Here is a 144179-nt window from a genome sequence, read left to right as displayed (position 1 = left end):
ATTTGGCATTTCCTACAGAAGACAGCAATAGCTTGTGGGATCCAACAAGGATGAAATTAGTAGTGCGTACAGCATTAGGGCCACCTGGACTGGCCATGGCTGTGGAGAAAGAAATTAAAGTCAAGTCATAACACAACACGCAATCAGGCTGCTGCAAGGCCTAAAAAGGCTTTATTTGTACTACTGTGTGTGTGCCCTATTCAGTACTCCAGGAGAAGTACTCTTTGCAGTGCAGCCCAGCAGCACGTTCAGACAGTATGTTGATGCACACCATTCCTCCTCAATAGATCTTTTCTTTCAGAAAGAAGTTTTGAATTATTCACAAATGAGAAGACAAAGCATTTTAAGAAGTCTCAGGGGGACAGAGAGCACTCTAGGGCACACTACAAAGCACACATGCCCTGCAGTAGGAACATGACTTTCAAATCTCTTAACCTGTCCAAGTGACACGCTGCAGTCTTCCAGAATTTGCACACCTATATTCCTCTTTGCACACCTATATCAATAGAAACAAGTGCTATAGCTCAGGCACAGGAATCTGACTAGTTGTAGCAGCATGGTAGACATTCCAGAGTTAGTTCATGAGCTCCTTATTGCTGCAATTTGTACTAAAGCTAGGTCAAGTATCTTATACTGTAGTCAGACAAGTGTATAACACATTTTTATGTAGCTAGAAAAACACTCGGAGATACTGTACTTCTCCCCCAAGAGTCAGAAATATAAAAACACTACACACAAGCAATACTTCAGAATCTGTTCATATTTTCAAGTTTGCTCTGTATTACTTTGTTGACATCAGACTCTAGTTTAAAAATCTTAAAATTTGTTTGAGTTCACCTTTTCAGGAGAAGGATGTAAGCTACAGGCATCTTTTACAAGATACTAACTTTGATTTTGTGAAGAGATCTTCCATTAAATATAATGGTAACTCAGAAATAAACACAGGGCCAGCTTCTGGGCTGGCAAACTGACATAATTCTGTGTTTATTACTCCCAAATTATCATCTGTTACAAGTATTATTTATTGATACACTGCTTTAGACAGCAAGTGTAGATTATCCATCTTGGCATAAGATGTTTAGATTTCACTTACCTGGAGTAAGAAGGGTGCTTTTCTAGAAAGAGAGAGAGAAACAAAAGCTTAGTGGAAAAGTAATTTCTGACAATTTCTACAGAAGACTAAGCTAGGTTAGAAAGAAACTAGATCTGAAGTACTTTAAAAACAAACAAAAACAACCTGAAAAGCAAGTCTGAATAAGTGTGTAGTAACTGCATATTGCCAGCATTACATATTTAGAGCTGTTACCTATTTCTTGAGCTGATGGCTGAAGAGTTTGGCAGAAAGCTGGACAGTTTATAGTTTCAACCAAGGGACACAAAGAGCCTACTATGGGCACAGCCTTATTCAGTGTGAGAACATAGCCTTTGAAAGTAGTCATAACCAGATCTTGCTACAATATTACATTCATACTTACAGAGGTAATAGATGTTAATAACCTCTTTGGAGTGATAACCTACAAAAGAATATAAGATGATAAATGCAGTTGCTACTGAATTTGTCCATGTTAGCGTGAAAATTAGACAGTGAAACTACTGAAGGCTTATCTAAATAAATTTTGAATGGATACTAGTTGTTGTAATGAGTAAGTCTTGTTTTTTGACGGGATGTATTTCAGTGGAAGGAATGCTACATATTAAAGAAATATTTACTGCAAAAAAGTTTAGGTATACATTAACTTGGGATGGACAGCATGTGTTTGAAAAAAGCCAATCTTAGTAGACCTTTTTCCTTCATGTAACAGGGCTTCAAAGTTACATTTGCTTGTTAAAGATAAGAGTTAACAATGTAAGTACAGAGATGTTCAATGTGCTACTGTTGTACATTATCTATATTTTGAAGTGGAAAAATCTCAAAGTTTAAGTGAGACTGTGTATTAAACATGAACTGGAATTATGTACTCATCTATTCTTGAAGCTGAAAGACAAGTATGAGAAGCTTGTCAAAAAGCATATACAGGATGTCATCAGCAAACCGATAATCCCACATCAACAACTTACCTACAGTGCCACAAAAACATTCAGTTTTAAGTAAAGATTCCTCTAAACTACAGCACAGGAGAGAAAGAAACCCCAGACTTCAAACTGGTTTTACTGGGGGATAGGTGGAAGCATGTTTTCACTGTGCCAAATGTAAGTAAATATTAAAGTTCCTATTTCTGTTTGCAGAGACAGGATTTTAGTACTCATTCCAACTGTTTTGAAAGACACTCAAGTTTCTTGTTTTTATTAAGTGACAGATATCTTGACCAGGAAGAAATCAAGCCTAAAAATCATTAATACGCTGTGTGCACAGCTATTAGAATGACAAGAAGGAAAAAAAAAACAACTAAAAACAAAACCCTAAAAAACCCTCCAACCACCTCCTGAAAGCCACTGGCCTGTCTGGGTTCACAAAGCCTTAATAAAGCACAAACACTTGAAATGTACACCCTATCCAAGCTGAAATGTTTATGTTAAAGGAGTTAAATAATTTTCTTTAAAAAATAAGCATCTAGTGCTTTTACTTAACACTGGGAAGAAAGAAAAGTGTTGCAGTTGACCAATAGAGCCTTTAAGACAAATCAAAGTGCAGGATAGGGCATATTGACTGGTGTAGTTTAAATAAAGTGGAGAATAAGGGCACTAAATCACTATTAGAGGCACCACACCTAATAAATAAAAGTTTCCAAAGCACAGCATTTGGCAGAACTAGTAAGATGACTTCTCCTTCCTCTCCAATATATTTCAGACTCAACCAAGTGCTGCAGGTCCAATCTACTAATAGCTGCAGGACTCCATAACCCATCTGTCATTGCAGATGTTCCAAGAAAGAACAAGAGTAAAAGCAAGCAACAGATTTTCTAAGACTATTAGTCAGTTCTCCCTGAACACTGCAGTCTTCCTAGTGTACCTTCTGTTGAAATACAACATACTGATTTTCATGTTTCATTTACCTTAGATTTATTTGCCTTTTTCCTTTTATCAGTGCTTGTAACTTCTTTTCTCTGCACCTGTAAGGCAAGAAGGTATTAAGAAAGTACAACACATCCTTATCCCTTACACATCCTCTTGACAGGAACCAATACATACCAAACTGTAAACTTCTATATTTATTTCAAAGTCATTTGACACATCATGCCTAAAAAGGAAGAAAGGGGAAAAAAATAAGTTAAACACAGACTGAAACAAAAAGCGTTGTTGGGGGTGTGTGTTTGTTTTTGTTGTGGGTTTTTTTTGTTTTGTTTTGGTTGTTTTTTTTTTTTTTTTTTTAAGTTACTCTTTACTTCTTAGCTCCTTAAAACTGTCCAAGGCAGCAGCTAGGTTGTACACAAGAGAAGCTTAGCCATAGTGCTGACTAATAGCTAATCTCTTATTAGTAAGTCACAGTTTGCTCCTGCAGGCCAATATGGCTGTTTGAGATCCTTTCACTTCTACAATAGTACTCTTCAGTGCAAGCAGCATTGCTGGTTTTAAGACTTGAATGTATTACTATTTCAAGATGCCTTTGAGAAGCAAAAGCAAGAACTCAAAGAACAAAAGGGGAGAGAGAACAGGGGCAGATAGAATGCATCTACAATTTCTCAGATTGAATACATCTACCATTTCTCAGATTGCACCCTTCAGTCCACTGCTGGCACATGTTTCTAGAAACAGAGATTGGGTTTTTTGAGTAAAGAGCTTTAAGTGAAAATTCCTGTTGGCTTGGACTTAAAAAAGGGAGTTTGCTTATTTATTTTGGAAGACTTTTACTAACAACCATCCATTTGAACTCGCAACACCTTTTTAGCTAATATATGAGAGTTGAAGTTTTAGTTTTAAGAGTACTATTTTTTTCCAGATACCAAAACCAAATAGCTATATAAAAAGTTAGTTGCTGCAAAAGAGAAAAAACACATCAGCTCAGGCAGAGCAATCCATCTATCATTGCAGATATTCCAGGAGAGAACAAAAGTAGAAAAAGCAAGAGACAAATTAGCTGATGGATAGTAGAATAAGTCTAGACCACTCTTTTGAGAGAAGTGCATTCCAGCTATTTCTTGAAGCAAGAAATACCGATACCACAAGATCTCACCGTATTTGTTTGCAGAATATGCCATCCTTATAAGAAGATTTTAAACCTTTTTACGCATGCTCCACCATCAGAGTTGAAACTGGTTCCGAAACAGTTTCTTTATACTTACATAATAAATGTCGTAGTAAAAGTAAGAGCGTCTCCATTCAGGGAGCTGGCAGTACTTGCTAATGGAGTTGCAACCATGTTTTCTGCTCCAGATCTCAGTATTATTACATAGTAGTAATTTGCTGCTTCTGTAAATACATATCAGATGGGTTTGTTAGCCAGAGGTGTCCAAGTATCTAAAAACCCTCAAGTACTGCATTGCCATTAAACACATCTCTGTTTCACCCCACTTAAACACTTGGTTACAGTCAAGATTTGCTTATAAACTTACTCTTAAAACAATCTATTTTTCCTACTGTCTCCACAGGATTCACAACTGCATTGCTGCCTGGGCATCTCAGGCCAGACCTACACTACCCAGTACATGAGAGGGGAGAGGAAGAACTTTGTCAGATTCATCAGTTAATCTTAGTTCATTACACTCTGTTGTACTCTCTAGGCCTGCCAGCTTAACTAGACAGCAGCTTTCACTACTGCCCGTTCTCATGCTTTTTTCAGTCCTATGAAGGAACTGGTTATCCAGACAACTCATTTCCCTAACTTTTCACATAAGGGGAAAAAAAAGAAAGATTACCACAAGCACACATCTCAATAGTGTCAGGACATAATTTGGAATTTGTGCAGCAAATTGTTGAGCAGTAAAGCAAGAAAGCATTGCATAATGTCATACCGCATTAAAAAAACAAACTAAAAACACAACACAAACAAGCCAAAACAGTTTGAATGCTCTGTTGTATAGGACAAGTCACAACTTTCAGAACAACTGTTGAAGACTGCAGTAAGCATCAATTTGTACTCTTTTTATTTGATGTTCTCTTCAGAGATGAAAGTACTTAATAGAGCTTCTGGTACACAATGTATAGCAAATGCTGCACTTCCAGAATAAAGTTTTGATGACAAATAGTTCATAGTTGTTTATTTAGACAATTTGGTTTTGAGAATTACTGATAGAAATGAAACTTATATTTTTGTAACCATTAGGGAGGCTTTCCTATAAACAGAGATGAATTCTCTTATGCAACAAGAACTGTAACATGTCGGGAGTGGGGTGGGGGTGTAAGTTAGGTCAGATATTTACATTTATATTGTTGGCTGTGGTTTTATTTGAATATATAAAACACACACTTTACATCTCATAGGACAGTTAAACAAGAAAACAAGACAGACATGTGAATTCATTAGTAGAAGGTTTTGCAACCAATATTAAACAAGAGTTTGTCCAATGACGTTTGTCCTCAAGTTTTAGTGAGGCAAGAAGTAGGAACCTGTCTAGCTACAGTCATATTCTGTAGCATTATATAAAATAGCACAGGTAGGCTTGCAGATTCTTTAAGTAAGCTTCTGTCAGGGAGTTGTTATGTTCCAGGATAAGTCTCTAGACCTACAGAGAGATATTGCCAGATATTCTTCCGGAACAAAAGAAGAAACAAATCCACATTTTAATGCTTTAATGACTTAAATGTGACAAGATAATGGAAGACTAGTCTTTGTAAGTTAAGTATTTTGGGCTGTTAACAGAAGGACTGTAGAAAATTGAGCCTTAATGAGCATTTCACACCACAGAGGTCAGAATTTATTTAGTGATATTTAGTGCTAGACTTGCATCCATCAAAAAAATTCCAAGGCAGAAAGAAAGAAGACAACCTGAGATACAAAATTCTACTTCCTCCCCAACAGGTTACAGAGGACCACAAAGATCTTAAGACTGGCTGGGAAAGTCTTGATAAGTTTCTTGAACCTCACAAGCCAGAAAAGGATGCAACTAAAACAACCGTGGAAAAATTTGAAAAAACTTAGCCAAAAAGCAGATCAATTCAATGTAATTGCTAAATTTTCATTGCTCCCAGAGTTCTGAGAAACACCAACACAGAAGACAAAAAACCGAGAATGAACCAGAAATATGTGTAGGAAGGATGAGGGAAGGCGTAAAGCTTTCAGTGGCTAGTTTTACCTGGCTTTTGAACCGTACCACACACAAAGTCTGCTTTTAGAGGTAGACGCATTTCTGAAATGGAAACAGATCCCCTGGATGGAGCAAATTCAGTGGATGTAGAAGCAGCTTTATTTCTTTTACTATGAGGTCCCTCACTCTTCAGTTTATTCAGTTCTTCCAATAAAGCAGTTCTCTTCTCAGCTGCATAGAAAAATCAATTCATTATAGTTGTAATAGAGGAACAAGTAGTCCTGAATAATTTTTTTTTTTTTTTGCCATAAGTATGTAAAATGCAGCAGAAATGTTAATCATCTTCCAGAATAGGAGGAGTATTAGGGACAATAAAGATACCAAAAATGTCCTCTTCCCTATAGAAGCTGAGACAGAACAGATATTATCCTCTCCTGTTTTCCAGGTGAAGAACTATAAGTAAGTGGCTACAAGGTAGCATAATAAATACATTGCCAGAGTTCATAAATTCTTTTCAAAGTGTTCACAACAAAGAATTGAACTTGAGTCTAAAAACCTACTTGCAAGGAGAAGAAGTCTCTCTGCCTCTGCTTCTTCTTGTGACCCTTTTCCATGTTCCTCATCAAAACAGCAGTTCAGAGCTTGACTGGCTTGATGAATCACTGTCTGCTGCATGTTGATCTCATTATTCAGCTCCTAGAGTAAACCAGTAGTAAAAATAATTAGCAAGAAGAGAGAGATTTAGTGTTACATTCAAACATGGAAATGTCTTGAGATTAGCATGTTTGGGGCTATGCTTCAGAAAAGTCAGACCATTTAGATAGTAAACTACAAAAATCTTGCAGTTTACAGTTACTTCTGCAAAAGAATATTGCAGCACAACATGTTTTGACATCAGAGGTGATTTAAATATGGTGGGGAATCAATAACTTCAATGCTTGTACACTCCATATCCAGTCTAGTCTTCCCTTCACCACAGGAAGGAGCAGTTAACCAGAAATTCAGCAATGTAGGTGAACAAGGCTCAGAAAGATCAGAATATTGCCTACTGAAAGTATTTAGTTATGAATCCTGCCTAATTCAAAGGCAGTAATAAGATATAGATTCCCCATCCCCTTCTCAAAACAATAGCTTGTTCTCTCCAGACTTACTCCATAGCATGATCCTTCTAAGAGATGCATTAGCTGTTCAAATTATGCAGTATCATTCCCTATTGTTAGAGATTTATGCTAACAACCTAATTCTGCAGTTCTAAGCAGTACGTCAATGTCCTGGACATTCACAGGGGAAATTAAGTGAGGAAATAGTAAATTAGGAAAACAATTTTAAGTGTATTAGATACCTGCATTTTCTTTTTGATATTGACTTGATCAGATGGGCCATTCTTTTTCATTTCTAATTTAGAAGTAACATCTTCTTTGCGAACAATGATTTGCTTTATTGAAGGACGATCAGTTTCTTTAAATCTTTGAGACCTATATGCATCAACGCTTTTAAAAGAGGAAACCCCATTAAATGTTTCACAGGCGTGGCAAGTTTTTTTTTATATACATACATATATATATATATATATATATGTATGTTTTCTAACTTGCCTAAATGGCTTTAAAAAAAAAGCATTCTATCAGCTCATTTTAAGTTTAAGCAACATAAAGACTACACAGAGACAATCTTTGATAAAGGCAGAGATCTTAGAAAAAAAGCTTTGTTTGTAGTTTAAGCAGTATGCTTCGTTAGAAGAGTCAAGAAAGCCAGTGTCTTAATTTGTACTCTTACAGAATCAGGCGTGGGGTTTTGTGTTTATTACCTATATAGAAGGTTGCGATCTTCTGACATAGAGCCAATACTGTCTCCGGATTCTGCCCTGGGGACTTTAGTCCTTTGGAATTTTTCAGACTTCAGACTTATATCACTGATACTACTACCTTCAACAGTTGACTTACAAGGAGAGACAAAGGCCTGGGGAGAAGAACAGGTTATATTACAGATATCTGTCCACATTAATCATTATCTGTTTTCTCTCACCTTTACTTGTTTTGCATATAAACAGTAAATTTGGAGGCTGCTTAATACTATTTAACAGACATTTTACAAATATTTCCTAGGACATGGAGCAAGCTAATTTATTTATTTCAAAGACACCAATAGATCACTGAACTCAAGAAGATTTTACCCTTAGTTTCCAAACTGGTATATTACATAATTACTTCTCTTCAGATTTTCATCAGTAACCACTTCACTGAATGCATGTATACCACTGGAAGTCCAGCACAAGTAATAGATGTATATACTCAAGCTTGATTTAGCAGAAGTTAAACCACTTGCTTAGCAGAGCATCCCATATGCTATGCTATTTTCAGAGGAAAATAACTTTACCTCATTATGTTTTCATCAGCAAAGTGTCATTTGTAACTTCTCTATTTGCCCAGGTATCACAAAACAACAAAACATCACCATTCACAAGCAAATTGTACATCTCTGTGATAAACAAGCCCTTCCCCACCTCCTCATAATGCTCACCTCTGGACCAACAGATTCCACTAGAGGGGTTAACAGAGACATTGATGAAATATTCAGTGACTCTTCCTGCTCCTCCTCATCACTTTCACCTTCCAAGCTCATGCTCATTTCTTTCTTCAGCTTTTCTATGTCTGGACCATCCTCTTGAAGAACTTCAAAAATTTCATTTATCACTTTTGAGCTATTCATCTCATCATCCACACTCATTTCAATTTCGTATACTTCATCTGAAAGGTGATGTTTATAAAATATCAGTAGCATCAAGACTGAACTCTTCATTCTCATTAAGTGAGCAGAAAGATGTTAACAGGTAAGCCAACTATTTTTGCTTTTCAGGTAACTTTGATTAAAAAGCCCTTATTATAGTCAGGCATATAGAATTCTAAAGTATACTTCCATCCTTATTTTAATATACTATTAGCACATATACTGCGTAATTGATACAGTGAGGGAATAAAAAGATGCACTTGTTCAACAAGTTTCAACATTTTAGTTCAAACAGGTCTGAAACTTAACTGCAAGTCCCATGGTAGAGCAGTCATTTCTGTCCTTTCGCAAGAAACTTTTAGTATCAGCTTTTTAATATTCCTTGAAGACTTGAATGTCACCAGAGAAGGATAATGATAAAAGAAGTTTCCCGATTTGTTTTACATAAACCTTGTTACAAAACACACATGAGCACCAGCAGATGTATGGCAAATTAATTGTTCAGACTTGAAGGATATTAACACTCTGCTGGACAAGTGGCAACAGATAGCTAAGTGCATTAATATATACCTACTCAATACTAACCTTTCGGTTTCTCAGCTAGTTGTTCAAGTTTTGAGATAGACATCGCTTTTACAGGGCTCTTTGGCTCAGTGATCTTCAGAGGACTGGGTTTATCAGTCTGTTCACATTTAGAAGCATCTAAGTCGTTTATAAAAAAGAAGTCACTGAAGATTATGTCTAGCTTTTGATTTATTTTTTTTTTTTTTTTAGTTATTGAATTTTGGAGTTTTGATAGTACAGCTGACAACTTACAAACAGCCCACTAGATTAAGTATTCCAGTTAGCTTGCTGTCAAAAAAAAGCATTAGAATACATACCCTCCACAACCTGTACAGCTAGACTTCTATCTCATAATCAGAAAGCTGATAGCACAAGAAACAATGCTGAAACAATAGTAGAGTGCAGCCACTCCAGAGCAAAAAGGGAAAATTTAAAAAACAAACTAACAAAAAAACCCCACACCAAAACCCAACAGCAGGATATCATCCTGTTTTGCTAGAAGCACATTTGATAGCCTGTTTGCCCGTAATGCCCATAAGCAGCATTAACTAAGTTCACTCTTTTTTCCACAGAGAACAGGAGGCTATTCCACTCATGTTGTGGTTTAACCGCAGGCAGCAACTAAGCACCATGCAACCGCTCACTCACTCTCCCCCACCTAGTGAGATGGGGGAGAGAATCAGAAGGAAAAAGGTAAAACTTGTGGGCTGAGATAAGAACAGTTTAATAGAACAGAAAGGAAGAAACTAATAATGATAACAACAATAATAAAATGACAATAATAATAAAAACAAGCGATGCACAATGCGATTGCTCACCACTTGCCAACCGATGCCCAGTTAGTTCCCCAGCAGCAATCCACCCCCTGCCCGAGGCCAACTCCCCACCCAGTTTATATACTGGGCATGATGTCACATGATATGGAATACCCATTTGGCCAGTTTGGGTCAGCTGTCCTGACTGTGTCCCCTCCCAACTTTTTGTGTCCCTCCAGCCTTCTTGCTGGCTGGGCATGAGAAGCTGACAAATCCTTGAGTTAATATAAACACTAGCAACAACTGAAAACATCAGTGTGTTATCAACATTCTTCTCATACTGAACTCAAAACATAACACTATACCAGCTACTAGAAAGAAAATTAAGTCTATCCCAGCCAAAACCAGGACAATTCAGTAAGCACCACAAAGGATGTCACGAGCATCTCTGAATTATTTTCACATCCCCTACTCTAAGAATTAACAGCATAAGGGGATACTGACAAGGGAAGAGTTCCCTCCCATTAGATTATTGTGGAAATTTGGATACTCAGGTACAGTATAGATTAAATCTGTAACTGACAATTCTCATTCATTCTCCCTACACTTATCATACATGGAAGTATGAAATACAGGTAAACCCACTGCGAAACAAAAAGGCAGTCTTGCCTTGCCAATCTTTCAAATGGTATAAGAGTGCAGAGTATTATCATCACACAAGGTTTAGACAAATCAGTGACCAAATAAGAGGTCCAGTTATATACATCAGTGCTACTCGCCTCTTTATCTGCTCATGAATGTCAAGGGTAGTGCTTCCGTCCAGTATTAGCCACAGGCAGTGACAGTTCTTACCTGAAGATTCCACACTGGGAGACTTTGCTTGCATGTCACCTGCTGGTTTGTCTTCTGCTGATCCAAAAGCAGTGGCATCTGAACTAGGAGGATGTTTTGGACTAGCCTGAGATTGGCTTTCCTGGCAAAAATAAAACCATAGTACATTCAGGAGGTAATGGTCAAAGTGACTAAAAAAACTGCCAGACAGAAACACATTTTAACACCCGCTAGGAAAAAAAAAAATGTTGCCTATCCAATATCATGAAGGATCCTATTTATTTATATAAGAAATTCCGCTGGAGTCATAAATACTAAATTGAGTATGTGTAAGGAGCTTTCTTTTGTTTTTAAAGTTATAGAATATAAAAACCCCACACTTATCAAATAAATAAGTCAATCAATTGGCTCAAAGCAGCACCACTTGTCTCCTGAATTGATTCTGCAGGAGGAAAAAAAAATCTAATAATTTGTTAATAATCACACAAACCACTTGACAAGCAGTGTTGCACAGCCTGGGCATTCACAAAGCATATGTTTTTATCTTTTATTTACATTTGCACATCTGTCCCTGTGTTCAGAACATGTTAAAGCAATTCACAGACTATCATCTTTTGATACGTGGAGGTAACATTACCATTTTAGCTTCTGGAAGTTTTCTCTTCGAACTATCACTTTTCTCCGCACTCCACAGATTGCCCCTATCAAACCGGCCACGAAGGCATGCAAGTTCTCGTTCACGTTCCTAAGCAAATAAAGGGGAACAGGGGAAAAGCTGACAGCTTTAAGATGTCAAAGCATTTCAAATTCCTTAGGTAGGTGCAGGGCAGTAAGAATCTTCCCCAAGCTTATAAGCAAGCTATGAACATAGCAAGTCATACCTGCTTAAGCTGGAGTGCTAAACTGGCAGTAGAGGAATTCTCATTTTGTTTGAGAAGCCTTTCCTGGATTGTCCTTGTATTTGGGGTAACAATGGGTGTTCTGCACCCTGAAGTATTCGTAGCAGGACTCTGTGCACTACGCTCTTGACAGCGCTCCCCAAAGCGTTCCAGGAAGGGCTTAATTCCTGATCCCCCTACAAAAACAATTGTTTTGCCTTGAAAGAAACTCTCAAAACCACAGAACGAAATCACTGCAATTTTGCATCCTGCTGAAGGTTCTCAATGAAGCAATTAGGCTGTCTCCTTTACAGCTTTTGCTCCATTATAGTTTATACAAATTAAACCTGAAGTGCAAATCACCACAGTAACAGAACACTGAAATTAATAAAGCAGCAAATCAGAGCTAATAGATGTCCTTCTCTTAAAATCCACATGTGCTCCACCAGTTATTTAAACTGGCTTGCTTTCTCAACATTTCCTCTACAACCAGCCTCACTTGCATCATTCACGTAAATGAGCATTCTAGTACATAATGCAGATACATTGTTTGGCATCCGCCCCACTTTATTGAGCTTGTCTTTTATTGTCAGCGTATCTAGAGACACACGCTTGCTCTACTGGCCATCGGTTCAAAGAGTTCAAGTTGTTGGTCCAAGTTTCTGACCCAAGAAGCAGTTGAATTTAAAACTGGGCATGATCACTTGCTTCAACATAAAACTACCACTGAAAAGAAAGACACTATGCAAAGTTAGAACATCTATGTGACATTTAGCTTTGATTTCTTCTAACATATGCAGACTCTTTACCTGATATCAGTTGGATACACATAGTATCCAACAATTTTAAAGAAGCTTTGAATAGTCTCAATTAACTGATGCTACCAGGATACATTTTTACATAGAGAGAAAAGTTACATTGATTTTGCTCAAGAGTTACTAAAATTGTGTCCAAAAAAATACCCTTGCAAAATATGGAAGGTGTTCATTTATGATAACTATCACAGAGCTCTTCAGGACTTTACTCAAGTTACAGCACAAAATAAGCATTACCTAATATGTTACCATAAATTCTTAATCAATTTGTAGTTTTCAACACAGGACACAAGCCTAATTTGAATGAACATTTATTGACGCTGAAAAACAGCTTACCTGGTGTTGTGGGTTTAGCCTTAGGTTCAAGTTGCACATGTGTTCCTTTGACTGGCTCTACTTTGGACTGAACTGGTTGAGGCAAAGTTGATTTTGCTGTTTGTGTACGCTTTTCAGCTTTCTGAGGGCTGCAGGGATTCTCTGTTAGCTGTTGTCGTAGTTCAGATTCTTTAGAACAGGGAACAGTGACTCTTGAGGATTGTGTTAAAAAATTGTTTGAATCCTTAACAAGGAAAAAAGGAATAATGTTAAGATGAGACTATACATTCTTATTCTCTCAAGAGGAAAAAGAATGAAAGCATTCTGCATAGCATACTATAACATAACACACCTATTCCATCAACAATAGAAAAAGCTGAGAACAAGTGCTATAAGCTTTTTGTAGATTTTTTTTTTTTTAATCCAGTTTTTCAAATTGTTTCAGCATTTGATTCCAGGTACTTTTGCCAGCTACTTTAGGTATTTTCCCACATTTCCCTAAACAAGACTGCACATGGCAGATATTGTCATTTCATAAATGGCATAAATTGAACAACAGGTATCTGGTACTGCTAATTTCAGCATTCTGACTAAATTTTCATACAGCAATAAATATTTACAGTTTAAGTTAAGCAACTACATGAAGTTAGAGTGACACCCAATATCTGTGCAAGAAGCCCCCTTATCATGGTCAAAGGGCAGCAACCAATTACTTTGACATCAACTTTTACACAACTTAAGTACACTCGTCTTTAAGTATCAATAAAAGGGATTCTAAGGTGTTTCAGGTCTGCTATTAGAAAAGGGCATGTGGGATTGCAATAAAGCAAAAGTTGTAAATAGACTAAGGTTGCTCACATCAACTCTTTAAATTCAGATTAAATACTTATGGGTTAACATTTGTCCCCCCGATACTCAAATCAATTTTTAATCAGCAACTAAATCAGACACTCACCTCTGTCTTTGAGTTTGCTGGTTTATTAATAGAAGCCTCAACAAGCCTTTGAGAACAGGATGCAGCTTCCTGCTTTACACTGCTACTATTGATTCTAGCAGATGCTCCACTTGTAGTGGACAATTTGGATAAACAAGTAGTGCCAGGCTGTTCTTGTGCATTGTTTTGCTTTGCAGATGGATGACTTAGGTCATCTTCCCAGGAACCAATTGTAGCAGCAAGGTTAGCTAAACGGCCTCTTCTCCCAATAGGGGTATCACTTGCCAGGGCACTAGATGTCTGCTTAGGTGGAGAAACAGACAGATCTTTTGACTGGAGGGGAGACAGAGGAACACATTCAGAGGGATCTGGAAAAAGAAAACACATTTATTTTGCTAATAAAATATATTGAGTTACATTTGCATCTTTTGCATTTTGTTATGTATTAAGTTTATCAAGTTAGATGTTCTTTCCATGAACAGAATCAAGCTACTAGCTCTGAAGGCATTGAGACTAATCAAGTCAAATTAAAGCTCATTGCAAAGACAACACATTTCTAACCAAGCAGTTTACTAGTTTTATGTCATTGTTGTTATGAGCAAGGTATCACATTAGTAGGGGAAAAAAAAATATGTATAAAATGAAGCTGCAATCAACAGTTTCATTATTTTAGGTCTTCCCCAGTGCTAAGAATTCTTTACAAAAACATTAGCATTCACACACACAAAATTATCTTCTGCTAGCAAACATAATCACAATGCAAATGCTGAGAAATACCAATAATGCTTAGCAAGTGAAATATACCCTCGCTATCCCAGTAGCGTCGCTGTTCTGCCAATTTCTGCATACGTGTTTTGACTGAAAGGACTGCAGGAGTTTCTGACTTGGTGTTTGTTTTTCCTTTCTCAAGAGGCTGAACCAATGAAGCCCTGTTAGAAGCAGTTACATGCAACTCTGAAGTCATCTCAGGATAATGATTGCTTGTGGAACTTGAGGGAACTGGCTGTATGTTCTCCGAACTGGAAGCTTGAGTCTCCATATTGTTAGGGCAGAGCCTCTTTGATGGTGATGGCTTTGTACCAGGTTTCACTGTACAGGTCAGAGTATTCAAGCAAATTAGTATTTAAACAATCTAAAATATTTTCAGAGATAGCACAAAACTGTTATGCAATGATATGCCTCCCAAAAAACTGCCCTTCCCAAATTCTACCAAGGACAAGGCACTATCTTTGGCATTATACAGTTATTTTTAAATAAGTTACTAATTACTTAGAGCATCTGCTCTCAGGTTAAGCTAAACGTTAGCCATATTCATTCCCAGTGGTCAGGTAACTGCATCCATCAATGTTTAAGATAAACACAAAGAGTTTTCACTTGCCCTTAGAAAAAAAGGACATGGGACTTATATCAAAAGACAATCTTTATTAAACTTGTTGCAAAATACCTTCTTCACCAGGAAGAGGTGCCTGGTTACCAGTTTCTAACAAAGGCTCTCTGACCCTCTTGGTCTGCATTGTGGGTCTCAGTCCTGTCTTGGGCCGCTCAGCCATTTTCTTCTGCAGGTTCTCTCTCCGGGCACGGGTTCTTTCAAGGAGTTTCTGAGAAGTCAATAAATCATGTGTTACCATACATTGCAATAAGTGTGTTAACTAGTAATAGCTCAAATTAAAAATGTTTGAATTTTATATAGCATATACTAAGATCCACAATACCAGAAATTTATAGTGAAAGCTACATTAGGACAAGCGCAGCTCTCAGATGTTGCTAACTGATCTACTGTAATGCAACACGATAGAAATATTCAAAGCCTGGTTTTCTGATTGGCTGTCCCTCCTGAAAGCAGAACAAACAAGACATGTTTTCTACCCTGCCAACTACATGTTTTTTCTGTCTACCTCCTCTTTCTCACTGTGATAACCTCTGATCTCCATGCTTTGATTTCACCATTGCAATGCCCACAGCTTCTCCTGTATTCCACAAGTACCTGTTAGATAAAAGGTAGCTCACACTGTAGCACATTACAAGCTACCTCCTTGCTATCTGGCCAGTCAGCACATGTTTGCAGGTTATCTGAAGTTCTTTGGCCTACCAGACAGACAAGAGGCTGCAGCATTTTCTTCACAGAAGCAATAGTTTGTGTCTTTTCACCTAGCCACAAACTTTCATGAAAATTGTAGAAGCAGCTAAGTTTGACACCCCTACTCTTTTATTAAGAAGAGGTGTAGCCAGCCAGCAGATTCAAAGTTCCAGTCAAAATCAACTAGTGCCTCCCATTAGCTTGGCTTTCAAAGGAAACCGGGCTAAAGAGACACAAGCAATGGCAGAATTTTTTTTTTTAAAAAAAAAAAGGGGGGGGGGGGGGAGAGAGAAGAGAGGCTTCTACAGAGCCTGAAGTAATCAAAAACATTTGAAAGTAGTTTTGTTTTTTTTTTTACTGAATCACCACGTGACAGTCTTGAACTGTCAAGTCTTGCTAGTAGGTTTTTTTTGGCACCTCACTAAAGCACATCGTCAAATCACCTGATTGGCACTAACCCTCTAAGAAAATAATCAACATTGAACTAGCTGCCAAGTGGTCATAACAAAAATTTCAACAAATTAAATGCACGGTTGTTAATACTTTAAGAAAATGTTACTATTACACCTTCTAAATCAAAAGGTGACTTTCTCTTCCTCAAGCTTAAGTTTTAAGAATAGACTGATGTTATAACTAGTTGTCTTAATAAACAGGCTATTTATCACAATATATCTGTATACAAAGGAACATATAAAGATATACCAATTAAGCTTCCTAACAACATTCTCTTTCATTCCCTATCCATTGGAAATTTGAATACTATGATCATATTCCATACCACAGAGCTGTTTTAGTAAATGTTCCACACTAGTAGAAAAATGATTCCTTATAGCATCCAAGTTTTAAATAATTGGATGAAGTACAAGATTGTGTTCTGTTTTTTTTTAAAATACTGCATTATCACTCAGTTTGATCACACCTAAATGATACTTAATTACTCCTTTGATCTAGGTTTTAAGGCATTTTGAGACAAGCAATTGTGAGATTGAACTAATGGCCTTTAAAGGGAAGCATATAAACTGCACTTGTTTGGTGGCACATAAATCATTGTGAGAACTGTGCCAGCCATTACGTGTCCTGTTGCACAGCAATTAAATACACATTTCACATTTTTAACTGTCTAAGGCTGAAGTCTTAAACAATGTTCCATTGTAGGGCAACACAGGACAAATGGAACGTCAATCTCAACAGTTTTTTGTGAAAGCAAAAATCAGCTTGCCTAACTTCCATAGAAAAGGAGGATTTGGGGGGAGAAGAAAGAAAAAAAAGTGGGGAGGGATGACGACATGAAATGCCAGGAGTGCCTTCAATGCTAGTTGTGTCGACAAGTCAAGTTTCCTTATTTAAACCTCCAAAAGGCAGAGCTACAAAGTGCAGGTAATACCCACATAAATAAAATCTTAAAGGCTATATAAACTAACTGTTCTTCTTGCACAAAGTTAAGTAGATCTCCCGCAACAGTATTCCTACAGTTCTTTCAAATGCAGTCACATTCCTTTCTGTTTTGCTAGTTCAGTAAAATGGAGTTTCAGTTATTACAAATAGGATGTCACTTCCCAAGAATGCACGCCTCTGTTGTTGAACTCCAGCTCCTATTGGCTTTTTGTATCTCAAGTTTTCCTTGCAACCACCATAATTCAAACTCTGCTATTACACATGATGAGTAAGCCAGTCACCAGAACTTGAGACTTACTTTTCAAATTCATGAAAAGGGTATTTGCTACAAGTACATTCTCCAAGTGTTCTGACAACAGCCAAAGTTTCAGAGTAGGATATACCTATTTCATTACATCTAGGAATCTGGGAACTACTAAGTTGCAGTTAGAGAATCACTGTTTGTGTTGTAGAAGCACCTTCTAAAAGTCAGAAAAGGCCTTCCCACTTTAAACGTTGATGGGGAATCTTGGTTTTAAAAAACTATGTTTTAAAGTACATTTTTAGCAGTGTTAGAGAAGATACTCAGGCCCATATGTGTTTGGAAGAATTTGTTCTAACTGTCCTTCTTTACTAGCAGAATGCAGCAAAGGGAGCAAATTTATCCATGAGATTGAAGGAACAGTTAACTCCAAACTTCACATATGCAAATTTTCCCCGAGCAATTGCATCACTCACTTCTCTTTTGTCATCCTGCATGCTAGGAAACCATACTTGGCTCTATGAATAAGTACTTCAAAGTGCAAAATAAACTAGACTATTTGTAACATTCTGTAGTACCAAACACAAAGCCTTTTGTGCAAGAAATGTGAATTATACAGTCAGCTATAAACTGAATCACAAATAGTATGCTCATTGTGACCCTAAAAAAGTATTCACTGCACCACCTCCTCAGTGCGTTCTGTATTAATAATTTGGTTGAGATTCAGAAGGTTATTAGTTTCTGCTTGTAAGATTAATCAAAAGAAACATTATTTCAGAACTGTCTGATTTGAAAGCATTCCACTGAATCTTAGAGCAAGATTTATTTGAGCTCAAATTCAGTAAGACCGGGACAAAATTTGTTACTGTAAAGTGATCAGCAAACACTGAATTAACAGCATGCTTTGGCCAATTAAGGATCAAATTACACTGCTTTACATAATCAACACTTACAAGGCTTCACCACTTCCCTGCAAGTAACAGAGCATGGTAATTTGTAGTCAAAGATTATCTGAAAGTAGTTTAGCTAATGAAAGGTTATATTAAAAGAAAAAAAAAACAACACAGAACATAAATACTTCATAGTAGGTGGTAAAAAGCTTCCTTTTCAGAAAACTTTTTTGAGAAAAGTTATTAAACTTCAATACTAATACACTAATATTGTGTAAAAATCTGACTAACAGTGCAATGTCCTCCACAGCATAAACATTCTTGATAAGGCAACATTCTAAGCACTCTGCAAGACAAGCTCACATTTGAATAAAGTTTACTCTGAGGAGTGGCCTCACAGTTGGTCATAACTTTTCAAAGTCAGTTATCTACAAGAAGGGCGTGTTGAGGTTGGAATATCTCCCAGCATGCAAAACCATTTTAAACTTGATTCAGTAGTACGGACTTGAAGTTTCTTTAAGACTAGTCAGATCATGTCACTCACTAGCAACTAAGGAAGGAGGTTTTAGATGTTTATACTTAGCAAGCCTTTACATGGGAGTAGGGTAAATCTGCCTTGGCATAACAGATTTAGAAAATATGTTCAGATCAATACTTTCTCTTCAGTTTTTTAAATCATATCTGTGCAGTCTCCTTTTTTGGGCACTCAATTTATTTAAAGTATGTCAGTTTGATATACAGGTTGTTTTCATGGGGAGGAGAGAATATTTCACCAACATATTTGATTTGTGTTTTTTGCTAAAGTAGTTTAGGTTTCTGTTTAGGCAGGCTGTGGACTGAAAGCCATTTCTACTATGACATTTCTCAAAGCAGTCACAAGATAGCTCCACAGCTTTTCATCTGTCACACATAAAATCAGAGTACAGCACAGCATCTTTAAGAAACTCCAACCTGCATACAAATTCAAGTCGGTCAGTTCCATTCATTTTGTTACAATTTTGCCTCTGTAAAACTCAAGCACACACATGCAAATCCACCCTGACAACTGACAACTACTTTTTTTTAAAAAAGAGGAACTGTGCCTGCCAATGAAAGTGACCAATCACAGGTGGCAATAAAGTCAAATAGGACGCATTTTTAATGAGATGGTCGCTGCTTTGGGCAAACTTCACACTCGACCTTTAGATACGGCAGGCACAATGTGCGTCAATACCACTCCCATTAGCTTTCAGGGTCCCTTCTGTTTCAGCCGAAATACTTATCTGCCAGACTCACGTGAAAAGCAAACACTAAAGCGCTAGGAAACGCAGTCATGTATCAGCCCGCTTGAGAAAAGGTCCTCTCCTTCACAAACCCTTGCATGAATAACCCCTCCGCCCTCTCCTGGAAGAGATCTGACGCCCCACAAACGCCTGGGCGGCTACAAAATTGGAGGTGCCAGCACAAGCAAGACGAGGGGGCAGAGAAGCGTCTCCCCATTGAAGGGAAAGAGGCTGGCTACAGGCCCACAACCCCCCCGCAGTAACGTCAACGGGGATGAGGGGCGCTGACAGGCCTTAGCCAGGAGCCAGGGCTGGGACAAATTATTCCGTCCCCAGAGCCCGGCCACAAGGAGCAGCTCTCCTGCGGCCCCCGACAGGCCATTGCTGCCCTCTGTCCCTGCGGCCCCCGCCCCTGACAACTCGCCCCCGCCCCGGATCAAGCCCCAGGCGCGCCCCCTCCACAGCTCACCGCTCGGGGGCCGGCCTGCGCCATGCCCTCACCTCAGTGAACGGGTCCATCGCTGCTGCTGCTGCTGCTGCTGCTCACGCTCCCTCAGGCCGCCCGAGAGTGGCGAAACCACCACCCCAACCGCTCCTCAGATTTGAATTTCAGCGCCCGCCGCGGATGCGCATGCGCGAGGCGGCCGCGCGCCCACGCCCGCCGCGCAGTCACGTGCCACGGGGGCGTGCCCCCCCCGCACCAGCCCCTGCCGTATCCGAGGCAGGCACGACGGGCGGAGGGAGGCGCGCGCGTGCGCACAACCTTCCGTCCCGCGCGGCAGCGGGCATTGATTGACAGGAGTGCTATCCAATCAGACAGCAGGCTGCCCTGCTCTCCCTACTCTCCGTCGCGGCCTCCCTTCTTTGTGAGGGAGAGAGCGGGGAGCGGGAAGGTTCGCAGGGCCTGATTCGGGCCGCGGCTGGGCTGGCTCTCCCTTTCCCGGTTCCGGGAGTAGGCCTGGCTTCGCGTGCTGCACCCCCGGGCTCTCGGTCTGAACCCTTGCGTGTGGTCGTGCTGCCCAGGGTTTCCGTGTGTGGCGTGTAGGGAGTGCATCCAGCCGTGGCGGCCCTGCCACCTTCCCTTACTCCTCCTCGTCAGCCTAGCCGGGCGCAAACTGTGCTTTTTTTTTTTTTAAAGAAATTTGAGGCTTTTGCCTCCTTTACGGGCAAGTAGAGCAATACTGCCTGGTTGACTGCACATCTTGCTGTAGCTGCTCAGTAGGAGTGTCTCCCAAGCCTTTTTCATTTGAAGCTTCATTTTTCAGCTGGCATTGACAGGAGAAAATTATTTTAATGTAATTCTATGAACGGAGAGCATACTTATCCCAGTGCACTTGTGAAAGTTGCACCTCCTTCTCGTGGCTTTTACGTTTCTCCTTGCTTTACAGCCAATGGTCTCATCCAGTCTCACCCACCAGTTTATCCCGCTGTCCCCTTCTCCATTTCACTGATAGACTTTTCTTAATATGCAAGTGTCAGGGATGCTGAATTGGCATAGACCCATCAGGTGCACAGATCCCGTCCTCACTATCTGGGCACCACTTCAAACTCCCTTCCCATAAATGTGTTGGAATGCAATTGCAAATAGAGCTTGGTTTTTTGTATCTGCTGTTCACCCCAGGAGGCTACTATAGGCCTGACAGCCCAAGTGATTCAACCTCATCAAATTTCCAGTCTATCCATACATATTGGTACCCCTTTATACCTTTTTGCTCGTATGCAAATAGTTTTCATTACCTTGCATGAATGCTTTTCTTCCCTAGTGCTGTGCTTCTTGCCTCTTGGATTATTTATAGGCAGCAGTCATTTCTTTTTCCAACCTTTACTTTGCCTTGCTAAACAAACCACACTCTTCTAATTGTCCCTCATTAGAAAATTTATCCAATGCCTTATTTGCAAACAGCATGGCATCAGCGTGCAGCAGAATCTAAAAACACAGTATCAAATAATCCTTTTCTGAAGAAATCTTCCAAGATTGGACACGCTGGCTGACGATCATCCCTGCACTGTTCTCAGATAAACATGGGTTGGAGTAGCCCAAGATCCAGCATCAGAACTTGTTCATACACCAGGCTGAAAACTGGGACTTACCAGGTGAGAGTCATCACTCATTCATAATCTATGAACCAGCCTGTACAGTGATAAGAAAGGACAGGCTTTATTTCCTTCAGGAGAAACTAGGTATAGCTATCGCTTGGAAATAACAGAAACATTCCTTTAATGGAGCAGTAGAGAATCAATGCAGGCAAATACCAGAAGACAAAATAGCCAATATGGAGCTTGAAGTCATCGGCAGAAAATAAAAAGAGAGAATTAACATTGTCTTGTCTTTTTCCTGCCATCCTGAAGGAAGAAGAGTCATGCACAATTTGAGTCCTTCAAAACAGAACAGAATTACTGCAATTTAAACATACTTTCTGCTTTACATGTGGATCTATGAGATTTATGCAGTGCAGCTCCAGCTATCATTGGTTCATTTCCAAATGTGGCTCCATCCATTGCTGTCATCTTTCAAATGATACGGCATAGCACATGATGCTCAGTCTGAGGGCCAACCAAAATGGTGTTAGCTGCACTGTTAGTATACATAATAATCTCATCTGCTATTTAATATTAAAAGAGAGGGAAATAATAATGCTTTATTCTGTAAAATAAAGTTCTTGTAAAAAATATTTCTATAAAGTATATTCTGAAAAATGAAATTGAGATTCCTAGGAGTGTATAACTGCTTAAAATGTCAATGCAACGTGCATGTGACAAATGTCCTTTCGTTTTGGTCTCTACAGAGCCAATAATTTCTTCATCATTTTGATCCACACTCAATGGGGCCCTGCTAGAAATAAATAGAATACTTAGTTTCTCATCTTCTCAAGGGGTTACATCTGTCTTCCAGAACAGCAGTGGACAGTAAATGTAGCTTATCCTTTTATTGCTCCAAAGAGCCAAAGAAAGTCAGTCTTTTTCAGGAACATTGCTATGAAATGGCTACGAGATCTGTTGTCTGCCTAATGGTCAGGGGTACAGCCTGTAGCAATGGAATTGCCAGTCAGGGTTATTTTTTTCTTAATAAATTGATAAAACTATTTGCATCTTATGGAAAAACTCAACTGATGTTTCACAATCTGAAGGCATAAAGAAAAAGAGAGGGAAAGAAAGGAATGCCATGTTGAAACCAGCGGAACAATGAGCCGGCTCTGCCCGCTGAACAGCATTATATTTTATGTCAGCCTTTTGCATTCAAAAATTGTGAATCACACCCTTCACTGTCTCCTCACCCCACGTGATACGGTTTAAGATTTCTTCTTGCCAGGGGTTAGCTAATGAAAAGTAATCCCTTCTGTAACAATATCATAATACAAAGCACTTGGGGAACGGTTTTTGCAGGCTTGCAATTTTCATGGGAATTGAGAGCATGGGCATGGAAGCCAGTCATTTGTCTTTTAACATGGCAAGAAAAACATTTTTACTTTCCCAAGTTTTCCTTCAAAAATTTGTAAAGCATATTGACTGTTTTCAGGGGTGTATTTTCATTTTTGGAAGGTTATAGAAGTTTGCATTAGCACTTCTATAAGAATAGAACACTTTGTAACTAATAAGGAGAGCACTAGCCAAAGTTTTTGTAGCTCTGGCTTCCTTATAATACCGATGCAATGATAAATGTAAAATACTGAAGGCAAAAATGCTCATCCCAGTGTAGTCCACTGTATAGCTCCATTCTGTAATCCTCAGAGAATATTTCCTAAAACTTTCTTTCTGCTGAGAAACTGAGTTCACAATTCTGATTCCAAAGGAAAGATGAGCAAGATGCTTCCTTTGATTCACAGAAAAATCTCAGTAATCCTGTCATTTAGAGAAAAATAGTATTTTCCAACTTCCTTTTATTCACAGCTAAATAATTCAAAGTGAAAGTTGATGCTCACCTATCTTGCCCTTGCAAGCAGATTCAATCTATTGAATGGTAATACAGTGCATTATAACACAGTAGACTGTAGTATTCCTTGTAGTTTAGATTTACCTTCAAAAGGCATTTTTTACCAGAAAATTCACTCTTCCACTAATCAGATGGAGAGCTGTCAAGATGCTGATACTCATTTCACACTTGTAGTATGGCTGCATAGGATGCCATAGAGAGGAGAAGCAAATGTATAGCCTAGTACACAGTGTTGTGCATCATTATTTCTGGACTATAGTCCCATTAGAATTAATTCTTTCCAGTGACTTCAGACAAAGGATTTAACCTTGGGGAAGAGGCAAGGAGGCAGCCCTTACAGAGCTTCTTGAGGACTGTGCCACTAGCACGCACATCCCTTTCCCCTAGCCCACCATCTTTTTGCCTCGAGTGGATCCTGGAGGATACATAGTGCAGGTCTGACTCTCCGTTTCTTGGTGCCTAAGATGAAGCCAGGCCGTAAGATATTCCTTTCTTCACAAGCTCCACACCAGGACCCCTGTATAAGGGAATCCTGCACTACAGAAGAGCAGTAAGAATATAATATCCATCCTTTCCTCAGTGATTCTGAAATGAAGACCAAATTGTGCCCTCAGATCCACTTGAATATCCTAGCATGCCAGAGACTGGGACTGGGAAAAGGCTATTTCACTCCCAGACAATGACTAGAAGGGCTGGTCCATAGTATGGCAAACCACAGCAGTTTGGATTAATGTGTATTTTCTATTGCAAATATACATAATCAGAAACATTTTGATGGGCAGCATTTAGGACCTGTTCTCTGTGGCAAGCCAAAGGTGATTATGCTGCTTTTGTCAACTCCTGTGATAATCACAGAGGCAACTTAGGCTGACATTATGCAGTAAAGGAATATATTTATGTCAGGAATAAGACAGGTTTTGTGAGTAAGTAACCTAAAGCGTGACATGGATTTAAATTAGTAATGCTCAGAGCACAAGCCTCTCTTCTAGTAGCCCAAGTAGGAAATTGATAACCAGCTCAACCAGACTAAAGGAATGTGAGACCCCATAGCCATTACAGACCAACTTTCAGCTGGGACTGTGCTTTATCATACCAAAAGGCTTCATTTATTAATCTGCCTTGGTAAGCGTTGTTGGGGGGGGGGGGGGGGGGGGGGAAATCCCTTAAACTGGACATTTGCTGGGGGAAGATATGCTACATTTTCAGAATGTACAGAATGAATTTCAAACAGCGTGAATTTTATTTATTCTCTCACTTGTCATTTGCAGAATATGGGTGGTTCTCAAGAAAACACTGGCTCACTGAAGACACCATTTATATTAAAGGTTGGAAAAGCACCCTGTCATTTATATTCTACACTAAAATTACTGTATGATGACATGGATGGATTAGTGTTAACTGTTGTCAGAGCTGAAATGCACCATCTCATATGAGGAGCGACTGAGGGCAAATCACACAGAAATTGAAGCTGGAGGGAAAAGCAAAAACATTATGTGGAAAAAGAATTAAAAAAGAGAAGAGTGGAGAATGGCAAATAACAAGGGAGGATAACAAAGAAAACAGAAGGAAAAGACAGAAGAGAAAATACATTAAAATGGAAAAATAGTGAAACAAGGAATGAGACAAAACTCATTTCATTAACAGCAAAAGACAGTTAAGTGGACTCAGTTTCAGAAAAAATCTCTGGGTGGTTGAACTGTGCATTTTTACAAGGCTGTGGGAGTTAAGAAACATTTGCCTGTCATGCACTCTGAAACGATTTATTGTGTTCACAGTTTTCTTAGTCTAATATTGCATTTGTATCACTAAATCACAGAAAGTTTCTCAGGACCTTTCATTTAGGTCTCCTGACTGATTTACATAGGAGAAGGGGAATTAGACTTCCTTCTTTTGTGTCTCTGTTATAAAATACCCACTTTTCTTTCTCTATCCACATGGCACAGGTGTACCATTTGCTGACATAAAAATTCTTAAATGAAGCAAAGGGCCTGAGAGTACTTAAGTGCCATTATGTTAATTTAGACCATTATGTTAATTTACAGTACTTGCTTACAACTCTGCAGCATAATGCAAACAGAGTAATTGCATAATCTCATCAGCAATTTCACCAGCCAAATTGTATCACATTTTATATTCTTGAAATAATTTTCTGAAAGATGGGAAGATTGGGAGATTCTTGTTGAAAAAACATTTTTCACCAAAAAAAGTGTTCTGTCAGTTCTAGTTCCTTTTTTGAAGACTCAGTATGCTGTAAGCTCAACAGGTGCTAATTTTCTGACCTCATTCTTGCCATCTTATTCTCATGTTTTAAATAAATAAATGAAACTATAGGACACACATAAAACAAATCATAAATGATGCATAAGGAAGGCCAAGAATGTTACCTACAAAATTACTTTAAAAAACTAAGGTAGGTGCTCCAAGTTAAGCATAGACTATATGCTTTGCTAAACAAGGAAGACCTAAGGATATGAAACGGGTTTACAGGAGTTCATGATATTTTTTTTCTCTTTACTTTCCATGTCATTCCTCTGAAAAAAATCCATACACCAACATGAAATCTTTTCTGCAATAGTAGCGTGTTTACACTAGAGGGTGCTACTTAGACAGGATTTTAAGCTGCTTAGTGTTTTGCTTTGGAAATCTCTTTTTCAATACTTGGAAAAAAATGCACATCTGAAATAAAAAGAAGCTGTTTTCAGAGGGACAAATTCTACCGAAATTTGAACAAGCACAATTAAAATGTAACGGTGATGATATTTTCCACACACATACCCGTGAGGGACAGTGGTAATACGGTCATCTCAGCTTCAGTCGAAACTACATATACAATTACACTGAGGCTGTTGTAGATGAGTAAATATCCCTAATATTTCTGTCTGCTTTTGCTTAAAAAACTATTATGATGTGGAAAATAGACTAACTAAAGGAATAGGAAAATAAGATCATGGCTCGTTGTTGATGAGAGGGACAGAAACATCTGATGGAGTAAAACATAAAGTAGCAGTCTATAGTACAAATACAGTGTCACTGAATGTCTGGGTGTGGTATGATGCAGTGTTGCCTCACCTTGCAATAAAGCATGAAAGAAGGCAAAGGGAATGGAAATGGCCAAAAGGTTATTTTAAATGATTCTTCCCTTGTCCCTCCAGTGGTGGTGAGGATTGTCAGAGCCCTGAACATGTCTCTCCACACCTCCAGGGGCTTTGGCTGCCCGGAGTCAGAGCCCACATGGCAATGGTGGAGGTCTTGGGCCATGAAGAGAGCTGCTGCTCCCTGACAACGGTTTGCAAGTGGCTTGGTACGGGCAGCTTGTCTTCTTGTATGTCTAATCCAAAAATCTCTTTTGAACTCAGTGGATCTGTAAGAAGGCGAGACAGTGTGTGCCCTGCACTGTCCCGCACTCAGAGACTCTGGAGCTCCAACTCTGGGACTCTGGTAGCACCGTCATAAAATGGTACCCAGGGAATCTCCAAAAACAGACATGAGAGAGAGGAGAATAAAGTCTGAAAAGAACTCTGTCTTGGCTTGTGTTCCTGCCAGGCCTGAAGACTATTTCCATCAGCTGAATTTGTCACTAGTACCAGTTGAAAGGGATTATTCACCATGGAGTAAATAAACATAGCCCCAGCTGTTTTATAGTCCCATCTAACCCCACAAACTATGCAGGAACCTGCAAAGTAAAGCTAGGTAGCAGTGCCAGGCGCGTACTTGGAAACTGGAAAAGGAGAGTGGGCTTACACCTTGGGTTCTTGCCCCTCGTTGAGTCCAGTTCTTCTCCTTGAAAATGGGATTTACCAGCAGACTACCTTCTCCAGGCCAGGCAAAGCCCCTTCTGCTCTACAGATCCCGTCCTAAGTGAGAGGATCTGAATGTACCATGAAATGAAATGCTTTGATGAAGAAGTAGATCATCGCTCTTTCCCCAGCTGCTGGGTCTTTGCCCACTGGGGTCAACTGCAATGGTTGCTCTGGTCCCAGCACTGGCACTCCAGCTCTAGGAGAGTGCTGGCCCCAGCATGCAGGTGAGGCCTCTTTCTTCAAAACACCATGTAGTCATACCTATTACTGCACAAGTTGCATCTTGTAAGAAGCTGCTAGGATGGCGTTTTGTGTTTCTTGGATATCCCTGTTTCATTTTCTAAGTCTGTTGCACAGCCTGGACCAGCAAAAAACAGGGGATCAGGTAGGTGGTGTGCAAGAGGAAGGGATAAGGAAATGAATGGCAATAGGGAGAGGAACATTGTACTTTTCTCAGGTTGGTTAAGGAGCAAGTGAAGTCCCCACCTGATCATTTGCTTTTCAACTGAAATTATTCCAGTACCACAAAAGAGTTGGCAGACTTCAAAAGGCCCAAAGACAAAGTATAAACATTTAAAAAATTCTCATTATTTGGGGGCAGATTGTCGTTAGCCCTGTGCTGCCTGACCTGGTATCTGTGTTGCCACAGCAAGGTGTCTTGACTCATCTGCAGGTGTTTGCGGTTCAGCAGACAGCCTGCACTCGGGCTGCCTGCCAGTCCTGCCTGCCACTGCTGACGGCGACATCCTGCCTTTCTCAGAAGAACCCCTGTAGTGACAAGGCATTGCTGCAGAAGTGGGCAGATGGTTAGAGGAGGAAAGGTCAAGAGGGGTGTATTGGCCCATCAGTCCATACTGTAACCAAGTGCATGCTTTACTGTGACTAATGTATTTATATAACCCAGCTCTCTGCCATAGGAAAGCAGCCTCTTTTTTCTTAGTAGGTATAAGTGCATTTGTGAGTGTACAATAAGACATTTTTGATTCTTTTCCCCATATGATAACAGACATCGGTCAACTACATTTGTAGGTTCACATCACAAGGATCTTAGATTGCTTTCACTTCTCTGAACTTTACTGCAAGGTTTGCCTGCATTTTGTTTTCCCTTGTTGGGCTGAGTTTATGGTATTAAGCCTCCTTAGCATAAAGCGGGAACAAATTCAGTGGATAAATCAATCTGAATACTGGAGCTGTATCAAGTTGTGCTCTTCAAGGCATCTTAAAATAGCAGTCCCATTGAGTAAGACTATGAGTAAGCAGCTCCCACAAACATGTGCTGCCTTTGCTGTGTACTAGAAATGTACAACCCATCTGGAATCAGATGGCAATCTTAGACATTGCAGAAGGAGTTTCTAGAATGTGTCTGGAAGGATGGTCAGTTGGATCCACTTGGTCAATGAAATTGTTTGGTCAGAAGATATTCAGCCAGCTAAGAATCATTAAGTCAGGGAGGGGAGGCTAACCTCGCCACTCTGATGGCCCTGAAGTTGTGCCAAATTCTGCAGAGTTATTTAAGGACTCTCGTTCTCAGCTTTCCTAGTTCCTCAGGGATTCTTTCTTGTCAGCACACAGAAGCGGAAGAAAGATGTTGGTGTGAATATGGGGGAGGAACCAAATGAAACCAACATTAAAATAACTGTGTGTATATATATATATATGCATATTTAAAATCCAGATGCACATATATATATTTATATATGCCTCTGTGTGTGTTTGAATTTTGCAGTGTTAGCTTGTGACAGATGTAGAGACCAATAAAATCTATCCCTGCTCTTCCGGACTGTACATGTTGCAGAGCTTATTGATGCTAATATTCCTATAAAGATACTCTTCTGCATGCAAGACATTGCAGTATATTTGACCAGGTGAATATGAAATTATCTCTGAAGGCATGACCAGGTAAATCTGAAATTATCTCTGGAAGTAATGTTATGTTGAAGCTGAAATACAAGATGCATGTCAGCTTTAATTCTGTCTCCTAACAAGGGATATGTGATACCAAGATATAGAACAATTCGTATTGTGGAACTGGATTATTTAAGCTGTATTCCACAGTGTGGCTCACCTAAACCTTACCATTTGTCCCCATGTGCCCTCACCTTACTACAATGCAATCCATGCCAGCTGCACTGATAGCCTCCAGGATTTTTTTTTGTGACAGAGTACCTCATCTTTTTCCCACTGTCCGTCCAGACAGACTTGCAAGCTAAGACACCTTTGAGGTCAGAACTGCTAGAGGTACATTAAAAATATATATATAGCATTCTTGTCATATTGAGATACTTAGTAATGTTTTTCTTGACTGAGCTTTCCACATTATGCCTTTAATCAACAAATGTGACAAAGCTTGCTCAGAGCCAAATCAGAAAACAGGGGCAGGTGGCCTTTCAGCATCCCGCCTTTGTGCCTTCTGCTACTGCCTCTGGCATCCTCCTGCTAGAGCCAGGAGCTAGCATGACCTAACAAAACCATCAAGCCACACTGCAAAGGAAAGAGGCTAGCAAGAAAAGAAAAAATAAGATGGAGGCAGCAGATTCAGGGGTGACTGAATGTCCAAGCACTTAGTGAAAAAGGACACACAGACACCAGAGAGAAGTAGGCAGGAGATGAGAAACATGGAGAGAAGGCATCCACCAGAGGGAGCAAGGAGAGGGGATATATGTGTAAAATACACATCAAAAGCTGGAGTTCCCGATTTCATTGCTGTGGCTTCCAAGCATATATGAAGTATCATCCCTAAGAGGACAATTTAGGGTCTACACAGCAAAACCATTGGGAAGTTATGGTAAAACGGTACATTGACTTCACATTGTAGCAGCCATCTATCGTTTCTTCATCGTCTGTGCTGATTATTTGCACTGTTTGAAATGATTCACTGGTTTGTTTGGTTTTGGTTTTTTTTTCTGTCATTGCCATGTATCACAAGCAAACTCTTACCCATTAGTGATAGCTTTGCCTCTCTAACTTTAGAAGTGTTTATTCAGTTCCTGCAATTTGAGATTTGGAGACAAGCCTGTGGGTTCCAGATACTACAGTATTAGCAAAGTACTTTAGAGGGTATTTTAGGTTAAACTTAGCCATGTTGACAGAGCATATATCTTCTCTGTTCCTCAAAGAATTCAAGTTAAAAGGGACATAAAATTTGTCAGCTAGGTAGAAGTGCGTTTCAGCACTAGCTCTTCACTAGCAGACTGAGAAAAATGACACCTCAGTGTTTTCGTAGCTGGTCTTAAGAATGCCTGTCTTTGTGTGTGAAGCACTAGTAAATAAAATGAAAATATGTGCTTTAAACTCTTTTTTTAATTATTGCCTGTGAAAAGTTCTATGAAAGCAGACAGAACTATCTGATCAGCATCCGCTCAGTCATATGATTGCATACATGCAAATGTCTGTAAGGATTCATGAAGTTCAGTAAAACTTTTCCAGGTAGGACACAGAAAGGGGTTCTCAGAAGTACCAACGAGCTGCGATCTGTGGAATTCCCATCCCTGCTACGTGATGATACAGCCAGACCTTATACTTTATAGGACGATGTTACGGAGAGTATCTATGTGTACAGCACATTGCAGGTATGAATTTATTGATGGGAGGGAAGGTGGCAGACATTTAAGCTATTCAACCAAAGCAGGGCACAACTTCCCAGCTCTCCTCTCCCTGGCAGATCACTACATTCACATAATGTATGTTGAGCACTACTGTGCTGTTAAGTCACTTTCAATTAAATTTCTTTCTCCGTTAAGTGTTGACCATTTAGAAGAGTAAATGCATTAACACACTAAAATGTATTCTTGTGTAATCTGACTTCATTCATGCCCTTAAGTCTGCATGAAGAGTACAAAATCTTCCTACACCATGCCTACATTAGTTGGTTACACAACTGTAATTGCTAAGGTAGAATAACTTGTTCCTATTTGATGTTCAATAGGCATTTTAAAATGTGCTGATTACATTTCGAGGAGTGAAAGGTTTCACAAGCAAAGCAACAGATTGCACAAGTAAAGCAACAGGAGGGTGCAAGATAAAGTCTATCTTCTGCTGTAAATTCTATTTATTACTTGTCAATGTATGATAACCTTCCCGATTACTAAAATCAGTCATTGCCCCAAACTGTTGCTCTGATGCAATTCCTCCAGTCTCTTCAGCAAGAGACAACAGCTCCTTGTCGTACTCTCCCAGGGTGGCACGTACCCTGCTGAGCACCCCTGTCCCGTGCAGCCCTTTCTCTGCCTGCCTTAGGCCCGGCGGATAATTATCCATCATACCAATTATTAATCAATTGCAGCAGTGGCGATAGTTGATAAATATCAACATGCTGCAACGCAGACGCTGGATTCACTGCAAGTTACGCCTGTTAGGCTCCTGCAACGGACGACGCTGAAAACCCGCCGGTGCTGCCGGTACCTGACGCCGAGCTGTGCCGGTGTGGTAAAGCCGGCTCTTTCGGCGACGTTTTTGGCTGCAGCTCGGTGCCCGCCTGGCCGGCTGCCATCCCAGGACACCGTCCGGGCCGCCCCGCCGCCGCCCTGTCCCCTGCACTACAGCTCCCAGGGTGCAGCTCGCCCCCCCCCGCCCCCCCCCCCCCCCGCCAGCGCTCGGGCGGCGCAGGCCGTGCCGGGACTTGTAGTCTGCAGGTCCGGGCGGAGCGGCTCCTGTCTGCCGGGCAGGGGCCAGCCGGGCTCCCTCGGCCGCGGCGGGGCCGGGCTGGGCCGGCCTCGGTGAGGCGTCGAGGCCGGCAGAGCCTGCGCCGCGCCCGGCGCCGCTCGCTGCCTCCCCACCCCCCGCCTCCCCTCAGGGCTCCCCGCTCCTCCCCGCCGAGGAGGCGGGAGCCCGCCGCCCGCCCCGGCCGAGCCCGCCGCGCAGGGGGAAGCCAGCGGGGCAAGAGCTGCCCGCGGAGCACCATGCTGGAGTCCATCCGTGTCACCGGTGAGTACCGCTCCCGGCCCGGCAGCCTGAGGCGAGACCGGGCACCGGCTTCGCCTCCGGGGCGGCTGGGGCGTTACCGGCTTGGCCAGGGGCTTGCGGCGGCAGGAGGAGGGGCGAGGTGGGGCCGCTTTCGCCGCGGCCCCTCAGGCGCTCTCCACAGCGCCCGGAGCGCGGGAGCTGAGGCAGGCGGGGTGCTGGTGGCTGCTCCCCCGCGGAAAAAAAAAAAAAACAAAACAACAGCCGAGGGGTTCCCGTGAGCGTACCTGCTCCACGGGGACAGGGCAGCGAGGTGCTTCGCACCTGAGGGAAGGCGGCGAAGCGGGAGCCCCGTCGGTGAACGGGGACGGCAGTGTGTTTACCTGCGGGCCCTGTCCCTTCCCAGGGGCACTGGGGAGCGGGGAGGTGACACCCGCCTGCCTTTCAGCGGAGCGAGGGGCAGAAGATGCAAGTCAGAACGCTAATAAAACTGTTACTAATTACATCTGGTGTCTTTCACTCTTTGGCTCTCCTCTTTGCTGTGTTTTCACAGAAGTTATGTGTATATAAACCCCTGTATTATGACTATATAACGATAATATGGAAAAGTATTTGATACCACACAAAACTATTATCCTCAGTGCTGTGTGTCTGTGGTATGTAGGAAAACCTACAATGCAGTTGCTGCTGTAAAACAAATTTTTCACTCAGATGTTTTTCTTGTTTAAATTTGACGTCATTTCGTGTGTCATTACTTCAGCTGCCTCAAGCCAATGTTACTTTGTGATGGGGAAATCTATCTAGAAGAGATCCGGTGGAGATAGCTTAGTGTCCCTCATACCATACTGTCACAATCATAATCAATATTTCTCACAGTTACTCTTCTCTGCGTAATTTATATGCTGTTCCATCTGTGCATGGATATCAGTAGGGTGTTACTTCTGGTAATGGCAGTAGAAATAAAGTTCATGGAATCAGACAGAGCATCCCTAGAGATGTACAACAGCAACTGTAATCTTAAAGGATTGAGATTTCTTAAAGGAAAGATAGTTATTTGGGGTCCATACCCCTCCACCAAACATTCCTGAACACACCCGTGCTGCAGTAGAGTGAGCTAGAGATCTCCTTGGATAGGAGCTTTGTCCTGTGCAGGTCTGTCTATAAATCAGTGTTTTGTGATTATATCCCGAGTCTATTAAATCAATGGGAGTTTGTTACTTCATTTCATTAGGGCCAAGTCTTCACTTTTACTGATTATTACTGTGCTCATGTAATTTAATTTGAAGAACCTGAATTTGGAGTCACTTACAGTCAGTTACAGTGTAGAAACATGCATGCAAGAAATTGCTTACAAGTCAGTTCATATTTTTTAAGGTAGAAAGAGTACATATTAAATATCATTGTAATTTTAAAGAAGAAAAAACAAACTGCACAGTCCAAAATCATGCCAATGAGTCCTGTAAATGCTGGATGTTTCAGAGTTATTTACAAACACTGGCAGTTAACGAATCAGACATATAAGTTGGCTCATAGTTGAAACTTGCCCTTGGTTTTGGAGCTCAGAATTAAAGTTGAATGACAGATAACGCTGTTACAGAAGGAAAGTAAATAGGTGGATATTTGGGGGGAAAAAAAAGTCTTAAGTTAAATGTCAAAATTCACAACATCATACAGGCTGTAGTTAATAACTAATATGCTGTGAAAATAGAAAATAGCTCAATGCCAGTATTTTTACAGAAGCTTGCTGACTAACGCTATAGCTAAACCATTTTCAGTCATTATAGACAGAGCTTCCAGTGCTGTCTAGTTCAAGTTGCCTGACACTTTCTGTTCAAAGTTTGAGTGTTTGTAAACCTTAAGGGTGTTTATAGTGGTGAGGAAATAGACCACAGGAATCTGGTCAGATTCTGTTGCGCCACAAACATAAGCCTGTAGTGTTTGAGAGGCAGTGGAACATTATAGATTCATATACAACACTCTCTGTTGCCTGTTTTTTGCAGAATATTCTTTCTACAGCCCTCTGCACCCACAAACCATACAGTCTAGAGCTCATAAACTACATGTAGTTGTTAATCTATTCATATTATCTGAATATCGAAGATAAATATATCTTTGTAATGTAATTGTACGTTTGCAAAATGTGTCAAAGGAGAAATCTTACTTGTCACATCCCTGTAGTTTCTTCTCATCTCTCAAACTTCACTATTTTCACATTAGTTGTAGACAGAAATGCATTATCTGCATTTCTATAAATTTAAAAATTCAAGTCAAGCTATTGGAAGTGGTTTCTGATTTATACAAAAAAAAAATTCAAGCGTATTCTAACATGGTAATGGTGAACTGAAAACCAAAAGCAGTGGCTCAGACCATTACATTCCTAGGATAGGAGGATCTGCTCCAAGAACATCTTTGCTAAGCACCGTAAGAATCACACCTACAGTTTGGAAAGGATTTGTCCATTATGCGTACATAACCTGAGTGACAGCTGCTTGAAAACTGCAGGAGCTCTCTACTTTGTTTAGAGCAAGGCTAGCTGGACACAGAGATCTGTGCCCACAAATATCTATCATTAACCTCATTCCATCTATGGAACAGGTATTTGAGAAGCTGCTTGGATAGTAGCTACCCAGTAGCCTAGAGGAAGATTTTTCTACAACATTCTCCAAAGTCTGGAAAAATTCTTATGTTGGGATTTTACCACACATATTATTAACATAATAAAAGATCGGCTCAATTCATCAATTTCTAAAGGATGGAAATCAACAATATAACCTACCTCCTGAATATAACATAAAGTCTAACTTGTTTTTCCTAACAAATAACCTCTGACAGGATTAGGCAGTGTCTGTGATGCTACAAGATTCACAGCTAGTGACTGGGGTGCAACTTAGACATGGAAAGTATTTCATTAGTGCAGAATTATAATGAGATTTGTCATTCCCACACATCCTCTGTTAGCAGTCTTGGGCCACATCCCTTCTCCAGTACTGCTGTGACACTGGAATAGCTACATGTATATAAAATGAAGTTACACAGGGGTAAAACTCCCCTGTGGGCAAAATCAAGCCTGTGGTATTTTGTGTTGTTCTGTGACACATGGTACATTTGCATCTGCAGGATGGAGTAAGTCCAGTACTGCCAATTCCAGCAAATATCTTGAGAACAATGGGATTTTGGCTACAGCATGACCTGCTCTCACGTGAGATGCTTTAGACACACGGGGGAAGTTGCCACTGGCTGGCTGGCTGGCTGCCCTGCTAACCCACCTTAAGGGGTAGAAGAAACCAAACACAGTGGCTCCAAAGAGGGGCAGAGCTCTACTCCAGGCCAAGACAGAGCAAGTTTCCATTGAGCAGGAGGGTTTTCTGTCCTTTGGTACCCTAATGATGCCAACATGGGGACAGGCAGCTCTTCTGCCCCCTCCTTGCTTCTTTCTACATCATCACCTTCCACTCCAAACCTGATAGATTGTTTCATTTAGCAATTCAGCCATGTCTCTAGGACCTATGTTTTTATTACTGTGCTGTTGCAGAGAGGAACAAAATATAAATAAGTGGAAGTAAACATGATGGGAAATCTTTCTGGGAGAGACTATGCTAGTTTTGTTGTGGTTTTTTTTTTAATTGTTGAAGGACTTGGGGCTTTGTGACTTTGAGTGTTTGGAAGTGAGACCAATGAAGAGAATCTTTGTACATAAATTACATGTTTTTATTGAGGTTCTCAAAGGTAACTGCAGGCTTGGGCATATGTTCTTCAACAGTATTCTGCTGCAAAAACTGAAATATGTGAAGTCAGGAAATTCAAATTTGTACTTCTCAGAACACATGTGGATGAGATACAAAAGATAAAACCTATATGATATGTAGCATAATATGCAGCATAGAATTATGTGACTTTCAATTTGCCTTTCTCAGACCTTTTAGAAGTAATCTGTTGACATCTGTCCTATGATAACCAGAGTTTAAAAGCTGGAAATCACTGCTGGCCAATCTGTAATTAATGTGGGTTGATAATCCATTCTCTGCCTGGCTACTTTATAGCGGTATGATATCTCAGTACTTCTTGAAACACTGAAGCATATTTCCAGAACACAGGCTGTGCCATGAATTGTTTTTATATTCAGAATACTAGACCTCTGTTTCATTCACCAGGCATTGCTAATCCTTGGAAACTCTTGGATATGTTTTAATAAGTTGAGTTTCCTAGAAGACAGTGTATTTTTAGTTTGGTTGATGCTGTCTGACTTACAGATGTAAGTGAGTTTAAAATGGGACTATTACAGATTAAACAAATGTACTAGAGAAAGAACTTTAAAATTTTGTGTTTTGCAACATGATTTTGATGTTGTCTTAAATATTATTTTCTAGTTTATTTTGTAAAATAATGATGTTCCCAGGACCAATCCAAAAATTCAGACTGGCAGTTAAATGACTTGTGTGAAAACTGCCATGTTATCTAATATAATCTTTCAAATCTGCTGGATTATCTGTTGATGCCAGGTTTCCAGCACAAATACACGTGAAACAGTATCTTTCTTTCATCGGGAGAGAATTAAGGATAGCCATACTTAGTTTGGCAGCTGAAAAATCACTTTGCTATGAGATTGCACATATAAAGTAACTACAGAATTGGGGACAACTATTTTTTATGTCAACCACGTGCATGTGAAACCTGCTAGTGCGTGTTCAGCACTTGACTACCATTTGTGACACTTGCAGGAGAATTCTGACTTGTGATGTTCTGAAATTATCCAGATATAAATGCATTTGTTACTGGCCAACTGTACTATGAAAGCTTACTGTCATGAATTTTTGGTATTGAACTGACAGAAGAGGTTGGGGGCGGTTTAAGGTCATTTTGAGTTGTTTCTTTGAATTCTGTTTCTCTTTATCACTTCTTAGATACATGTGTGGTATTGATTCAGTTTATTCCCTGTGTAGTAGCAATTTAAGGCTTCTCTGCTCTTTGTGTCTTTTGAGAATTGATTAGTAGAGAAGGTGAAGCATTAACGCTGCTAGTGTTACATTATTATCTCATCTGTATTTTAAGTAGCAGCTGTGTAATTTCCAACTTCAATTTTGTCTACACAAGCCAAGTCACATGCTCAGAAATGTAATATTTCTGTGTTCAGACATTCTGGAAACCTTCCTTTTCATTTGCCCTTAAAGGTAAGGATTCTCATACTCTAATACTTGGTACAGGCCTGAAGTCAACCTCAAATACTTGCCAAGAAACAAACACGTGAGAGCAGCCATCCTGTTCTGTTATCTAAGAAATGCATCTCATTTCATGGTAGTTGTTTTGATGGTGTCTTTGATGGTGATGGGAACTGTGGTTTCTTACCACAACAGCTCATGGTAAAGTAAGATAAGCCATGTAGACAGGTTGTCACGTATGTGATGAGAACGATCTGACAGAATTTGAACAGGAATGCCAAGAAGCATGTTCCTGCACCAAGCATAGAAAAAGGATTTGCAAACTTATTGTGAAACAAAACTGAGCTTGCATAAGATATGCATGTTTTAGTGGAAGAGAATAATCTAATGCTTCTATATCTCTCTCTTTCCAGTGGAGAAAACACCCAGGCTGCAGATTTCCCATCATATGTTCATGCAAATAGGACCTCTGTCTTTTTACTTTTTAGAACAGCATCTTCAGGAGAACTGAGGAACACAGATTGACATGGAACTGACAGAGATCCAACAGCATGAAATACATTGTCATGGTGCTTATGTTGGGAGCAAAACCTAACTTTACTATGAAAATAAAGCTGAAATTAAACTACTATTGATTTTTTTTCCCCCTTGGAGGCATTTAATGATCTCTTGCTAATGTTCCATTCAGAGTATAATTACTCTATGTAAAGTAATTACAGCTCATCTATGTATAACTGTGGGCTGAAGCTCAAGTCCCTTTTGCGGGTTTTAATCAGGCCCCAGCCATATCTCCTGTTCCGTGAATCGTTTCTTTTTAGGTGCAGAAGTAGGAAGCATTTCTCTGTGGCAGGATTTATTTGTGCCCTTACTTTCGGCTCACCTAATGTTCTAGGATGAAGTGGTTGGCAAGAGAAGGGGATGGTTAGAACCAGTGAAGAGAGGTCACTTCTCTCTGACAAGCCAGCACAAATATTAAATACAGTTTTAATTCTCAATGACTTTTCCGTGCAGCTGCTCTGCACCAGGGACCTACCTCCCCTGAAGGCTATGCCAGGGGTCAGAGCAAGAAAGGAAGGTTCATTCATTAAAGGAACCTTATTCACTTCTTGCATTCAGTTTTGTTTACAATGTTTCTTCTCAAGTGTTTTCTTAAAGCCAGCTGTTTTTGTAGAACAACTTTGAATAGATGAAATGACAGTGTTGCCTTAAGGATTCTCAGAAGTGTGTTTGTAACTAGCTGATCTCTTTTCTCTCTCCTCTTTATAGCTTACTGTCTGTATTAGGAAGGAATATGTGAAACTGAAGTCTTTTAAACTTATATTACTATTCGTATGGTGTTGTAAATTGTTCACAGTGACTGGCCCATTCCCATGTTCTCATCCTTTCTGAGAGTAAATTCTGTGAATCAGATTTTGCAGATGAGACCACACCAGACTGCTTATATCACAGCACAGATCCCTGTGGGACTTCACTGTAAATACTGCTCACATACTTCTATACAGTGTCCTATTTTTTAAGTTAGTCTTTATCCATACACAAAGCCTTCCTTGCATGATAAAGTTCAATCAGATTTTGCTCAAAACTAAAAATTTATTAATGTAACAGTAAACATTCCTAAAGTCCTGCACAGAGTCTTGTTTTAGACAAGTTAGTTCTTAGCTGCCAACAGTGCACTCATGCATGGAGTTGCAAGCATAAAATACTTGTTTAGCTGGATCTTACAAGTCCCAGTCTAATTGTTCAAAAGTGATATACACACACAATTCTCCCATATGTCTAGAAGTCAAGATTAACTTGATGTGACTCCAGTTAAGACAAGTGCTGTGTTTCATTTATGTTGCAGTTTTGAGTCCTTAAGATTAGTAATGCTGTATGAAACAATCAAATTTTTCCTCAGCTTTTTTTTTTTCTCCCCTCAATGCAGAAAAACTTCACTGGCCTAAGACAGAGCTTTCTAAAAAATCAGTCCTGAGTCCAGAAGAACATAAGCTGAACATTAATAATGAAAACAGCCTCCAGCACCCACCTTCTGGGATCCTTAAGGACATTTTCACAACAGGAACCAGTAGCTACAATGTCCTTCTGCAGAGCAAAGAGGAGAAAAAACACCATGCTCAAAAGCAGTCATCTGCTCACCACAAGAAACACAGAAAAACTACGAAGTGTTCTACCACCTTGCGAAGCAATGAGCACCGCAAAATCAAAGTCCCACTACCCTTGCTCAGCAGTGGGTGGTACTGCACAAACAGACAGCCCTCCATCATTGTCACTGGCCCAGTGTCTACCAGCATGAAGTTTACAAACAGTATTTCGGTTGCAGGGAGCAGCGTAGGACTGCCATCGCGACCCAGAAGTAGAACTAAGAGGCATTTTAATCTAACAAAGCCAAAGCAATCCCAGTCCTCAAAAAGCCATGGAAAAGAAAGTGATGTCTCAGGCCAAAAACTCTGTTTACTGACTGCAATCAAGCCTTCCAATGTGGAGAAAGAGAAGATGAAATTCTTCAAGTCAGATTTCACATACAATCCTCAATTTGAATATGCAAACCCTGCTCTGCCAAGCGTGTTAGCTAAGCACAGCCATGCATCTGACCGATTTCTTAAGCAGGTATAGTTACATTTTCCCCTCCTTTTCCACTGGTTATTTTTTCCTACGCCTATTAAGGTGGTATTTGGCTTTGTTTCTAGCAAGTTGTTTCTCCTTATCATCCTCCCCTACTGTTTGAAAAATGCATGGAAGATGAGAATACAGTAGTAGAACTGAAAGAACATCTTTTTGATTAAAAATGAAAACCTTCCTAATACTTACAGGATTCTATAGGATAAAGGCACAGGTCCTTAAAAATGGGTTTACATGAAACATAATTTAAGGCAAGAAAGCTTTTTAGGCAATGAAGCAGAGTCCAATACAGGAAAAATACAATGCCTAAATAGGCTTTAATAAATAGAGGAAAAAAGCAGTGTAGAAATCTTGCCAATCCTCTTGGTGACACAGGGATTGGGAGGGAATAGCAATTATTTGAGGTCATGGTTATTGGATAAGCATATGTTGATGTTCCTTGTTTTAATCAACTTTGAAAGCATATTTGCATATACATTAGGCTCAGTCAACAGCAGACAATTCCATTCCAGAGAGAGGTAAAATTTAAAAAGACATGCCCCCTCCCCCCTTTTTTTCCCCTTTCTTCTCTCCCCTCCCCCCCGCCCCCCTCAGTACTCAGCCACACTGGTAACGTAGCTACAGACATTCCCATTCTGTGTAACTATCCTGGCTTCCTACCTGTCTTTGAGATACAAAAAACTCCAAAACAACAACAAAACCCTTGCTTTCAACTTTGACCTAAGTGACAAAAACCAGTACTTATCTATATAATAACAGAACCAGTCTTCTTCCCACTTTTGCTATTTTAAAATGGTTTAGAAAGATCTTATTTAAGTCTGACAAGCTTTTCTAAATAGAGAATCTCATGTTTAAAGTGATACTTAACTTGGGAATAGATCCTGCCGTTCCACGAGTTTCATTGCGATATGAATATTTCACTTAAAACCCCCCAAAATTCGTGGTGAAAAGGATACATGAAGTAAAGAACCATGGATTCTAATAACTGACTCTTGACTTGTAAAGAGTCTGCCTTTTTTTTTTTTTTTTTTTCAAATCCAAGAAAACACATAGATGTTATTACCCATTAAGTCATTGTATTGTAAGGCTTGGTCTGCATTTTCACATTAAAAATATCTGTATATTTTAACAACTCAGTAGCTGGGTTTTCATTAAGAATTTATTTTCTTATGAGAACAGAGAACAGCCGTTCTGTTCTTAAAATCCGCTTCCATACTTCTAAACAACCAACTAAATCATACTGACACCAAATAAAACTACTCCTTGACTAGAGCTTTTTAGCAAATTTTCCTTTGATTTTTATAGCAATATTAGCAACATTAATCATAATTTACAGCAAATCAACAATAACTAATTTGCCAAACTGAATTTAATACAAATTATCCCTTTCAGTATGAGGTAGCAGAGCCTTAAAAATTATTTTATGCATGATGATTTTATGGAGTACACCTATCATTGATTTAACCTTCTTTTAATAAAAAACCCCACACCTAAATAATGAATGTTTTAACAACAAATGATTCCTCAATATTATTCCAATTTGTAGCTCTCCCTTTTTCCCTTTACATACAACGCATGGGAAAATAAAGGCTTTATAAAAACTTTATAAAAAACAGTGAAGGATTTAATATTCAATTAAGTATGATATTTCTGAAACTTACCAAGGAGGATGTAAATTGTTTCATAAGATGTAGTTTAAGTTACAGAAGTTCTTAGCAAGAAAAACATTTCTTCAAAGTTCCACTCCTAAAAACACTGAACAACAGTATCGCACTTCATATAAATGACCAAAAAAGCAGCTTTAACACATTTCCAAGCCCAGCAGGTGGCACTCTCTTTTTTATCTACAGCTAGCTTTAGAAATTTTCATCTCCATGCAAATTTACTACCCAGAAAAAGCAGCATGAATCAAAATTTTAATCAGCAAATATTATATGAGCACTTGCTTTTCCCCAGTGCTATGTTTTTTTCCATGCAGATTTTACTTGTCAGAAGAAACATGTAGGTATCTTATAAGAAGTGTTAAGTTCAGGAAAGATGTCTTCACTTGCAAAAAAAGTACTCAAGATTCGGGTCAGCTGTAAAAACACAACTGTGTATAGTTGTCCTTTTCCTGCAACAAGGATAAATTTAATTTTGTTTTTTTTAAACATTTTTGGCTTTCATTTGTTGCTGTACTTATTTTAGGAAGCTTTGCTTTCTGTGAACAGGAATGGAACTCTTCCTATCTTATTCTATAAAAAGGTGCTTACAGCAACTTAGACTTGCTTGCTTTTCTGTGACTAATATCTCTGTAAAACTAGCTTTTTACTGACAGAACTCACCAATTTTATAGGGGGCTTTTAGGGTAGTTCTGTGAAATGAGCTCAAAACCTGACATTTCAGAATTTTAGATGATTTTTTAATAATTTCAAAAGTATTTTTACCCACAGCTGTGCATAGCCTGCTAGGATATTAAAACAGATTGTGTTTTCTTATTGCCCTTTCTGCTTTTGTGAGTGTCTGTGGAATTGGTTAATATAGCATTACTGCAACATATCCAGAAGACAAGTCACACCCTGCCCCATTTTTTTTTTTTAAAAGGCAAAGAACACTATTAATTTACAAACTATTAACACAGCAGTGCTCCAATGGGGAACGCACCTACTTCACCCCCCAGGCCTCTAGTCAAATCAAAGATTTTAAACCTTGGGCACAGCCCAACACTTTTATTGATTGACTTTTCACAGACATAGTGTAAACATTTTTTAATTATTAATACATTTGAAAACAGTATTTTTTAATGTCCCTCTTCTCATACTTTGTTCTGTTTGTTTCTCTCTTTCTACTTTATCTTGTTTACTTCATAATAAGGTTCTTTCATGAGTCACACAATATGTGCTTTTAAGGAAGAGAACTTGAGAATAAAAACCAGTATGCAGACTTGCAGCTTTTCACATTGATTAACATATCTAATATTACAGAAATTAATTCTCTTAGTGCTGTGTTTCAAGGTCAGTGCAGCAACTGTGTACTCCTAAGTGCTATGCAAGTTTTCTTACTAGCATTACTTCTGGCTCAAACTACTTGTCCTTTATTGTTAAGTTTTCTTAACATTTAACATGTTTGTTATTTTTGCACAGATGCTAGAGGTGGCAATACTTAGCTAGAAGTAATTGTCCCCAGTGCCTGCAGAGCAGATGACTTAACAGTTGCAATTTGCTGAACCAAAATCAGCAAGGAAGTTGCAACTTCAAGTAACCTGTGTGTTAACACCTGTTTCTTTGAACTGTACATGAAGGCAGGAAATCTGTTTTTATATACATACATTTTTAAAAAAAATAATCATTATTTTGTTGAATGAGTAATCCCCCCATGAAAGAGTTGTATATCCTTTTCCCTTGTACTCCTAAAAATATAGCAGTTTTGAGTTCGTAAATAAATAAATCAGTTGTGCCACATTGCAAGTGTTTGTATTACACACCTGTTAAGTCATTAATACAAGTAGCCTACAATTAGCAAATTTATCAGATGTTGAAAAAATAGTTAGGTGGATCTGGAAGGCTAAACAACATGACATTCAACACTGAGTAATCCTTTGCAATGTCCAGGTGATGTCACGGCTTAAGCATGTTGAAGATTCAAGAATGTGTCACTGGCTGTGAAGAGCAGTTAATTGTAAAACACCTCATTCTGCACTGGTAACAAATTCCCTCCTAAACTAAGGTTTATAGGTAAGTGTGTTAAGACAAAGCATATCAGGCCATCCAAGTAGCGTAAGTTCTCAGAGTCCTACACAAACTTCTCTCTTCTACTGAAAGAGACTAGATCACTTCAGATGATACTACAGTAGGAGCATAGGTTTATTTCAGGACACAGTCTCATACAAAAACCAAGTGAGTATTAATTTTTAATTCCTTACAAAGTATTTGAAAAGTTTTTCATTAAAAATATTTCTACCAGCTCTAAATTACTTAAACAATGCTCTTTATCACACTGAGAACAAGCATGCAAAAGAAAAAGCCACTGAAAACACTGAATAAAACTCAAAACACTACAGCCTGAGTAGACTAGCCTCAAAAATCTGCTCTTACCTCTCTCCCTCCTTTCCACTTGACCCCAAAAAGGAGGGCAGCCACCATTTTATGGCTGTTGATTAGACTAACAAGTTCCATCTGGTACATCTTCATGTTACCTAAAGATGCACCTGGGAGGCTTCCCCCCCCAGCAAATAAGCTATGTAGGGAGGAAAGTAAAGTGATGGTACCTGCAAGCCTTGTCTGTCTTGCAAATCTCAACAGAGACTGTAACCTTTTTGTAGCAGGGCTGCTTCTGAACGTAGGATGAGCTGACTGAATGCAGGGGGCTGACGCCTAGGTCACTGAGCCCATTTTCTAACGTGGTTGTCTTAAATGATTAATGAGCATGTATCTACAATAACTACATGTATCTACAATAACTCTCAAGTAACTAAGCTGTGTTGCTGCACATGAGTGACTTGGCATTCAGAGACCTTCTTGGCTGTAAATAATTTGTTTAAAAAAGCTACTACCACCACAACCTAAACCTATCAATTAAACAGATCCTTGTCTTGCTCTTGGTAGTGCTTCTGTGACATGACTTTCTTGAGCATCAGCAGAGTTTGCTGTGCAAGGGGACTTGTCTTAGGACCGCTGCTTCTTTTGGCACTCTTTGGTAGTGATAAGAGGGATTAAACCAGACCTTTTCGATAATAATGAAAATAACAGGAATTACTACTCCTGACCAGTAAGCTGGCACAGCCGCATAGTCCTTCTTTTTTTCCATTTTTTTACCTGTTGCTGAAGAGTTTACAGTTTGGCCTTAGGAACTCTGGCAATATCAGTACCTTGCTTTCTGCTGGCCCAGAGGCTGGAAAATAAGCTCACAGTTGGATGCTGGAATAGGCAAGAGCTGGCATGCTGGGCTGGATTTTGCCCTTTCCCAGCAAGTTCTTGCAACACCTGACTTTGAGTCATCTCACCTCAGAGACAGGTGCAGAACCCCAAGTGAAGGGCTCCATGTTGCATTCAGTGCCTGGGATCAAAAAATATCCCAAACCTTTTCCCCTCAGGAACCACCACCACCTGGGGTGGTTGTGACAAGAAGTGTCAAAACCAGTGGCATCACTGGTGATGGAGCCCATCTCGGTGCTGGGGCGATCTGCCACTCCCCAGAGATTTGTGTGCTGGTGGCAGTGTGTGTGTGTGATGGCTGTGCAGAGTCACACCTGCCCACTTGGAAAGAATTATCAGGACTTCTTCTGTTTTGCTTGAAATGGAGTCAGGGGAGAAGGTGATAGTGGTGAGCACCCTTCTTAGTAATTTCCTAACCCAGAGAATAGATGTTGAGCAATAAGGCTTAAGTTTAATGACTTTCTCAATATGCATGGGTTCAAACTTGCAACACCTATTTGGAGGTGGCTGAACTGCCAGGATATAGGTTACTCAGCATGGCACATAAGGTAGAGGAAGCACCCTTCACTACCCCACCCTTCCTTTTGAAGCTGTAAACCCTGCACCGGGTTGAAATGGGAGAGGCCAGAGTGGGTCTGTGCTTCTTCAGGGGGATGTATCTCTGAAAACCTTCTATTCATGTTGTGCTGTTGGTTAAAGTGTCTCACAGCAATTTAGGAAAAGCCTTAAACTGCCAGGAAAAGTTCAGGAGGGTGCCTGCAGGCAGGCAAGCAGAGCTAGAACTTGGGCTTCCTGACTCCCAGACTCATGCTGCCTCCCTTGGCACGCGTAGGTCTCAGCTCCAGGGAATTTGCTGTTACAGACAGCCAAGCAGGAGGTTTTAACGCCCATTCAGTGCTTGTTTTTTCACTGTTTATTGTGATGAGGTGGTTTTAGAAAATACCTGCACTCTGACTAAGGTAGGAGGGTCCTCTGGGATAACACCACCGAATAAACCTACGTAATGCTGCATCTCATAGGAGTAATGTCTTTATAAACAGCATCAAAACAGAGAACTGGTTAATAAAGTTTACAAGCCCGTCTCAAAACACCCTTATTTTTATGAGCTTTCACACTGAGAAGAAACTGCCCCCTTGCTCTCAAACAGTTTTGGCAGTCCTCTGCTTCATCGAACCTGCTCTCATCCACCCTTACTCGACTTTGATCAGCACTCTAGATTTGTCCTACTCTTTTCAAAAAGTATGTAATGTATCTTTGCTACTCTTCGAGCCTACTTCTTATCTTTTGCTATCTTCATTGGTTTCCTTCAGCTTGTGAATCACACTTGCCTGTTCTTCTCCATCCAAAGGCTTTGCCATCACATTGTTGGAAAAGCTTTTTTTCATTGTTTGATGTGAAACTGAACTGGACCTGATGTTTGGTTTGCTGAGAGGCAGGATGGGCAACAAAATGTAGTGGCCTTGTTCCCACTTCTGTTAGAAAGCCAACAGCCACATGGTCCTTTGTTATAGCCAGGTGTTGCCTGAGAGAGGAGTGTTGGTTCACCTAAGGCAACACTGTGCCTGGGGGCCAACCAACCGTTCAGCTCAATGGATGGACCCCTTCTAGCACTTGAGCCAATATCCTGGTTGTCTTCGATTTACTAGTAGAGAGGTATAGCCTGAGTGCTGGATACTTTCTGAAAGATGCCTTAAAAACCCTTAAAAAGGAAAGGACCAAATCCTGGTGGCTTTTGAAAATAACATCCATCCTTGCATCAGTTCCTGCAGTAAATAACTTGCAGAGAATTTAAAGCCAAACCTTTCTGCCCACAGGATCTACTGTGTTTTAAATCATATTACTGAAAACTTCTGAGGGGAATTGCCATTTTGTACAACTGTACATTTGAACATAGAAAGGCCTATCTCAGAAAGTGAGGGCTTGGGGGACACTGCATAGTGTAGCTCCTCCAGGGTTTGTGGTTCTCTGGTAAGCCCTGTTGCATCTTAATGTTTCATCTCACTGTGATTTTTATAAAATGCTATTAATTATAATGATTTTTTTCCAGAATTTATTACTGAGAGATAGAATTGGCCACAGGAAGAGATGGGGAGAAAAGGAAGAAGTTCAGGAGACAAAACGTGGTGCTGCTGGGCAGCAAGTCTCTTTAGGAATGGAAATGACTGGTGCACATTCAAAGGAACTGAAGTGTCCAAGAATTTAAGTGGGTACTTAGGGTGTTTAATCTAATAGACTTAATTGAAATTTAATATCAACAAGTTGTGAAGACAAATTTCATGCCAAAAGGTTAATTCAGAGATGACTTCTTTCAGAGTGAGCAAATAAAGTTAATTAATTGTTCAGAGAAACCAGATACACCAAACAACTAGTAGGTAACATAAGTATCTTAAGGATCTGGCACCTTGCAAAGGAAACGGAAGAACTGTTATCATTAATTACTCAGGCTGCCGGCTGAGAATGAATTTCCTGGGATAGGGGCAGGAATTTTTGGTTGCTTCTTTAACCAAGGATTTTGTGTAAGGCAGGAAAATGCCTCAGCATTTGCAGACACTGAAAAACTTATAAAACAGCCAATGCTTTTAGAAGTTAAAAATTCATATGTAATTAAAAAAAAGGAAAAAATCCTTTGGTAAAATATACAAGCTATTAAACAAGAACTAGATTTTGCTCTGATTTGTTCTTTACAGCTAGCCCTTGATCCTAAATTTTGCTAGAAAAAAGTGTCATTAGTCTCCAGAAACATTAGGCCTTACATGAGGGACTCGTATTCTTTTTTTTAATACTTAGACGCTAACCTTGCTTCATTTATCTGAGGTCATTTTTAGGTGACAAGCAATGTTAAGACTTGACACCAAAATCCCATTTACCTCGTAGGTCACCAGTACAGATGTGTAGTTGTCCTTACTCATATTTCTGTGCAATAAGTTAATGGGAGTGACAGCAAAAATAACAGCAGCGAACCTCTGTCAAATACCTACAGCAGTGGGTTGGCAAAATGATGCCAGAGCTACCCCGCTTGCACCAGATGAGGGTGTATCCTCTATTTTTAATACATTCATCTTGAAAAACATGATTTAAGTTGCAGAAGGACCTTGCAGTTTTCATAGCAGCAGTCCTATCACCTTTTGTCTTTAGGAGCAGTAGGATTTATTTTCTCTGCAAACAATCAAGCCAAAGGTCAGCAAGGTGCCTATTGATTCTCCTGGGAGTTACCTTTGGTGGCGAGTGGGGCTGTGTAACACACAGCATGGAGCTGTGCCACCATGTGTGCTCATTGCAGTGTTGTAACAGGGAGAGGCAAAGCCGAATCATTTGCGGTGCCTCAGGTGGTGGCACAGCATTCCTCTTTTTATAATACCTCTCTGCAGACATCCTGACGCCTAATCTTATAAAGAAAACTTGAAAAAGAAAAGAATGTGTTCCTTATTGCTGCCTTTCTTCATAAGAGCTGCTTCTCACTCCTAGCTTCAGCAAGTGCAAGGGCACAGCTGCCCAAATGGGCCAGATCCTGAGAACCAGCCAAATGTCACCAGGCCCCCAGGGGGTCCAGTGCAAGTCCCTCTGAAGGCTGAAACTACTGCTGGAGTTAACGTGGTGGCTAGGGAGTTTCGGCCACACAGGAGACAGTGAAAGGAGACAGGATTCATGTAACAGCACTGGGTGGCTTTATGGCGAGCCTTTTTCTACCGTTCTCGTGAGGCCACGCGCACTGACTTTTTGGCCAAGTTCTGTGAGTAACGTATTGCGGTGCTGCTGGGCTGTCCCTGAAGAACTGGTGGTATAGATCTTGGACTAACCAATAACAGATTTCTGTTTATGCCTCACTTTCCGATTCAGTATTAATGCTCTCCAGCATATGCCCTCTGCTCCCATGTAAATAAAAACTTACTGTGGAGACTCAGGTGCAGTGGCGAAAGAGATCACAGCAGTGAGACACAGTAGGTAGGTTCTTTGCTTCTAGACTGCTTAACCCCCCAAAACAACAGCCTTCTTTAAGCTAACCCTTTTTTTTCTTTTAATCTGTGCTAAGGTAGTAATTTATGCTGCTTTCTTCATTCTTAAAAAAAATTCAGATTTGACCAGGAGGCTCTTCAAATTTAATAACAAATATTAGAGACAGACAAAGAAATGCTAAACATTAGGTGCAGTATTTCTCTGGCATTCAGGTAAGTGATATTTCTCTCATCAAAGAGCTGCGGAACTTTAAGAATACATCTAGCTAGCATTTATGGCTTTCAGTAGCAATTACTCAGGGTTTCTTAGTTTTGACTTGAAAAAAATTAGAATAGGATTGTTAGTAGCTGTGAGAGATACAAAATTAATCCTATTTTTGTGGACAATAAGCCAATCTGATAACGTCGGAATTACATAACTGGAAACAACAAGCATCTTACCAGCTTTGTGCACAGATATAAGTGTACAACGTAAAAAGAGATTCAGTCTGCAAGATTTCCACCTTCATCATTAGTGGTACTTTTTTAGCAAGGACATTCATTTTTTAAGGTAATATCAGTAATATTTTTTTCTCCGTGAGATACTTGGGAGCTTCTGTTACCATATCTATGAAAAAAGCCATTTCCTGTAGCTGGGCTATTGCTGGACAAGAAGTTATTCTATACCACGTTTTCTTTTAAGGGTGTGAAATGACATGTTGGGAAGTAGATTGCTGGGAATGAACATTTTGCACCCCACCAGTAACATCTTCAACATGCAGAGTTCAGATCACATTATAGGCATTGTGCTCTGCTTTCCACCCACAAGTGACTTCTTCTAGCAGCAATACGTAAGAGGATTGTTGATGCCACTATATTTGTCTAAAGAAACATGCCTCCTTCATTTTGGGGGGTTATAAAGAAGTATTGTGATATAAATGAAAGGTTTAAATGAAAGTTCTGTCAATAAAGTTCCTGTTCTCCCTCCTTTCTGAAACAGACACCCATGGTACAGAGGATTTCATCGTGAGGAGACATTTTTAGTAGAAATATTATCATTAAAATTATAGTTACACATCTGCTTAATCGTGGTTCAGCATTCCTAAGTTAGAAATTACCAAGAAATGAAGCAAGATGACAGGAATAGTTGATCTTTGTAAAATTCTTTGGAAAGCCATAAAAAGAAACATGCCGACAACTTAAACTGCAAATGTCCTTGTGACCTGTTGTGTCTGATTTACAAGGCAGTTGTACAACATTCCCAAAATTAAAGAGAAAATGGGTATTATTTCACTAGACTGATAATCTTCTGTGTCACGCTGATGTATGTGGGTCCAAGATGAGTTGATTAGTATTTTTTTTCAGTACTTTGGCATTAAGGTATGTCTGAAGATGGTATAAATTGATTACAAAGTGTGTCAGCCTGTATCTAATGACTACAGTTTGATAGTGACTCCCAATGAGTTAAAAAAGAAGATTAAAATAAAAAAGAGAGAGAGAGAGAAAGAATACACATGCCAGTCTGACACAGGGGTCTTACTGCATTCATATTTGCTATGCTTTTGTATTTTATAGTCCATTAACATTATGGAGCGGACATTGCAGAAATACGGAAGCTATGAAAAATTTGAACAGGCCACTGGAGGCAGCTTGCTGACCAAAAGTCGCATCTGGAATCACGTCAGGAAATATATGGTGAAAGAAGGCTGTCTTGGTGAGGTAAGTCATACAATGGATCAGGAAAGAAACATTTATGCAGATCTTAGAAATTACCCATGGATGGACCAGAGAAACCATTTGGGAGGCCTTTCCTCCATAATTACAAGAATATTCCTTGCATCATATTTTTCTCATGGCTGTGCCCAGTCTAATTTTTGAACAATTGAAATGATGCAAAATCCTTGTGAATGCTTCAGCCACCTCTGATCCTGTTTTCTGATTCATATATGCTTGTTCTTAAACTCACCTCTTTTGGGAGTACCCAAGAACGACACCCTTCCTTCCCTCCTTTTTTCAGCTGCTTGGAGACTAGAACATTTCCATTTATTCATCAGTTCTGCCATCCGTTCTCTTGTGTCAAATTATTTACACCAAAGGAAAGAGTTAAGAAAAGGCCAAGAAAAATAAGCAGCAGCCCAAGAGACTGATTTATAAGAAGCAACACAAATGAAAGTGACATAAGTGAATAAAAATGTCTGAAAGAGGCTGGCTTGTTGAGTTGGTTTGAGTGCTGGTTTTTCCTGACTTTAACCAGCTAATTTTTTAGAGCCCTGTGCGAAAAACTTACTTCCTGTATTCGGGATTTAAGAAGTCCAGTTTGACTGAGTTACATAGAATTGCTTGGAAGAATCAGATGAAATTGAATGTATAAAAAGAGAATTATTCCAAATGAAAACACCAGCTGACAGAGTCCAAGACTTGGATGAGATTACTGGCAATGAGCAAGAAGAGTCTGGAATGTGAGCTCAAGAGACAAATCTTAGTTTCCCAGAAACTAGGTTTAATTAGTAAACATAATATTATTAGCAGAAACAGTTAAACTCGTCACACCTTTTTGGGAGACTATAATTTGACACTGATACTAGACTTGTGTTTCTAAGAGAGAGGTTATAAAACTACAGTTTAGAGCAAGCAGAAAAAATTATATTTTTGGTCTTTGCTGTGCTTTATCTCCCTTTGCATTCATTTTTGTCTTGGTTTGTCTTCATGGAAGCAGGATCCTACACCCTCATCAAACATCCCATGTCCTTCTCAATGAAATGCTTTACTTTTTCTGCAAAAATAGGGATAATACATCATGCTTAGTATGGTCTAAAATATTATGAAAGTACTCTCTCCAGTTGAAGAGATGTTAATAAAGCTAAGTGGTACCTGTGCTTTAAATCTAAGTGCTTTGGGATTTACCTATCTTTCCTGTGTCTTAAATACAAATTTTATGGGACTGATTGTTTGCTGTTGAACTTGAAGCTGAATGGTGGGTTTTGAATACAGGAAAGTGTCATGTTAATGTCTTTGATCCCTGGGTCCTTTTTTGTTAACTTTGATATTTAAAAAAAAGATCTCTCTTGTAGGTACTCTCCTTTGTACTCTTCTAAGCAGTACTGTTTCTTTAGGCATTACATGAAGAGGGAAAGGTGCTTAGTCTTCAACAAAGAGAGTTTCCCTTCTCCCTCCCACTCGTTTAAAAAGTCTTTTTAAACTCAAATAACAAAATATTTCAATACGCATTAATTTCCTTCTCTGGCAATTTTGGTTTTGGTTACCAATTTTCCAAGAGAAAACATGAAAACAAGAACTACATTCCTGTATAAAACAAAACAATACCAGTATTTTAATAATATTTTAAGGCTGCATCATGTTTCAGGAAACAAAGTACACAGTACTTCCCCCTCTCATGTGGCTTTAGAATTGCAACTAAAAAGTTAAGCATATAGATACCTAGTCAATATATGTGTGCTTATCTAATATTTTTCAGTTCTCAGTAATACCAAGATAATTAGACACAGTACAAAAAATAGAATTTCCTCTGATTTACTCTGCATATGATTGCTCCCCGCCCCCTGAATCTAGTCAGTGTTACCATATTAAATTTTGCAGTCTCATGGCTGTCTATCTTAACTCTCATGCTGAGTCCTACTAAAGTCTGAGGTTTTGTCAGCAGCACAGATGACTGGGGTAACTCAGTGGAGTCAGAAGTGTCTCTCATAGGTGATTGCTGGTAGCAAGGAAGAGTTGTGAAGGGCAAGGGACCAAAGAGAAATGAAATAATGGAAGGGCCAAAGCAAAAAGCAGGAACAGGAGCGAGAAGAGAGGTCTTTGCTACCTGAACTCTCTCATCTTCAGATTGTGGTCCATCTCACGGAGGACCTGCTATCTCGAGCCTCAATGACAGTGGTGAATGGCCGGCCCACTCTCACTATCAATATCTCCACTGCGCGAGAGCACTGGCTGGAAGGGATGCTGAGACATGAAATTGGTATGAGCGTGACACCAGTTCTTCAGGCAAAGGGGAGTACTTGCATGCATTCTTACTTATTTTGCAATGATGGGCCAAGCACTGCACATATACAGAAGGAGGGAATGCCCCTGTCTAAAGAACCTATGCTGTAGGTGTGCTATAGGGAAGGAGAAACCTATTTATCAGTGCAGCAAGCAGTAAAAGGAAGATAATCCACTTGAGGATTTGTAGGGTTCATGTACATTAGCATTCTAGGTCAGACCAGGAGCCAGCTTTTGAAGTGAGTCTACCAGCTAGTCCCATTTACTGCACTGAGGTTCACATGCCAGTGGAACCTTGGAGCAGGCAAAGTGTAATCCTTTCAGATGATGCTAGGCTAGAGGCTATGCTCCAGGGCATACCTTCTGTGCTGTCACTGTTCAGGGACATTTTGCTCATGAGAGCAATTTACAGCTAGTCTGGAGTAAAAAAAGGGAAATGAAAATAGTGTGACCGTTCAACCTCAGCACCAGCCATTTCACTTTACAAATCTTCTTCTGTTATGCTGCACTGCTTGCAAATGTAGGCATGCTTTAGGTATGAAGAATTTACCCAGCAACCCCTAAACTGGTGTAAGATTGCCTTGATTTTGCATTACACAAGGTTGGCCCAGCCCCGTGGGAAATTTCTACAAACTTTTCAGTGAATCTGTTTTAATTAAGTACATCAAAAGTGGATAAACTTGGCTAGTGCCTGAATTTCAGCTGAAGAACAAGACCTGCAATTGCCTTGAACCACTGTTACTCACATTGTAAAGGGATATAGCATCTTCCAAGGGTGCAGTAGGGCTGTTTAATCACCTTCAAGAGGCAACATTTCTGCCTCCTTACTTTGATTCTCCTTCCTTCTGTTCACTACAATGCCTAGCCTATGCTAAAGGCATTCAGCATGAAAGACCCTTTTGAAAATTCCTTTCCACAGATTTGGGAACTCGAGTCCTGCTGGCATTTGTATTCCTTACGCATTTTTAGAAGTCCCACTTGCAGTCAGCAGGTGAATAATTGCACCATGTATCTACCTCTGACAAAATTCTCTGTTGTAGACAAGGCTAAAGTTGGCACTTCTCCCAGTGCCCAGTCCTACCAGTTCAGAGTTCTGAAATGGGCATCTCCTTCCATATTTTATAATTTTTTTAAAATCATTAGATGCTACTGTTCTAAGTCCCATATTCCTTTCTTTTCAGGAACTCATTATTTTCGGGGTTTTAACAACAACAGCCAGCCTTGGTGCAACTGGAACGGACGTAGAAAACACGGGTTAAAACCAATCAACCCTACAGAAGAAGGGCTAGCAAGCATTCACAGTGTCCTGTTCCGCAAAGACCCTTTTCTTTGGAGAGCTGCCCTGCTCTACTACACAGTGTATCAGGCTAGCCAAATGTCCTTCAGTCAGCTTTTCCAGGACGTGGGGAAATTTGTTAAGGACCCCAATACTAGGTGGGATTACTGCGTACGAGCTAAGAGAGGGTGGACTGACACATCACAACCAGGTGGGTTCCCTGTTTGTCTTCTCTATTTTTGTACTTCAGGGAGGTTTTCAGAACATATACAGAGCTCCTTCATCATGTCACACAGTAAAACCTTTGCAAAAGGGAGAAATGGGACTCCGTGCTTTCTGAAATGAGGCAGCAGGATTTCTGCTCTTGAAAACAAGGCTGAAAATGTACATCCAAGAGACTTTCAAACTGAATCAGTAATGGATTTTTTTTTTTGTTGGAAGCGGGAATGTAAATTGCAAAACTATGAAAAAGTTCATACTTACAGTTTGACCTCCTTTCATTTTTATTACAAGAGATGTAATGTTGCTGTGGATATTTACAGACACTTGTCTTCTGTGTCTGATTTCATTCCCTGGCTAGTGGGTTTAGCCTTCTAGTTAGTTTTTGGGAAGGTTTTCAAAGTCTGGGATTTAAATATCTACTTTTTAAAAATAAAATTGTTCTGCTCATAATGGCTTCTGAGAATATGCCTTGAACAAACCCTGATAGAGTGTGATGTATCTTGATTCCTTTTAGGCTGCTTCAATAAGGATCAGGTGTACTTGGATGGCATCCTCCGAATCCTGAGATACAGGGAGTCCATTGATTTCCATCTTCTGACAGCCCTTGGAAAGGTGAGTGGACTCATTCTTACCAAAGGCTACAGTTATATCATTTCAGCAAGCCTGCCTGTAAAGAGCTATGAGTCATTGTGCTCTGTTTTACTTTGATCTAGAAATCTCTGTTCTGTATAGCACCTTGTATTACACAGTGCAAGTTACAAATGTTTTGAGGTCCTAAAAATTTCTACCGGCTTTTTCTCATTCCTTGCTTATCAGATTAAGATTTTATGGTCATATTTCTCAGACTTTCCTTTCCTCCCTTTACAGGGTACTGCCTGACTTGCAGTACAACAGACTGCTGTGGGCAAGTGGGACAGGTGCTAGATGAGGTGGTGGTCCTAGTAGAAAACAAAATTAACCATTTGATGCTAATGCATCCCCTTCCACCACAAAGAGTTTTTCATCTCGAATTTCTCTCCCTGGTGGCACCTCTGATGTTTTTCAAATATCAGTTTGCGTTTTTTGCCCAGAATACATGGTATTACTATATTCACAGAACATATTTTATGTCCATTCTGACTGTCATTGCTTGTTTGTTCTCAAAATCATACTAAAGCATGCGGAAACTTTGTCACACTTCCTGAACCAAATCCTTGGATTGCTAAGTTTCCACAGTTCATAAAGCAGGGTTCATATTCACATAAACCAGCAACCAAATTCATGTTGTTATACCTGCATTTAGAGCTGGTATACCAACATTTCTGCCTACTTCACAATCAATGGATGATAAAGGGAAGTGGCATATTATGATGGAGGGTTTTGGTCCACATTAAAGAAGTTTTGCTATTAGTGTCAGAAACACTGGTGAGCAGAGCTATTTAGGTAACTGAACCAAGTTAGGAAGCTCTGAAAATAAAATCGCACTGTCAAATAAGTCTCTGTAACTTTATTCTCTAAAACTTCCTTTTGCTCTAAGCCTGCTTAACTCAACACAGCTTCTGTCTGCTAAACTACTGAGCACATACTGTTCCTGCACTGCCTTACCCCTTTCTCTCTTCAGGGAGTCTACAGGATTGTCAAGCCACTTCAAAAACATAATAAGTCATTCTTCATATAATTACAGAGTCCACTATAATCTACATGGCAAGGCATCCACGTTAAGGGTCTACAAGCAATTTAATTCTAGCAGTATGATAATTTAAAAGTGCTTGACTTATTTTACAACTTCTAAAATCAAGGGATCTTAAAGTCTGCTCTGAGTGTTTTTGCTGCACACATCTTCTGCAATCAAACTGGAAATTTGTGTATAAGAGCAGTGCCTGCTGTCAGCATCCCAGATTGGTTGAGGTCTGCAGGGACCTCTCAAGATGATCTAGTCCAACCCCCATGCTTAAGCAGGGTCAACTAGAGCAGGTTGCCCAGGACCACATCCAGTTGGGCTTTGAATATGTCTCCTGATAGAGACTCCACCACCTCTCTGGGCAGCCTGTGCCAGTGTTTTACCACCCTCACCATAAAAAAAAGTTTTGTGTTCAGACTGAATTTTGTGCATTTTAACTGGTGCCCATTGCCTCTTGCCCTGCCAGTGGGCACTGCCAAGAAGAGCCTGACTCCCTTGTCATTCTTTCCCATCGGCATTTATGCACACTGGTAAGATCCCCCTGAGCCTTCTCTTCTCCAGGCTGAACAGTCCCAGCTCTCTCAGTCTGTCCTCATAGGAGAGATGCTCCAGTGCCTTAATCATCTTAGTGACCCTTCACTGGGCCTGCTCCAATATCTCCATATAGTCTCAGGAAAAACAAGTTCTATAAATGTAGAGAAATATGAAACTTGCACTGAGATCTAGCCTGTGGTTATTATGCATTTATCGCCACTCTAAAGGGTGATTTGTTTGTTTAGGGCGGAATAGGAGGATGAGGTTGTTCCAAAGGGAGTATTAAGCTTGGCTGGAGTATCTTCCAGGTTAGAAGAAAAAGCACAGGATTTAAACACAAGGAAGCCCAGCATTTAGTGGGAAAATTTTCATTGCCTTTTGAAGATTCTCGGTGTTGTATTGTAACAAGTGAGCTCATCTTTCCCAGCATGCCTACCTTGGACATATTTTCACTGCCAACACAATAAAGTTATGAACACAATAGGAAACAAAAGCAGTCACCTATATTGCTGACAACAAATTGCTTCTGTGCTTTACTAGGTAGTTAACACAGTTGTAAAATCAGAGCACTGCTTTCTGATTGTGAATGTATTTAAGACAGAGCCATGCTGAAGTTTCTGTGTCTTCTCTTCTCATCTGAGTGCTAGAGATCTGGCTGATGGAGGCAGCCATGCCTTCCTGATGCTTCTGACATTTCTTACAGTGTAGAAGAGAGCGGTGCGTGGAAACAGCATACAAGCAAGCTGTTTGGCATACCTAGAAGTGACTAAGAAAAGAGCTTGAAGCCTGAGAAAAGATGCTTTTGTAGAAGGAGCAGTTTTAAAACTTTGCAGGAAAGAATCAAATTTGGGAAGCACTGCAAAACATTCACGTAATAATCACATGCAAGTAATATTAAAGAGAAATAGAATGCAGATATTGATACACTTTAGTGTAGCATAACTACCAGAGTTTTAAAAAGCAAAAGCAGCAAACTGTCAACTACTATTGTGTTTCCCAAGAATGTGAACACTTTACAAATAGCCTAAGTAAGCCTGTTTTAGCCTCAGTCTTTCTTACCTAGTACAATGATTTTAATTACATGTAGTAAGGAAGACAACCTGTTGCCGCAGTAGGATGAGATTATGTTTTTGATCTCCTCAGGATGTCAACTTTTGTCATTTTTTTGCAATTGCAAGGACTGGGGAAATACATCCCATTCAAACCATACCTCAGATCACAGATACTTATTTCTTGGTTGCAGCAGTAACAGAAAACCCTGAAAATAAATATGAGGGGGGAAAGGGTCCTTTTTCTTTCCTTTGCTTGAGAGGACAAGAGGTAGAATTTCAAGCTGGGACAGGAGGGAAGGTCAGTATTTAATCTCATTTGGTGCTGTGTCTCCAGACTGAGAGGAGATGGTATGATTTTGTATAGCTCCTCTGTATCTACTTCTAAATACGTTAATCAGGTGTAATGTCACACCATCTTCAAACAGCAGTATCTCAGTGACTTGAATAAGCCTGGGCATGGGTGTATGTTCATTTTTTTAATCAGGATGCATCTTGTCATTGCAGCTAGAAAAGCACACTTGTACCCAGTTGCAAATTCATTCTTTTTGTGGACTTTGTTCCCATTATCCTCAGCAAGATATGCACCTATCTCTGACTGCATCTACGGATCAGGTTTAGCAATCTGGATTACATAGTCCTATCTTTCCAGAGAGCCCTTCCATGCCCCTTACACATTGGTGGATCATTCATGCTCACTTTAATCTTTCCCGAATAGAAACCATCACCTGCAAAGAGGGCAGGCTGTTTCCAGGGAACCCTGACCACACAGTGCTCAGCTCCTTAGAAGAAACACGGGGTAAAAAGGTTGGAAGGAGCAGGCTCCATTCTCAAGCCACCTGGCACAAACCTGCTGTGAGGAAATAGGATGTGCCAGTTAGTAAGCGCAGCCAGGCTCGTGGGTTTTGCCAGTACATATGCTTCTGTCTGTAGGGTGCCCAGAACACGCAGCCTGGAGACAAAGCGGCAACCACATAAATTTCATCATGCTGGTCAGCTGCCCAAGGAGTGCTTGCAGAGCAGCTTGTCTAGCTATTGCACAGCCAAAGCATTCATCCTTTCTGGACTGTCATTCACAGCACCTTGAGCTACTGTGAACTCAAGACTTGAAGTCCTAGCTCATAGAACGATAAGTCTATGGAGAAAAATCTCAGCTTTCATTAGAAAACAAGTAGTAGGCCCTGTAGTAGCTGGAAAACGTTTGAGAGTGTCACACCTATACCCAGAAGGCTCTGATGCCAAGAGGCAAACCCAGTCTCTGCCCTGCTATTGATTGGGAAAAAAAAAATTGGGATGCTTAAGTTGCCCATGCTGTAGTTAGTTACTAGAGGTGCATTTTAATTTAGCTTTGCATAAGCTAATGAAAACCTAGTGAAAATGAAAACATCGGAGTTCAGGTCAGCTGACACCATGCCTTTCCTAAAGCCGGAGCCTGTGCCATGCCTGTCCTGCACTCCCTTTCTGGTTCCTCAATCTTTGGCACAGTGTTTTTTTTCCATTCTCATGTCAATCTTTCCACCTCTTTGAGGAGAGACTCGAAGACTCACAAGTGCTCCATCCTTTCCCTCTCTATTCCTGAAGCTGCTGTAGGTCATTCTCATTCAGGTTCCTGTGAGTCTGTTCACTGACTGAATCAAAAGCAGATTCAGGAAGTATGGAGGCATTTGCTAAATTCACATTTTTTTTTGCATCTTCCACTGAGGTACACAGTTACTTGTGTTTTCAAAGGACTCTCACAAGCTTTTAAATCCTCCGGCTCTGAAATCTTCTCTCATCAACAAGAGAGAATTTAGAGCTGCAGCAGAGAAGTAACAGGACTATAGTGGGAAATTAATCCATGTCTTCCTTACAGATCTCGTATGAGGATGTGGATCGCCTCAAAGGATTAGCTGTGATCGAGAACATGAGGGTACCACACTTTTTGCAAGACCATGCCCGGTATATGGAGCACTTGGAAAAGATCATGGAAGTCAATGAGCTGACTGATGAGGAGCTCCAGGATCTCATAAATTAACAGTATTAGCCCACCATTCACTTACTCTGTGAGGATGTAGAACTGGACTTCCCAGAGCTTGCAAAAATGGATTTATGAGGGCTGGGGCAGGAGGGAAGGGTGGCCAGAATATGTGAAATTTGAAAAAAGCCCCTTTATGTTCCTTTTGCATTGTGATTGTATACTGATTATTTTTTTAAAGGGTTTATGCATTTTTCAAAATTTGGCTTAGGAATTCCTTTGCAATGATCTGTCCAATCATCCGCTCTGTATGCTAGGTATGGTGCTTGGCACTGCCTTTTGTAATATACTGCCTTTTCCCACCCAGGTTTAGAGGTGGAGAAAAGGCGAAAGGGTAGAAATTCCCCTTAGTTCACTTGTGTTTGCCCTGTCTTTGGTTATAGCTTTCATGGTTCATAGTGATAGAACTGCTGTAGATTATGCTACATTGCTGTCTGCATTACTCTTTCTCATTTGGTCATCATTACAATGAAAAAAGAAAGTTTAAAAACACAGTGCACAGAAGCAGGTCTTTGTGCCATAGGATTGAAGGTCTGTAATGCTATAAAAAGTTTTGGGTTTTTTTACTGGAAGACTTAGCATTTAAAAAAAAAGATAGCTATTGCTGTTTTAATGACTGTAAGCAGGTAGCAAAGTTATCCCCCTTTATCCCTCAAAAAGTTACACTGTTCCACATCTTTATCTGTATAGTACGTGTTTCAGGAAGCTGAGTTCTGGAAAGGGTCTCCCTCTTTTGAGGAGAAGCACAGCATGCCTAGGAAGTTCAACATGGCAGTGTTTTAGAAGAAGGATCGGGCAGAACTGTGATTTCATGACTTATATGTTTTAAATAAATTCAGGAACACAGGGACATGATTCAGCACAGCAGGCAACACCCAATTCTTCTCTGGGTCACCTTAGCCTACAGAGGGTCAAGTCAACTTTTTGAGCAGTACCTCCATGCTACAGCAAGCTCAAGCTTGCAGAGATCATTGAAGAAACAAGATGTGAATGGGGGGGAAAGACGACTCACAAATGCCCTACTCCTGTGTTCCAACAGAAGTGCTGCACCACTCTGAAGCAACCTTACCTCTGTTTTAACTGCCAGTGCTACATCCAGAACCAAGAAGAGAAAGCACCTTACTGTAAGGCACGGCTAGTCACATGATAAATAGCTTAGATGACGCAGGAGGACTTACTACATAAACTACATTTTCTAATTCCAGAGTATTACGGAATTATCGATGCAAATTGAGTTTTGCACCTGTAAGCATTCTGACAAAGAGTTTTGTTTTAGTAGATAGCATTTTACCAGGGCTCCTCTGAAATCCCAGGAAGCAGCTATGGTAGGAGAGGCTGGGCAGGAACTAGTGAGAGCCTTGGACAGGACTTATTCCATTTCTTCCCCTTCTGCCTTGGCCCACTGGTTACAGGCCTGGCATTGGATAAGGCGAGTAGATGGAGCCAAGGTTTCCTCCACACCACATTTGCATGGACCCGAGCCCTGGTATCTCTCCCTCCCTGCTTATCCTGTTCTTTAATGAAATGGATGGAATAACCCTCCCACCTTATTTTACACCCAGGACATTACCAGCCATGACAGCAAAGTCTTGAGAACACATTTTCTGATCCATAGGAAAATCTGTGAGGAAAGCTCTCAGTTGGCTAAGAGGTCTGAAGGGTTTTGAATAATTCCATAAACACAGCTGCCTTTTAGATGGTATCGCAGGTGTGTTTGCAGCGGCTGGCTGGCTGACTGCTTCAAAAAAGAAAATGCACTGAACAAGCATAAATTTACTAAATTTGGTTATTTTCAAGGCAGGGACAAAGAACTGCTCACAGCAGCCTTAATTTTGTATTGTCAGTATTGTTCATGAGCTGAAAGCCTTTCAGCCTCTGTATGCTGAAATAAAAGCCCTTTTTCTCTCCTCCCCCCTTCAGGCTGTCTAGTTTGATCACTGGTAACTTCGCCTGCCCAGCTTTGTTTTAGAGCTGTGCTGACTAGACACCGTGTTGCAGCAGCCTGACAGGAACCATTTGCAGTCACACCCCCACATGCTCCAGGTTTTGGCTTCTTTGCCAGAAGCAGCAAGAAAGCCACACATGGCAGAGGTCGAGTCAAAGATTGCAGTCAAAAGCTGTCTTTGGAGTAAATCGGGCAGAGATCGTTTGAGCTACACCATGGAAGAATCTGGCTCACTTTGCTGACCCAGGGGTATGCAATAGGGCCAGTCCTTTATGAAAGTGTATTGGTTTTGCTGGCAAGGTTTTGGTAGCGGGGGGGGTTACAGGGGTGGCTTCTGTAAGAAGTTGCTGGAAGTTTCCCCTGTGTTCGAGAGAGAGCCAATACCAGCCGGCTCTAAGATGGACCTGCCGCCGGCCAAGGCCGAGCCAATCAGCGATAGCGGTAACGCCTCTGTGATAACATTTTTAAGAAGGAAAAAAAGTTGGGATAGGCAGATTCGGTAGCCGGAGAGAGGAGTGAGAACATGTAAGAGAAACAACTCTGCAGACACCAAGGTCAGTGAAGAAGGAGGGGGAGGAGATGCTCCAGGCGCCGGAGCAGAGATTCCCCTGCGGCCCGTGGTGAAGACCATGGTGAGGCAGGCTGTCCCCCTGCAGTCCATGGAGGTCCACGGTGGAGCAGATCTCCACCTGCAGCCCATGGAGGACCCCACGCCGGAGCAGGTGGATGCCCAAAGGAGGCTGTGACCCCGTGGGAACCCTGCGCTGGAGCAGGTTCCTGGCAGGACCTGCGGATCTGTGGAGAGAGGAGCCCACGGAGCAGGTTTTCTGGCAGGACTTGTGACCCCGTGGGGGACCCACGCTGGAGCAGTGTGCTCCTGAAGGACTGCACACCTGGAAAGGACCCATGCTGGAGCAGTTCGTGAAGAACTGCAGCCCGTGGGAAGGGCCCACGTTGGAGAAGTTCGTGGAGGACTGTCTCCCGTGGGTGGGACCCCACGTTGGAGCAGGGAAGAGTGTGATGAGTCCTCCCCCTGAGGAGGATGAAGCGGCAGAAAACAACGTGTGATGAACTGACCGTAAACCCCATTCCCCGTCCCCCTGTGCCGCTGGGGGGGGTTGGTAGAGAAGCCGGGAGTGAAGTTGTGCCCGGGAAGAAGGGAGGGGTGGAGGGAAGGTGTTCTGAGATTTGGTTTTATTTCTCATTACCCTACTCTGGTTGATTTGTAATAAAGTGAGTTAATTTCCCCAAGTTGAGTCTGTTTTGCCCGTGACGGTAAGTGATGAGTGATATCTCTCCTGTCCTTATCTCGACCCACAAGCTCTTTGTTATATTTTCTCTCCCCCGTCCAGCTGAGGAGGGGGAGTGATAGAACGGCTTTGGTGGGCACCTGGCAACCAGCCAGGGTCAACCCATCACAGTCTTTTTGGTGGAGAATGCGGGCAAGTGTGAGGAATTCGAGATAAGGATAGTAATTGAGAGAGGTTACGGGCAAAACATGGACTGAACGCAGCTAGAGAGTTAAGAGCTGCATGACGACTGGGGAATTTTATTGTTGTAATTGTGGTGAAGGGACGAGGGGTGGATTGTGTGTAAATTGCTCACCTTTTGTCGGTTTTGTGATGATATTATTCTGATTTCGGTGTGGGAATTCTTTTTGTTGATGTGAGTGAAGATTTTGTGTGATGAATGTAGATTTTAATGATAGTTCTTAAAAATGTGATGCACAGAGGCGAGGGGTGGAACGAAAACCTGATTTTCTGAACTGATTTTTTTCTCACAGGAGAGATCCCTGCCTTCCTCCAGTGACTTCTACATAAGCAAAGTGCTTTTCCTCCTCCCCCAGTAGTAACATCTTATAATCTAAGTGTATGTACATAATGTGTCCTTGAAACCAGGAGGCTGTGCTAGTCACCCTGCTTTGCCACAAAATACCATGCCTACAGCCCTTCATCCAACAGCCAGTTGACTCCTACCACTCTGTAGCCCTAAATGCTACTACAGGCCTTTCTGGTGTACTCAAAAACCTGCATCACATTTTCTTCAAAGCAGTAGGTGCCACTGAACTTCTGTTCTTCGTTATTCTAGAAATAGATTTGCCTTGTGCAAGGGTTGGAGTCTGGAAGTGGTCGGTATCAAAGTAATACTTTAGCAATAGATGAAGCTGTCAGCTTCTGGTTTTGGCATCAGATTCATTCTTCGTCCTTTGTAAAAGTGTTTCAAATTTTGAAGTGTAGCTTTTGTAAATTTTCCTGAATTTTTTTTCCCCACTGTGAAGAGGCTGGTTACTAAGTCATGATATACTGCAGTTCTGTAATAAAGTGTATGGACAGCAGTGGACATGAGCTCATGTCACTACACAGTTCATGATGCCAATGATGGTGACAGGCTTTCCTAGCAGTCTGGCTCAGTTGCTTTGCTGTGTATCCATGTCTCGCTACTTCTACGTTACTCCTATACAGAAACCTGGTCAACATTGGAAAAGCCTCCCCGTTTCACCAGACCAATTTTAAAAGGCATTTTATACAACTTTTACAAATAAAGATAAATGAAAGAATGAGAGACTAGAGTACTGAAGTGTTACATTGTGTTGTGTGAGAGTGTTACTCTCTTTCAACGGCATTGGCTCTACAGCTAGCTGGACATGCCAAGATGTGCATGGAAGAGATGGGCTTTCTGATGCAGTTTGAAAAACACCACTTGGGGTTGGAGTCATGAAGGCTCTGCTGAAGTCTTACATCGGATACAGCTCCCTCTGCTCTGTCAGAAGGCCTGGCTGCTCATGAGGAAATTACACACCCTCCCTTTTTCTAGGACACAGTCTGAGGCATCATCAGAGCCATTTTGCTGCGATGCATTTCTTAGTGCCATCCATGCGGGAAATGGCAACTCCAAATGCTCCGCTTTAACACTTTGATCCAGCCCCCCTCTTCCCTGCTGCTTCATTTCAGGGCTCTTTGTCCCCTCTCACATTATAAAATGTGCTCGCTTATCTCCAGGGAGTCCTGTCATCTCCTTATGGTTCAGCTCCCTCACATGTAAGTAAGGATAACAGTAAAGGGTTGTGGGTTCTTTTTAATGGAAATACTTTAAAAGTCATTAGCTGATCTGCCTTGCAAGATAGCTAAATATTATTGCATTACATTCCCCTTCCCTTGCTAGCCAGTTTGGAAAACTCAGCCTGAAATCTTCCCCCCTCTGCAGGCTCCCAAATCACCACTCTTCTCCCTCACCTAGTGCATCTTAGATACCCCTTCTACAGCGTCAGCAGCGTGAAACACAATGCTTGAGCTTTGCTGGGCAGGTATATTTCAGTACTGAATAAACTTCACATTTGTTACAGGTGATCTGCAGGACTACTGCAACTCTGAAATCCTTTTTCTGGCACTCGAGTGCCAGGCTTGTGAAGCTGGATGCCCTGCAAGCAGCTTCAGGAGCAACTCGAGCACCAAGGGTCTCAGTGATGCTCCTGCCTGTCTGGCAAGGCAGGAAAGCTGGAAATCATTTATGCTGGAAACCAGGATGGAAGTCTGACAACACACGAGTCGGGGTGGAAGTTGAGAGAGGCACTGTCTAAGGCAAGAGAATAGCAAAAGGAAACAGCTGGAACAATTGGGTTTTTTTAGAGAAGCGTGCATTTAAAAGTGTCTTAATAATTTTCATAATATATTAGCACCAAATTAAGAAGTTCTTTGAGTTTTTTTCAGTATGCAGTTTAAAATGAGATTGTGTGTCTTTAATAATAAAGAGGGGAAAATCTATTTTGGCTTCGCTGAACAATTATGGACTTTTCACAAATGAAAGTCTATATTAGATTAAAACCAGAAAAATCTGGATATTGAATTTTAAACCCATTCATTTACATTGATTCAATAATAAAAAGACGCCATCAGGATTACCCTTCAAGGCACAGCCATACCCTTCCTATTAAAGTTGTCTGAATTCACTTCTCATGGTGCTGCTGAGATATTTTGTATCTCGCCCCCTCTGAGACACTTTATGCCCCTTTTGCTGAAGTGTCTATGGACATGCAGGGCAAAGTACAGCATTATTTCAGCTCTTTAGATAACGAGGAAACCAAGGCTGAAGTTAGAACTACGCTGGCCACCATACGGAGCAGGAAAGAACATGGAGGGAGACCACACAGCCAGGGCAAGTGAGCAGGACTGGGGTGGATAGAAAGGGTTCTGAAGAGAAAAAAAATGCGTAAGAAAATTCGGCAGTGGGAGAAACACAACCGGTGACACAGGAGCAGCTGGCTCCAGGCCACAGTGCTCCTCTCACGCCACAGGGTCAGAGCAGGGTGGATGCCTCCCCGCAGGGACCCTCTCCGCTGGCCTGTGCGATGCTATGGGGGGCTTCAGAGGAGAAATGGAGGGCACATGCCAACACCAGCCCCCCTGCACAGCTAGTCTAATAGAGCAGAGCTGGGCTCACTTCCATGCCCTGTCCCAGCAGCGCCCCAAAAACTGTGCTTGGAGGGTTTCATGTATATACATTAGGGCCCAATTTCTGTCTCAGGCCACATCCCAAACAAGAGACCAGTCAGGCTGTCTCCTCCAGCTTACTTGCTTATTTCTCCTGCTTGGATTTTGTCCTGGTCTGTAACACTCATCCTTCAGGCTTTATTTAATCCCAGTCCTTCACCTTCCTTTTTATCTTAAGAATACGTTCACTACCACATCATCCATCTCTAAGCCTAGAAAGTAAGTCACTTCCACCCACTAAAAAAAATCCATACATGATCTACGAGTCACCCTCCTCTCCTTCTTCTCCCCCCAGCAATATTTTAAAGCTGAGGTCCCCTGTATTTTTGACCTTTCTTTACAGCTTTCAGAAAAGAAGCTCTTCCAGGTTTGGGCAAGATTTGTTACCAGACACACAGGACCATGTGGAGAAGCCTCCAGCTGTGATTCACTTCTCCATCTGCTCTCCTACCTCCATCCTTCCTCCTTTCCCAGCCCCTCTCTGCCCCACACTCCTCTGGCTCCCAGCATCCTTGCTCAGACATTTCTCCACCCTTCTGCTTAGGACCCTCCATGTTGCACCTATGTCCTAGACACGTGTCACTTCAGGGAGCCCCCGTGCCGTTCCTGCCTGTCCGTTGGCATGCTCCCGCTATCCCCCCGCTCCCTGTCTGTTTGCAATCTCTCACACATCCCCCCCCCCCCCCCCCCCCCCCCCAAATCTTTGAGGCTCCTTCATGGGTCCTCAACTGTCCCAAGAGCAAAAGAAACATTTTTCCTTCTGTTGTGAAGTGAAAAAATGTGGTTAAGCGTAGCTCTGGTCACACCTTCCTGATCCAGAACCCTGCCTGTTACATTGCTACCTTCCTGCTGCAAACAGAAAGGAGCAATGGCAAGTCCCCAGCCTGGTCGGACAGGCTTATTTCTAAGGATAAAGCAAAGCACTGTGCTACAAGCAGGTGTACTACTCTCTCCATCCCAGAGGTGACAGACAGAGAAAAGCACGGTGTGTATCAGCTGACCAGTATTGCCACCCTTTGGGTCTCCATATGCCTCCATACAACCCCCTGCCCCCAGCACAGGGCAGAAGGCAGGGAGGAAACCTAGCACAAGTGCTTCTCCTCTGGCACCTTCCCGACCCAAGGGAGCACTTGGGTGGATGAGGACAGGGTGAAAAGTCCCTTTAAAGCAGCTGGGGAAACCTCACATGCAAAGGGGAAGAGTAGCATGACCACAAAACTACTAGGAAAATGAATAATAGTCCTACAGTTGAAAGAATCAGCTAAGATTCCCCCAAACGAGAGTATGCAAGAGTACCGAGGTGCCCAGCCAGGCACATGCTGTGAGTGATCTTCGTGGGTGCAGGCTGATAGCCTCGAGCAATAAAAGAAGGGGGACATAAAGTAACCACCCAGCTGCAATGCAGCCCTTCTTGTCTGCCAGCGTGCCAAGGGATGAAGGAGGTGTGAAGGGATGGTCTGGAGAAGGAAGAGCTTCCTTGAAGGCCGCTGCCTACAAACTGGTGGGAAAACGCTCTGAGAGCTTAGTGCTGGTGCTCCTTGGGTCACCTCTTCACAGAAAGTTTGAGCAATATTGCAGTTCAGGTCGGTGCACATTCCATTTTATTTTCTTTTTAAACAAGGCCCCCTGTGCTTTCACATAGCTGATAAAAAGACACCTTTGGGTGTCCCTCAGGCTGGGAACATCTCATCATGCAGGGTTACGAGATGGCCAGCAGGATGGGTCATCAAAGGGCCACCCAGCCACATATTTCCTAAGTGTACATGTAACCCATGGGTACTCTGGACTAAGCCCTTCTAGCTACTTTGATTCTACGCAAGAGCTTTTTTACTTCCAGATATGGAGGTAAAGATTACTTAAAAACCTAAAAAAACCCAACCAAACAAAAAGACTTTTGTTATCTTATGTTATAACCTGATGAGAAAAGGGTCTGCTTGGAATGTGCATGTTTCTTTATATTATATACTGTCCTATATACATGTGGCCTCCCATAAGAGGCACCTGATCACAGAGTTGCAGCCTCCTGACATTACTTACAACCAAAGCAGTAACCGGCAGCAGCAAACACGTTGCTGGGAACAGCGAAAGGTTTGTAGCAACACCTCCGCAAAGGGTGCCTGCCATTCCCTCGTACAAGGTATGTTCTCAGTCACTCCAAAGTTACAAGCTGTTAAACCTTATTATCTCCCAAAGTGCTTTAAGGGCAGGGAGGAAACCCAACCCAAACCCACGGGAATGAGCAGAGGAGCCAGGCAGCGGCACAAGCCGCGGTAAGCGGCCAAGGGCTCCATCTGCAATTGCGGTCACGTCCTGCTCTGCGGGATGTGGGACACAGTCCAGAAGCCCTGAGCGGCAACAGCGAGAGCTGTGCAGCCTGCTGGCAAAGTGCTTCAGTCATGCCCCGAGAGCGGCAGGTTCACAAAGAGTGGCTGCTGCACCTCTTCGGAGGATGAAAAAAGCTGCTGCAGGCTACTTTTCCCACTAGAGCCCTGCTTCGCAGTCAACGTGACTCCTTGCACGGGAGAGAACTTTGCGTTTTGCTTTGGAAAAACAAACACAAGCCTCCTAAGAAGTTTTTCCCATCTAGAAACTCTGTATGAAAAGTGTGAAATCCGGAAAGTCAAAGGCCAGGAAATGTCTGCGTGGCTTTGCCTTGCTTCCTGCAGCTGAGGAAGAGCCTGTAACCTAAATATGGGACATTTCCACCCAATTTCTGAGTGCTTATGACCTGAAGTGCCCCCAGGGAACAGTAGCTGCTGCTCCAGCAGCTCAGCTTCCCATTGCGTCCAGTTCCTGCCCATGGCCAGGCTGCTGCTTCAAGGCACCAGTTCTAAAATCAAGAATCAACTCATTTTCAAAAGGAGGCTTTTAGATGTCTGGGAAAACCTTGAAATCCTCTGGGCTGACCCTTTTATCTCGTTTTCTAGGAACACTGAGCCCTGATCCCCGCAAGGGCTCACGAGTGCCAAGACCAAGGCTAGTTACCTTGTGTGATCAAGCTTCCACTCCTACTGCACCAGGATTCATTCAACCCACTGCTGCCATGACCTGGTTCTGGTTCTTAGAAGTTCATTTCCAGGACAGTTATTTAATTGTGTTTGCTCCTCAGAGGTTTTTAGCAGCTCTTCAAATTATTGCTCCTGTATTGCAACTCCTTTTTTTAGACGGTTCGCAGCACTGCTTGGTGCAACGACACTGCAAAGCCAAGTGACCAAATGGACATTCGCCAAATAAATCCTCCTAAAAAGCACACAGGGCACAGCAGAGCCTTTGCCCTGAAGCAAACAGGTCAGAGCAAATAGGAAAGGAGAATAATTTGGCTGTGAATATTTTAAAAGCCTTTACCATGGGGAGCAAAGAGGAGAGGCCAAACACCAGACGTGGCCCTCTCAGCCTCGGCAAGCAGGGCACTGCTTTAAGCTTTTATTCCAGCAGGTGCTAAAAGGTAAAAACTCAACTTGAAAACTCATCCGTGCCCCACCAGGAAGGAGGACAGAGCTCCCCTACAGAAGCCACCGCTGCAGGTCCTCACCAGCCACAGCCACCACAGGGACCGTGGGCTGCGCATCAGCTGCCACCATGTCACCTGGCCAGGGGAGGTCCAAGGCTGGCATGTGTCAGGAGGAGGGAAGAGGCAGCACTTCGTTGTAAGAAAGCAGCCAGGCTTCACGTGCAGCGGGCAGGGAAGAGCTCCACCACCCTTTGCTGTGCACTGGTGAGCTGAATCGCCTTCCAGAAGCGACTATTCTTAAGAAAAAATAAACCTGGACCAAACCAGTCTGTAGCTGTTAGTGATGTTACTTATGAAGCAGGACCCACACTCCCAAAATTTGGGCTGCTGAGGGGAGCCCAAAACGTGCAAGGTGTAGAGCCTGTATTAGGCCTTTTGCAAGAAAGGCTCACTGTTTCTGTGCTGCCTCCCTTGGCACTGCCAGGGCAATACAGCTACAGAAAGCTGGACTAGCCTAGCTTCTACTATAAGCATCTTGAAATAAAATTGCTATTCAGGTTTGCTTCCGCAGTCACAGGAGGAAGCCAGCCACCACTTCAGCTTCTGAAGCACCATAACATGACAAATGCTCTTGGGAACTCCAAAATCCATCAGACTCACAACCACCTCATCATCCTCCAAGGGTGTCACACACAAAAAGCAAAGCAAACTTTTTAAAACCAGTGAAACCATCAAGACATGCTGTTTCCCAACGTGAAGTAACCAAGCACATACCTCGTACTGATGCTTCATGCAAGGCAGAGATACCTGTAAGTATCAAACTCCTCTATCCTCCTTCCTCTGATCCTGTAGGACCCATCTTACTCCAAGGCATCTTTCTATTCACTAAATAATCATCTTTCCAGAGCTCCCCATTTCCTCCCAGCAGGCTGGGCTGAGCAACCTCTGGGCTACACACCAGCCTCATTAACCTTCCCTACAACTCACACATGGGTTATGAGAGCAGCCCAGCTCATTTCCCCCACCGGCAGCCCATGCTAACAGGCAACTCATCCAAAGCAAGGGCCCCTCCTGCAACTGTGAGTGCTGCTCCTTACTGACCACCACCTGCACAGGAGACTGCAGGTACTTCTCTAGGCTTTGGTGCCTTGGCATTTATTTACACCTGCAGCAGGTTAAATGGGATCTGGCCCTTCTGAGTTTCATTTCTAGAGCTATGAAGTCACTTCAGCCTCCAAACATATTTGTAGCAGGGAAACACTACCAAACACTAGTTGGTACAAGAGAGTGAGTGTGTTCTTGGGAATTTTACTGCTGCTCACCTCATGTGGTATTCATTTGACTAAGGCAACTCTGTTGCATCCTCACCTGTATTTTGCAGTGGTCCAGTCAGAGTTGCTTGGGGTATCTGGGGCTGCTCAAATTAAGGCGGGGGGGGGGGGGGGGGGGGTAGCACAATCCTGCCTGGTGGAAAAGGACAAAGCAGCAGCATGGATCCAGAATGAAAGCTGGAGCCAAGCTCTCGTGCTGGCTTCTTTAATGACCAGGGACAAGTGCCTGGACCTCCCGTTTTCAAAAGGGAATGCTGATCACGTAAAGATAGATTTTTTGGTCTGATGCTCTGAACTCTTAGTCATTCACCTAACCTCTTGAAATGTCAGTGAAACCTCCCTCAGTCTGAGAGTCACACCCAGACTATTCCACCTTCCTCCAGGTTTAGTTTTGTGTATAGTCAGAAAAGCTGTTTGAAATATTCAACTGTGTGTGTTTGCATGTGAATTTATTCAGTTGTTGCTACCTGAAATGAGATGATTATTTCAGAATGTTAAAAGTAATGAAAATGCTACAAGAATATGATACTGTTTTGCTCTAAACCCCTCAGGTACAACATCTCCTTTGGTGTGGCACTGCTGTCAGGAGTAGTTTTCCCTTTATAGCCCAATAAGTCGTGCCAGAGAGCTCTCCTTTCCACTCAGCAGCAAAATGTGTGGTCATCTGCAGCCTGGAGCAGGTGGCGCTGGGCTAGCGGGCAGCTCAGCGCCTTTCACACTCAACCTATTTCTTTTGCAGATGCTGAATTGCTTTTTCCAGTCCTTAGATGTTTCCCTTCTAGGTCACTGTTTATTAATTGCTACTTGAAAAATTTTATGTAGGTGGCAAGTTTAATATTCCATCCCCGGCGCTGTTGTGGCAGCTTGCTGACTGAAGTCCTCCCAGGACGTGTACAGAAACAAACCTCCTGAGAAGCAGACCCCATCCCTGCCATATGCACGATGACCATACGCTGTATTCAGACTCCCTGTTGTGATGCCTGGACCAGGCTTATGCAGCAAAGCAGCTCAGGAAAGTGATGCGTAACTGCCTGGTCTTCCAGAAGGAGAAATTGAAAACCCCTAAAAAAGTCAAGGGGCAGAGGTTGGTGCAACACGTGTGTCAGCCTTTGCCGTGATCACATGAATGTGGGCTCGTCTATAGACCTTCCACCAATGTATGACCTATTTCTCCCTGATTTGGAGACCTGCTCAGAACACCCGACTCCTAGACAAAGATTCAGGGCTACATCTCCTCTTTGATGCCAGCTGCAGGGCCAGAGGACAAGGGCTGTTCCTGCAAGATCCCCAACTGGGAACAAAGCAAAGGGTATTGGAGAAGTAGATCAGGTTCTGCAGAGAGACAAGTCAGTGGTTTCCCAGCTCCTGAAGGCTAGTGTGCAGGAAAAAAACAACACTAAATGCTGCACGCCAAACAAAAAGCCAAAGCCAAGCTCCAGGAAGCCCTTCTGGAGCAAAATGCACCCTGCCAGGAGCATAAGGAGAGAGGAAGGGAAGGACATGAGGTGCCCACATCCACATGAGGCTGCGGAGGAACAGGGCCTCTCCAGGCTGAGCCAGAGGGACCACTCAGGCCTCATTTCGGGTCACGTAGGGACCAGCTCTGGCAGCTTTTGCGAGTGCTGAACGGCATTTGTGACTTGCCAAGAATTTCCACGGTGTCTCTCTTTTTGGGGCCTCTCTTATTCCCTCAATTTACAAGGAGGCAAAAGAAAATAACCATCACTCCCACCTCACCCTCACGGCAAAGCCCTGCTCGGCTGCGTTTTCACACAGATCCTGTACAGTATTAAAAGTACACTTTATTTTCTGTACAATTCTCATTCAAATCTCCAGGTGTGGAAATGTCCACTGTGTCCCCAGAAAAAAACTGCAGATTGCTCCGCTGCCGTGAGACACCCCACAACTGTCCAGGAGGGGCACAAAGTCAGGGCCACCAAAATCAAGTACTGATGCTTTCTAGGCGTGGGGAGGAGAGCGGGAAGGAGGGAGAGGGGGAGGCAGTCCTGCTCCACTGCTGAGCTGTGAGCGAACAGAGCCTTCGACTGCTCCCTGGGGAGCAGAAGAGGCACCCTCAAGTTCACGTCATCGTTCATGCTTAGCGTGGGAGTCGTTGCGTTCAACCATCACCCCGTTCCCGTTCCGTGTCACCTCCTTCCTGTTCCAGTCCTTTTCCACATAAAATTCAGCAAGCACGGGGCAGTGGTCCGAAGCCACCCCACCCCAGGACCAGTTATCGGGGATCCATGGGTTCGTAAGACCTTCTCGCACAACAGCCCAGTGGCCTGCATGAAAAAGAATCACAGAGAAAAAGATAAGTAATATTGCCCAAATTTGACACACGCCGCTAACCTAACTAAAGGTTATATGACCTCACTAAAAAGCAACTCTACCTGTGAAAACCTTTTTCAAGCTCCGACTGATCCAGATGTTATCCAGTGACTTGGACCCTTGTGGGTTCTTTGTGCTGATGTTGGTGAAGGTGCTGGAAGGGACCAGGTGATGGAACTTCTCCTTCCTCAGGATGTCGTGATCGTTGCTGTCCGGGGCCTGGTTAAAATCTCCAAGGATGATCACATCTTTTTCTCCTAGAAAACAGGAAAAATAGAAATGAATGGGAGGAATAGACATCCATCACTTAAGTACAAGAGGGAGAGAGGATAAATGGGACGAGGAAAAATACAAATACTGAGTAGCAAAGCTGACTTTACTCTGAACTCCTGAAAGAAATGCTGTTTAAAGCCTTTTTCACTGGCTATTTACTCATGGCCATTCTGTCATGACAATAAAAAACAGCCAGGACACATTTCATGTTTTTAAATATCATCTCATTTATATTGGCATGCTTTGCTTGCTATTCACTGATAGCGACAAACTCAAAGACAAGCAGTTCTGGTCTTAGAGGCTTTTAGAGATCTGTGACTTTGTAAGCTTATTTTTTTCTTTTTCTGCGAGAAACACATGTTGGCTTTAACTTGTCCTGACATTGTCTTTTTATAGATTTGCTCTAAGAGTCAAGGACAATTTTGTAAGGATCCCAGGAAGACACAGCCTTATGCTGGTATATACCAGAGTCCCAAAAGTGCAGTGCTTGTTCTAACCCTCTGCATTTACAAAATCCCAAGGAACAAGCCTGAGGAGCAGCCTGCAAGCCTGATGGCAGAAGATGAATTCACAAACCACATGGACACCGATTACAGCAGCTTTCCTTTGCGTGGCTGACTGAAGGGATACTGCTGAACTTGGGATGTCTTAGATTTTGTCTAGGGCTGAATTTTCAAAGAAACAAAGGGAATGACTTGAAATGCTCATTAAAAAAATCCTGTCTTCATGTGAATAGAAAATGACCTCAGTTACATTTTATTTCCAACCCTAATGAAGTGAAAAAAAAACCTCTGGACCCTAATTTCATATCCATGTGTGCTCTCCCAGCTCCACAGCTGCAGACAGAGACGTCCCAGCTGCGCACTGGGGTAACAGGACAACGCATATGTCCCAATGCCCATCTCAAACCACTGCCAGAAACGTCTGGTAAGACAAACTCAAGAATGCTGATAGCTAATCAGAGATGTTGCTGCCTTACAGCTTGGTACTGGCGAAGGAGGAAGATGCTAGAAGGAGGCAAAAATGCACCAAAAATTATCCCAAAGCTGACTTCAGAAAAGAGAACTACAAGAGTCTGTAAGCTTTTTCCTTCCTGGGATTGAAGCGTGGGAGGAGATGGGGTGGATGGACGGATTGCTCTACTATCCCTAGTGCTCACGAATAAACCTCCCGTTTGTGCTGTTGCTGCAGAGGTAGCTAGCCAGGAGAGGGAGCGCAAGTTCAACAACAAAATCTATTCCACTCCTGTCTTGCACCGCATGAGAAGATGAATTGGGAAAGGGCAGGAGAGCAGCGAGATAGATAGTGTACGACTTACAAATACTTCAAAACATGCTGCTTGCTAAGATGCAGAGGGGTGATGAAAAGATAGTGAAACATTTTGTGGTTTCTCTACCCTTTGCAAGTCACAGATAATATTGGAAAAGACATGAGGATTAAATATTATTCTATAAAGTGTTCATGACAGTGGCCTTTCCACCTTTAAAAGAAATAAAACCCCCAAATCTTAACCTGAGCTATTTTAAGCTCCATCAGAACCCAAAAGAAAAATCAGGGCTTGTCTAATGGGACGACAGCACTTTCTGGGAGCTGGCAGTTTTGCACGCATCTGATCGCAAAAACCCAAGACCACTCGCTTGTCAGGACCAGGAAGCCTGAAATGTGACCACCATCTCAGTCCTTCAGGACTAATGCTTGCTTAACGGCCCAGGGAGCACTTGGCTCCTTCCATGCTTTCAGCTCAGCTGTGTAAGTGGGGAAAGACCATTACAGAAACCACTGGAGCACATCCTTGGGGGCTGGAATCTTAACAGCAGTATCTTGATCCCGCACAAAATATATATTCTATTCTATTCTTAAAATACTTGCACTTCTTTTAGCAAATCCTCAAGCCTATTTCCCTTACATGAGAAATCTATGAAACAAACATACAAGTGAAAATTTTAACTGACTGCTCCATTCTGGACAGTTTAGAAATAGCAGAGGATAAAAGACCCAGCACCTGGACATGGAGGTAAGCAGTCAGCCTGAGGCAGGCCCAGGGAGGGAATCACTGTATTCTTCACCTGCTTAAACTTTTGCATGCAGAATAACTAAGCATAAAATCATAATGCAGCGTAAAGTTGATAGACGGAATAGGCTGGGGCATGTCAAAGAAGCTGAAACCCAATTTGCCATTGGGGAGGAAAGGGATTGCTTCTGGTCCCCTCTCACAGGAGCTTCTGGGACTCCCCATGACTGTGTATGCAAAAGGGCAGGCAACCCTGCGCTAAGCAGGAAAAGCAGGTAATGCCAATTTTCTAGATAACCGCCAACTTCATTTCCCCTTGTCCTGGCTCACTCTCAGCCCTGCTCCTGCATCTGCCAGCTCCTGTGATAGCAAAGCCATGCACAGCAGCACAGCAGTTTCATGTCTTGTCTGCCTCCCGAGACCCCGACGGACCTCAAGTAGCAGGAGGGAAGGAAGCAAACCTGCCTGGATCTTCCTGGGTGCATGACTGCACCTAATCAGTCGCACCTGGGTCCCTCAGCAGAGGCAGGGAGCAGAGCCACCACACAGCAGCTGCAGCTCTCAGGGGTCTCATGGGTCAGCCCTAACTGCTCTTGGCCAAACTTAGCAAAAGGTCCAGAAGAATTCATGCCCTTGCCCAGAACAAGGGATGATAACTGATCAAAAACTGCAGTCACAATGTCCACAGTTACAATCAGATGGGGGGAAAAAAAGAAAATGGAGATAATGCCACTGGTGCTGTGATGTGATTTTCCTCTTTTGGATGAGACAAGAGTTTGAGACTGGCAGGACTCACGCCTCCACCTCCTCCTCCTCCTCCTCGGGACTGGGCAGCCCAGCCCAGAGGCTCCTCAGCTAATGCGATCCGGTCCTCCTCCTCCCGCAGGACACATCAGCAAGCACTCCCTCACCAACCCAGCTTTTGCTGCAAAGGTCCCTTCACAGACTACACCGTCCCACAAGGACGCAGAGCCTCTGTCTGGTGGGACGCAGTGGCAGACATCCTCTGGCAGACAGGCATATCTCCCATTACCTCTCAGGTGTGCTCCCACGCTATCGCGTTGAGACCCATTGGGCTCAAAGCAACCCTGCCCTTGTCAATAGAGAACTCTTTAGGTGAGGAAAAAGTCCAGTCTGTTTGCAAACGCATCTACAAATTCACTGAAGCACCAGCAACTTTTAGCAGTGTCTGTGGGTGGCTCTCAGCCAGCAAAGCAAAGCACTGCCTTAAATCAGCCCTGTGTCGCAGTAGCTGAGCACCGGTGTGCCAACACAATCAGCTGAGGGACTTTCGGTGCCTGCAGAAAGTCTGCAGTGTTGAAATGTGCTTTCCTGCAGGAACTGGGAAACCCTCCTTTGCTTCGTGGCAGTCCAAAGAGACACCTGTAGGATGCTCTCCCTGATTTCCACACGTCCCGAATGAGTCCCCTCTGAATTAAACAGACCCTTAAAGCCCCACATAATTCCTGGAGAGAGTGAGAAGCAGGTGATGAGAAGGATGTGATGGTACACGGGCTGCTAAAAGGCTCCCTATCTCCTCTTGAAGGTCTTCTAAGCCTAGTGCCTGATGCATGGGTAACCCGTGGAATACAGCCAAGCCAGATGGGAGAAGATGACTAAGCCAACACCCTGGTCCCTAGGTCCAAGCGCTACCAGTACACCCAACGCAGCATCTGTGTGCCACCCATGCTCGTCACACTAAAGATGGAACAGGTGGAGTGCTTGAAAGAAGGCAGAAGGGCTGCTGCAGAGAGTTAGCTATGAGCAGCCAACAGCCACCACATCTTTCCAGTACTGCCGAAAGGGAAAGAAAGGGGAAAAAAGGAACCAGGACCCACTGGTCTGATGGGAGAAATATAGGGATACTACTGCTCTGCATTACAGGAGACTGTGGACAGTAACCAAATTCCCTCAGACGCACATGTGCCCCTTCATAAGAATGAAAGATAACAGAGTGTCTGTTAGGAAAATGGGAGCAGAAACGCCAATTTACTGCAGTACCCACAGAAAAATCAGTCTTTATTACCCATATTTTATGGATTGATTTGGAAGAAATTGAAGGATGGCAGTAATTTTAAGCATGGCATTGATTTTGGCAGGGTAATTCAGCACTTCAAAGTAACACGTGTGCACTACCATTTGTTTAAGAAACACGACCTGCATCCCACAAGTTTGGAGGAATCTGAATCTCTTCTTTTGTGAAAGACTAAGCCAAGAACAAGCATGCTCCGGTAACGTGCCTACCATATGAAAATAAAAACATGAAATAAAGAAAAGCCCTAACACTGACAGTCTAAATTTAGATGCAGCGGAAATGCAACTCCGTTGATTTCGGAAGAGCTACACATTTATCTGTGTCTCAGTTCAGCCTTCAGCGATTAAACAAACAATCCTTTTGTTTACTTCCATCCTTTCCAATTTCAAGGTATGTGGACAAATACTTAAATCAGTAGCACTTAAAAATAGCTCTAAGTTCCTGCATCTCAAAAGGAAAAACAACAGAACACGCATAAAACCTGCAAATACCTCTTGTGTTATACAAGAGGGATATTAATGCTTCCAAGTGACCAACCTTGTGAAACTGGGCCAAGCTGAAAATCATCACACATATAACCTTGTAACCCTTTTGCATCTTTGTTAAGCAGCAAATGAAGGGCTAGATTTTTCCATTCCTATAACAAAATCAGCAACATTTAGAACCTGAAATGTGCTGTTCTGCTTTGCAGGAAATTGAATTTAATTTGCAAGCTTCAAAGAAAGAAGCAAATTCTCAGAAATGAGGTAAAGAAATTCAGCTAGCTATTACATTGCTCAAGTTCAGGTCTGAATTCTGGTGTCCCTCATCCTGGTGTAAACCCAGAGCGGCTTATTTGAAAGCAACACAATTATCCTGCATATTACACCCAGGTACCAAAGCAGGATTTGGTTGCTGGTCTCTTTTCTCATTAGCAGCCATCTCCTGATTTGCACTGGGTTTTCCAAAGTGCTTCCAATTATGCAAAAGTAAATATATAGAATCTCTTTATTTTGAAAAAAGCCATTAAGCTTTGTTCTGATATGATGTAGGTGTCATTTCCACAAAGCACTTAAAATAGGGTCTTTTTTTTTTTTGTGGCTGAACTTGCTTTTACACTAGCATAAAATCAGAAGGAACTTCATTTGAAAAAATGGTGTCAAAGCCAGTAGAAGCCCCTGTGCTGTTTGTGTTAATTAGGAGAGACTATGAGACAATGAGCAGGGGAAAAGCACATTTGCCATGCTATGGATCACTCAAATTCAAATACCAGTAACGACAATGCGAAGCTGATGAGGATATTTGTGAAACCTGAACTGAGACAGATTTTATTATCTTTTTTAAATTCCTTTTGATTAGATAAGATGACCAGTGTGCACGTGATAGCTGGCAGGAAAAAAACGCCGTACCTTTCAGAGTCTCCTGCAAAGTCTGTGCAAAGGCTGCCAGTTTGTGGCTGTTGTGGTTCTTCCCGGTATTCTCTCCTGCTGAGGGTGACAAGGCCAGATGAAGGTTAACCAGCGTTAGATCATTCATCCCAACCTGAGGGAGGAAGGAGGAGAAATCAATGCCATGCAGAGAGGGCACAGAAGGTCACAAAGCAAAACCACATGCCTGTTCCCAGTACTTTCGCTAGTAGGTCTGGGTGACTAGGACTCACTTCACTATGTGTGTGGTGTGTTTTGGTTGGTCTTGGTTTTGGGAGGAAGAGGGGGAAGACATTTTGCAGCTCTGTTTGCAATAACCTGAAACCCTTTCAGTTCTGGGGAAACTGGTTTGCATAAGCAAACAGCTTCTTTCCACCATGGTTGCAGAAAGACGCTGCCTGCTTATGAAAATCAGTTTATGCAAAATCAGTTGTTAATAAGCTACAAATAACATTGTGGTCATTACATGGGCTAATTATGACTCTTGTGATTAGCTCTGGCCCATCACAGAGACTAACCAAGAAACTTAATGTACCTTGAAAGGGGCTGCTGGCTCCCTGCAATCTTCTGCTTACCTTCTGGGACTCACTTTGTCATGTGGCACAAGTAATACTTGCTCCTAATATTGACCTGTTTACATTATTAATGAATTAATATTAATTATCAATAATAATTACTTTATCTATAATTATTTTATTAATGCTTCTCTCAAAGCATTACCAGAGATGTCGAGTTCCCCAAACTGGACCCCTTCATCACAGCCTGTGCGGAGAAGGGGGCTGTATGCTCACTCAAGCACATGTACGAGAACAGTTTCCAAAATGCATGATTGTTCTTTGAGATGGGTTCAGCCTAGTGAAAAAGCTTTAAAATGGAAACTCTGCGGTATGTCAGCAACATGTGAGATCAGCCAGAGTCTCTCAGGAGTGCTGTGCCTTCTATGTTTATATATATCCATTTTGACTACACTTACCCATCTCCATTCACAATGTGTGGCAGTAACAAGAATCACAGTCCTGTGGCTGGCTGCTGCTGGATATGCACCTCGTTCTTGCTGTGTTAATTTAGTAAAAACAGAACAAGGTGACTGGTGACTTCTGTCACTCTCTCAGTGGCTGTGGATGCTACCAAAGATCCACCGACCCTCATGAGCCTGAATGCTGCCTTGCAGCAGGGTTTGCTCCCACAGGACCACGGGAAAGGACTGACTCTGGTGATCTGTCATATGTATTAAGGCCCCCTAAGCACCTTTCTATAATCAAGCCATGAGAGAGTGCTGAAGTGATGAGATGGGTTATAACCTCATGCAAATTTTTATGTTGGAAGACTGTGTCTCCTTCCGTCTTACCCAAATTTTTTTTAATAAAAGCTAAACTCTGCAAGGGACAGTTACCTTGAAATGTGCAAGATACGGGTGAGGATACGAGTGCTTCCCATTGCCATTAGTCTGTGCACTCTCCTGAGATGAGGCATCTTTCAGTTCAATGCCAGCTGTTGTATCCCAGAGGAAGCCGGAATATTCAAGTCCCTGGAATTAAAAAAAAGAGAAAAGCTAGTAGTAAGAAGGCAAAACCAAAACATTCTGCCCAAATGCAGCCCCCTAGATGAAACTTTCACCCAAAAGTTTCCGTACCACTGTTTCTGTTGGCAGTGGCGTACATCACTGCCAAAATATGCAGAGGCAGTGAAAGATGATGCAGGTTTATATCTGGGCCTGGCGCCTGCTGAAGGCAGGAAGCGCAACTCACTGTGCACAAGTGTAAAGGAGAAACAGCATCCTAGGCTATCGGTAGGACATAAAGAGAACGGTGAAAACACTTCTTTATCGCACCCTGGCCAAAACTCCCACCAGATGTGGGAGGAACCCTTCCTTATACAGGTGGAGCACGTTCAGGACAGCCGCGGGGGTGAAAGGTAAAGATGTCACCTCTTGTGCACGTGTTTGGGCTGATACAGTCCTCGCTTCCTCCTAGTCCAAGCAAGGCATTGGATTCTCCTGAGCATGGTCAATAATGAAGTAGTTTGTTACCCATAGGATTATTTGTCTAACCCTGAGCTCAGTACCTCGCGGTCTCACTCGGCGACTGCTAGGGCTTGCCATAGATGATGCTGCGCACAGTTGTTCCTTCTCCCCATGCCATACGCCATCTCACAGACTTCTGTCACCCGCAAGCTAAAAATATCTGGGCTTCTTCCGTCTCTTGGCATGAAATCTGGTCTAGACCTCTCAACCCTGTCAATCTTCTCTCTTCCAGCTCGAATGTTTCATGCTCAGCTCTTTGCTCTTTTCAGCTCTATTTCTATCACCCTGCATGGGTTTTTTTGATTACTTTGGGATGTGGAATTGGCATTTTCAGAAAGCTGCCTGCCCCAGTCACACCAGCAGCGGTATCTAATTCAAAGCCTGTCAGCCTCTCCTCCCATCACCCAGACACCGTTTTCCTTGGTATCATTCAAACCTGCTTCCCTTAGCAAATCGTAGTTAAATCCATTGCAAGGAAGAGTTTTTTCCATTTCAGCTGAAATAAACAAGTGTTATCTGCTCTGCTGACTTCCCATGAGCCTTGAAAGAAAGTCTTAAGGTTGGCTAAAATCCTTTGGTAGCTCCTTTAGGTAACTCACCTTTAAAATACTGACAAAATTATTCCACCAGTTGGAAATCTAAGGTCTGAAAACTGCTATAAGAAAAGATGTGGAAGAATAAAACTGCTGTCAACAGCTGTTCGCTATTTTTCCTGGCTCCAGATTTCACATTAACATGGTGGTCAAAAGTCATTGCTTGGTTGAAGGCCAAACACCAGGGACGTGTGGAAGCACAAGCCTGAAGCACCACCCACCATTTTGCATTATTTAGCCCTGTAGCGTGTCCTGAGACCAGCTTGTGCCAAAGATGCTATATACTCAGGGTGACACTGAGTTACTTCACTGTATTGCATTGGTGTACACAGTGTTCAAACCTGACGGAGTCATTAACTAACCCAAGGGGTAGAAGAGACTTTTTGGCTTAGTGGAGGGTTCTCCAGCACAGCCAGATTTCTGTTAAAGCAGCTAAAAGGAAGAGTCAGTAGGTAACATTTCTATTCTTAGCTTGGCCACAGACTTCTCCCATAATTTTGGGAACCATTCATCCTTACATCCCTACCAGTAAAACAAGGTAGACGGTGATTTTTACTTACTCAGCCCATAGTCAAAACTTTCATTGTTATCTTTGGAAATACAGCTCAAGAAAGAACTGACTCAAGACTCTGGATTTAACATAGAAACTCTGAGACAATTATTAATAATTCTTGGGAAAAAAGAAAAAGTGGAGGGAACAACTTCAACAGCTTTGCACAACTTTTAAAATTCAGCGTTTTAATGATCTGGCCTAACAAGAGATCCCAAAGGAAAACTCCAGCCAGGAATAAAAATGTCCTGAAAGGGATTTGCACTCTGCATCAGAATTAAGTGTGAACTGTGTTAAACATTGGACACATTCAGACCCTCCATCTCTATCTAGTGGTAGCTAGACTCCAATCCCTGTGCTGCTCAGGTGCTGGGTTTTGGTTTGGGGTTTGTGGTTTTTTTCCCTCATTCTTGGGTTTTACTCAGAAGGGCAATAAAAGGAGGTGCACCTCCCAAAACATCAGTCCAAAAACAGTGAACGGTGATGCAACCCAATTTGGAAAAGCCAAATTAAGGAAACATGGATTCTAAACAGTGTGATTATGGGATACAACTGCAGCCACATATTTAATAACGACAGTGCTCAGAAGAGATGAAGACAGCCCTATGTACGGCTAGGCACCATTCATTACATGACAGGTCTCAGTTCCTGCTTCTACCCCACAACAACATCCACGCTGCAATAACTGCATTATGAGAATGATCCCGTTCAGCAACAACAGGTTTGAGCCCGAGGAGGACCTTGCTCTGAAAACTCATTAGCGCCCTTAAAGGGAAAAAAGAGAGATTTCCCTTGGGAGAGACTGCTTTTGGGCACCGTTAGTGGTGTCCAGTCCAATGTAGCTATACCTTGAATACTGTCAAGGGTAGCAGGTGCAGCTGTCACCATCTTATAAATTAGTACCTCGCCGCAGTACATACATATATTCCCATGGCAGAAGATGCTGCAGGGAAAAGCACAGTGCAGCACAGTGCAGATTTCAGATGGAGTCCGCAGCATTTTAAACACCTGTGCAGAGCACTTTGGGGAACACACGAGACAAGCTCCTCTTCCAGCTGAGGATGGCAGGCTGCACAGCCCCTCTGCGGGGTCTTCACTTGCAAACCAGGAAAATGGGGAGCCCTTCTGAATGCCAGCCAGTGTGCTAGGGAACAAGCTCAGGTGACTAGCACAAAAAAATTCAGAAGTACTGCAGCCTGTCAGGGGCAAAACCAAGGACTCTTTCCTTGCCCTAATATGTAGCCTTTCTTCTATATTTCTATAGTGTTTTTATCCACCATACCCACCCCAAACACACACACCTTCCTCCTTACAAGTGTGCCACAGGCTGAGGAAAACAATTCTTCCAAAAAATCAATTGTACAGTCGAATTGAAAGCTATAGGAAGAGTCAGCTTAAAAAATAAGAGATACAAACCTTGCCAAAAACGATTTGCAAAATGTTTTGCCTTAAACATTCCAAATATGTCCTTGGTTAGAGGGGAAAAAAAAGCAAAGCCAAAGTTCAGACTTAGGGATTAATGTACCTTGTGTAGCTGGCCTGAAGGTTTTTCGGAAACAACACCCTTCCAACATCCTCTAGGGCCCTTCCACTTGCGGATGTTTGGCAGCGTCGGCTGGTTCAGCTCCATACAAAACTAGAGAGAGAGGAAAGGGATTAAAAAAAAAAAGATCAGCTTTGTAGGGTTTTAGAAAAATTGTAAAATAAAGCATGTAGCGAGGCATTGGTAAGAGACACCGTGGAGGACGGGCTGTGCTCTCTGCCCTCCCTGAAGGCACGCAAAGGAGGTGGTCTGGGCCACATCCCAGGCTGACTCACCCCTGACTGGACATTACTTGGAGAAAAATAAAAATTAAAATAACTCAGTGCAAATGCTGCGAGTAGAACGTTTCTCCCTCGGACTCTTTTTTTTTTTCCAAAGCTACTTGTTTGACTGAAAAGGAGTTTCCTCTGCGCCGCCTCCAAAGATGCTCACTGCACCATATCCCACCCCCCAAGGGGCTTCACGGACAGCTGCCGAATCCTCCTGGGGGGCAGGAAGCCCCCGTAGCATGGCTGACTCCACTCCAACACCAAGGCCACCGGCACAACGCAAGAGGGAGGGTATGGGCCAAGCTCAATAGCTGGCATTTTCGGGTTAAGGCTCCTCTGACTTTACGCCAGGGACACACGCTTGAGACTTCCCATGCACGAAGGGATCGGCTGCACACTTGCACACAGCATATCCTTCCGATGCTCCCCAGAGGCTTCCTGGACACTGCTGTACAGCCACAGCACTCGGACACCTTTATGTGTCCAAGCATACGGTCAGAGCTATAGAGGCTGTGCCCTAATGCCCAATAGATCAGGGATACTGTAACTGTGGACACCATGGAAAGCCCCCAAGTCCACCTGGCTAACATCTTGAGATTGAAATAAATAAATAAAAAAAAGTAAAAAAACCCCTCACCCTGAAAAATCTGGAATCTGAAAGCCCTTGATGCAGACAATATGGAATAATTTTTGCCAGGAGTTTCAAAATAAAGCTTAATAGGAGGAGCTACAGCCCTTTGCAAAGCTGATGTCAGATCCAGGCAGACTTGGGCTGGAGGCTGGCAGGGAGAGGAAGCAGCCCAACACCCTGGCCAGGCAGATGGGTCTGCATGCAGCAGCTCTGGCCGTGGGGAAAGGGGTTAATAAAAAGCAATCACTATGAAAGAGCAACAGGGACTTTCACTGCGCATCATTTAGTTATATCTGACACTGGAGAAACTGGGTTGAAACGCAGAGGTTTTCACAGTGAAAGAGTATCCTCCGACAAAATCTTGTATCCATAATGTCCCTCCAAATCAAGCAGCAATTTAACGAAGAAGGATTTTCAAGGCGAACAATAACCTCCTGTACATACTGACTCTTTGCAGTGGGACATGCCAGAGTTTGAAGAGCTACAGTGATAAACTGCAGGGATATAAGTGTTTCCTACGTGGGTATCAGCAAAACGGTGGGAGCGCTACTCATGCTTATTTTTTCTTTTGATTCAAAAATAAAAATCAAACCCTGCTCTTTCACTAACTGCCTTGTCTGCAAGTTCAGCATCCCGGAGGCTCAAGCTGTAAGCATCGATTTCTCAGATACACACAACCCAGCAACCCTTTTTTGCCTTGGAGGGCTGAGAGTCATTTTGGTTGCGCACCCAAAGTGAAAATGCTTGGCACACCTTTTAAAACAGTTTTCTGAAATGCAGAGATTGGCTGGGGCTTCTTATTCAAGATGCTGCATTAACATACTGCATTATTGTCCGTTATATACCTTCATGCAGCACTAGGGCTGGCCTGATTTATTAAACGAGGAGGCACACAGGGTGTTTGCATGGCCTGGGAACAGAGCTCTGCTCTCAGCTGATTGCCAGGTGCTACCCTAATAAACACAGTAAATCACAGCAGCAACAGTTACTCATTCCTGATGTCATTCTGGTGACTTTAAACAGTGTGAATTTGGTGAATGAGTTTTCTAACATTTAAACAGTTTAAATCAGCAAAAAAGAATTGCTGAAATTAGGAGTTCAACTGTAACCTGACAAAAGAGTTAACTTATCTCTGGGTTGCAGCTGCCTAGAAAGTCCAGCCAGCACAAAGTATACGACAGGACTGAATAAATCCTACAGCAACCATCACTTTATTAAAAAGAGCATCTGCAGTCAACTAGTTGGAATATTGTGTTCCCTCCAAATTGATTTTTTTTTTAAGGCCTTGATTTAACTTTGCTGAAACTAAAAGATGATAAATAAGATTACACGGTTTGTTCAGAAAAAGGCTGTCAGCCTGTTCTGGGTACGGTTGCAGCAACAGAGAACTTGGCCTACAGCAGCTGACTTTAATCTGTGCCCATTTTCCAGGGCTTACAGGCATACAGATTTTGAAGCTGTGACAGCATACTTGCTTAGGTCATGGTTTTTTACTGAAGTGAGAAGGGCATTTCTCAGATCATGTTGTTCTGCCACAAAACCCAACGTCAAACAACATTAAGCTTTCCCTCGTACAGTAAAAATACACAGGCAACTCCTAGCCCACATTGGGAATGAAAAAAATGCCTTTCCTCCTTTGCAAAACTCAGTTAGAGCTACACCAACCCCTTTCAGGAGCAGTTCTTCAAGTGGTAAAGAAGAATCAAAATTAAAATCTCAGTCAATCAGAACAACATTTTTTTTTCCAAAATCCTCCTAAGGAAAAAAGTTCTAGTTTTGTTTCTCTCTAGAGCCTTTCAGGCTGCACGGTTCCTGAAATTCAGTCAGCTTCTTCATTAAATCCTACACATACCGAGTCAAAACTCATGCACATACCGTAATACCAACAGCACCAGGGCTTATTTACAAGGATGCCCTGTATGACTCCTATGCTGCCGCGGTCTCTCTTCCAGCTGGGTACTGGTTTTTGTGGGACAGGCAGTGCTGCCAGGGAGCAGGAACAGAGCAGCACCAGGCTCCAGGCATGCTCTAGGCAAGGAGCAGCCTGTGCTCGAGAGGTCAACCCCCTTGTGCCAGGGACCTGCCCATTGCCCCCATTTGGCATGCAAAGTGCCAACAAGAGCCACCACCCCAGGAACTGGGACAAACCCCGTTGCCTTTGCTCATCAGCAACACGTTATTTTCCCAAGAAGGGAGGATCCAAAGATGTAATTGCTCTTTGTCCACTCTGATATGGAGCCAGTGCCTGTTGCTCCCAGCCCCTCCAGAAGCAGAGATGGGTGAAGGAATGAGCTTATGACTGACACTGGAAAAGAACAGTGGGCAGTTGGAAGAAGCTGGGGAAATGCACATTTGAGGAGGGACTGGAGACAGGAAGGCAAGGGGTCTTGGACTAATTTGGGAGCAGGAAGAAGAATATATGCTGGGCTGGCATGTGCTTGAGATTATAAGGGAGTTACAGACTCCCCAACACACCTACCTGCCTCCCAAAGACACTCCAAGCACTGCCAGTGAGAGCATCTAATTTGTGCATTAAGTTAAATCTCTTCCAGTGCAGTAACTGTGCACACTAGGAGAGCTGCCAGCAAGCACCCTACACTAGCCCATGAGCAGATCTCACCACCTCTTGTTCAGGACGCCCTGGTTAATCTTTGTTTTCTTTTAGGGTGCTATTTGTGCAGCTAGTCCCAAACCAGGCACAGCATGGTCATCTTTTCCAGAGGACAACACCACTCCATGCTGAACACCTTTGCCTCTCAAGTGTTACTCCTGTAATACCAGCACTGGGGACTGCACTGAGTCAGCAACCATCCTCGAGGTGAGCATCTTTTGCTCGAAAAGAGGGTGCACTGCTCCTAAACCCTGAGGAAACTAAACGTGACCCAGGAAAAGAATATCTTAGGGCTTAATAAATTACACATTTTTTATTAGCCACTGATTTCTCTTTGGAGGACACTTTCATTTCAGACCTGGAGTCAGAGCAGAGGCTGTAAGGAGGGCAAGGAGAGAAGGAACAGTGAGGAGGAGCTTCCAGGGTGAGCCTGTTGTTACGGCACGGTATGTCTCAGTGCAGTAACCATCGCTTGAACTTTAGAAAGGCACTCAAAGCAATTAACTGTCTGTTTTGGTTAATTACTACAGAAGCTTTCAGGCCAAAAGGGCACTGCAGTAAACAACAAAGCAAAGGTTATTTTGGTTCCCCTTAACCAAGAGGAGAGATGAGAGCTAGGGAATAAATATTCCATTTCTAAATGTCACATATACACAGTTCCTTTATTTTTAACAGGCACTAGAGGGAGCAGCTTTAATCAGTACCGGAGATGCATATGAAACTTCTATCAATTCCTTATCATTTCAGCTATGTTGAGGTGTCACACTAGTAAAGATTTGACATCATCATGGTGAAAGAGACTTGGAGTCTGAGTGTAGGAGCTGGCAAGAGTTGAAAAGGAGACCCTGACCAGCAAAAAAAGATGTTAAACTATATTATTAGGTCAAAATTCACCACCTTTTTTCAAATTATAGACCCTGGATAAATCTTGAAGTAGAAATCTGTACCTGTGCATGAAAAACTTAAGTCTTCCGGTAGTGGGCTCACTTTCCTGTTACTTTGGAGGGAGCTCTTACTAGTAGTTCATGGACCACAGGAATCTGCAGGTCATGGGCTGGAAAACACCAAGGTAAGGGCTGTTCTGTGCTACAGAGCATCTCCCAGTGATGGACTTGGTGTTTCAGGAAAGGGCGAACAGAAGAGCTCTAAGATACACCTTGTAAATTGTGTAGTGGCACTTGAGGAGAAGCCCCCCACCCTCTCCAATAGAAGTCCCATCCTGAAACATGATCTCATATATTTCTGATAGAAGATACAACAAAATTGACAGTAGCTTCATGAGACCATCTGGCACTGCTCTTTTTTAATCTATCCTTTGATATATGTATGCCTTCCCTGCTCCATCACTGGGTACTGTATAAGCTAAAAATCATGTTCCTGGAATTAATGTATTTAATGTTCATTAATTAAATGCACATTATCCTTTCTTTTCTTTATTCATCCGAGTAGACTACTTTTATTTCCAATTGAAAAAGCAGTCTCGAAGACCTGTAATCCTAATCCAATCTACCACGTACAGGAGACAGCTACAGTTGGTGCACCCTAATGAAGCCTGACCTAGAAAGCTGGGAGCAGAAAAGTTACAAACATTTCTGAGAACTTGAAATCAACACCTTTGGTGTTCAAGTTAAGCATCCTGATTTGACACCGATGCTCCAGAAGAAGAAGGGTGTTTCGTTAGATCATGTTTGTGAAGAGGAAGAGGCAGAGTTAGGGGGTGCAGAGATTTGTGGGTGTTGCGTTTCAGTGAACTGTCTATTGAGGTAGGGGTAAGGAAAGGTCGAAGGCTTCAGGACTGTTGTCCTGGTGCAGCCACACGTGGCAGCGCAAGACAAGTCAAGAGGGGATGCAAGATGAAGCAGGGCCAGGATGCTCGGCGCACTCCTGCAGCCAAGTAACACTGCATCCACTACCCACAGGCAGGAGCAACTAAGGAAGGGGACACAGAGGAACATCAGGCCTTTCGGTTACATCTGGATTCTTCTATAACCAAACGTAACAGCAGGGAAGGAAGCGTTATTATGGCTAACGCCTGAAACAGAGACTCAATGTTGGATCCCATTTCCCACTGACAACACTGTTGTCTCAGGCCTTCTCTGCTTGTTTGCCTTTCCCTCCAGTGTATCCCCTTCCTGTTTGCAAAAGTAGCCAAAAAATACACACACAAGAAATAGATGTATCCAGTGTCGTGGGGGATGCACTCACAAACTCTATTCAGAAGAACCGTATAAATAACACAAGGGAAAGTCAGGGTGGCTCTATGTTAAGATATAACATTTTTGACATGCCCATTCAACTAGTCCCTTCTAGGAAGGCTTCATTAAAGATTGCATAATATTTATTGCTTGTGTTGTTCAAGTATTGATATTACATAAAGACAAATAAAACTTGGCAGGCAGATGGGGGTCTGACAGACAGATAATTATGAGTGTTTTCAAAGGACAGCAATGCCCCTCCAGGGAACCAGTTTCAGTCTCAGCCATATCTATACATTAGTGTTGTAAAAAGTTTTCTACTTCTCCCTCTTGTACATAATTGTACATAATTCTACAATGAAGTTAGAGCTGAAGAAATAATAAAAAAATTATAAAGTTTAGGAGAAAAATTCTAGGATTAAAAAAAAAAAGATAAGGAACCAATCTACTGAAAGTGCAGCAGCCACAGAATTACTCCTGGAAAGCTTATCTGCCCCTTCTGCCATGCTAGCATGTCCTGCTTGCACTGGGTCATTGAGAACTGGGACAATACCTTCCCATCCTTTATGTGCTGGTTTGTTGTTCCTAGAGCTAAACCAAAACATCCAGATTGATGATTGAATAAATCCTTGCCGTCCTCCATGTTCTTCACAAACATTATCTAACCACATCCTTCAAAGAGCTCTATAAACTCATTGCGAGCAGTGAAACCGAGGCAGAGCCCTTCAGCACAGCCAAATCCTCAACCAGTGTCTTTCTTCAGAAATAATACAGCACCTATAGGCAGAGTCATCACCTCTGTGTGCCGTTACATGCTATGGACATACAAAGCTCATTTGCCAGGATAACGTGCATGCATATTGGGGTCCCAAGTCCTCCTCCATCTGAAGGCACCTATGGCTTTTTCATCAACTTGAACAGGACTCATTTTTTCCTGGAAAATGTGCTGCTGCTGCTTCTGCTTCTTAAAGAGCATCCCAGTACTTCAGACAGAGACCCACAGAGGAAGGATTTCCTTGCTCTGAGAATCAGATTCTCATTCAGCTCTGAAATCAGTGCTCCAGGCACCATGTTATGGCCCAGAGAGCAAACATTTACCGCACTGCAGCCTCACCGCCCCACAGCCACATGGCGACCCAAATTCCCGGCTTTGTTGCAAAGACCACTTCTAAGCTTAATACTTAAGAATGGAAACCTCTGGGACTGAGCTCCTCAGAAGAGATAGGATGAAGAAGGCTCATTTTTCAAGCCCAACTATACATAGGCTAGAAATGAAGTTGTCCAAGTCTGCTCTGCCTGCTTCAGGCAGGGGTAATTCTGGGTCTGCAGAGAGGCACCACGCCGCTTACCTGAGGAGTGTGAAAGCAAAGCATCAGAGGACTCCATCATTTAGGCACCCCTGGGGTTAGGCAGCAGCCAAAGGATTGGAAAGTTTTTCAAAGTGAAGGCATCGTTTCCTGTGTGTCAGGTATCTGAGCCCCTTCATGGGCTTGGCCCTGGTTTGAACTGGTCCATGGATGTGAATCCAGCCGGACATGCACCTCTCTCCTGCCGCTGCTGTGTTACTCACCCATTGTACTTCATGAATGTGTGGGAAATAATTACGCTGATAAGCTTAACATTATCTCAATTATCAAAAGTGTGTAATGATTTGTTTCCATACACAAACCTGTTTGAATCAAATCAGATTTTTTTTTTTAAAGTCAGGCTTTACAGGATCAGTTGGGGAGTGGTAGGAGCCTAAGCTTGCACTCCCAAGTTATTTGCTTTCCTTTTCCAAGTATTTATTTTGGAAAAATTTAGCAGTGAGTTTCTACACTGCCCTCCCAGATGAATTACAGCTCACCACAGTCACCCAACTGCTTAATTCTTTGTAATATCTAAGAGGAAATTACTTTATCTTTGAATATATGATTAAAAAAACAGACTGTAGCCCATAAAACCAGTTCTATGCTTGCCTTTAATCATAGTGTTCCCCGGACAACAATGCAGATCATTCACTGGCATGTGCTCCTACCTTCATCCTAAAAAAGGTGATTATTTATATAAACAATGTCTTTTTATAGATCTTCAAAAGGAAGACATGGAAACCTTTGGTGCAGAGCAGTGAAACAACAACAACTGAAAGAGGCAATGCAGTAACTTCCCTAACACATTTTAAGAGCTGGGGCCACTGTTGAACAATTATGGGATGCTTAACTACCTATTGTCAAAATGGGATACGTAACATCTTTCAGCCAGTTTGCCATTTAATGGGAAGCTGTCTTCACAGATGCTTGGTGGAAACCTATGCTGCCCTTTTGCTATGGAAGAGAACACCCATATTTGCCAACCTCCATGTAAGGGAAGTTTCGTGGGTTCTTATTTTCTCATGTTTCCATTCACAAGCTGAGCTTTTTCCTCGTACTTCATGGGACAGACTCATTTTGCAGAAGACATTTCCTGACTACTTCTTTTCGTACCCGTAAGGACTTTTTAAATTTTTGAATATAATACAGGAATTAAGGCTCAAGGATGGTCACAAATCTTTGCAATTTATTCTTGAAGCCTTTACAAGAGAGTGTTTTATTCTGCATAAGTAGGCGGTATAATCATTAACAGCAATAATGGCATGCTAAGGAAAGTGATGTGATATAAAGAATAAAAAGAAGCCCTCATGACTATAAGGCTATCTTTTTCATCAAGCTGCTTTTACAAGAGATGAGTGCTTGAGTTCAAACATTTTTACTACATCGTCATAAAACAGCCTGCTCAACCGGTTAGCTGTGCTAAAGTCATAGACACCCCATGACTGAATTATTTACTTATTACTATGTTGTCTGCTGTAAATATTCAGGTGCTTTTCCACTTTTTTTTCCACCAACTCATCATTTCCAAATGAAGAAAACAAGTTTCATTTTGCTGCCACTTCTGCCACCAGAAATACACCTCTCTGGGAACACGGATGTAATGCTTAGGGAAGGTATCCTTGAGATTATTAGAGCAATGCAGCATCAGCTATTTTAGAAATACTACTTCAAGTGTATTACTACAGCTACTGCTTCGAGCAGTGACCAACACAAAGAGATCCAAGTCTTGCACAAAGTGAGCTACTGCACAGCCATGGAATGTGCAGCAGATGTGCGGAGACCTAAGCTGCATGCTCATTTGGACTAGATATAAGGCACTGGGCAACCAGGAGTCAGTAGCTTCCTGAGAACCCCTCTTATGTTTGGGGTTTTTGTTTTGTTTAATCCCTGGGCCAATTGTTTTTGCATGAAACATGAAACTCAGGAATCGATTTCTGCGGTGCAGTGTAAAACCATACCACCAAGTACAACCCAGTAACCACTGGGACTACACTAGGTGAAAATCAATTTATCAGAACCTAGCCCTTAATATGGAAAGCAAATAGAAAATCATCCTATGAAACATGAGACCCAAAAGTGGTAAAAGATGGGTTCTTGTTCACCAATTAAAAAAACCCCAAACAAACAAGCCGACCAGTGAGCTATATAGATTTCCCATGATCTGAATCTCCTTACCTGTACATTGCCTTCAGCCAGAGGAAAAGAGAAGGGGAAAAAAGCGTGCTAATACAAAAGAAGAACAAACAAAACCAAAAGGGAAAAGGGTAATCACAGTTTTGAATGTTATTAATCAAGGAAAGCTGCTTAAGCACGTAAGATAACTAGGTCTCTCTCCATTCCCATGATAAAAATTTACTCATTTCCAGAGGTGTTAGCAAGTGAATTGGGTTTTTTTTTGTGTTTTTTTAATTTAAAAAATTGTGCCTTTCTGGCATAGACATGGTGGTAAAGACAGTTGGGACTGTGCTGATGTGCAGGATGAGAAGGAATAAAAGCAGTGTGTTAAGAAAACTGCTGTGACACAAGGAAAAAGGCACAGCCCTCATTTTTACAAGGTCACAGTTTGGCCACCTCTACAGAGCCTTGCATCAAAAATAGTTATTCACTGGGCATTTTACTTCCATCCATTTCTTTCCTACTGTTACTATTACTGTTTTCCCCAACTGATTTACATCTCTGTTTAGAGCAGCATTCTTTCCCATGGTAAGAACACAAAAACAAGGAAGAGAAAAATATATAATATGACTCACAACCATAGCCAGCCTCAAATATTTATTCTTCCTTCAGTCATTGATTACACCACTCTACAGAACACTGTGCCACCTTCTGTAAAGTTATTTAAATCTGTCTCGCATCCTATTCCATTACTTTCTTTTTTTTGGATGCTTATTATTAGGAGGATCTCTTCCAGACTGCTAGCATTAGGACATGTCATCTCACCTTTTTAAAAAAAAATCTCACATGCTTCTTACATTCTTTTTCACACCTCTAGCCCTTAATTTAAAGAGCCCAATCTGACACTGATTCCTCTCTGAAATAGCACATTCTTTATTTATAGGTTTGCATGAGTAATAGATGGTTTTCTGTCTTTACTCACTAGCACACCCTCCGCAGAGTCTATGGGACTGTCCTCCAACCCTGACCAACGTTCTGCTCTAACAGATGCAATGGACTCTGGCTTCCCATAGAGAGCATGTGCATTACTTAACCCACATAAACTACCAAAAAATTACTTGGGATGACATTAAAACACTCTTGCTGCTATGTCAATCTATTAAAAAGGAAAAAACCTCCACCCTTCCCCAAAATTGCTGACTGTTCAGAACCAGTCCTGTTCTATGAACTTGCTTTGCCTTCTGCCATCTTGTAGAAGAAAGCCAGAAAAAAGGACCCCTAGTACTTCTACCACTCACAAAAAAAAAAAACAACTTAAAACACATGCCAGCATTTGTAAATACTTATTTTCTGTTTTTCCTTGCTCTGGAAGTGTAGAGAATCATTTTACTAATGGGTAAGTTTGGCTTCTGTTCAGGGATAAGACTAGATGCCTCACAAAAGAACGCCAAGCTAGTATAACAATTAATCTCCATACCACCACTTCTCAGAGAGGCACAGCCATGCTCTAGGGGAGAAGAGGGCACCTCCTAAAGGACAGCATTTTAAGAGCAACCTGTGTTTTCCATGGCTCCCTGTGATGTGTATAGCATGGCTTCTAGTGTTTTGTTTATTGAAGTCCACTGATCATCAGAAAGTAGATGGGCAATGCAACTAAAGAGAAAAAAAATCCAGCCAAGATCAAAGACGCCAGAGATACTAGTAGACGAGAACCTGTGTTTCCAATGTTGCTGACCACTTGACAACAGTTCGCAGTACAGGGGCCTGGAAAGACAAAGTAGTCATAGATCCCCTCCAGAGAGCTACTGAAATCATCATGGAACTGGCCAGAGCCATAAGGTCCACCAATACATCTCCTTAAACTTCTAGCCATCTAGATCCCTCCTAGAGGACAGAAAGGAAGAAAAAAAGTGAAAGGCCAGAGGCAAACACTGTATAGCTGCAGGGTTCCTATGTCAATTTAGTGGATGGAATAATCCCAAGGAAGCCTCCCATATTGCAAGAAACGGTGTCAACATCATTTCCAGCTCTACTAAGCCAAAAATGGTTCCTTCACAATAACAGCTATACTTCCCTTCACTCTGAGATTTCTTGACCCCAGGAGGTGAAGTTTAAAAAAAAGACTTTGCACCCCAGTGTATTACCTGCACTCAGATAAACGAGCAAGACAAGGGAAAGAGAGAGGGAGAAATATAGGAAGGGTGTGGGAGAGCAAAAGGGTCAATAATAGGGAATAAGATGAGAAAAAGCATTAAAATAAAATCAGTTGGACTATTTGGAATTATCTCCTTTTACTCTGAGTGGTCAATCATTGACTCCACAGTGGCTCTGAAGGAACAGGGCAGGAGGACCTATTTCAGCTGATAAATTATGCAGAAGTCCATCCCAAGGCTGAATTAGGCCAAGGATATTGTAATAGACTTGACTCCCCCTCTCCTCTCTAGAAATCGGGAACAGAAAAATGAGGCAGCAACAGGGCTGGAAGAGACTGATCAAAGCTCCCGACTGAGTCAGTGGCCAAGTCTACATCTCCTTTTCCTGTTCTCTGAAAGCCAGACTGCTGTTTCCTTATCTGACTCTAGAGTACATCCAAATGTACTTAAGTTTCAGAGGGGTCAACCTCTTTCTGGGAAGGACAGTTCTAAGAACAAGCAGTAAATATAACTCATTTACAGCAACTAATTAATTCGTTGCCCATTGCCTTATAATCTTTTTTAACCAGCAGTTCCAAAGCAAAGCAAGATTGCAAGGCAGGGCTCACAATGTACAGGGAAATTATGGTAGTTAAAAATTTGCACACAAAGACTCAGTCCTGAGCTAACTGGGTTTCTGGGGTACACATCTGCTGCAGTAAAAAAAATTCACATCAAAGAGGAAGGACTGTCTTGGCGTTAGAAGAGTGCCTGGGACTCAGGAGACTGAGGTTCACTTCCTGACTCTGTTCGGAGTCAGTCATCTTAGGTGACTCTGCCAAAATCACGCAATTTCCTTGTAACTTCAGCATGCCTCCATGAATCAAGGATAACAACAATTCTTCCCTACCTCTCTGGGACTGCTGCGTGATTGCACTCTCCAAAAAACTGAACAGCAGCAATAGCGCAGGACATTTTGACTGATCAGGCAACAGATACATTCCAGGTGATCCAACAGTGGTAGACCCTCACCCTGCAGAGGGGGTGTCAACAGCCCTGCCCTGCTCTTCCTTCAGGAGACATTCATGGTGGCTCCCATGCCAGTACCAGCTTATACACAAGGAATAATGTTTGCCTGCGAGGGCAGCATTGACTCCATGACCAGCCACTTAGTACTTTTAACAAAGAAATGGTGACGGGCCAGAAAAATGGCCTCGGGTGACCAGCTGCTCCATGCCAAGGCATATTATAGGTCACTTCCAACTGCCCCAGCAAATGCACACACAAACATATTTATATCCTCACCACAGCAAGAAGTGATGTGTCTATGCTTAGCCATGTAAATGGAAAACAGTACCTCTCTTTCAAACACCAAAAAGCTCCTAGGGATAACCTTTCACAAATAAACAACCTGCTCTGCTCTGAGAGGGATTTTATAAAGAACAGAGATTACAATGGGCTTAATCATGATTAAACACTGATCTGGCTCAATCTACTCAAAAGCAGACAAAAGATAAATAAAAACCTCCAGCAGATGCATTTCATACTGGAAATTCTGGAACCTCAATTGACGTCATACTTTTTATGTTCAGATAATATCTGGAGGAAACAGTACACTGGATCAAGAAAACAAAAGCAAATTTCTAGTTAAAATTCTCCATGTGTTGTGTAGAAAGGAGAGGGCTACAGCAGGGAATGCACAGGGCAGCTCAGCATTTTACAAACCCGTTTTTGACTGTAGCTGAAATTGCACTATTAGAGTGATGCCACTAGAAAGAAACAAGCACTCCCTTTTGTCCCCATCTCCTGGGTCTCACCCTGCAAACGTGGGCAACATTAGTCATTGCATTTCCCCTGAGACAAAAGCTGCTTCTAATCAATGACAGGCAGGTTAATTTTCTTTTACTAAAACAATGCCACCTCCTCAGTATCACCCCAGTTGTTCTTCATTGATTCCTCAGGCACAGTATGAAAATTCTGCATGATGGGAAGGGGTTGCATCTAGTGAACATCTCCCAAATACAGACATCTAGTCTTTCCTATGGGTGAGGAAACCCACGAAACAGATTTCACATCACGGAAGAGAACTCCAGCCATTAGTACTGCTGAGGGAGGTGGAAAAAGTCAAAAAATGAGCACAGATCTTAGGGATTGCTTGCTTACAGTGCTAAGCTTTCCATTTTATTCAACAGGGTAAAGATGTTCTCTTCGAGGAAAGAGAAATAACTCTTGCCGGGGGGAGGGGGGCAGGCGGAATATGTATCTGGAGGGAAAGGCTTATCAGTTTTCTTATTCTATCATCTCAACTCTTCATGTCCACACCAGCAGAAATGCCCAATGGATGACCACGTAACATTTGGCTAGCAGACAGAAGAGATCCCTTCCTGTAGTAAGACGGCTAGAAGCTACACCACTGCCTCTCCTGGTGCCTAGCGAATGTATCCTGTGCTTCACAGCTACAGGACCTCTACTTCCGAACACCAGGTGAAAGACTTTCAATCCCTTTTGATTTGTGACCTCCAAAACTTCTCCAGTGAAGGTGAAAATCCCCATACAGGCAATGTAAGCCTACTGAGAATTACTTTGTTCTTCTCACTTTCTTTTCACTTACGTCTTGGACGTAGCTCACAGTGCATAAATTTGCCATCACTGGCACAGACAGACCTTGATAGTAAAACCTGTGTTACTTATCCTGATTTTCAAGCTGCAAGTTATCATCAACTTCAAGAACACCATCCCTGAACAAAATCACAATTCTCACCCCAACTCCTACCGTGCTTCAGCCCACACAGCATATCTCTCATGCCAGTTTAGGCAGATCACTTCCAACTTCAAGCAGAATAATCATCACTTTGCAGATGAATTCCACGCTTCCACAAACTGCAGATCAGAGTTACACGATTTGCATTTCCTAGATGAGAAGCCAACAAACTGCTCTGTCTCTGGACTCAAGTGGACAGTCCTTTCTCATCCCAAGTAATAGCAGGTGCACTTGCTTATTAATATGCAAATAGGAGAATAATGGGTTACTGTTGCTTGTTCCCAAAGCAGGCTTATCTTATAAAAAGCTGTCAGGGGGGTACTAAATATAACGTTGTTGTACAGATTATTTAATTTTCCTCAGTAACCTACCTCTGAAGGATAAATGAGCTCAAAAGCCTGTGTTAACACCTGAAAGGTGCAGGGGGGAATATTTGACAGAATGCAAAGAATATTTTTCTTACAACATGGATGACTCTTCCTGCACATCCTACTGGCATCAAGCACCAATGAGAACAATCGTTCTGGCATACTTGTTGCCAATGGAAAAGGTCTACAGATTTAAAGGCTAAACCAGCAACCAATGTGAAATGTCACCTGCCTAATTACTTTAACAGATTTATTTTTAAACTATAAAAACAGCATGTTCCTCAGGAGAATTATTTTTTCCCCTTCCCCAAATAAATACAATTAACACTTGCCAAGTAGAATTCTTCCATCTGCAATTAAGGACTTCCAAAAATTAGACCAAGTAAAGTACTCAAAAACACGTTGGGGCAAGAGTGTCTCTGGGTGGTCTCTCCCAGAGCTGTGCTGCTGGAAGAGGAAGAGATGCTTCACAAAGGACGCCAACAAACCTGCGTGCCTGAGATACTTCTTTCGAAAGCCTGAGTGGCCTTGAACCCTTGTGGGGACGAGGCTGCCATGACCACAAGCCTTCCCTTGGCATCTTGCCGCCTGCGTTCGTTACTGCCCCTGGCAAACAGCAGCAGCACTTCTAAGCAAAGGCATGCCAGCAACACAATCCCACGGCAGCCGGGACAAGCTCAGTGAGGAGGCAGGGGGAAGAAAACAGATCGATTTGAAAGTTCAAGGTAAGTCAAAATGCAAGTAAGCACACGCTTAGTTTTAAGCTGCTGGTGAGACCGCTCACGTGGAGTACGTGCTGGAACGGGCTTGATGGGCTACGGCCAAAACAAACACAAACAAACCCATCTCTGACCCAGAATTTTCTCCAGGTAAAGACTCTTGTTCTTGTGTGACCTGGTCCTGTTTCACTGAGATAAATTACTATCTTCCCGTTCCTTTTAATGACAGCAAGCATGGTGCTGGGGTCCAGCTCCACAAGCAGCGCCCCCTTCTGCAGTGCTTACAGGCACCTGTGGCACCTCAGAGAAATGAACCACCTGATGAGCAGCATCCAAGGGTCAGACAAGCTTGACCTGAGCCAGGATGAGCTGTAATTACACCCAGCCAATCATCCGTTCTGTCTCAGCAACCCTAGGCATAAATGCAGCCAAGCGTGGTAGATCTTTGGCTTAAAGGGTCATTTTGGCCAAATTTGGTGAAACATTAGGGTTTCGGAAATTAAACAAATAGAGTCTTTGCATAACACAAAACTTCTCACGGTGTGATCAATTTATTTTCAATGGCCAAGCTGGGAAAAACATTTAAAGATAATAAAGTATCTGAGATAGTCAGAATGGCATTAAACCATTTTGCTGTAAGCAACCAGTAAATAACTGATGTGCAGCAGCTTTTGAAGCTCAGCAGCGCTCCGCTACATGAGGACAAAGCTTTCCACAACACACCTGCAGGGGGTTCCCATCTTCTCAAGACCCCAACGGTTCAAATGCGTTCTCCCAGCCTGTTCTGACAGCCTGCTGCTTCGTGTGCCTCACCTCCGAGACTGTCATCTCGTTTCAAAAAGGTGATGGTAAACTGTGTTTTGCAGCGCCAGATAATCTTCTGATACTGGCTCAAGGCCCTGGTTCTCAAGAGACTTGCTACACATGCACTTAACTTCAATGTGATTTAATTTAATGGAGCTAGCCTGCAGCACGAATACTAGTGCGTGCCCGAAAGTCTTTTCAGGGGGCACTGCTGTTCACCAGCATGCTTCTACTCACTCTGGGTTTCCATGCAAGTGTCAAAAATATATAACAACACTTTCGAAGATGAGCATTGCATTTTAGAAATAATAAGGTTACAAAAGTTCAAAGCCATCTATGACAGACTAGAAAGTGTCCTATAGGAAAAACACTTTTAAGTTATCATGTCCACGGCTATCTTAAAGAAAACTTCCCTTCAAAAACCAGAAAACTCAATCTTGCAATGAATATTAAAATATTATCATTTCATAACATTCTGTATCCCTGCAATATAATGTGATAAATAATGATTTACAAGTACAAAACTCAGCATGTGTTCTTAAAACCTGGCTCTGCAAGCAGGCAGGACAAGGGATTTTATTCTAGTCTGGTTTTCTTCCCTTCCTGTATTTAAAAAAATAAAGACAGCAAACTTCTTTGAACTTACATAATTCCACCCTGTTATTTTCCAGAGGGCTAAACTGGCCTTTTAAATTCTTTAAGCTTGGCATTGTATGAAAGCAGATATCAAATATTCAGAGAGCTTAATTTAGAAAGATCATTTTTCTGAGGCTGAGCCTTTCTGAAGAGCTTCCTGCAGAGTTCCAGACAATGCCTCAAACAGCCATTCCCACTAGGCTGAGGTCACCTGCCCTTGCCAAGCTGTGTTTTAGGAGGCATTGGGCCAAAGGGAAGCGTAGGCCTGACAGAAAGGTGGGAAGTCTACAAGGTGCAAGGTGCCAGAGAAGCCCACTGCTGCAAATGATGACAATTTGTGAATGTTAACCTGTTTTGCACAATGAGTGGTTGAGAACCGTGTCTTCTGTGCATGCAAAAAACTACAGTATCACCTGCCTAGCCCTCTGTCGCTGCCTTTTAACAAAATCCACCTCTTTGGGTCAAAATCAGAGTTCACCAAAGCCAATGAAGAGAGGCCCCTCTTGAATTAACTGGGTTGTACAAAAGACCTCTGTGAAATGCATCTCCAGTCAGTGGCAAAGCACAAGGCTGAAGCACCTGCTGGCACCAGATTTCATCTTACCCAGTATTTCTAGAGTACCTGGCAGATGCAGCCTTAACACAGTGCTGGAGAACCTTCCTCTTCACAGAGACAGGATGTGCTTGAGGCAGGAGAAGGCTTCCTCCTTCCTCACCGAGCCTTGCCAGGTCACTCATAGCCACAGAGGGGCTGCTTGGGTCAGTACCAGCTCAATGCCTGCTGTAAGGCCGCAGTCTTCCCAGCAGGGCTATGAATCTAGTTGTTTTCTTTGAATCCTACCAAGTCTCTCATATTTCCACACTGCCTCCCGGCTGGCGCCTTGGTCCTCTAGACGAAGGAGCTGGTGCAGAACATGAAGGGAACCCACTGGTCCCAGCGTGGGCACTCGGAGCCCAGTCCTACCCTCCAGGCCAGCAAAACCATAAACCAGTAAATACAACATTTGGTTCTTCACGCAGAAGGAAATGATCTATAGGATACTGCTGTGTTTGCAATACCCTTGGCTGAGGAGAAACACTAGGTGTTGTTATTTACAAACCCTCCGGCCTTTTGTGGCTACTGGTTTTGCTGCGGCTCTGCAGGTGGGATCTCAGGCCTCTGAGGCACCGGTGCCTTGGCTAAACCAATGGGGTCTGATGCACAGGACCGGGGGGGTTTGCCCCCTGAACAGGACCACATTGCTTGGACGGAGAAAGCCATCAGCTCTGCACAGCTCCTCCTCTCTGCCCCCGATGCAGCCAAGTGCAGGCTGTTTGCAAACCCCACCATCCCTGGGGCACGTCCCTCAGCTCCTTGGAAGGCCAGGCTTAAAAGCAGGCCTATCCCTGCACGAAGCAGACAGGAGGAGAGCTCAGGCGAACAGGCGCCATATATTTGGCTGGTGGTGTTAGGGCTCATGTTGAGTAGCTAGCCGCTTTGATCCCTTCATCACTAAATTAAACCACGTTTCTGCCAAGGTACCTCCTGCCATTCTCCTGAGCTGGATGTTCAAAAGGGGCTCCTCAGGACACTCTTTCTGCTTCAGACATTCATCTTTGTGGGTTCAAATCATCTACTTATCCTGAGCTGTTAGCAAGGAACTGATTTTGGGAAAGCTAAGGTGGGCAGGCTAGAGGCATTGCTTACCCCAGGCCCACTGTAAAATCAGAAAACACCAAAAGCATGCAGTCAATTTGGACAAAACATTGCCCCTCTGACTTCATGTACTATGTAGCTAGGAAGATGTCCTATTTTATGCTGCATGATTTTCCATGAAGATAGGAAGCCCAACTAATACAGAGAGCTTTAAGAGCTTAAATGTATTATGACAGTTTGTGATGGGTTGACCCTGGCTGGTTGCCAGGTGCCCACCAAAGCCGTTCTATCACTCCCCCTCCTCAGCTGGACGGGGGAGAGAAAATATAACAAAGAGCTTGTGGGTCGAGATAAGGACAGGAGAGATATCACTCATCACTTACCGTCACGGGCAAAACAGACTCAACTTGGGGAAATTAACTCACTTTATTACAAATCAACCAGAGTAGGGTAATGAGAAATAAAACCAAATCTCAGAACACCTTCCCTCCACCCCTCCCTTTTTCCCGGGCACAACTTCACTCCCGGCTTCTCTACCAACCCCCCCCAGCGGCACAGGGGGACGGGGAATGGGGTTTATGGTCAGTTCATCACACGTTGTTTTCTGCCGCTTCATCCTCCTCAGGGGGAGGACTCATCACACTCTTCCCTGCTCCAACGTGGGGTCCCACCCACGGGAGACAGTCCTCCACGAACTTCTCCAACGTGGGCCCTTCCCACGGGCTGCAGTTCTTCACGAACTGCTCCAGCATGGGTCCTTTCCACGGTGTGCAGTCCTTCAGGAGCACACTGCTCCAGCGTGGGTCCCCCACGGGGTCACAAGTCCTGCCAGAAAACCTGCTCCGTGGGCTCCTCTCTCCACAGATCCGCAGGTCCTGCCAGGAACCTGCTCCAGCGCAGGGTTCCCACGGGGTCACAGCCTCCTTCGGGAAACCCACCTGCTCCGGCGTGGGGTCCTCCACGGGCTACAGGTGGATATCTGCTCCACCGTAGACCTCCATGGGCTGCAGGGGGACAGCCTGCCTCACCATGGTCTTCACCACGGGCCGCAGGGGAATCTCTGCTCCGGCGCCTGGAGCATCTCCTCCCCCCCCTTCTTCACTGACCTTGGTGTCCGCAGAGTTGTTTCTCTTACATGTTCTCACTCCTCTCTCCGGCTGCCGAATCTGCCTGTCCCAACTTTTTTTTCCTTCTTAAAAATGTTATCACAGAGGCATTACCGCTATCGCTAATTGGCTCGGCCGTGGCCGGCGGCAGGTCCATCTCAGAGCTGGTATTGGCTTTCTCTTGAACACAGGGGAAGCTTCTAGCAGCTTCTTACAGAAGCCACCCCTGTAACCCCCCCCGCTACCAAAACCTTGCCAACAAAACCAATACACAGTTGTATCAGATATATTTTTAAATACCTTTTCCAGCACTTCTCTATCGACCAGCTCCTGCACAGCCAAAAGCTTGATACTGTAAGAAAAAACAGAGAGAAAAAAGAATGAATCACTCTATCGCAAGCATTACAGAAACACAAGTAAGAGCAGAACTGAAGCTCTTTTTATCTTCTCACTTCACAAAAGAGTCTACAGAGGTATAGATACAAAAACTGTTCAGGATAGAATAAACCAAAGCAAGAGAGAACCAGTGTTACTTTGCTTGCTTTGAACTAGCTGTCCTAAACAGATTTTTCTGGTTTCTGACCTACAAGCGTATCTGAATTCACCTTACAGAGAAACTGCATTAATCATTACATTTTTAATAACCTAAATTAACACTGAAGGATCTTCTGAATGACAAACAGAGAAAGATTCTAAACATTTCTATTGTTTTTAGTCAGCTTTGTTCTTCAGTATCAACAGGTTTCTGGGAGTCCCAAGGTCATTCCCAGGGATTTACAATATTATATATGAGGTACAGTAACTACGACAACCAAGCTCAAGACATTTGAGGGAGATGTGAGGGAAATGTGCATAACTGTTTGAAAGTAGGGTAGAGAGATAATCCATAATTATTATTCTTGTAATGCCATTTGCTAATCAACCCCAAATTTCTTCACCTACTGAATCTTTTCTAAGTTTACCTCTCGGGGCTAAATCCCGCTCACCGAATTTCATTCACTTCAACAAAATTATGAGAGTTACTCAAGCAGGATTCTGCCCTGTAAGACAGGTAAAATCACAGCTAAATCAAGGTATATAAAAGAACCTTGTACAACATCTATACTTTCATAATTGGTTTAACAAGTAATTAGAAATTACCCATCCTCATTCAACTTCAGTTACTTGTGTGTGTCCCCATGTACTGCAAAAGCCCAATCCTTTCCACACTAAGGAATTTCAGGAAGAGATCTTGTTGCATCCCCACCAAGCTGCAGGGCTCACAGGACAGGTATGAACCCAAAAAGTATTGGCAAATCATTCCCAGCAGGTTGAAGGAGGTGATCCTGATCGTTCCCCTCTACGCAGCACTGGTGAGGCCACACCTCACACCTCCCCATCCCTGGGCACTTGCCATCAGCAGCCCACAGCAGCTGCCTTGGCCGGAGAGTAGAAGGGACCAACAACACGTCCACTTACAGAGCCAGGCACCTACTTTAGGACAGCATGGTTACGATTCAGCCCACCTAAACTTTAGCTCTCTCCAGCTTTGGTGCCTAACTGAAGCTAACATTTAGATTCGCTATATGGTCAGTGAAATGAGAGAGGAACCTCACTTCCCCAGGGCAGTTCAACCCACTTATCTTGGCATCATCCCCTATGTCCTCCCACAGGAGCAGAAGCTGCTGTTACGCTACACTGCCCCAAGTCAGGCTTGCAGAAAGCTGGCAGGCTTTTCACCTGTGGAGTAGACCAGTATTGCAACTCCGACTGCTCACCTTCCTTACCCAGTCCTAAAACCAGTCACTTAATATGTTATCCTTGGACTCCAGAGGATAATTTCCTTTACCCAGGGATACAAAAACATTTGCATGGCAGTGGAAGAATCAAACGATGCGTATTAATATTGTTTAAATGACTCTCACAACTCTGTAGACAGACACAGCAAAGAGCCAGTACAGTTAAAAGCTCATATTCAAGACTGTGCAAATAGTCGACGTAGAAGTCTGCCAAAGGATATAATTTGCCATGTACTACAAGAAGTTTTACTACCCTTTCAAAACCTCAGAGTAATGTTGCGTAATTCTTGAATGTCCATGGACATCTTATATGTTAATTATGTACATCCATCCTGTAACAGCAGCTGGCAAAACATAGCTTTAGTCCTGTCCTTCTACTGTGTTACAATGCTTTCTACTACAGGTATTCACAGCCTAACCCCTAAACACAAATGTACTTTCACTTTAATGTACTTCTAGTTTTCAGATGTCTTCAAAGCATCATAAAAAGCCTATATCCAATGAATTATAAAAGAGCCCCAGACCACACATTTCCAGTCTGTACAGGCTATTATTACTAAGACAGAGAGGGTGGAGATGGTTCAGAAAACAATGGGATAATCAGGAAAAAGAAAAAGGTATTCCATGAAAGCCCAATCACTACAGTAGCAGGGGGCACACAATTTTTTGTTACCGTTTGGTGAACACACTAGGCCGCACACAAGCATGCAGCCAAACTGGAAGGTAAGTACACAGCCAATACAAGGTATTTTTTAACATCATTTTCCTTGCAATTCAGCCAGCAAGCAAAACAAAGATAGGCCAGGCACTGAGCAAAGAAGGCACCTCCATTTAAAAAACACTGCAGTGTTGTGTCCAGCCCTGAACTTCAGAAAGAGCCTAGGCTGATGCATCTTGGAGAACAAAGTCCAATAGCATGGGCAGTAGCAATGCAGACACAATCAAGACCTGTCTCGAAATTCAGGGCTCACCTCAGTTTTGGATAAGCCACCTCTGTTGCAGTGCACTTCAGAAAAACACAGGACAGGTGAGAAGGAGGTAGTCTAACATGCATGTAGAGGCATCCAGGATGCTCACAGCCAGCTGGGCTGCTGCAAAGACTGCTTCAAGTCCATGTGTACGTAGTAAAATCTAACATTTTGCCATTCCTTTCAGCAAGCTGTACAACAATGTGTTTTTTGTTATGCAAATTACTTTTGTCTTTCCCCTTTTGAAGCCAGAGACTTTTCAATCACTTAATCACCAAAAGGTAGAATTTATCAATCAAGGCTGCTGGTGCTTCTACCAATTGACTGATTTATTTCTAGAATGTTAATTGTGGATTATCTGACACTCAATAGCTGCAGAAGAAAGACACAGACTGCCCCAAACACAAGTACTGTTTTCATTACAGATCATCATCTTACTGTACAAACCTACTCTCCTTCCCATTTACACTAGTAAAGCCCCACAAGCACTCCTTCAACTGGTATGCTTTTATTTAAAACAAAGTATACAGAGTTACACAGAAGTAAGTAATAAAACAGGGAGCAGGAATCTTTTTACTTTATTTCATTGTATTTACAGGGATGCTGCACTCTTGTTCAGAGATGAAGAACCCATACAAAATGTTTACGTGCTGCAGAGATACTGCATGTGCAGGGCCAGAAGAAAATCTTAATTCAACATTGTTACATGATTTGCAACAACATTGGTTTGATTCTTGGTGAGAAAAAGACTTCCCTCTACTGTTATAAATTTACAGAGCTCAATGGTTGCCCAGTACTTTACTCTTTCCTCCTCAGGTGACACCAAGTATTTTTTCTGGGTCAAAAGGAATCAGCAAATGCAAATATCAGCCTTCATATAACCATCTGCAAGACGCTTCTTTCCTTGAAGCACCATCACGGATGCTGTCTCTGCGCATTGGATTACAGTCCACTACCTGGAAAATTGCTCTTGATAGCCAGTTATTTACTGCTATTTCTTCCAGGAATTCCAAGCAACATTAGTATGTGCTACTTTATGCAATATCGGCTTGGAAATGCAGCTTCTTTCAAGGCTGCTGCTTGGGGGGTTTGACGCTTTGAAAAAAAATCAGGCTGCTTATTTAGGCACTACATCAGCAATCCTACAAACACTGAAAGCAGCTCATAACTACATATGCTGTTTGTAGCTTATGTGTTTGCCAAGGATTTCAGAGTAGATGGGAACATAATAAGTAACTGAGCTGGGGGGAGGGGGAAACTCTCTAATAAAGCGGAAATGCAAAGAGAGTTACCAAAAGCCAATGCTGAAGCCCAAGCTCTTGCCGTCTACAACGCAAGACTTAAGTACTCTGTTTATACACCATTGCATCATTTCTTTCATACTCACCTGTGGTACGCAAACACTAACTCATGAATAAAGTCGTAGAAAAATCATATTTCCTGAAGAAACCTTTTGGTTCCTGGAGCACCTGCTCTAATCTATGAGCTTTAAAGTATATTGCTAAGAAAACTGTAACACAAGTAACTACATCAACTTGATGAAAATGGCCCTACTTGTACCTGAAACCCTATTAAAAATACTCACTGACTCAATTACTTACATGATCTATTTAAACAAAGCTATTGAAATTAATATCCTGGCACCCCAGGCACACTCAAAATACTTGAAAACATGCAGTGATCAGGATGAAGGACTCTCCTCCAGCAGTAAAAATATGCAAACATGATGTGCTGTCAAGGAAACACATGACTCCCTCTTTTTTTGGCTGCGGGTGACGCACGGCATTCTCCTCTAAGGGAATTCCTTTTGGTTTCCAGAAGATTAGTCACAGTGCTGAGCAAATGCCTATAGCTACAGCACATTTCTATTCCTCAGGGTAGCGTTGCAATCCTTTCCTCAAAGTCTTCTTACTTAAAACCATGTAACATTAGGTTCCTCCCTCTAATCCCATGTACCCAGGAATAATTTAAGCCTTTTCAGCAACCTTTTGCAATACTGCAAACTTGCCAATAGGTCCCTTGCTGGTTGGTGCATTCCTATTCACCATGAGCCATCATCCCGTTTTATTTGCATTGAGCTTCAGTTCCCAGCTTGAGTTCGCATTGCTCACAAAATCCCATCTGCTCTTGCAATAGGGGATGTCAGGGCCTTCTTAAGACCCACCGCAGGGTCATCTGCCTGCAAACCAGCAAACCTATGGCTCCACAGCAAGGCAGATGGGATAGACAGAAACCGCTGCGCAAGGCAGATCCAAGATCCATCCATGCAGAATGCACCTGAGGTCTTCACCTGAGGAAGAGAAGCTGCTTCCTCCAAAACTAGCTTGAAGGGTGCTCTAGCACAGGGGTAGAGAGGATTTAGGATTACAGCCAGTTTCTGGACCATCCCTGCACAGCACTAGAATTGCAGCCATTATAGACACAGGTCACTTGGCTGCCACTGTCACAGGAGAAGCTCTCCAGAGCAGAGCCCTGCATCAACAAGCACAGTGACCTGCATCTGCTGAGCCGACCCCAGAGTGGAGCTAAGGTTCCCATTCAGTGCAGAACCTGGTGGTTTTGAGAAAAAGAGAACAAGAACGAAGTGAGGAAAAAGGTGAAGCATTAAGTTCAGTGATCAGAGAGTCAGCAAAGCATTTAAACAAACACTTGGCCTCACAACAGCATCCTAGAGAAGCTGCTAGGTGCTGTGATGCAGGGCGGCTGTGAAGGTAGAGCAGCAAGAACCCACCTGGAAGCTGGCACTCCCGGTGCCTGCGCCTTAGCTTTCCATACCTTGTTAGCCTGCAAACAGCTGGTGCATGGTGAGTCTCCAGGCATGCTGGCACAGCCGGATTTAGTACCACTTTGCTTTTCCTTCCTGGTAGCCAGCGACTCTTCCTCCTCAGCCTGGAAGAGCAGAGCTCCCCAGACAGCCGGCACTGCCTGTTTCCTGCCTGCGGGTAGGTAGGGCATGTGGCTCATAGCCAGTCATCACCAACCCGGGTTCGTCATCCAGCTGCAATGTGAACTGAGGATTGGTCTCAATTTGCTTTGCAAGCTTATACATCTTTGCTCGGAGCCTGAGTTTTTCCAAAAACCTCATGCTTTCTATTAGTCAGTGCGTAAGCCTGACTAAAGTTTAACATCATCAAGAAATGCCATTTGACTTCTCTTAGTTTTCTGGCTCCTTCTTTAGCATACAGCTGTACCGAATCACGCTTCAGCTAGACTCACAGACATTATTATAAATAGCCTATGCGAAAAACACTCAATCCCAAAGCATTATTCTGAGCATGATTAAATCCTTCCCTCCTCCCTCCCTTTCAATCTATAAACTTTTCCCCTTTGTTCTTGAGATAAGATCCCCATAACCATGTTAGGGCCCACAGTGAAGTTTTATGCATGACTTACATATCCAAGAGTAGAGCATGGATGCACATAACAGAAGTGCTTGATGACAAACTCACGTTGGAGTTAATTAACAGAAAGAAAAGGACAAGGCCCCTTGGGTCATCAAATTTGTATGCTAAAATTGTATTTGCATATCTACACAAACTGACCTCACTCATAAATCAGTTCTGCTCTAAGAGATGGCATGAAACATGAGGGTTGGAAGAAAAAAAGCAAAAAAAAAAAAAAAAAGCAGCTGAGCTGTGCTAATGGTCCTTGGTACCCAGGAGGGAGCACTCCCCATCAGCTGCCTGCTCTCCCCATCCATACCTGACTTCAGTCCCCAGCTCTCCTGCCGAAAGGGCACGCTCCGTTTCATCACCATTCACATCACAGGCCGCAGCCCCTATTTTTCTTTTGGCGTTTGCCAGATGACAGGGTGAGGAATGATAAGGGATGGGGAAGTGGCTGTCGCAGGTACGTGTTCACTGCGAGGGCCGTGGTGCGTCCCCGCTGCAGCCAGCTGCCAACAGTCTGAGGTTAAGGGCCGTGATTAACTGTTTTCTAATTGTTTTAAGCGCAGGCAGAAGCTTAGGCACCAAGCCCGTGCTGCTTCGGGAAGTACATGGCGGGTGGGGAATGATAACAGCCAAAACCTGACAAAAACACAAAAACATTTATCTTGCTGCTTAAGCAAATGCTGGGGGGCAGGGGGGAAGGAGTACTTAGGGGGGAGGTTTGGGGTTTTTTTTTTAGTTGGCTGGTTGTTTTAAATACAGGGCTGCTGCTGACACATTTGGAGTTGTCCCTTGCTGCTAATGTCTAATGAGAGCTGAGGCTTGGTTTCTTGACTCTGCCTGTCACGGTGATGATTACCTTGCACAAAGGCAGGTGAAAGAATGGCAGCCTCCCACCCACAGTACGGCAGACTATGCTTAACACGGTGAGATGACTGAGGAGCAAGTCTCTGAGCACTGACTCGAGCTCCATCCCTGGGGGGTTGCAGAGCGATCTGTGCTGCTCCCTCCTTGGGGCTGCCCATGCCGACCCGGGAAATGGCTGACCTACATGTGGTGCCTTTACAGTGAAGGAGTAAATTTTAAGATGTTCATCAGTGCATGCAATGTGAAAAACCATCTCATTTTTGCTGGCATATCCCATTTACAAAGTTGTCTTCCCCCCCCCCAAGACCCTGTTCACTCAAACCCCAGTAAAAACAAAAGCAGACAGAAGAAAGAAAAAAAGCATGCTTAATGACTTTCAGCCTCATAAACTTCCTCCATCTACCCCTATGAAGTCTGACAAGGAAATAAAATCGGTTTCTTCTTTTCCACTAAAAGCATCTGCATCTTCTCAATCACTCCTTAAATGGAAGGAAAAATCGCGTCTGCTGCCACGTCTTAACGGCTGCTGGAAGCCACGGGAGAGCTTATGAAGTAAGCTGATGGGCTTGGATGAGAATACCATGCCATATTGCTTTGGGACTAGCTGCCAGCTAATGACACAACAAAATGATTTGGAAGATTCTCAGGAAAAATGTATCTACAGTAAGTAGAAATTAGGATAAAACCAGGGAGCTGCACTTCCTTTAAAAAAAAAAATTATATTTACTTTATATATATACACCTATATTATAGCATAGTATGTATTTATATAAATACATTATATATACTTACATATTAAATAGCTATTATAAATTTTATACATAATTTCAGAAACATTTTTATATTTTTTTATCTCTCTCTCTCTCTCTCTCTCTCAATATATATATGTAAATTTATTTAGGGCTACTTTTTTGCAGTTTCCCAGTTCGGATGAAAGCAGCTGTTCTTCAATGTCTAGTCATCACTGATTTGCCTGCAGAATGGTTTGAAACCAAAAAGCAGATCAAGACACTGCAGCTGGGAAGGGAACCAGGAGTAAATGGAAGGAGCAGAGGAGTTGAAATCCATCCAGCAAACTGGTGGTATAACACAGGCCAGACAAACACTGTTCCCCCGATGTTTGCATTCACGGATCCTATTACATTATGTGAGTGATTGGAGTATTTGTCATGGGGAGAAAGGAAACTGTAATGGAACTAAAAGGGGGAAAACATGAATTATGGATGGTTACTACTGAGAGTTGAAGGGAGGAAACAGCAGCATTACCCAAGCTAACAGGCAGGAGGCAACTGAATTAGTTCACTCCTTTCCTTTTCCATTTCAGAAGTTCCCTGGGTCCAGGGATGCTCTCTCAATCCTCTCTCACACACAGCTCTCTCCTCGCTGTTCTCTTTCTTATACCTGTGGCAAAGCCATCATTTTGCAGGACCTACGAACTTTACATTGAGGATCTGATGTTCAACTGATGCTGTCGTTTCAGCACAGCTATATCACAGCAGGAACAGAACGCTGATTCATAAACCCTGGACATTATGCATTCCCAATGCATGAGTGCAAAACCAGAAAGGGAGGTTGCAAGAACAGCAAACTTCTCCCTAGCACTCTGGAAGGGAGGAAGACATGCTCACAAAATAACCCAAACCACAACCAGCAGCAGAAAGCACATGAATGCCCACGTATAACGACACCTGGAAGGCTTCTTGACCTCCTCCTTGGGAACACTCATTCCAAGCTCTTTCCAAAGGGACAAAATCCATGCTGCTGCTGTGCATACAGACATTTCCTACGTCAGTAAGCAGAGCAGGTCATGCACAGTGAAATTAAGAGGGGAGCTTATCAAAACTCCCAGACTCTCTATGATGCTAAAGAAACATTGTTCTTTTCTTGTCCATCTACCCAGAAAAGATGACTCCTGAGTTGTGAGGCACTGATGCTTGGACAGGGCACTTCTGCAAATTCTGGGGGTTTCTATCATAGAGAGGATTAAGAGCAGCATGGAAGCATCCTATTTACGTCCCCGTCCACATAGAAGATCACATCTCAGGCCTGATTCTTCCCTTTTTCAGCAAAGGGGGAAGAAGACTGGACATTGTCTACTCATTTCCACTTGCTTAAAGTCTCTCTTTCTGAGGATTCCCTCAAACTTTTAAACCATAGGAAGTTGCAGAAGGGACATCCTTTTGGGTGCATGCAGGGTGTGCATAAATACTCTCCATTCATTCATTATTACGTTCACAGAGATTTGCTAACCCATCTCAATTTGGGGTGCACAATACTGAAGACACAAGCCCTGAGCTAACTGCACTGTTTAGAAACACTTTGCTAAGTTATAGGCCATCCTATGCCCTTTTCTCTTGCTGTCCTCATATTCTTCTTTCCTATCCTTCTCCAACTCTGTCTCTGCAAACCAGTGCAATGCCAAGAAAGTGGCAGCAGTTAGGGAAGGAAGAGTCATGGAAGACTTCCAGGGTCCTCAGAAGAAATGTTAGTTATTAAGGGCTGGGATTCACTGCACTTGATGGAACAGAACCAAAGCTGATTCCTGAGAGTCAAAGGTTAATTAGACAAATGGCTCAAAAGGATCAATCTGTTCTAACTCATTATTTGTTGATTATTTTTTTTTTTAATTTTAAAAGAGAGTTTAAAATAGACTAGGTAGCTGAAAATAACCCCCAAATTCTGAAACGCATGATATGAAACCACGGAAGGCCTGAGACTGCCAGTAACATAATGATTACAGAGTAGTAGCCTAATGAATAAAGAAGCAGCAAATCAAATACCTATATTAAATTATATTGAGCGCAGCAATCTTGTCTGCATATATCTACTAAAAGGGACCAGGTACAGGCAGCGGCAATGCAGCTTAACTTCCGACATCGTTCAAAACTTGGGGTGACAATCCAGGAGGCTTCTCTGTCACCACTTCCACCTACTCCTTCACTGATCACTCCTGTGCCAAACACTTCACTACACGATAATTCAGGCAGCAGAAGGGAATACTACTGGGGGGACGGGAATGGGGATGGGGGGACAGGAAACAATCTGATGACAGTTATATTTACTCACAAAAAATGCACGAGTTGTTTCAACTCACTTCTGACAGACAGCAAACCAAAACCAGTTGCCCGTATTTAAAAAAGGGGGGAGCTGGCTTTTAGTTTCATTTGTATCATGATAACATGTATTTTCCTTCTTCCATATTGCATTTCTTACTATATTTAGCTAAGAGTAATAACATCTCCCTTCAAACCAGTTCACCTCATGTCAAGTGGTTTTGAAATCAGAGAAAATGGTCTGTGTAATGTTCACAGTCTTAGGATTTTTTTATTTTTATTTTTTATTTTTCAAAGGATGCCTGTTTCCTTATAATTCTGCAGGAAGAGAGGCTCACAAAGAGTGTTGTGTTTGCGGCAACATTGATTTCTTCTGAGTCATTAAAACTGGACATGGGCAAGTTATTTAACTTGCACTGAATTATTCAAATCTGTCCAACAAGGGAGGAGACCAAGACTGAAAACAAAAATTTAGATGGTCATGAAAATCAAAGGTGACTTACAGCTTCCAAATATAGGCATTATGTTATAGTGTAAGTGGTCTCTGACATTTGGTTCTTTTTCCGGATTTTCTGAATCATTCCCTGCTGGGGTAGAGCTTCTTAGCTCCAGAAATGGCACCTTCGCCAATCCAATGCTGCCATACTGCGGCAATGGAAAAACTGAGTTGTCCTTAATTAAATTGAATGGGCATATTTGGGAAAGGGCATACCACCACACTATTGTTCTGCCATGAAGAACAAAACTACCAATAAAATTATGGGGCCCTGGGAGGCAAAGTGATTAATAGGGACTCTACTTGAATTTACCTCTGTGTCCCTGCAAAACAGACCTGAACTTGGGAAGTGACAAAATATGATTTGCAATAGTTTGCTTCCCTTTCTCCGTCAGGTATGTGAACCATATACTATCAAGCTCTTATGTGAAAGCTCCTCATGTCCCCTTATTCGCTCTCAGAAACTTAATGCAGTATTACCTTGGCACACACACACATCCTCCTCTCAGAGAAATGGGTCTGCCCAGTTAAAAACCTTACAAAGGAATACAGTGGAAGCCAGTTCATTTTGTTAAATGCAGGCCTCAAGAGTAACACTGCAGTTTGGTGGCAGCAGAACCACAATCAGCTGGTGGCATCTGAATGCCAGTAAAATTTAGTCTGCCATTATGCAAAGAGTATTGAAGCTTCCTGGCTGAATCCGGATACAGACTTCAAAGTCTTTTATAGTATGCTCTTAACAAAGAGATTGACTCTCAAAAGTTGGCTCTTACTTTGAAGACGCTGGCAGAGCACCATAGCAATTGTGCGTTTTGTATGAGCATATTCTGCAAAACACTTCATGCCAAAGTGGAATTGTTTAAACAGCAGAGGAGGCCGAACACCGGGGAGTAATTTAGGAGAACATACACAAGAAGTGCTCGGAGACATGCTATGAAATTGCTGAGGAGAGGCACTGCTGTAGGAGCACCACAGAAATCAAGAGTGGTGCTTTGGTCAAGTGTACCTTTCCCTATGGCTCTTTCACGAGCAGCTTATGTCATTGTACAAATTTAAAGACATTTCAACAGAAAGGATAAAATGAAGTGCATCATTACAATAGGTAGAGAATAAAGCAGAAACTGTATTAGCAGACAGCCCGTATGTTTTAAGGACTTCCCACTGCGTGGCTAGAAGCCAGCCCAACCGTGTTTCTAGAGTGGAGGTCAGGAAGCTGGTGACAAGACATTGATGCTGCGGTGCCCTGCAAGAGCAAGGGGCAGGTGTCAAAGGATGAAGAAAAGACTTTGCCAAGGTGACTGAGGCCTTGTCACCATGAGGGCGAAAAAAAGGGGAGTTTGACAAGATAACATTTCTGCACTACTACTCCAGCATAAGTCTCCAGCGCGGGCCTAGCCTAACACTATCGAGTTTGCACGTCAACAGAGCTGAGCATGTCAGTCAGCACAGCCATCTATAGCACCACAAACAGGAATGGCGGCAGGATCCACTGCCAACAACCAGGCCGTTCTCTTTATAGCATCTATACCATATGGTGAAGGAAAGGCTGCAGTAGATGAGACTTCCTCAAAACTGTCACTTGGCTAGCCCACTTAAAGGTTACAGAAAACAGAACAATTTGGTACCCAGGCTTTGAATGAATTTGAACATACATCCATCTTCCTAAAACTGAGGTCAATCACACATTCCAAAATGTGAAGTAAAGAAATGGAAAACTGTGAAAAGAAGCAGGCCAGAGGGAGCAAAGGCAGAAAACCTGAGTTTTGCGTACTAATGAAGATGGCATTCCTCCGTCTTGCATGCACCCGAGCCTTTAACTGTTAGAAACGCCGCTGTAGACAACTGAGTAAGGCTACTCACAAGTGGAGTTGAAGTCAAGCCATAAAGAATTTTGTTTATGCTGATGCTACACTCTTAGGTCACCAGAAATGCACAGAATATTGTAGTCAGAAAATAATAATCAGCCAATACTGAGGTTACATCTGCAAGAGCCCACAGAAAGCACAAATTAGATAAGAAAACCACCTGTCACATAAGGGTGAGAAGTTAAAAGCCTCCTTCGAAGAGCTAATTACAGAAGTATTCTACCAGCTTCATATACAACATCACGTGATACTGCACTAGAATAGGGAATTTAGCTTATGGGGCATTTGGAGTGCCATTTATATAACTTTAACCCAAATAGCAGATCAGATGGTCTTTCTATCAGTCCAGTTGTTTTTTACTTTAATAATGACTTTGAAGTGTGATGGCGGCTACACGAAGCTTAAGCCTCTGGTTAGCCAAAAGCCACAACCTCATATAGCCTTTGCTCTGAGTATCAGAGTAACACGGAAAGGTTTTGATTTAAACCTCCAGGGGATGCGTCACATAGCTGCAACTCTAATCTGGGAGAGAACGTAATCCTTCCTCAATTCTCAAAGTCAGAAAAACTGTCTGAGTCGGCACTCTCCCAGCCAGCTGCTGTCCTTGAACCAGCCTCTGCTCGGTTTGCTGGCAGAGTTTTCCAGCAGAGCTATACTAAGCAGAAGGGACAGACTACTCAAAAAGAAAGTATGCAACATACATAGCAGAGCAGACTATGGCCTATTTCCACAGGCTGCTACCATTCACTTTTTCAACTGCATCCCTGAAAATTCCTAGAAACTGTGTGTGGTAAAGAGAAGAATCCTTCATCAACAAATCCTGGGTGTCTGTCTCCAAGAGTACTACAGAACCAAAAATACAGAGATGTTGGTCAAAACCAACCATCTGATGCAACAACCCCCTCAACATGGGACTATCATGAGGTCAGCTGTGGCTTCACCCAGCTAAGTCTTGAAAACCTCCAAAAACACTAAGACTCCATGGCCTCAAGATAACCTCTTCCCGTGCTGCACCAACTTCTGAGGAAGCTTCTTCCAATGTCTGTTCTGAAGATCCTGAATCAGCCAATTGCCCACTTGTACTAAAGCAAGGGGTTATTTTACCTGCAGTGCTAGGCTATGTGCTTTCCTTTTGAACTTCTGCTGACCTAGCTGAGCTTCTCCAGGATCTTCTGGATTGAAGGGCTACCATCTGCCACAGCAGCCACTCCCCCAAATTATGTACTGTTATAGAGCATAATAACTTATTACCCATCATAAAGGATAATTAACCTGTGTAGCAAATACATACTACCACAGTGGTCTTTGTTGACAGAGGAATAGGTTTATCTGATTAGACACATGGGTCAAGTAATGTTTTCTTTCTCCCACCCCAACAACAGCTTGTGCCAGACTCTTCAGAGGACACAGCGAGACACACAGTAAAGCCAAACAGCTTCTCTGCTTTTCCCCCCACTCTCATCTCACATAACGGGATGTCATACTGTCCATATAAGCATCTCATTTGGTGGTTCCCAAGCTTTCTGGGCTGCAAGTTGCTGTCAAGATTGAAGCTGCTCTCCACAGAAGATTACACGCTGTTGTGAAACATTTGACCAAAAGATACTATAGAAGGGACATCTCACCCACCACGAAACCACAGTCACGTCAGTCACACCTCAGGAATGGGGGAGGTGGAGGGCAACTAATCCTTTATTTGAGCTTCTGCTGAGCTCCTAACCAGTGTGGCATTTTCTGGCATGGGCTTATTAACGTGCCATGTTAAAAATACCCTTGAAGCAAGCACAGCAGAAGGTTTTTCCCTTATTCTAATATGTACTGGAAAACAGCACAGGTGAGTTATTTTACATTCACTTATCACAGCAGCCTTTTTGTTCTAGTATCTCATGACTTTGAGATCAGAACAAACCTCATCAGTTAAGGAACCTCATTAAAATGATCTATTTCTTCTACAGAAAAGGAGAAATCTGAAGTTTCTACCATGGAAGATATCACTGAAAGTTTTAAATTGTGGAATACTTATATGTAGAATAACAAGTTTCAGATCAAGAGTGTTGTATGGGTACATACACGGAAGCTTATGTCGCTAGCAATAACAGGCACCATTACAAAAGCAGATTAACCATCTTTCAGTTAATGTCTGCAAAAATCCTGTGTTCAATAGGACACCCAGTAAATGCTTCCCTGCAGCTGAGGACTGTACACAGGAGCAAGGCAGCTCACAGTTTCTCCTCAGTCACAAGGAAAAGAGATGTGCTGTGGAAGCTCAAGACTACCATTAAAGTGGAGCCTCCTGAACCTCCAGGCAAATGGGCAGAATAGCCATGAAGACAGGACCCCATGTCATTTCTACAACAATTTCTGCAAGTTCAAGGGCATCAGTCATGACCTTCCCACTTCTTTATGACAAATACAACCACTGCATTTGTCAGAGTAATAAAAACACCCAAATGCGCCATACTGTCAGTCTCCAAGTGCTCCAATTTGATAAGGAACAGCGCGGCATGGCTGGACATCGTCAGGCAGAGCAGCATCACGCTGAAACACTACAGCAGCGTGCAGGCACCCCGCTCCCAGCGCCAGCACCACAACCGTGCTGGTCGCATCCACCCTCCTGGGATGGCTGCCTGGCAGAGCTCTGTCTCCTCCGACGGGCAGCAGCGCTGACCAGACGTCAGAGGTGACCACCTGGTGAACCTCTCCCCATGCCACATCCCCCCCACACAGCAGCTCTCCCACCTGTGTATTTTAAAGTTGGGGTCTTCATACCCTATTCCTCGTGGACCTCCACGTGCTTCACAGAGGCAGCAAATGGCACTACCCCCAACACGTACAGCCAGGGCATAGACTGGCTTTCTCTTGCACCTGCAGATAAGGTGGTTTGAGCAGTCACCGCTCCCGTTCAGCAAGCCACGTTCAGCAGCTGTTTAAGTGAAGCCAGTTTACGTGGCAGACAAGAAGCTCCCAGATTAATCTGAATCAGCTCTGGGTGCTGAGAAAAAGTAACAAGCAGCGAGCAGGAGGATCTCAGAAACACGTGTTCCTTAAGTGGCAATGAGAATCCACCCGAAGCTGCAGAGAAGTGGCAACACTCATCCAACATGATGTCAGAGAAGGAGATGGGACAGAGCCATGGTGGCTACAGTCCACAGCCACAGCCTTCTCCTCTTAGACCACCTCACTTCTTAATGCCTCATTTAGACATTTTACAGTGCATGAAAGCATACGTATTATCTAAGTGCTGATTATATAGTTTAAAGGGCTCCTACTTCAGATTTAAGGAAAGCATTAATGCATTATTCATTACTTCAGCAGTTACTCTTTGCTGTTTGGATCACTGCTCTGATTTTTGTAGCACACACCTGCTTTTTTTATCTTTTTTTTTTTCCTTCATTTGGCCAAATAGTTCCTAGCTATGATTTTGATTACAATTTGCAAATGCTGCTTTGTGAAGGATTAATTATGGTTGGAGGCAGGAGAAAAACCTGGTGGATGACCAATGCTAGTTTAGAAGCACAGGACAGCAACGGGAAGCGTCACAGTCGTCTTCTCAGCAAGGCTCTGTCAAGCAGCAGAAGTTTTAGGCTGCTTCTTTCTCAAAGAGCGTCAAATAAATTCCCAAACACAGAACAGCTACAGCTTAGTCTTAAATGGCTATAGGTTATTTAAAAAAAAATTAAAATAAATAAAAATACAAACCAAAAGCAGAGCACCTAAGGAATCACACAGGCTGGGAAGATGGAAAGGGACATTAATTTCATTACACGGCTCTCATTAAACACAGCTGCCTGCAAACTGCCACAACTGTCACAGTACACAGCCAGCGCGCAGGTACATAACCAGTTACTACAGAAAGTTGTAGAAATAACCATTACATAAATTGCAGAGGGCTGCATCTATGGAGGAATTTTCTTTAACCAGCCTGCTAGTATCCACTAAGCTCTAAAGCAAGGTTTAAGGTCTAAAGCAAGGATGACTTGTGATATCTGCTTCACCAGATGCATAACATGGGACAATAAACATGATTCTGCTGTGTCAGCTCTGTCACCAAAGGTTTTCCTTTAGAGAGGACACAGGTAAATTTAAAAGCAAAACCCCAAATCCTTCTGATTTTAAAAGTCTGTAAGCTTGTTGGGGATTTAAAAAAAAAATCTTTTTAAAGCCTTTCAAAGAGACATGAAAAGGAGATTTTGTTAAACACATGATTCTTGCCATCATCTTATTTGTGCTACACAGCGTGAGTAGGGCAAACATTTAAGGTGCTTTGCCTGTGAGTGGATGCAGCCTGCCACGAGCTGCGGGCAGCGTGAACTCCCTGAACTGAAGTAACCCTGCGCAGGCAGGGATCCAGCCAGACATCTTAGGGGTTACTAGGATTCACATTTGAAGAGGAGAAACACTGACTCTCGCTCGCTAATAAAAATAAAAATTGCCAAAGGCAGATGTCTCCGCGTGCTTAAATTCAGTCGGATATTATGTGGTTGGGATTGCATCGCCACAGGATTTAATAAGAGGAAGTTCTCTTATCCCCCTTGGTTAGGCAAAAAAAGATGTCTTTTCAGCTTTATAGAGAAAAATAGCATCCACCCCATAGCCTCTGTACTAGTGTAAGAGGGGGAAAAAAAGGTTCCTGACATTATGCAAGTCCTAGCAGTCTAAGAAAGGTTAATAGAGTTTATTGAACTTCTAATAGGGAATAACTCTAGCATTTCTTCACATCCCATACAGATCAAAAAGGTGATTTCATTTGTTTTCTTGCTTATTCCTCCATGACTAAACTCAAGGCCTCTGCCTCCAAGCCCATTCTCCTTTCTAAGCCAACAACCAGCTCCCCTCGCCACTCGCCCTGATGAAGCTGAGCAGTTTTAGGCAGCTGTGCAGCCCTTGTAAGGGTACTGGAGCTTATAGACACAGCACCCCATTAATTCCTCCAACGGGACTGATTTTGGTTTGCAGTCCAGGTGGCCAGGATATTCAGCAAGAAGGAAAGCCTCCACACCTTCTCCTGATGAAGGGGAGTCCATGGATCTCCCAGAGTGGTGCCAACCAGGCATCTGGGACTTCCAGAACATGGCAGCAGCTTTGTCCTACAACAGACCTGCCTATGGCCCCTTGGATGCTCACCAATCTTTCACTAGTTTAAGCAATGAAGTACTATTCAAATGATAACTCTACTATGCCCTATACGTATAAGATGATAAAGAGAATCATCCCCTCCCCTATGCTGCAAACCCCAATACTCAGGAAAGACCAGCCACGTCACAGACAATGAAAAGAAAGCAGGTATGGCAGCATTCACCAGCACTTCACTGAAGAAAAAAGCTGAACACAAGATTGCAATTTAGCATCTCACTCTCAATAAGGTCACCGTGAAGCAGCACCATCCGCAAGGGAATGAGCTCAGGGAGAGAAAAAGGGAGTCCTAATGGAGTGCAGGAGTATGATGGGTCTCTGGGTGACACCGTAGAGCAAAGTCAATATGTTATCGAGTCTCCAGGGTGCTCAGGGAGGCAATGAAGGTAAGCTCCCCGGGCATGCATGAACTCAGGCAATCCCACCTGGGATAGCACCGCTCGTGCGAATGACCACGTAGTGACACAGGAGGATGAGAAAAGCTCTACACTTGCAGAGGGAAGGCTACAAACAAGTAGAAGTGGCAGTCAGCCCTTCCTCTTTTAGGAGAGCATGGGGAGGAGATGACAAAATATGTAACACTTCATGACACAACCACACAAAAAATGCTAAGGACAGCTTTCCCAAGAAAAGCAGGGTAGAAGAAAGGAGCAGAAAGGAGAATTTCAAATTTTCCTTCCCCTCTTCAGAAAAAAACACGAACAATTCAAGCAAAACCTGTACTGTTAGGGCTGAAGTACAATTTAATAGTCAGGATGGACAGACAGAGCAGTGCATGGAAAAAGAGGATGAGCAATCACTGGAGCAGATCTGCAGCGGAGATGCTCCTCCCTTCACTGCAAAAGGATGGCCCCGGGGTTGGGTGCCAGGGTCCTTTCTTCCCATAGCCCCAAAGAGCAGAGAAAGGGTCACTACAAAACCTCCCACCCTCCCACCAGCTGAAGTCTGACAGACCACGCAGGAGGAGCAGAGGCACACAGTTATCAGTAATGATATACCTTCTGCCTACGCAAAGAAATCCGGGTTATTGGATACCAGTTGCTACTTTATGAAAGACAAAGACAACTCAGTTTTCTTTCCAGCCTTGTAAGAAGCTGTTATCCATGTGCATACACAGTAACGACAGTGGAATTTCTGCTCAGTCATAAAACACCCAAATAAATGCACGTTGCCCTGACACACAGCAAGAAAGCCAGCACTGGGGAGACAACCTCTTCTGATGAGTAAGCAGGGCTGACACGTGCCTGCACAGATGCGAAGACAGTGTACACAGGGAGTTGGGTAACACCACAAGGTGAGCCAACACTTTGTTGGGATCAAACCCCCCCCCCCCGCCCCCCCCCCCCCCCCGTAGGAAAACACTGCTATCACGAATTTGTCAACATTGCCACAAACCACCTCACCACCAGCTCCGCACTGATGAAATCTCTCACGTGGTAGGCAAACCATCTGATTTCCTAAGCCAGCAGAGCCAGGGTGTTGGGCTTTTGCCTTCCTCTCTCCCCCACCCCCATCCCAAAACACAATAACACTCCGAAACACTCTTTCAAGAAGGGAAACACCCATTGTGTCTACAGGATGTGAAACGCAAAAGGGATGTGGGTTGTTAGCTGGAGGACGTGCAGCAACACGCCTCTGACTGCAGAGCTCTTCAAGTCGTACCAGGACGTGCCCCAAAGCTCACCGCAGACAGCAGCAGATCTTGTGTATCAATGTGGGACCTAGCTGTTAAGCATCCTATCCACCTCCCATTTTAGCTTTCCTCTCTCCAGGACAGAATGCAGCCTTTTCCACAGGGCACAGCTCTGAGGGATGAACGCAAAATGTGTGAGATTATGGATCACAAAATTTGTAACTGTAGCTCTGAGTTAATCCCCTTATTTATTTAGAGACTATCTTCATGATTTTTGAACCTTCAGAACAGGCAGTACTTGAAGGTTAGGGCCCGACCCTGCAAAGGGGACTCCTACATCTGTATGGCATTAATTCAGGCATCCCAATTGAGCTGGCTGGTGCTCAGAGGTAAAGCTGTTTACAGGTTCTTGTAATTAGACACCCTGAAGAAAAACCAAACTATCAAACTGCTCATACGGGCTCCTCTAGCACACCCCAGTGAACCTCAGACCTCAGCTTTAATTCTACCCCAACTTCCCTCTCCTCAATTCAACTCCTTTGGCACTCCAAACACCCACAGCTAATAATACCAGAAGGGGCAGCAGAGCAAACAGAAGCACAGCCGGGTGTACCGGGAGAAGTTCTCACTTCACCTGAGCTCCTGCCCTGCTAGAAGGCAGGAAAAGGTGAAATAAGTTAGCTGGAAAAAATTGCCTTTTCAATCTGTATTTGCTGAGTCTCCTTAGGTCTGCAAATGCCTAGAGAGCTGCGTGAAGTCTCCTGGAGCAGCACCTTCAGGTATCAGGTGGGTTGACCTCAAGGCCACCATCTTATAAATTATGCAATCCAAACCTCCAAGGTCAAATCCCTCCACTGAAAGATGTCCTTGTAAAGGCATTTGAATATATATTCATTACTTTGTCCTCTCTCTCTCCTTGCACCTGGCTTTGGGAAGAAAAAAGGTCACTTCAGTAGAAAGAACCCTCCTCCCTGTCCCATTAACCTGCTTTTATTTCCCCCGGCTGCCTGCACACAAAAAGAAACAGCAAACCAGTAGCAAATCACCCCCCGAGCGACTGCAAGCAGGGTTGAGAGGGAGGTGTCGTTTCTTCCTACTGAAAGCCAGGAGCCCTGCTGCGCTGAACATTTGTGCTTCTTGACGGTAGGCCAGTGAGCAGATAAGTGGAGCACCGCCATGAGCCAGCCCAGCTAGCTAGGCATCCTCGCTAGCACACCGTAGAGCTGAGCGCTCGTACTCGTACCACCGTCACACCATATAGCCGCCCTCCGCCGTGGCTCATCGCTAATTCGGGGTTATGTTATTCCCATGAACCACTGCTTGACTTCCCACTGTGGAAAGCCAACAAGGGAAGATGCTAGCCTCCCAAAAAACCATACTCTGCGAGGTGGAGGGGATTACGAGGGAACAATGCCAGAGTGTCTTCAGTGAGCTGGAAGGAATCCCAGCTTCCATCTGCACAATGACACGCAGGAAGGAGTTTTGAAAGCTTCCCAGTCACAGACTACCCCTGTGTGCCAGGCTCGGAGACGTCTGGACATAAGAATGGTCTTTAAAGCATAAGGATACAAGAGGACTGCAGAGCCTCGCACGCAGACCGGCCCTGGCAAAGTGGGGAATGGTGGCTCAAGCTTAGCTTTTTTTTTTTTTTTCCTGGCACTGGGTGCTAATTGTGTAGTCCAGATCCTTAACCTCATTTAGGTCAGAGGCTGCAACACAAAACAGTCTTAGAAACACCAGTCTTCCGTGGGAATGAGAAAGCCTGCTTGTCCCGACCCAGAGCTCTCCAAATATTGGAGCTGAAGTGCAATCATATGTTAGAAAGGGATGACAGGAGGAGATCGTGTTTGATGGGCTGCATGCAGTGGTGTGAAATTATGCCTCATGCAGCTTTATACATGATTCGCATGGTTTGTAACAAGCTCCAACACAGATAAAGCAGCTCTTAATGAACTACGTGCAGGGCATGAAACAGGATCGTGCAGATGCTCACGAAGACCTTCCCCATCGGTTTGCCCTGATGCCCTGCCAGCCCATGCGATGCCATGCCTTTCTCTAGTCTGCCAGAGATCTCCTCCAGCTTGAACAGGTGATAACCCCCCAAACTGGTGGAGAAACAGTGAAGGTGGCAACGCGGGCACCCCCAGGGAGCAAGAGCGAGAACATTGCATGCCGAGCCCCAGTGACTATTTTATTGGATTCAATATTGGACATAAAGCAACATGAAGAGGGCTCCAGTGATTCATCTCAATGGTGCTTATGCACCTGCAGGCCTACAAAGTCGATTGAGCAGAAATTATAACCCTTTCACAACACGGATCTCATTCCCATTTCTTGATTATTCTGAGGCTAAAATAATCATTGCTCCATGGAAAGCATTTCAGGTTATTTGAAGAGGTGTGCCTCACACAGGTTTTGTTAACATGACTGCTTCCTAAAGTTGTGTCACAGAAACAATCTATAAAAACAATCAAACCAATGATTTAATACCTATAGGCAATAATACAGTACTAAAATATCAAGCTTGCCATTCATTGCCCCCATAAGGCAAAATGTCAGTATGAAGGACAGGGTGTAAAAATAGGGTGACAGGGAAACATGCAGAAGTGTTTGACTGGATGCAGCATCCAGGAGGATGGAAACAAGGAATAAACAAACTGTCAAAAATTTAACCACCAACTCAATGGGAACAAACTTCTGGATTTGGCAGCATTTCCAGGAGAACTGGGAGGTGAAACTCAAGTCAAGCACTGGGAATAATAAAAATGGAAGCAACAATCTCTGTGCTTGCTTTGAATGGTAGATTCAAGCTGTTGTATGACCCTTGCTCCCCAATAAAATTAAATTGCCCTGCAGCAGATAAATACACACGCAAAGTTTATGGACAACATCTGATCAAGTCTTTAGCTTATAATGACCCTGGGAAGATCTCATGAGCATGAAAAAAAAAAAAAAAAAATCCCCCCCAAACCCCAGAATGACAGTATAGCCATCCGGCAAATCTCCACTCCAGAAGAACTGAAGTTTTCAGACCATCATACTTACATTCCTAACGAAAAACACACTTATGTACTAAGAGAGTACCCATGCCTAGTGCCGATCTGGCTGTAGACTCCAAACAATCCCCCAAAACATACCAGTAAGTACTTTAAAAACTGGGGCACAGGGAGTCTTGTATGGACAACTCAGGCTTTCTCCTACAAATACCAGGGTTTAGCCAAATCAAGCTGTACCTAGGCACTGAAGACAAATGACACCACCGTGACAAAGCTGATATTCCTCCAGTGCTTTCTATTTTTACGAATATTCTGAACACTGCACCATGTTGAAGAGCTGCTAGACAAAAAGATTCTTCTGATATAAATTCACCAGTCTCTCCTCACAGAGCTGACATCTCCAGACACTATCTTTAGGAAGATAAGATGCATATGGAAGAGGAATCGTAAACTGTTGGTGCAGCATGCACCCATACAGCATAATCAGATAGGCTCAAGTGAAGATAGGAAAAAAATGCTGAGCACTTGTGCTGCTAAGCTCCTAACGTACATACAAACTCCTTTTAAACAACTGCTCTTGCAAGTTAAAAATAATTCCACATCCAACATATCAGGAAGTTAACAAGGTATTTTTCTGCAGAGCTTTAAGTACCTCTGAGGAACAGAAATCAAAAACATACTTTTTTTCCTTTAAAGCAATGGTAGAGGAGCCTCCTTGATTTGCAAGAATTCATAACACCCCCTGAAATAAAAGGCAAGACTGCAGTTTTCAAGCAGGTTTTGCCTGAAACTTGAGATATCCTAAAAGGTACTGATTTTCAAACTGCCTGGCAAGAGGCTTCAGCGGAGGAGAAAGAAATGCTGCAGCACATCTTGGAAATATAAGACGGCATTAGACTGATTTGCGGGGAAATATCATGGATGATCCAAGGAAACTTAGGTCCTCAGCCTCGTAGGTGGGAGATGATACCATTCAACCTTCATGGTGTGAAAGCAAAGGCTTGATCAAGAAGCACTTGCAATAACTGGAAGCGCTCAAGGTGTGGCAAGACAATTTAAAAGCCAAGTGAAGCCAGTGAAAAGGCTTTAGGTTCCATAGGACTGGATAGAGGACAAGGAAGGGGGTCATGTTCAGGTTACAAGAACAAGCTTCAAAGGTCCAGTCAAAGATAGAGGCAGGTTTATGAGGCAATCTCCTTTCAACCTGTGGACAATCAATATACAGGAATCTGCTCATCTTCTTATTTTCACTTCCTTTTTGCCAAATTTGAGTGCACAGCTGGGAGATATAGAGGGCCACCACCATCCTTGCACACAGCTTCTCAAAAAAGCTGCTGTACTTTACACACACATAAAAAAAAAGGTCAAAAAAGAATGGAGAAGCAAGTCAAACCACAGCCAAGTCCAAGTGGTCTCAGTTTAAAAAAGAAATGGGAAACACCACATGCTTAGAGGTGGCTTTTGCTTGTGCAGCACAACCTTCATCTACCGGCAACGCTTCCAGAATTTTTACTGCCAATAGCTCTGCATGGAAATTGTCCAAATATCTATTAAATCCACAAGCTGCTGACTGAGGACTTCAATCCCGGAACCTTTATCTTGTCCTTTAAGCCATAGTTTCCTTTTCTGCGGTGCTGCTTTGCACCAGAGAACTCAGAAGCAATTAAAACAAGAAATCGTGGGGATTTTTTTGGTAACCAAAGGGTAATCTTTAACAAGAAATCCCTCTGAGACTTGTTGGAAATAAGGCTGAGCTATCTGCCAGCGGTAACAACCCCTTTGCCCTCACCCAGGCCACATGCTGCACATTGCTCAATGCCGGGTTTTCAGGAGAGCGGCCAGCACGGAGGACAGCGGGCAGCACTGGTAGTGCAGTCTCCATTGGTTATGAATGCAGAGTGTAAACACAGCTAGAGATAAGGAAAGGAGCTGTACAAAGGACTAGCAGGAAGATATAGATAGACAGATAGATAGCCAAAAATTGCACTACCGTTGCTGCCAAAATCATAGGTAAACTTGGGCTGGTCAGTATAAAGGTTGCAAAGGGTAGTCAGGTACCACTGCGGCATTTTCCTGCCAATAACATTTATTTTAACAATTCAGCGGCAGCTCTGATGTTTTATACACGGTGGGGATCTCTTGCAGACACAGTGTACTTCCTCCCCCGTGTATTGTGGTGCTGGTATGTGACTCACCACCATCAGTCCCACATGCCATGAGAGGGAAACAACTCAAAGACTTCCCTAAGGTGGTACTTGTGCAGATGGGACCCCATCACTGCCTCCAGTGGAAGAGCCACATCTGCCTATGTTAGCTCAAGACGGTATTACCACTGGAAAATTGCTGCCTTGTTTAAAATGCAAACTGTTTTAAATCAAGTTATATGGGTCCTTCCCACCTAGGACTATCCTCCCTGACAGGGGTTCACACTTCTCCATATTTTTGTCTGCTTAGAAGGAGAAAAAAGAGGAGTAAAGTAGTTATTTTATACACTATGAGCAGTAGGTTTGACTGCAAACCTATGGAACTGACCTTGCATGCATAAAAGCAACAAACTTGCCTATTTTTACAGCTCATTTTTCAATACCAAATTAGAGTTGCTTCTGCCACAACACCCTGCAATTCAGTGGCGTTGAGCAGGAGCTGCACTTGCTCTTATTTGCTTAAATAGAATAAATAAAGAAACCAAACACAAGGTTTCTAAGTTAACATCCAGTGCATATCCAACAGCACACCGCTTCCAGTTTGGCAGAAAGCTGGATAACCTTTACGCCAGCCGAGCCTGGGCAAGGGAGGGAGGGAGGGCACTGACCGGCAATTACCCTGAGCAAGGCTGGAGCAAGCCCTCAGCAGCCGATGGGCGCGTGCCTGTGCCTCCACACCCACGGGCCTGTGAGGGACGGACCGACAAGGAAGCAGAAGGGAAAAACGGAGCTATAATATAAAGGAGTCGAAGGAGAAGTCTGAAAGCAAAAGCAACAGCCTCTTTAGGCTGTAGCCAGGAGAGGTTTGTGCTGTCCCCTGCCTTGTTAAGCAAAGGGAGCAGCAGTTTTACAGGACTTGCAGCGTGTCACAAGCGTGAGGGATTTAGGGCAGGAAGGCTGCCGCCACAGCGCACGGCAAAAGCCTGGTTGATCAATTAGCTGTTCAGTAACCCATTAAAAACCCGTTCAGCTGTGAACAGCTTGGACAGCTGTTGTAGCTAAATTTGCACAGGAGCTCGAGCACATTACCCGAAACACCTATAAAAACAGAGCAAAAAATAGCAACGCAGAAGATAAAGGAAATTTTCCAATTCCTCCTCCTCGTCTGTATCCATAAACCTACAGCATGAACTGCTCCCAGGAATAGCTTTGCCCCGTGGGCTGTTCCGCACAAAAAGCGGGAGGGCATTACTGTGCTCTCCCTGCCATTCCGTGACAGAGACAGGATGGACAGACAGACAGCCTGCCTAGCCATGAGGCTCCCTTCCAGACAGGGGGTGCCAGGCAGAGTCAGACAGAGGGACTCCAACCTGCTCTGCATGAGCTGGCTGCATTTATTCCACTGCAAACACAGCATGTGTAACCCCAGTATTCCGGACCACCCATAGCGTAGATGACAATATGATCCCAAATGTCTTTTTCCATAAGAATTAACTTTTTTTTTTTTTAATGATATTTTTATGCACAGTTCAACTTCTGGAACATGCACACGCATGGGGCACAAGCAGGGTAAATGTGTTTCTCTTACTCACTGGCCTCTAATAATTTTACCACAGGCACTGAAAGTAACAGCTCAGCACCGATGCTGGGCTCCTGCCTGCACAAACCCCCCAGAAGCGGGGACGGAAAAGAGGTCAGCAGCGCTGATCCTCCCCGACGGTGACCAAGCAGTTTAAAACACTTGTGCCATTTGAAAAGGCCACACGGCTTGACTGGGATGTGGACATGTTGCATAGGCCGAGGGTGAGATGAAAAGGTTTCTTGACAGAAAACATCTTTTTTATCACAGCTGCATATTTCCTTCACTGTTCATCTGCTGTTGCCATGATGCCCACTCTGCTCTCAGCACCTTACAGGGCATTTCAGAACCCACCGTGAACCACCCAGGCTGGAGACAAGGGAGGGGACCAGAAAGAAGGCTGGTGGAAAGCACATCCACACCTCCAACACAGGAGAGGAGGTCTCCGGTAGGTCTCACCCTCCCCTCAGCAAAGCCACCATGTGCTTTTATCCTCCGATAAATTGGTGGGGATTGCCACCTATTATTCAAAGAAAGCAAAGTCCCTCATGTAAAATAATAAATAAAAAAATCTGGAAATGAAGGAGCTACTGAGTTCCTATTTTTAAGCACTGTTATTAATAATGTGCCACGGTTCTTGTCTCCATCACCACACCATATAATAGTGTTGAGAAATTACTGCAGCATATTGTAATTATTTCAGTAAGGACACTGTGCCTCTGTCTGCCAGCTTACACCTGCATTGCAATGAAGAACAATGCGACTTAAAAATAAGTTACATGCACACTGTAATCTGCGTCCTACCAACTTTTCTCTGCTCATCCAGCCAAGCCTTGAAATCATTATTTGGGCAAGACTCCCAGAGAAACGCTAATAAAGACTGAAGAAGCAGGGTCCTCCTAACAATGCAGCTGTAGGAAACATGCTGAAGCCCAACTCCATCAAGAAGGGTGCAGCTAAATCTGTAAAACCAGATTCTCTCTTAAATGTCCCTGTTTAACACAGCTGGAGACCCATGTTCACAGTGAGCCAGACCAGCACTTGGTTGCAGAGACAGCGTTTTCTTCTAGTTAAGTGGGAATGACCGAGTTTCTGCTCACACCTTCTCAGGAACTTGGAGTATTTAATTCCCATGTTTGTAGTCCCTTGGTCTTTATTTCCTGGTAAGAACAGCAGCAGCAGCATCTTTCGCCTTCAGGAACGGTCCTATTGCTCTTCTTAAAGCCAAAGCTAGAAAACCACCCTTCCTGCAGCTGTATCGTGAGCCCCCAAACTGCCGAAGAATCACAGAGCATTAAAGGTTTTTGTTTACAAGATGAAGCCCTATGTGTAGATACTTAAGTCTGTTTTCTACAGTCGTGTGGCACAAGCTTTCTGAGAAGTCTAGCAGGATGAGGTTATAGCCTTGTGGCCTCTGCTCATGATTCAGGAGCAGGCAGTAAAGCATCGCTTACTAATTCACTGATTTATTACCATAGATCAGCCCACCCATTTAAGCTTTGCCACATGAAATATAGCAAACCCTGCAGGACCTGCAGGAGTAAGCTGGCAACTTGTTTACCAAAATACCTGCGATCTGCAACATGAATCCAGTGACATGAAATAAATGTGCAGAATAGCCCAGCAGGCATGGATTGAAACTATGCAGCCATTAAGTGCTGCCAGATGTTATCAAGTGCACATGTTGGGAGAAAAAATAATATATGAACAAACGCTTTCCCCACTGATCTGTTCCATTTTAGTCAGGCTTTATGGCACAAGTAACAGTGGCAAGGTATGATTATAATTTTAAAAAGGAGAAGAATAAGGTTTATTTTATATGGATATACCATTTTTCCAGTCACATTCTCAACTTCAAAGCAGATAAAAATGGCTGGTTAGGTACAGCCTCTCAGATGTTCAAGGAATACACTGAGGCAGTTGTTCAAAGTCAACAAGATGCCCAGATCTCCCTTTAAAAGAGAAAATCCCTGGGAAGGTTGCTCAGGGGTGATTTCAAGGGCCTGTCCTACATTCCCGTGTCATGTCTGAGGGAGGAAAGCTGCAGGGGCTGTGGCAAACCCACCAGATCCACAGCTATCAACAGAGATCAAGCAGGATCAGACAGCTCAGTGCATCCACCCCCGCGATCTCCGGCGGCATGCATGGCTCCAGATGCCTTCTCCAAGAGTCTGGACAGGGGGATGGTGTGATCTCTCCCCCTTCATGATCTTGCTGTGAGTCCACCCGCTGCTTTTGATCTCTCCTGCAAAGACTCCCGAGCTGCAAAGTATCTTGAGCGAGTGACCCACCTCCTGCAGGAGGAGCAGGCGATGCCTGTATAGAGGGTCTTCGTACTGCACCCATATGAAGCAGAGGTTTGGAAATGGAATTAATTGACATCACCTCTTCCCCCAGCAGCAGCACTGAAAGGGGCTGGGATCCCTACCCAACATGGGAGCAGTACTGCAGAGGAGCCCTAACCCCCAGGGAGACGGTTGTGCTTTTTAGCCCTGACCTCTGCTGCCTTCATGTGATTCAACACAGACAAAGGAATGGGCCAAATGCTGAACAGGAGGAAATCAGTAGAGTTTCATTTGACTGGAAAATGATGTCACTCAGGGTCTGACCTGAGAAGATCTTGCTGCTTTCCCCTGCCAGATGGTATGCAGAAGGCAGTTTCAGTCTCCCACTAGTCTGCAGCAAAAAAATATTGTTGATCTCATGTAGGTAGAAGCCAAAAAAACAACAAAAAAGCCAACCCAAAAAACCCCAAACACAACAGGTCTTCCATCACCCCATTTTTTTGTCCTCAGAGATATTAGAAAGTGCAAATTAATGGTGGCTTTACAGGCATCTCTATTTCTATTGCTCATAAAAATCCCTTTGTGAAGTGCACATAGAAGATATCATCTAACAATTCCTTTTTTCTCAAGTTTTTCCAGAACTTGCAGGAGGCAGGATTTCCTCCCTATTACATAAGGAGGAGAGGGTGTATTTGTTCTTTTGCCATTTAAGACTTATTAGCACAGTCAGGTTACTCAAGCCAGGCCCTCTTTCCTGATCTTTTCTTGCAGGGGAATTATTGTTGGCAAGGCTCCAACCTAGTATTAACCCAATGGAGAAAAACCAAGCAGCTGTATAAAGAAAGAAACATAAAATAGATGCACCTCGGGGCTTTGCCAGGCCACCGAGAGCTGCAGCGACAGAGTAGAAATAACAAATACAAGCTTGTGCTGAGCCTGCAAAGCAAGCAAGTACAACCATCACTACTACGATGTCCGTTTGGGGGGGGGGGGGGGGGGGGCGATCCTTTTCCATCATCCTGCCAGGAAACACAGCTACAAGGCAGCAGGCAAGGTAGAACACTGCAGCCCTTCCCAAACAACGCATCAAGCCCCAGTAGTAAATAATTGTCCCTTGTAATGACCCTACCTCTCAGCCCAGACTAAGAGATTGGAGAGGAAAACAAAACCCCCACCCTATTATTTAATGTAGGGGAGTGATGGGAGAGTGGATCTCCTGCCTCCAGCCCCTAGTGCGGGGACCTGAACGAGATAGCTTTTTCCTCATCTCTTAATAGAAAGAGGCTCCTCCAGAGAGTGGTTCAGGAGCTTGCTTTTTTTTTAGGTGATAAGAGGATGTGCTGAAGGCAACCACTCCCCTGGGACACCCACCTGGGGTAGGCAGGAGTAGGAAGAAGAGCTTCCGAGTATGGTGGCATGGTGAGGGTTACCCAAGGAGTGGCTGTCCACCTGCTACCTCCCAGGAGGCAATTCTGGGCTGAGGTTTACCTACCCTTCCCCCAGCAGGAACACCAATTGGGTCTCTGAGCCACAGAAATTGAGGTTAATTTCTTACCTTTGAGAGACCTCTACACTTCTATCTAACCAAAGTGAAAACAGCTAACTGGTTACAAGGCTGGAGGAGGAAGAGGGGCTGACATGTTCCTAAAGGGTAAGCATGGAGGCTTGCTGTCTGAGAAACTAAGCCAAGAAAAGAAAAAAAAAAAATCGTTAGTGCTAAGTACAAACCCTATATTGGTACTTGTATTTGTTGCTCTACAGACATACAAGAAAGAAATTTTTACAGTGAGAACAGTCAATCACTGGAACAACCTCCCCAGGGATGCGGAAGAGCCCCCATCGCTGGAGGTTTTCAAGGTGCGACTGGACGGGGTGCTAGGTAATTGCATCCTTCCCACCAAAGGTTGGACCAGATGATCTTTTGAGGTCCTTCCAACCTGGGCTCTTCTATGGTTCTCTGATTTTTGCAACAGGTATTAAGGCTTTGTTACTCATACTTTTTGCATCTAGAAGATGTAACCTCACCAAGAAGCTGACCAAAGGAAGCAGCAGAGGGAAAAAGCAGGCTGAACTGCTTGACATCTGGAAGCAAACAGAGCTGGGCTCCATGGACCTGAGCCTCAATCTTGGTACCTCACCACACACACTCTCTTGCCCCCCTCTCTTTTTTTAAATTTTTCTTTTTGAGAGAGTGCAAATTCTGGCTTTCAGACCCTCTCTCAATTTTCATATACTCAACTGCAAAGTGTGCTTACAAGAAAAAAAAAAATAAAAATTAAGAGGTCTTCACAAAGTTACCGCTCAGTATTATAAAGTGTAATGAAAACCAGTTGGAAAACCTCTGCTGCAAACCGTGCTGGGAAAGCTGCGCAACTGATCGCTGCCCTCAACCACTAGCAAACTTTCAAGCAAGCAATTAAACTAGAGGCTGCACCTTTACCATGCTCTGTGTATCGGTCAGTGTTGCACACACCTGTGTCATCCCTCTTGATGTGGTCACCCAGTGGTTGCCCTGGCACATAACAGCTGGAGGGCCGGCTGTGAGGTGTCATGGGAGTCACGAGCTCAGTTTACAGCCAGGAAGGACAGGCCTGAGGCAGGTACGGATGAAGAGTGGAAAGAGTGCCCTTCCCTACGGACCTGGGGTACACAACAGCTCTGGGGTACCTCCAGCAACCTTGGCCAGAGGAAACATCTCCACTGGGGCCACTTATGCTCCCCATGAAAACACTTGCTGCCTTTCACCTGAACTCACTCGCCCTTTTTATCATGCTACCCTAACCCTACATTTTTCCCTTTTTTTTTGGTGAGAAGCAGCTGTTGGTTTCTTCATCCCCCTGAGAATGGGGACGACATGGAGGTCAGCTGAAGGGCATAACCTGCATCCCCAGAGACAGGCCAGCTCTGACCCCCTGTCAACAAATCTCAGATTTGCCGAACCATGCCTGCAAGAAACATCGCAGGTTTGGGCAAATTCACCCCACATTTGATACTTTAATCCAATTATGCGTCACGCTCGCCTCCACATTCATCATGTTAATCTCTTCTAAAGTTACCCTCTAGTCCTCTGAATGAAAACACCTCGTTCCTCCACTCCAAACACTGCGATAAACATAGATCCTTGTAATACGAGAAAGAGGGTGAGGACCTTGCTGTATTTCATTATTTTTGTACTGCAGCGATGAATTTCAAAATAGCTTAGCAGTAGTAGTCATGCTTACTGATTTGGTATACATTCCCTTTGCTGTTCTTCAAAAATTTAGAACTTCTGGGCATGACTGTGAAGGTTTTGGATTGTTTTTTTCCCCTCTCCCCTTCAGCAGATTACTCTACATGATGACATTTTCTTGCTTTTTGTTTGTTTTGAATGAAGGCATGGCCCTCTTTCCTTCCTGCACAACTGTTCCCTCAGTGCAAAGGCTATGCAGGGCTGGAAGACAGGAGGACCTTCATCTTCTAGCCTCACCTGGAAATGAGCAGTAATTTTCCTCATTGTTAATGCCTGAAAGAACAAAGCCAAGGGGTCTCAAAGCTACTTGCTATGAGCTAGTCATGGGAAAAAAAAAAAACAAAACAAAAACAAAACAACAAACCCCAAAGCAAATCCCAAACCAGCCTTTCAACTGGCATGAAAGTCCCCAAGATCTCTAATTAAGATTCTTTACTGCTCTTCACACAGTTTTAATAGTCTTCTTGACTTACTGTGCTTTATTCCTGGACTTTAAAAGCTAGGTGAGGCAGGTCCTCCAGCAGGACTCCAGCTCCTGAGACCACCCCGGACTATGAGGGACTGGCATGCAGGAGCATGCTTACGTACATGATGGAGGCTGTGCAAAAAGTACCTCAGCAAGCAGGTGCCCATCAGCATAGCTCGTGAGAGCATCTGCCTACTGACGGACTAAATAGCCTTCAGATCCACCAGGCAACAGCTTGGGTCATAGGTGGACACTTCAGCAACATGTGTGGGACATCTGCTGAGCACGCAGAGCACCTTGAAGACACACCCCATGGATTTCAGGAGGCTGAAGTGCTGGTGAGCCCTGTGCAGCGGTGTATTCTTGCTTGCAGAAGCAAGAGATTATTTTCTCCAGCTGATTATCAACTGAAGTTGATTTACCTGGGCAAAGATTAGTTTGCAAGGCATTTTATCAGTTCCCAGGGCACACGACTGAAGTGGAGAGGGAGACCATAGAGTTCACATACAGAAAGAAGGCAGTTTGTGGCCTCAGCTGAGGCTATTTTACAGCTGCAAAGCTCCACTGACCTCAGCAATGCTAGCACAAGCAAAAGGAAATTCCTCCCTGAGGTACTGAGTATGACTTTTCCCAACATATACTTTTTTCCTGCATCGTGTTGATTTTATTCCTGTTCCCACATTTTTTTCCCAGGAAAGCTTTGCAGGCTGATGCACATTACTCTCATTTCTTTCCAGCTTCTCACATTACCACAAATAGGATCAAGTACGGAAAACAATTGCATCGTACTCTCCCTGTGTCATTGATGGCACATATACATGCAATAAAATGGAATAAAACCAAGTATTTATATGAGGCTCCTTTTAAACTTCAAAGTATCAGGCAGACCTTTCACACCACCCAGTACAACCCAGTACCTGTTTGCTAAGCTGGATGGAAACAAAGTACCATGCAGTTTAAGAGCAAAATAAAACAAACTGCTAGGGTCACGCTCTGCATACGCAGTGGCCAGCCTGAGCGAACACAGGCTTATTTTATAAGTCACTTCCTCTGCCTAGCTTTTGTAACAGGTGGACTGTTTTGGGTGGGGGTTTTTTCCCCCAAAATGCTGAAGATGCAGAAGTGACAGTTAACACTTCACTGGATGAGGTCCTTAAAAACCCCATTTTTTATATATATATAATGTAAATAAGTATAAATAAATCACCAAAGTCACTTTTCTTCCAAAACTGGTTTATTAGAATAATCCTGAGACTAGTAATAATCAGAGATGTTTCTTTCCTCAGCAGGTCTGTCCACCTCTGCCCCTGACCCCAATGCCCAACCCCACCAGACTTTATCCTAAGGTCCACTCCAGCCAACCAATACTCACAAAAGAACAAGAGCAGTGGCGAAGGGGGAAGCATGGGATACCTGAACTAGCAGAGCAGTCGAGGAATGCCAAAAGTTGTTAGGCTGAAGCCATCAGCATAACATCTGAATACCCCCGCTGGGCTATCATCTCCATTTTGGCTATCAAACAGCGATGGCTGTGAAATGACAGAAGTTTCCTATGTAGGAGCATCAGGCTCCCAAGCAGTGCATGGCAGAGGTATCCCCAACTCCAAATACTGTACCGCAGCACAGGACACAACATCGCTGTCACCATCCTTCTCACATGCCTGACCTCCACAACCACACTGACAAGAGCCATTATTCAGCATATTACTGGAAAAGGACAGAGTTCTCAGCCACTGCCAGAGCTAACGGTTCATCAGCACTTCCCCTCCCCACAATACCCCTTTTGCTGAGTCCAAGAGTCCCCTGCCCCTATTCATTTCCAGCTGGAAGTCTGAATACAAGCCAGAAAGAAAAGTTAGTTCCCTAATACTGTAAACTACATGCCAGACCAGCTGGGACAGATTTCACACATGGAGAGGAAAGGGTGAGAGTTATTTCAAAATCCTTATTGCATTCTTACATTTTTGTATCAAGCAGAAAGTTTAGCAAGAGAGACATCCCCAGCACTGTTGCCTGCTTACAAAAAAAAAAAAAAAAAATACAGCGCTCAGCTTCTCAACCATTAACACCAGAAGTACCATCCCACTTGACCACACCACACAAACAGACCTTGCTCCGTGCCCACTAGCTCAGTGAAATCAGGGGCCCGCCTGGCGCAGGGGACAGCACAGCCTCCCCAGGCAGTCCAAGGATGTCTCGCACCCCCAAGGATGAGCAGTCCCTCCAGCTCAGCAGATGCCCCATGACCACTCGTTAACGAGCTGTGTCACCGTTGCAGGACAAGCCGTGCCATTCCACGCTTGTTACACAGCCCAAACCAACGTGACTGTACTCTGAAGCCTTTTTGATTTGAGGAGAGGATCTGAGGGAGAGCAGACTACAGCCCAAAGGCTGACATTAAGGAGGTCAGCAACCAAACAATACTTTCTGGAGAAGGGGCACTGGCAGGTCTCAGCTTGGCAGCTCTAAGAGAGGTGGATGTAGCACTGCATCCTGCCTCCCAAAGTGGCAGTAAGATGCTCTGGGAAACACCATAAGAAACAGGGTACATACAGAGCAGCCCTTCCCCTGCTATTCCCCCCCCCAGTTTCTGGAAGGACAGTCAGTCCTCCACGACTTGTTCAAAAGGCTCTTGATGGAGAAACAATCCTTGACCAGCCATTAGTGGGCCCAACGTGACTGACCGTAACAGCTCAGTCTTCCCCGCACAGATGTGTGTACACACATACCCCCTCAGGAGGTCCACCATGTTTCAAGGACTATAGCGGCTTTATCAAGGGACAGTCACTACAGTCCCAGCATTAAGACTCAACCAGGGTTCCATGCAATAAGTTAGAAACATTTAATAATCCTGGGAAAGAGGGAGTCCCACTAGGATCACGGGGGGACTCTAGAGTGCCCAAACCCCAAAGGCATTAACCTGCAGTCCTGCATGGAGCTGGGCCCATGGGTCAGGTGCTGCCTCTTACCTGTTCTCCAGCAGCGTCATGCACACAACCTCCCGCACACCTGGGTTGTTGGCTTTCTCGATGGAGCAGCTTTGCAGGTTCCAGGTAGCCAGCCTCAGGACGGGTCTGCCGTCTCTCACGCCCCCGAACATCTCCACAGAGGGGCGAGTGGATATGATCTGAGTTGGACCCCCAGGAGGAAAGTCCAAGTCCTCGCTCTGGAGGCTCAGAGAAGTGGGGCTGGGATGAGGCTTGGCAGTGAAGTTGAGGCCACCGTTGGTGTTCGTCGAAGGGGGCCGGGACCGCTCTGCAAAAATCTGATGCCTGATTTTGTCCAGAAAGGAGGAATTGATGCAGTCCATCCTCACCAGGTCCTCAATACTTTTGAAGGGCCCGTGCTCTTTACGGTAGTCCACGATGCTGTTGGCGATCTTCTCGGTGATGCCACGGATGCTCATGAGCTGGGCCGGGGTGGCGGTGTTAATGTTGATCTTGGTGGCAGAGAGGTGGTGCTCGGAGGCCGGGTCCTTGCGCAGGGAGCTGGGCGAGTGCTGCGCCGAGCTGCCCTTGCTGCTCACGCAGATCTCGAACTTCACCTGCTCCAGCTTGGCCGCCCCCACCCCGCTCACCAGTGCCAGGTCCTCCACTTTCTTGAAGCCACCGATGTACTCCCGGTACTCCACGATGTTCTGGGCCACCACCCGGGTGACCCCGGGGAGGGTCATCAGCTCCTCCTCCGTGGCCGTGTTGATGTTGAGCCTCTCCTGGTTGACAAGGATGTTGCTGAAGTTGCACGCCGCGCTGAACTTGCGGCTGTGGCACAGGTCCGCCGGGTCGCGGGGGATGGAGCGGTGGCAGCCCAGGCTGCCCCCCATCTCACCGCCTCCGCCGCGCCGGGCCGCCGGGGGAGCGGGCGAGGGCCGCTGCCGGGGCTGCCCGCCCGCGACTCATGGACCCCGGCGGGAGGCCGGCGACGCCCCGCGGCTCCGCGCCAGGGGACCCCGGCGGCTGCAGGGCACCCTGCCGACAGACACCACACCACACCACACGCCCGGTCAGGCGGACCCCCGCGACCCCCCGCCCTTCTCCTTCTCCTGGGGACACCGCCGCTCCCTTGACGCCGGAGGTGCCGCCGCTCCGCTCCGGCCCGGCCCGGCCCGCGGCAGCGCTCACGGCGGTTCCTGCCGCTGCCCCGCCGGCGGTAGTAGTAGCTCGGCGGGAGCTCCCGCCCCCTCAGCCGTGCCGAGGCGGGGCCGGGGCCGCCGCCACCACCCCCTCCCGGGGCGTCACCTGCGCCGCCCCCGCCCCCGCCCGGTGGAGGCGGCGGGGACCGGCCGGAACCGCGGGGGGGGCGGCCGGTCGCCCCGACGGGACTGCCCACGGGACCCTGGCCCCGGCTCCGTGCCGAGCGCCTGCGTGGGGCGGGGGGGGAGGAGGCGGAGGAGGAGGCGGGAGGGGGGTGACCTCCTCCTTCCCGGCCTGGCCACTCGCCCCGGAAAGGTGGGGTCGGGCTCGCAGGGCCCAGGGCGACCCAAAATGGCCCCACTGCTGTCACCTTGCCCTTAAGGGCAGGCTTCGCTCTTCCTCCGGGTGAAGGGGACGCCGGGTTCTCAGGTGCTCGGACGCTCGCCGCGCCACCCCCGGCCCTGAAGTTCCCCGGGCTCGCCTCTGGGCCGCTGGCAGGGCGTAAGTGTGTTTTAAAACCCCACGAAAGCCTCATCAGTCATCTCCACTGGCTTTTTTTTTTTTTTTTTTTTTTGCTGTTGCAGGCGCTATGTTTTCATACATCTGGGTAAAGTCTGCTTTTTTTTTTTTTTTTTTTGCCTTTTCCTCCCCCACACGCATCTCAAGCAATGGTGAGAGCACTCAACAAACTGAAACTCCCCACAGAATGATGCTTTTGGGCGTATTAGGTCTGCATACTTGGTCTGCCTCAGCCCATGGCCCCTGGTCTACTGCGTTACCTAACCTTTCCCTGAGACAGAGTACCACCATTCTGCACCAAAATCGTGGTTGTGTACCACCTGTGTGCCTGAGCTGCCTTTAACATAGGTCGTTCCTGTCCTGAGAGCTGTGGCAGCCCACCACAGTCCGTGTTGGTAAAGCCGCTGAAGTATTTACCCAGCTTGTACTGCATCGAGTCCTATGCTGCGCTGTCTGCAATGCTATCTGTAGCCAAATTAGCTCATCTGAAACTAGCCTGATTATGCCCACACAGGAGTGACTGCAATGTCAATGAATCCGAAATATAATCGGTGGGTGTAATTGAAAGGAAGGAGGAAGAAAACCGAAAGAAAGAGCAACATATGCTTGCAGATGACAGCTATGCACCCTGATGCTGCCTGATGCTGACAGGATACATATATTTCTTTTAACTGGACAGAATATGGTGCACATATATTTTCAACATCAAGACTCTTGGTTGGCGCTCTAATGAAAATTAAGCAGCTTGTAATAGCGGCTTATACACGTATTTTTCATGGCAAGTTGATGGAAATTATTTGGGTTCACCTAAAATAAAACGTTGGATTTGTTCAGCTTCTTGGGGAAGGAGAATGCGACGTGCATAAGGGAGTGCAGACTGCACAGGGCTTTCAGATTGCACAGGGCACTGCTGCTTTAACATTTGCACTAGATCTTCTGCTGCGGATCACACATTTCTCTTCTGTTCGCCTGAGCAATAGAGTCAGCAAATTATCATTACGGGAATGGGTACTGGCTGCATTAGGGTATTGGCTCTCTGCTGACTGTTGGAGTGGGGAAAGTGCTCACTTAGGTGATTAAATGCTTCCACGTCTACTGGAAAGTGCTCTGTGCGCTGCGATAACAGTGGCCAATGCAGCAGAAGTCATGCGGGGCCTAATCCTGCTGGGATGATACCACCGCAGAGCTGAAACAATTAACCATTGAAACAAGTATTCTTCATGAGGCAGTATTATTACGGTAATAGCTCCACAAGCTGTTATCTCAATGGAGAACATACTCTTCTGCTTTCTACAGCAGGTTGTTTCGAATTGATCTAGGCTCATTAAATAAGTTTTGAAGCTGAAAATCACCAAAATCCATCTGAGGCATCATCTATGTTGCAGGCAGCACTAGGTTTTCTGTGTTTCAGAGAGAAGGCAGGAGCATATCCAGAAAGAAGATAACAGATGTCCCTCTCGTCCAGCGCTTTCTGCTGTCAGCAACTACTCAACATTTTTTGAATCTGCAGCACCAAGATAACTTGCGAGACTGGATGCAGCTGAGGAAGCAGAGCTCAGAGGGATGCAATGAGTGTCCCACCACCTAATCCAGAGTATGACCTGTGCTAATGTGAAGTGCAGGGGGGAGAAGGGGAGTTATCACTCCATTAGCCCCTTACCCTTATTTTTTTTGTGAACACTATGAAAATGACAGTTACAGCGAGCTTATTGAGCTCTGAGTCAACTTTTGACACATCTTGGTATTTTGGGGAAGCACCAAAAGTTGTGAAAAGGTGCAGGTTTGGTTTATATTTTAAAAGGTCAGGAAAAAAAAAAAAAGTCGACTGGCTTGACGTCAGTGTTAGGAAATCCGTTAACATGAGAAAGCTAAAAATGGGGTGCAGTCAGTAAATGACTGAAAAAACAATGGCAAAGTTATTGACAGCCAGTGTAGGCAACAGAAAACATATCTTTTGTAAAAAAAAAAATATCTTGTAGGTAGATACTACATTTTATCTTTGATCCAATCCCAAGCTCAGTGTATTTAAACTTCTTGAATAAGTGATTGATCGTGATCTGCTGGTGCTCACTGGCTGGCAGATAGGCTCCCCAGGCTGCTCAGTACCTAACGTGGCAAGTGGCCACAATTCCAGGATTCCTGGATCTCTGTCAGCCCCAACAGGTTAGAGGGCTCTGAGATGCCGTGGGTGGCTTATTCCTCAGGATCAGCTTGCTGCCTACCAACCAGCTGGCTGCCTGCCAGGGCTGGCTTAAAAACCTCTCAGCGAAGGCAAAATTGACTTTTGTCGCTCTGAGGGTGTGAATTTGGGAGGACCTCGCAGGGCCAGGCAGGCTTCGGCAGTGAGAGGAAAGGGGAGGACACCTGCAAAAGGCCCTCGGGAGCAGCCATCACCCATTGCGCAGAGTTTTTTCGTGTATCACTGGATAGGGTTATGAAGCAAGCAGCTAGGGGCCAATGGTTTTATCACTGCTCAGCAGCCATTTGTTGATCTTGGACTTGCTTTGCCACTGTCTAGAGCCCTCCTAGGCTGAACAACTTGCACCCTGTTCCACCAGGCATCTAGTGAAACAGGTTCCTGGACAGCTGAGTGGCACCAGGACAAGCAGCTGGCCACGTGAGAGATGCAGAGGTAGGGTAGTGTCATCTGCTTGCCAGCTCTGGAGGTCTCAAACTCCTCTTCCCTGCAGGAATTGTTCAAAGAGGAAAGAATAAAACTAAACTTTTTCCATAGGAAGGAGGTTCTGCAGTACTTAAAGCCTTTAAATGCAATGTTTAAGGAGGACATGGAATTGCTTGAACCCATAATGATGGGGTGGGTGCAGGTACTGCTGAGCAATGTCCTTTGGCTTAAGTCATGCAAAGAATCAGCCTAGAGGCCACTACATTTTAAGAGCATAACTTCCCAGCATTTTAAGATGGTCTTAAAAAAAAATCTATTAATGTATTTTCACATTTTCCAAAATGCACCATCTACATTGCAGAGACTCTAAACAAGTAAACTCTGTTTCATGGTGATGGCTTAGAAGGAGCCAGGAGATGTTGCTCAACAGAATACCACAGAGTTTGCTTTCAGTCTTCAGGCAGCAATTGCAATTCCTACCAGTCCACCACATGATAGCAGCGCCTTTCCAGCTCTCACTTGCATGGCTTTTGGGAGCAGGGCGCTTGGTGCTGAGGAGCAGTCACGCTCCCGGGGACCACGTTTTCAGATCTGCTGCACTGGGCTCTTAATGGGCAAGGACTCGAAAAGGCAGCTGATTAACTGCAGTGCCTGTATTTTTATTTAAAGGAGCTATTAAAATAATTGTTTTCCTTCTGAGAGAACATCTTCAGTCACACTTGTAACAGATGCCCAAGGCAGAAGACAGGCAGTGTTTTTATGAAGACGAGTAATAACAAGCAGGAGTTAGCAATTTCATGAGCAGAGGGACTTACAAAGTCTGATTTCTGATGGCTCTTTCCTCTGCTGATTTTCCGATGTATCATAATAATGCTGAGTATCCATTAGTCTCTTAGTGGGGTCATCAATTTGGATGTCTCTGTTCTACATGGCCATCAATTGTTGTGGCACTTGTAGGAACTCTGTATTTTTGAGATGTTTAACCTCTGTCAAATTTGCTTGAAATTAGCCCACATGCTAATAAAATCCCTGGGGAGGGGATAACGAGCAGAATAGCAGAGCACACAATCGCATGAGCTTTTTCTTAGGAATCCAGTGTCTATGGTATGAGCTCTTTTTCCTGTAAGGCATTTTATATGGCTGCCAAACTTGTTGCAAAAAGATTAAGTGATGTCACTGGTTCTGGGTTGCCAAGTTACGAGTGTCACATCCTACAGAGAAATACACTCAGAAGGGTGAGCAGAAGTGACTCATCCTTATACCTTGATTAAGGCTTCATTTTGGTTGGTGTTGGGTCTGAAATCCAGACCTCTCCTTCCCACAGGAGATCCCAGCCACTGGCTCACAGTTCTGTCTCATCAGCCCATGGTGGGACAGCTCGTCCTGGAGGGAAAAGAGAGGAACCCACACCAGAGAAGACATTCTCCAGCAGAACTTGGGATGTGGTTTCCAGTTTCCTTAGACAGCCAGGGGATTTGATTCTCTTCCCCCACATCTGAGGTGACACTTAATTACTCAGATATCCCTTGGGTCACAGGGCTGGAAAGGAATTAAAAAATCTAGTCCTTCCTTCACCTCGGGCAGAGTCACCGAGGCTGTGCGTACAGAAACAGAAGTTTCCCTGCTCCAGGCCTCCAGTGGTGGCATCTTCTGAACTTCCCAGTTGAGAAACATGGCATACAGGGGACCTGTATCACAACTAATGTTTCCTTTAAGGCCTAGTCTGGCAAGCCTCTAGTAAAAATGCCCGCAAATCACTACTTTGTGAATTTGGCAGGAGGGAAGAGTCAGAATTTGTGACTTGGTGAGCTAGGTGTCTAAGCTGTCACCCTGGGCAAGCTTTCTGCAGTTCCACCCAGAAGCAAGCATCAAGTGGATTTTTGTGAAAAAGATATGGGCGAT

At 43.4% G+C, this 144179-nt stretch overlaps 3 protein-coding genes across 8 annotated transcripts in view; 1 reads left to right on the top strand and 2 right to left on the bottom strand.

The window, feature by feature from the left end:
* Positions 1-20413, bottom strand: part of ANLN (anillin actin binding protein) — a 33442-nt gene extending 13029 nt beyond the window's left edge. Inside the window, exons 1-20 of the mRNA XM_030009023.2 lie at positions 20308-20413; positions 15386-15539; positions 14746-15030; positions 13963-14309; positions 13029-13251; positions 11881-12074; positions 11637-11744; positions 11021-11141; positions 9435-9551; positions 8643-8869; positions 7930-8081; positions 7465-7612; positions 6683-6818; positions 6171-6353; positions 4221-4347; positions 3130-3178; positions 2994-3050; positions 1476-1514; positions 1094-1115; positions 1-99 (exon numbers count right to left, since the gene is read on the bottom strand). The exon at positions 1-99 is cut by the window's left edge and continues 14 nt beyond it. Of these exons, the coding sequence (XP_029864883.1) occupies positions 1-99; positions 1094-1115; positions 1476-1514; positions 2994-3050; positions 3130-3178; positions 4221-4347; positions 6171-6353; positions 6683-6818; positions 7465-7612; positions 7930-8081; positions 8643-8869; positions 9435-9551; positions 11021-11141; positions 11637-11744; positions 11881-12074; positions 13029-13251; positions 13963-14309; positions 14746-15030; positions 15386-15539; positions 20308-20325 (2806 nt within the window). The 5' untranslated portion in view covers positions 20326-20413. The remainder of the gene's footprint in view (positions 100-1093; positions 1116-1475; positions 1515-2993; positions 3051-3129; positions 3179-4220; positions 4348-6170; positions 6354-6682; positions 6819-7464; positions 7613-7929; positions 8082-8642; positions 8870-9434; positions 9552-11020; positions 11142-11636; positions 11745-11880; positions 12075-13028; positions 13252-13962; positions 14310-14745; positions 15031-15385; positions 15540-20307) is intronic.
* Positions 20414-32157: 11744 nt separating this feature from the next.
* KIAA0895 (KIAA0895 ortholog) lies at positions 32158-60665 on the top strand. 5 transcript variants are annotated; one of them, XM_041122313.1, is made up of 8 exons: positions 32158-32460; positions 39517-40199; positions 50632-50775; positions 52900-53032; positions 54237-54542; positions 55068-55165; positions 56154-56190; positions 59649-60665. In XM_041122313.1, exons 1-8 carry the CDS (start codon positions 32436-32438, stop codon positions 59657-59659), a joined length of 1437 nt encoding a protein of 478 aa, XP_040978247.1. In that variant the 5' UTR covers positions 32158-32435; the 3' UTR covers positions 59660-60665. The 5 variants fall into 5 exon arrangements, with proteins under 5 accessions (XP_040978247.1, XP_040978248.1, XP_029864404.1 ...); XM_041122314.1 differs by lacking the exons at positions 56154-56190; positions 59649-60665 and adding an exon at positions 55421-56112; XM_030008544.2 differs by lacking the exon at positions 56154-56190 and having other exon boundaries at positions 32160-32460.
* A 12141-nt stretch (positions 60666-72806) lies between these two features.
* EEPD1 (endonuclease/exonuclease/phosphatase family domain containing 1) lies at positions 72807-139166 on the bottom strand. Of its 2 annotated transcripts, XM_030008543.2 has the most exons (8): positions 138897-139166; positions 137972-138839; positions 103422-103473; positions 83772-83882; positions 80474-80608; positions 79063-79195; positions 73418-73612; positions 72807-73309 (listed from the first exon to the last, which is right to left on the bottom strand). In XM_030008543.2, exons 2-8 carry the CDS (start codon positions 138823-138825, stop codon positions 73110-73112), a joined length of 1680 nt encoding a protein of 559 aa, XP_029864403.1. In that variant the 5' UTR covers positions 138826-138839; positions 138897-139166; the 3' UTR covers positions 72807-73109. The 2 variants fall into 2 exon arrangements, with proteins under 2 accessions (XP_029864403.1, XP_029864402.1); XM_030008542.2 differs by having other exon boundaries at positions 137972-139165.
* Positions 139167-144179: the final 5013 nt, after the last annotated feature.

The sequence above is a fragment of the Aquila chrysaetos genome, chromosome 3, assembly GCF_900496995.4.
Source record: "Aquila chrysaetos chrysaetos chromosome 3, bAquChr1.4, whole genome shotgun sequence".
Classification (NCBI taxonomy): Eukaryota; Metazoa; Chordata; class Aves; order Accipitriformes; family Accipitridae; genus Aquila; species Aquila chrysaetos.
Note: the sequence above shows the minus strand (reverse complement) of the source record. Positions and strands in the feature narration are given on the sequence as shown.

What these genes read in the sequence shown, in the direction of transcription:
- KIAA0895 (XM_030008544.2), top strand. Translation starts at nt 32,436, where the DNA reads ATGCTGGAGTCCATCCGTGTCACCG. An exon ending in GGAGTCCATCCGTGTCACCG is followed by an intron (nt 32,461 to 39,516) that starts GTGAGTACCGCT and finishes CCCTCAATGCAG; the next exon opens with AAAAACTTCACTGGCCTAAG. An exon ending in TTCTGACAGCCCTTGGAAAG is followed by an intron (nt 55,166 to 59,648) that starts GTGAGTGGACTC and finishes TCTTCCTTACAG; the next exon opens with ATCTCGTATGAGGATGTGGA.
- EEPD1 (XM_030008543.2), bottom strand. Translation starts at nt 138,825, where the DNA reads ATGGGGGGCAGCCTGGGCTGCCACCGCTCCATCCCCCGCGACCCGGCG. An exon ending in ATAGAGAAGTGCTGGAAAAG is followed by an intron (nt 83,883 to 103,421) that starts GTATTTAAAAAT and finishes CTCTCTCTCTAG; the next exon opens with TTTTGTATGGAGCTGAACCA. An exon ending in CTTCAGGCCAGCTACACAAG is followed by an intron (nt 80,609 to 83,771) that starts GTACATTAATCC and finishes TTTTAATTCCAG; the next exon opens with GGACTTGAATATTCCGGCTT.